Source organism: Aethina tumida, chromosome 1 (genome assembly GCF_024364675.1).
Source record: "Aethina tumida isolate Nest 87 chromosome 1, icAetTumi1.1, whole genome shotgun sequence".
Taxonomy (NCBI): Eukaryota; Metazoa; Arthropoda; class Insecta; order Coleoptera; family Nitidulidae; genus Aethina; species Aethina tumida.
The window spans coordinates 17,310,162-17,454,340 of NC_065435.1; the positions used below are offsets into that span (position 1 = coordinate 17,310,162).

A 144,179-nucleotide genomic window follows, 5' to 3' on the forward strand; every position below is an offset into this window, starting at 1 on the left:
ATCTACTTGTTCACTTCACTTATTATTTTATTTGGAAAGAGAAAATTATATTGAGTATCACCGTGTTCAAAGTCGCTTGCAAACGAAAATGATCCTTAAGGAATTAATTAATTAGTTAATGGGAACTTTATGGTTGGGTTATATGGTATTGTCCCTTCTGATTTTAAAGAGTCAGTTACCTTGCATACATTTATTTTTAAAAAATACTTTTAAAAAATAATTTTTATTTAACAATAAAGTCAATTATGAATTTATTTTACTTATTATTTCTATTTTTATCGATTCCAGTAGTTAACAATTTCAATAAAGGTTTTTTTAAATGATAATGAATAATGAATTATTACAATTACATAGAACAGAAAAAACTATACTTTCCATGAAATACGTTAAAATCACACAAAATAATTAAAATGTGATTTTCATGTTTTGCGCTCTTGACTTTCTATATTTTTGTTTTACTTTAAGCTAGTGTAATTCACAAGTGTGAATATAAATATATAACATATATATATATATATATATATATATATATATATATATATATATATGATAGATTAGCGACTGTTAATCTGTCTTTTTAGTTTGATTCTTTCTTAAAAACTGCCCCGATTATCAAATATAAACAAATCCTCCAGATTTGTTTACAAAACAAAATAGTCTAAATAGATGTGAGCCCGTCGCAAGTTAAATGTATTAGTGTTTATATTAGTGTTTATGTTAGATATAGTTTTGTATATAGTTAGTTATCTTATCTCTTGGTGGTTTAGGCATGGGAATGTTTTCGTCCACTTATTAAGAGTATCCCTTAATGGGGTTAACGTAAACATTCCCTATTTTAAATAGGCCCATCCAAGGGGGTGGATGGCAGTCTAGCAGAAATTATTGTACATAAAGCATCTATATTGAACAGTGTAAATTGTAGAAAATAAAGTTTTATCTAAACTGTTAAATATACTTATTTAACTGGCGCAGTCGTACGGTTCACTTCAGTGAAACTATCACGTCGATTTCAATCGTTTGGAAGTGAAAGAACCACATTCCGAAGAAGCATCCATTAAGGAAAATCTAAGGAACAAATACTACAATTAAACACAATCAGCCGAGGACCATCCATCGAGGAAATCCAGAGTAACACATAGATGCAACACAACAAGAAGAATCTACGAGAATCCAACTGAGTTAAGTCCATCGTGGAGAAACCATTAAGAAGAGATTCAGGAAATCAAACAAGTGGAACTCCCAACTAGTTACGTCCATCGCGGAGAAACCAGAAGGAAACCACAAATTAAACCATCCCACACGCTGAACTACGTCCATCGAGGAGAAGTCCACGCAACGGGGATAAAATTATAAATTTTATGTAAGTAACTCATGTTTTTCCCATTAACATTTTAAAGAATTGAAATTGAAGCAATTCAGAATTAGAGTACTAAAAACTGCTAGAACTCGATATTAATTTCAAAATTAAATTTATTAACTAGTAAAAACAAACAAATAAATCAAAATGGCTCAAATTACAATTAAAGACATGATGGATACCATTCCTACCTTTGATGGTGATTCGTCCAAACTTCGATTTTTTATTGGGAGACTGGAAAAAGTAGTTAACAAATTTTATGATATTAAGGACCCCGAAAGTTTAGTAAACGACTACATCACCGCTTCTATTACTAATAAACTACGAGGCCCAGCCCTCGCAGTTATTGAAAACTCAAACGCAACTTCGATTACACAAATTAGAACGGAATTGATTAGACACTTTGGTGATATTAGAAATGAGCATAGTTTGTTGTACGATCTTCACCAGTTACGGCAAAGCCGCAGCGAAACCGCTTCGGATTATTACAATAAAATTTACGAATTATGCAATATTTTTAATAATTATGTAACCCTAAATGAACCGAATCCAGAAATGCGACACATGAAATTAGAACATTTTAACCAAAGCGCCCTAACGGTATTCCAAGCAAATATAAAACCAACTATATTAGCCTCAATGTTAAGGGTAAAAAGCCCAAGAAATATGTTAGAAGCTCTTGAATTCGTAAAAAGCGAAGAAAAATTCAATTACTATGCTTCTCAAGTTCAAACAAATTATAATAGACCACCCAATCAAAATTTTTCCCAAGGTTCCCAAAACCAAAGAAATTATAATAGACCACTCAATCAAAATTTTTCCCAAGGTTCCCAAAATCGCCAGCATGGTCAAGGCGTCCCCAACAGACAACAAAACTTTCCCCGTAACCCTGTAAATTTTCGAACTAAACAAAACAGAACCCAACACCCTACACCAATGAGTGGTGTATCCCACGTTAGAGCCAAAACAATCAATTCTCGTCAAAATCAGTCACCTAAATTTCAGTTTGAAGAGCTCTATAACTTAGAAAACAATAATCCAGTCGACACTAAAACCAATCAAAACGAGACTACTTACGAATTTAACGAAGAGAGTCCTTATTATGAAAAATTTTCGGGACGACCAATATTCAAAACCGACAAAGTAATTCAATTCCACACAAATCCCAACGGAAAAAAACTTCCTTACATCCAAATAAAAAACCCTCAATTAAAATTACTTATCGACACAGGCTCTACAAAATCTTTTCTTAATCCTTTAATCGCTCATAAATATTACCCTCACAAAATAATCAAAGAACCATTTATTGTTACAACAGCATTTGCATCATCCAAACACGACGAGGTCATGCAAACAAAGGCATTTCCAGAATTTAATAGTAACGAGGTGATAACATTTCATTTATTTAAATTTCACGAAATTTTTGACGGTCTAATAGGAGTAGATAACATGCATATCCTACAAATAAAACTAGATATTCCTAATAACATTCTAAGCACCCCAAATTCAAATAATAAAATTCTCTATCTACAGACTAGTAATAACATATTAATTCAAAAATTTATTCCCGGTAACACCACAATAACATTACAAGTGCCTACAACAATCTCCGAAGGTAATATATTAATTCCAAAACAAACAATTCAAAATTGCAAAATTCCTGAAATATTAACGACAGCTAAAAATGGTAAAGCACTTATAGAAATTTCAAATGTATCAGATGACGAAATTAATTTTTCCTTACTTTACCCGCTAAAAGCCTACAAAGCAGACAATAATTTCGAGCTGTATAATTTTCATATAACAGCAAAAGAAACTAAATTAAGAAATATTTCCGAAATTATTAGGACTGATCATCTAAATTCAGAAGAAAAAAAAGAAATCATCAAACTCTGCACAAAATATAAAGACGTCTTCTTTAAACCAGATGATAGTCTAACCTTCAGTAATCAAATCACACACAGGATTCGTACTACAGACGAAATACCTGTTTTTACTAAAACATACAGATACCCCTTCGTACATCGCGAGGAGGTAAAGAATCAAATTAACAATATGTTAGAACAGGGCATAATCCGTCCTAGCCACTCTCCTTGGTCCGCCCCTATTTGGGTAGTACCTAAAAAATCAGACGCTTCCGGAAAGAAAAAATGGCGAATAGTTGTGGATTATCGCAAATTAAATGAAAAAACAATAGATGATAAATATCCAATACCAAACATAAATGATGTCCTGGACAAACTAGGACGTTGCAATTATTTCTCCACTCTAGATTTAGCCAGCGGTTTCCATCAAATCGAAATGCACCCCGACGATATACAAAAAACGGCTTTTAATACCGAAAACGGCCATTACGAATACGTCCGCATGCCTTTCGGTCTAAAGAACGCCCCGGCGACTTTCCAAAGAGTTATGGACAATATCCTGAGAGAATTGATTGGAAAAATCTGTCTTGTATACCTAGACGATATTATCGTTTTCTCAAACTCCCTTCAAGAACACATTAACAACCTTGAACTCGTGTTCGGTAAGCTACGCAAGGCACACTTTCAAATTCAACTAGACAAATGCGAATTCTTAAAAAAAGAAACATCATTCTTAGGGCATATAATTACAAAAGAAGGTATTAAACCAAATCCAGACAAAATAATCGCAATAAAAAAATTTCCAATTCCCAAAACTAGTAAAGAAATAAAAAGCTTCCTTGGACTTTTAGGTTAATACAGGCGCTTCATTCCCAACTTCGCACATTTGACCAAACCAATGACCAAACTATTAAAGAAAAATGCAAAAATCACTTTAACACCGGAATACATAAATTGTTTCAATAATTGTAAAGAACTGTTAATGAACGACCCAATCCTTCAATATCCAGATTTCACAAAAACCTTCAATTTGACAACAGACGCGAGCAATTTCGCAATAGGCGCCGTTCTGTCACAAGGAGAGCCTGGCAAAGATAAACCCATTGCATATGCGTCTAGAACCCTTAATGAAGCTGAATGTAATTATAGCTCCATTGAGCGCGAATTGTTGGCAATAGTTTGGGCAACAAAGTACTTCCGCCCTTACCTGTACGGTCAAAAATTTAAAATTTTTTCGGATCATAAACCATTACATTGGTTATTTTCAGTCAAAGATCCTAATTCACGACTCACCCGTTGGCGTCTTAAATTGGATGAATATAATTACGAAATTATATACAAAAAAGGTTCATCGAACACTAATGCTGATGCACTCTCCAGAATAAAAATAACCGAATGTAATATGCACAATAACGAACTTGATCCAATGGCAGAACTAGAATCTATTCTGGCAAATGCCCCCGAAATGTCAGACGTCGAAGATCTAGACGAAATCCTAGAAACACTAGAAAATGCTCAACCAAAAGACAATTTAGAAATTAACGATAATGTAACCGTCCACACGAGCTTAGAGAATCCTATTTTAAATATCCCAATTTCAGAAAAGCCCTTAAATATGTTCAAAGATCAAATTATTATCAATGTAGTGTTACAAAACCCAAAGAAACCTGTCTTGAAAAAACTATTTGACAACAAAAATCGAACAACCATCGAAGTTACAAAAATAAATTTTGAGCAAGATATAATAAAAATATTTAAAGAATTTACGATCAGTAACAAAACCTTTGCAATTTTAATAAATCAAAAAGAGTACTTCAATCTATTAAATTGTACACTACAATCTAACTTCAGAAATTCCGCTCTTAAGTTAGTCATTTGTAACGAAATCTTACAAGACGTCGAAGATGATCATGAACAAACACACATTATTCAAAAATACCACGAAGGTAAAACAAACCATCGGGGTATCAATGAAACAACAATGCAACTGCGAAACCGGTATTATTGGCCTAATATGACTAATACAATTTCAATGTACATAAACAACTGTCAAATTTGTCAAACATTAAAATACGACCGAAACCCCCCTAAACAAATCCTCAATGTTTCACCTACGGCGTCTCACCCATTCGAAATTGTACATATCGATATATTTTCAGCAAACACACAAAAATTTTTGACGATAGTAGATTCATTTTCAAAATATGCTCAGGCATACCCGGTAACTTCCCCAAACGGAATAAATATAATTAAAGCCCTTATTATTTTCATGAGCCATCATAATTCACCATCAATTATTATCTGCGATAATGGCACAGAATTTAAAAATACAGTTTTCAAAGAATTTACGGATCTTCATCAAATTAAAATACATTTCACAACCCCACACACACACACCTCAAATGGTCCTATCGAACGATTACACTCCAGTCTAATTGAACACCTACGAATATTAAAAACAAAAGAAAAAGACCAAAGCATCATAGACCTAATGCCATTAGCCATACTAGGTTATAATAACAGCATCCATTCAGCAACAAAACACAAACCGAGTGATCTAATTAACGGCCACCTTCAAACGAACTCACCTTTCGACATTGACATCAACAAAAAAATGATGAATAATTATATTCTCAAACACAAAGAGTTAACTCAAGAAATATATAAAAACATCAAAGAAAAATTAATTACCGATAAAACAAAGAACATTACCAATATTAATAAAAATAGACACGAACCACTGGAGTATACACCTGGTACAATAGTCTATCACAAAACTGACCACAGGAACAAACTTGCCAACAAGTTCAAACCCTATGTTGTAAATAAAAATTTAGCACAAAAAATACAAACAGTCAATACAAATTACAACAAAAACAACCTAAGAAGACCTCTGTCTAACCAATACCATTCTAATGCAAATTTCAAATATACCGGATAATTTAAAAATACTCTTCCCAGACTACCTAAAATTCATGTTAATCGAACAGTTAAAATATAAAAAAAAAAAACAAACACATAAATATTACAGTATAATACAGTATTTATTATATTCTTAGTAGATTCATACTACTCTAATTCAAGAATTGTATTCCCTGTTCCTTCGACATGAGTTCTAGGCAGCGCATAACAGTATGATTGTAATGTATTATGTATTATTCGTATATTATTGTATAGGTATTATTATGTATGTATTATTGTAAATATTATTATGTACGGCCCTTAAAAAAAAAAATATATATATATATGTATGTATGTATATATGTTTAAATAAGATAATAATAATTTTTTTTTTTTCTTTCCTTCTAAGGCCCTCTCTAAGAAGGGAGGAGTTAAATGTATTAGTGTTTATATTAGTGTTTATGTTAGATATAGTTTTGTATATAGTTAGTTATCTTATCTCTTGGTGGTTTAGGCATGGGAATGTTTTCGTCCACTTATTAAGAGTATCCCTTAATGGGGTTAACGTAAACATTCCCTATTTTAAATAGGCCCATCCAAGGGGGTGGATGGCAGTCTAGCAGAAATTATTGTACATAAAGCATCTATATTGAACAGTGTAAATTGTAGAAAATAAAGTTTTATCTAAACTGTTAAATATACTTATTTAACTCGCATCGGTCCATCGGTGAAGATGATGACGTAAGCTAACATATATATTAAAAATAATTGTAAATATAATAACCAAAAGTAAATTATATTAAATATTAATTAAATTAATAAACTATAGATATCAATGAATCAAATCAATCAATCCGAACTTCGTATATTTCAATGGTATATAGATTGTAATATTTAATTTATGTTTTATTTAAAAATATATCATTTTCATTTATCATAGCATTTTTTTGAATATTAAATAAATAAAACACATACTAAATAAATAAACACATTTATATGACACATTTACAAAGTCAATACAATAAATATATAATATATATATAATAACGGGACACATTAAAATTTGCAGACCTCTTTTATTCCTATCAGACTTTTTTTAATTTAAAAATAAGTTTTTATTTTCCACTTTAAGATAATATAATTCAAGGAGTAATTAATACTAATTAAAATATGCGTTAAATAAATAATGTTACAGAAATATACGAAATTCTTAAATGTAACATGAATCTAAAAGAGAAATATTATACTAATTAGTGAAATTATTAAATTATTGAAATACGTATATCGTAAACATCAGCATATCTAATTTTTACCCCACTCTTCTTTCTCTAAAAGTTTTGAACGCATACGGTGTAAATTACATTTAACTACACTATGGGTTAATTAGTCGAAAATAATTTCAAATTTTAGTTCAGGTGCCGCCATAACTATTCATAGGAGTTACATTTAAATAATCAATTCAATTAATAAAAAAGTAAGTAAGTAAAAGGAAAGTAAAACTATACTAATTGAACTACACACAAACAAATTCGGAAAGGTTGTCGAAAATATAAGAGAAAACAAAGGTTCTTATTTTTCATTGAAAATTATTAAAAATGCACTTAATACTCGTTCAATATGGTATGTAGTAAGATGGACATGGAACAGAAAAAAATATACTTTCAAGTTTCCATGAAATACTGCATTAAAATCACACAAAATACTTAAAATGAAACATACATTATTAGTTTTTATTTTTCACTTTAAGATGTATAGTATATATAATATAATTTAAGGAATAATTGATACTTATTAAAATATGCGTTAAATAAATAATAATATAGAAAATCCAAGAAAAAACAATAATTGCAAATATAATAATCAAAAGTAAATTACATAAATATTAATCAAATTACGAATTGGAACATTGTATTTAATCGTATATTGATTGTAATATTTAATTTATATTTAATTAAGAATTCAATTACCATTTAATGTTTTTGAATGTTAAAGAAATAGATAAATTTAACACATTTATATGACACATTTACAAAGACAATACAATAAAAAACGTGGACCTCTCTTATTCTTATTAGAATTTTTTTAATTTAAAAATAAGTTTTTATTTTCCGCTTTAAGATAGTATAATTCGGAGAGTAATTAATACTAATTAAAATATAGGTTAAATAAATAATATTATAGAAATATACGAAATTCTTAAATATAACATGAATCTAAAAGAGAAAAATTATATTTGTCAGTGAAATTATTAAATTATTGAAATATAAATTTCATAAATTTATTTTTAAAAAATACTTTTAAAACGTAATTTTTATTTAACAATAAAGTCAATTATGAATTTATTTTACTTCTTATTTCTATTTTCATCGATTCCGGTCAATAAAGGTTTTGTTAAATGATAATGAATAAAGAATTATAATTACAATGACGTATTTTCTTATTGAAGGAGACAGGAGAGGAATGTGTAAAAATTTTCTAGCAGCACAATTACGATATGCAATGTGTGGTGTGCGGCGTGCTTTAGAAATTCCCCATAGCCCACGCGAAAAGTGAATTTATTTTCGCAATTTTCTGATATATTTTCAATGTGCGCATAAATGACAAAAAATATAAAGAAAAAATTCTTTATATTCGAATTTTGCATATCGTGAATAACTATGATTCATATATCTGTCGCAATAAAATGTTGAATGTGCAAAATCACTTTGTTTGACAACATTGAGTCAACGCTCAGAATTTTTATGATTTTCCACTTTTTTATTCAGTTTATATATTATTTATCTTAAAATACTATTTAAAAAGTTAAAGTAGTTAAAGTGGGCGAGAAGAATACTTTTTATATTATTTTTTGACGTTAAATAATATGAGTTTGCAATAAAAATTATTTTTCGAGTAGTAGTACGTTCAAACACAACAAAAATTCATTTGTTTTCTTTAGTATATTGGCTTTGAGTGGTATTATAACTCTATGCTATTAATATTTGGATGATGAAGAAGATAAATGTGTAACAAAACACAATATTGTCAAAGGCACTTTAATAATAATAATAATAATAATAATTGTGTAGTGAGAAATAAAAGATTGAGCGAGAGATAGAGTGAAAAGTGCGACGCCTTCGTGCGCCGCGGCGACATCAGCGTTGCTCGCCTCGATAACAGTTAATAGTTAGTCGGCAGATAAAAGTCAGCGTCATAACTAAATGAAAATGACGCCATTTAGTCTTAGGTAGTAAGTATAGAATGTAGTATGCGGCAGGATAAAGTGGAGAAACTGGCGACACGAGAGAAATGGGAGAAACGGGATAAACGGGAGAAACGGGACAAGTGTGTTGTGTACCCGTGCACCCGGGCAGATGATATTCGGGTGCCTTAGTCGTCGCGATCGTTATAGCCGTCGTAGCATTATATAAATATATTGTCTACGCGGCGTCGCGCCGACGTTTCCTGCCCCTTTATTAATAGCAAACGGGATTAAGGGAGCGGGAGCAACTCGTCGTCGCTAATATAACACAAACAGATCGGCACCCGATCGTTCGGTTGTCTGCCTGGCCTGGCTAGACATTTGCAAACTATTTTCGTTTCGGTGGATCTATTTTCTTAGTTCGTTCGCCAGTGTCGTGTTCAATAGAACCAATAGGTGTGATGTGCCATAGTCAAATTCAAATTTACACTCGATTCAGTTTTCAAATCAGTTTCTCCGTGTTCTTGTTCTATAAATATGGTTTAAAATTACGCGATATTGTGTAAGTGTTATAATTATCTTTCTAATGACTGACAGACACTCCACCACATCCACCACATATCGTGACCTGAAAAAAATCACCATCTTGTTTGGTTCGTTTCGTTCGTTTCGTTCGTTTCGTTTATCCGCAATGCGCAGTGACTAGCAAAATCAATGATAAATTCAGTAACTGGACTACGCCAGGAGCACGGGAACACGGCCGACATCTAAACGTGTCAAAACGTCAGTAACGAGTAACGCGCAACATCATTATACAGGAAGGATCAAAGGTGAAATCAAAGAGGTCTCAGGACTCAGTGGTGTACTAGTTGGTGGTGGTGGAGTTGTTTCGGTTATTTGGTTATGGGAGACGGCAGCATGTTTAGTGCCGCTGGACGGTGACGGTGACGGACTTGAGGAATGTTCATCCCCGACACGTTGCGCAGCTGCATGGTGGAGCCTGATGTGTCCTCGTACCTCCAGACGCCGTCCTCGGGACAGGTGCCTACCCGCTGCTACCTTCCCTTCTCCCCTCGCGCCGTCATGCGTGATATGTAATTAACATGATTAACATGAGTGTTATTTTGTTCTGTACTGTAATGTATACTTACTGTTCGCTGTCCAGCTCTTCAGCAAGCAGCAAGCGGTCTAGTTGAGCTTTTCTACCTCACGAACTCACAACTTTACCGTAGCACGAATCTCAATTTTATCATACTAGGAACTCAAAATATTTACTCAAAATCTTCCTTCCACTTGATTCAGATTCAAATTTAAAACTTTCTTTTTTGATATTTTCCGACGATTTTTTCAACATTTAACATTTAGAATTTATTTTATTTCTAATTAGTTGTTTTACGTTGTTGTTGTTGATTGTTGTTGTTACTGTTGTTGCTATTGTTGTTGTCCTTATAATAATTTATTATTATTATTTTTGTCAATTTTCTTAAAATAATTGCATGGCATGTCAGTGTACTTGTTACGACGCGGCACAATATGTGTGCGCCCTTTTCATATATTGAGATTTCAACAAGATTCCAACAAGTAAAGTAAAAACAAATATATGTTATATGTTGTTTTCCTAGGATGATAAAATTGTGCAGAGTGCATAGCCTGCCTGCGATTCGGCTCTCGATGTTGACATGTTTCATTTTTTATTTTACTTTACTTTACATTCATTTATTCATTACTGTTATTTGTTATGTCTGCCTTCCTATAACTGCACAATCAAAACTTGTCTGCGAATTTTATTCTTATTATTGTTATTTTTGAGAATGGTTATTCATATTATCAATAATGTTGGAAGCTCAATTGTAAATACAGTCAGTCCTTTCTCAGAAACATGATGTTGTTCAAAGGCCACTCAGTGCACGTATGTGTGATCTGTTACTGCTGCTGCTGCTGTAGCAGACTATAATTAAATTCTTTAAGTTCAGAACATTTTGAAAATATTTCCACCTCAACCAAGTTCTATTATATATTTAACAATTCTTAACTTATTTTTAGATTATCACTTAGAAATAATATACGATTTTACTTCAGTGACGGAGAATTCCGTCCTTTTTCTGTCTATCTATCTATTCGTTGTTTTTGAAGTAACATCTTGTATATTATATATAAAAAATATCGGAGAAGATGACAGACTCTCATATATAAAAAATAACATATGTAGAATTCTTTATATTTGTATTTATTAAATTTTGGACGTAAACAAAACGTTCAAATTAAAAAAAATGTTCAAAATTAAATACATAGGCTAAGTAACCTAAATATATGATTCATTTTTTGTTATTTCCTAACAACTGAATTTTAAGCTATGTCACGTATATTTCTTAAATTTTTATTATTGGAAATTAAATTAAATAGATCAAACTTATTGAATATTGAATCAATATTTAAAGTTTTTTAGCTTGGCTCTCTTATAAACTCCTTGCTTAATTATGCTTAGTTCCCATGGTTTAGCTTAAGTTCTAGTATAAGTTTAGCGAGAAGAAGACTTGATTCGTTAGAAATAAATTGAAGGCTACCTTAACACTGCAAGTTTTCAATGTAAAATATTTGAAGAGGTAATAGTATGAACTCAACATGAGCAAAAAAATCAAATATGTACATCATTGTGCAAAGAATTTTGGAACCTTTCGTAAAACGTAAACTTAATTTGTAGCCGAATATGAAAAGTGTCAATCAGGCAATCTTACATAATACATAATACATCCCTTTCCTATTATATCTATAACTTTTCTTTTGCCACGGTTGTTGGAATTAATCAACATATGAATGGAATTGCCACCGAAGCCCAACGTCAATATAGCTTCATTGATTGAGCAAGATCTATATCTAGTCTTAGAGCAGATGAAGAAATCCTAGTATGGATAAAAGATAATTCGGAGACAAGTAATGTTCCTCTTGTTTGGAGAATTCTCGAGCACCATCAGTTGCACTATTCGTATCATGCACGAAGTGTGCAGGCAAGTCATTAGGTGCAGTACACCCAAATTTTCTGCAGAACACAATGAATGATTTTCCTTTGGTCGAAAGGCAACAAATGTACTGCTCCAGCAAATAACATCTGTAAAAGATTAAATTAAATTCAATTAATGTATATATGAAAGAGCTCGAGATGTCGGGTTGATGAAGATGTTTTCAAATTAAAGAAAGGCAACAATTTGAACATCTTTTGTAACAATATTTTTTGTTTTTATTTAAAGTTTTCTTGTTTCTCTGTATATAACACATAAATAAGTTATTGCAAATAAATAATTCAAAAAAATATATCATACTACCAAATCCGTTTATACCTTGAATAAAATTTATAGTTTACTCCGACTTAGTACCAAATAGTTATGAAAACAAAAAACTTGTTGTTACTTTAGGTGTTTTATGTATGTGTAATTTAATTAGCTAATAGTAAAGGGTACAGTCAATTTTAATATTGTACTCAAAAATCTTTTGCTGTCTCCAAATATCTATAAAAAAACTATCAGGTAGGGTGAGTATTTTATTATAAAGATTTATGGAATAAAGTTTTATATTCTATAGAGACAGAGGTAAGCTATACTACAGTAACTATACATAGAAATATTCAGATTCCATTTAAGAAGTCAAAAAACTAATTCCGTACTTAAATTATTATGACGATCCGGGATGCCAAACTTTCATTTAAAATTGGAAAAAAAATACTTTTTATATGAGAAAATGTGTCACCTATAGACACTACAGAGTTATAAAATTCATTGAAAAATCATCATTGTAAATTGTTTCCTGTCAAATTCCAAAGAGTGTCAGAGAATGATTTGCATGACCCAAGTTACTGTTTTATTTTCATGTCTAAATCCTATCGAAATAAGCAATGCATATAAACACATAAAAATATTGACAGTCTGCCAACACGTGGCTTAATGAAACATACCGTAATTTAGAGTCATACATAGTCCATTAAGACAACTATAAGTTCTAAAGTACTGTACTATTCGTTGCGCATGCGTCTATAGAGATCTACCATATTTTACACCTGCTCACATAACTTTTGTGACAAAAATAGATATTATTAAGCCACATGGTCGGAAATCTTCAGTTAGTCTTTCAAAAATACTAACATTAAATTAGATTATTAGACATAGACCAATATCTTTTTTCGATAAGGAGGTAATAGTAATAATTAATACAATAATTTGCTTTGTATTGATCCTTATTTTTCATCAACAAACTAGTGAGTAATTGCTATGGTTAGTGAACTGAATTATTAAAACAAAATAATTAATAATGAATAGTTGTAAATAATAATAAATAATATTTTTGTTTTTGAGTTTCAAGTAAGTCATTTGTCATCCTCATCTCAGTCAGTTGAAGTTTCACATAATAAAATTGTTAAAAATTGTTTAACTAATTCAAAAATTTATACATGTTTATGTGAATATATTAAATATTTTTCTTTAAATTATTATTAATTATCACAAAATAAAACAAATAAATCTCTCTAGTTTTAATATCTATATGAGGCATGAAAAATTGTACAAGTTCATTTAATGTTAGTTGATCTAATGATGCACTTCATTATACATTTATTAAGTCTTTTAAATTATTTCTGTAAGCCTGACGTGCCTGACTCAATATCAGCATCAAAACATTTTCAGAGCCATGAAAGCAAGGACAGATAGGAATATTTTTTCGGCTCTAAATTTATCAGTTCAAGTATCAGTAGTTGGTACCAAATAAATTTATTCACAAATTCTGTTTTTTTGTCACACAACATTCGAAACGTTCACAAATGTTTGTTTCACTTGTTAATGTCACTTTTTGTGCTCACACGAGTATTTTTTGAAGCAGTAATCACCATCACCAAAATACAATAACATGCAAGGATGACAACATATCATTATATAAATATATATAAATATATATATATATATATATATATATATATATATATGGGCAGATCCATTACTTTTCTAGAAAAGTATGCGCGGGTGGGTGTCCGATTTGGACCCCGATTTTTTCCTTGAAAGCACATCAGAAATAAAGATAGTCCTGAAAATTTGAGCCCGATTTGAAAAAAGTCAATTTTTTAGTCACATTCAACAATTTGTATCTCAACTTCAACTCAACAATATAACTTAGAGATTCCGTTCAGACGGCATTCTACTCTGTGAACCCTCTTCTTTCCAGCTATTAACGTTAATCGATATTTTTTATGGAAGTGAATTCTGTCTCTGCCCATTTTTTCTTAATTGTCTCGATTTCGTTATTATACGGTCATCCAGAGCGGATCGATTTTTCAAAAATCGCTATTTTCAGATGGCTGTAACCTTTTCTTGAAACTTCGATTTGCTTCAAATTTTTATGGAAGTTAATCTATTAATCTGTTATGTCCCCAACAACTATGGTTTCGGGCTTGGATTCGAGTTATTTTTTTGAAGTATTTGGATCTGCCCATATATGTATATACTTCACCGGCCAGCATCAAATCAATGTTTATATATTAATGTTGTTTGTGTAATGCATTTGATGTTTTTGTGCATGCATATCTTACGTGATTAAGTTGTAAAGTCTTTTATTGATGATGACTTAAGGCATTCATAGATTTGAATGTTTTTTATATTGAAGACACACCGTAATAATTTTAAAAATGTATTTTCTTCTCACCAAAATATCTATAAATTATTAATCTTTTGAATGACATGAATTAAGTCGTCAATATTTTATGATTTAAGAATAAACCATAATAAGACTTCGACAACTAAATTATTTATTATCATCATCATAACAGTGACATTAATATTTATTCAAGCCACATTTTAAATAATAAATATTTTTTATTGAAAAACTAAACTATTTAATTTATATAATCTTAACATAATGTAATTTTACTAATTAGTTGCGTTTACTATACAGATATTGTTATAATGGAATCGGATTGATGGTTTATTTTTAAATTTATTAAATGTGATAATTTCGTAATGTCATTTTCTCATATTTAATTTTGAAAAATAATAGTAGCACTACTTTTCTTTTAAAATGGACACTTTTATAGAAATAAGAAGAATATAAGAAAAATCTAACATAACCACTAGACATTACAAAATGTTATTGTATTTTGCTTGTAGTTTCTGATTTCATCAACCGAAAATTTCTACTATGTACTTTAGAAGCCTTTGTGTTTTGGCATTTTGTAGGAAAATCGAAGCTTACAATTTATTTTATAATTTATTTACTTAATTCCATTTGAAAACCTTTTAACAAACTTTTAACTATATATATAAATATTTTTGGTATATTTTTTAGCATAACATATTTAAAAAAATGTGTGATATTTTTTCTTCATAGGGTTGCTGACTTTTGCAATATGGCATATACCAGTAATAAAAAAAGAAGTGGGCTTAAAAATATTATATTTTTTTAATTAAAGTATCATCTTATCTCAACATATTTTAACTTTCCAATTGAGCATATTCATGATTATTGATGATAGAATTGGTCATGATGAAAACTGAAATTATTATTTGGTTTCACGATCTGTATATATCATTATACAATGAAAGCACAGACTAAATACAACAAAACCATTTATTTAAAAAAGCAAAGGATTATGCATTATTTGAGAGTCACATTCCACTCTTATTTTGCGTAGTGATTCCTAAAAATTGTAATTTTTAGAGATTCGTTTGAGTTGAATGAAATTTATATATAATTAATGAGTTTAATACTAATTGAAAATGATTTCAAACAAATGTATTAACGGTTTTTAAAGATATACTATTATTTTAATCATTGTTCAAGGTTTTCCTTGGTTTTTATATAACTACCCTAAAATTTACTGTTAAAATACTGAATGTTGTCTTATCAATTTTTGTGTTTTTCACTTAATTTCAATTAAATAAGTAAATAAATAAAAAAATAAACTATTAATATACTATTTGTGATTTGTGATGTTTGATATATCACATAGAAACCACCCTGTGTCATATACTTTTTAAATAATATTTATCAATGACAATATTTTGTATTAAATATTTCTGCGATTAGACTATTGTGATGTGTGATTTATGTTGAATATGTTTACTAGTATAGTGTTATTAATTGTATTTAATGACCCATATGCATACATTCATAGAAAATTTAATTTTTGTTATATATGTCAATGAATAATAAATAATCTCTATTTTCATCATGAGATAATGTTATGTTAGATTATTTCAGTTTCTGTCTATAAAAGCGAATTTTATAGCTGTGCTCATTGAGATTTGATATTTGTATAAATGTTGCCTCTATTCTGACTTGACTCTGAAGTATAAAGGCAGCATAAATAACCAACGTATATATTGCATCCTTGTTACGTACCGATTACCAATAGACCAATATACCAATAGATCGATAGACTAATAGACGGGCATAATTTCTTTTAAAATTATTATTAAATTGATAACCTAAATATGGTAGCGAACAAAGATTCAATAATACGGGAACTATTAATACTTGATTGTCTAAATTAACATTTTATATTATTTCTTATATCAATCTTAATAAAATCCTATTTAAAGGACGAGTTCCACCCGTTCATTGAGGCTCTACTGCCTTTTGTCAAGTCTTTCTCGTACACCTGGTTTAACCTGCAAGCAGCTAAAAGAAAATACTACAAGAAACACGAAAAACGGATGTCACTGGAGGAGGAGCGACAGTGCAAGGAAGCTTTACAGGTAAACTTAATCATACTCAAGACTGAGGCGTAATCTTAAACATTTTTTACAAATTGAATTGCACAATTATTTGACTTCTGTTCAGATTCAATAATGTATCTCAGGTATTTCTACCGTTTTATTAATTACCATTAGCATTATGTTAATTTTCAGAATGAAAAGGCTGAGGTTAAGCAAAAGTGGGCATCTCGTTTACTCGGTAAATTACGGAAGGACATCACACAGGAGTGCAGAGAGGACTTCGTGCTTAGCATAACAGGAAAACGACCTGCAGTATGTGTTTTGTCCAATCCTGATCAAAAAGGAAAAATGCGTAGAATAGACTGTTTAAGACAAGCTGACAAAGTCTGGCGACTAGATCTCGTTATGGTGATATTATTTAAGGCAATACCACTTGAAAGTACTGATGGTGAACGACTAGAGAAGAATCCAGATTGTTCTCAACCTGGTTTATGTGTTAATCCATATCATATTAATGTTTCCGTTAGAGAACTGGATCTCTATCTAGCTAATTTCATCAATAGTCACGGTAAATATGCTCCCTATATTTATAATTCCTTTTCCAACATCATTTTTCCCACACAACACACAAATGTTATAATTATATATTTTTTCTAACATTTTCTTTGAGAGCTCCACACCAGTATTAGCAGAAAGTAGAGCAACTTTAAAAATATATACAAATCTAATATGATTTTATATTTCTTATATTAAAAACAATTCTGTTAGCTACAAATCAAAAAACTAAATATTTGGCTGGCAAAAAGTAGAGCAACTTTTTACTAAATGTCACTAATTTCTACAAAATCCACAATAATTTTTAGTTTTACAGTATACACCAAAGTAAACTGAGTTAACATAATGCCTCGTGGAAAGAAATAATCTTCCGAATTAAAATCACGGATTATATCGTTTTCTCACTCCGATGAGAGAAAAATCAATATCGCTCGGTTGTAACGCCTGTTTTACGACAATTTTCAAGATTTGGTAATGTGGTAAAAAAGTTAACCTGGAAGACCAAGAAAGACCAACAGGCTTCAGGATAAATAAATTTTATCATACTCCAAAAGAGATCTTTTCCTCAGTTACAGAAAAATAAAAGGTATACTTGAGACACAACTTGGAATTAATTACTACAAGAAGAACATGCGAGGCAGAGTTGAGTTTACCAGGTCCCTTTTAACACTTGGCTTTAAATGATTGGAAACGACCGATCTGGAGTGATTAAGTCAAGTTTAATCTGGTTAGCAGTGATGGGATTTTGTAAGGCGACCTATTCATGAAAAGTTTAACCGAAAGTTTACAATACTCACTATTAAACCCTGCGTCAGATCGGTATGGGGCTGCTTTTCGGTATTTGTAATGGATCTTTTCCTTTGAATAGACGGTATCAGGGATCGTTTTATGTATAAACAAATATTGAGGAACAACATGGTACCGTATTCAGATAAAAATATGCCACTGGAACTTTATGTTCAACAAGATAATGACCCGAAGCACACTTCAAAGTATTTGAATCAGTGGCTTTTAAGGGAAAAAATTAATGTTATGAATGTCAATTTCCCGATCTAAAATCCATTGAAAACTTATGGGAGATAGTGAACAACAAAATAAAACACAAAAATTATAGTTATCAATAATATTTATTCAGGGTTCTGCAAGAGGTCTGGCAAAATATGGATTCAAATATTATTGACCATCTGTTGCTTTCTATGAAAAAAATGTTTGGAAATTATTCATAATAATGGAAATTTTACAATATATTAGTGTAGAATTAATTAAAATACTAATGACAAATTATTTGTAGTAATAAAACTTTAAATAGCATATGTTGCTTTTTGCCAGCCCAAAACAAATAATAACTAGTAAAATTAAACTCTTTATTTTTTTTATTGTTTAACTATGTAATTGTTAAATTTATAAAGGGAAGTTAATATTCAATATATATTTTTTTGAATATAACCGGGACAAAAATTATTTAAGTTGCTCTACTTTCTACCAATGATATATAAAATTGTGTTGTAATCTCGGTGTCTAATTATAAGAATATTGATGAATCATTTATCTTGCTTTTAATTGAATTATATACGTTGACTGCCTAGTCTAGTCTGATTTTCTATGGCAGTATGAATGTTAAAAATAAAATAAAAAGGAGTTCTCAAGAAATTATTTATTTAATGAAAAAACAATTCTTATTCAAAATATGAGTCACATTATCTAGTACGATGTGAACATCATGTTTTCTAAATGTAATCTTGTGTTTCCTCGTTAAAAGCTAGCTAGTTGCTAGCGAGTTATGAACGATTTATTTAATGTATTATATACAATTCCAAAAAGCTATTCTTTCAGTGTTTCTTATCAAAAAATTCGATATTTCTATAAACTCAACAACGACATTTGATATGTTTATATTAATTTATTAAACACCTTATTATTTATTATGTTCTTTTTTATAAATTCTGATACGCTAGTTAAGTTATTAACTTACTGCAAATACAAAATTTCAAATCGATCATATACAGAAAAACATTCATAAATGTACGTAATATTCTTACTAAATTTATTATTTTTTTTTTTCAGAAATTTTAAGTGGCGTTTGTTATAACAATAATAATAATAAAAAAGAAGATGAAAGGAAAAGCAAAGGTAAGTCTAATATTAATTTGTTATATATCATCGGGAGGGTTTAAGGTATTAATAAACAAACAAACAAAACAATAAATAATTCGACCCATTTGGTTTCTAATAATTTTAATTAATTTTTAATCTGAAAGTAAATTAGAATATATGTAGGAAGCAAACTATTTAGTACATATTAAAATTGCATATGTTGTATTTTAAGAAATTTCTTATTTTTTTATCACAGTTTAACAATAGGAATACTCCATTAGGGGTAAACAGCAGTGACGGACTAAGGCCTAGGCAACCTAGGCACGTACCTAGGGCCCGTAATTTTTGGGGCCCGAAAATTAGGTTTTTAATTTTTATAATTAATTTTTATTTAACAGAAAAACGTGATATTCATAATTATTCCTGAATCGTACTCAAATTATGGGTATTCCTGAATCGTTGATTGATAGAGTTGACTATATAAGATATATTGTATAAAAAATCCACTAAAATCAATAAATGGATCTTTGGAATCATTATCTATTCTACGCAACGAAGGGTCAAAATAAATCACTTCAGATTAATTAATAGCGGGGAAGAAGTTGACAGAGATTAGTTGGCTTATACTGAAACCAACAACTTATTATACTGTTACGTCTATAAATCATTTTCCAAACAAAAAACGCTAATGAAAGCCTAATTTTACTCTCTAATTAATGATTCAACACCTGATATATCTCATGTAGATCAGCTGACCCTCAATATTCGGTATCTTGTTCCAAGAAAGATTTTTGGGATTTCTACCTATATTTTCTCATACTGGTGAAAACTTGAAGAAAGTTATTTTAGAATTTTTAAATAATATAGATTTAGATATCACTAACTGTCGGGAACAGAGTTATGATAATGCGTTTAACATGTCAGGTAAATATAAGGGACTCCAATCCAGAATAAAACAACATTATTTTTCTGTCCATTTTTTACCATGCTCAAGTCATTCATTAAATTTAATTGGAAATGCTGCTGCCGAAAGTTGTATGGAAATGACCATTGTTTTCAATATCATTCAGGAATTATACGTATTTTTTTCAAGTTCTACACATAGGTGAAATGCATTACAACAATTTTGTAAGAGCAAACACTTGAGTATTAAACCTAATTGTGACACCAGGTGGTCTGCTCGTTCCGATGCTGTGAAATCCTTAAAGAAAAATTATGAAGAAATTAAACATTGTTTACGTCATTTTTCCTCAAACAAAGATGAAAAACCATTAACAAGGTCCCAAGGAATAGATTTTAGAGAAAATAGATGCTCCAAACAAGACTCTCCAACAAAAAGACGAATCCCTAAATAGTTTAATATATGATTCATTGATAGATTTCATACAAACTGTTAGAGATGATTTTGACAATTTAGAAAAAGAAGCAAGAAAAATTAACGATATTGCATATACTGATGATATAAAACGGCAGAAAATACGAAAACTATTTCATGATGAAATTCCAGAACATGAAATAAGATTCAGTGGCAAGTTAATATTTTTTTTGATGTATGTGATTCTTTAATTAGCAACATTAAAAAAGATCTGAGCGATATAAAACTATTAACAATAAAATCAAAACAATTTTTCATGATATTGTTGTTAGTGACTCTTCAATAGAGGAATTAAAATGTTATGAACAAAATTTAAACCTAGCAGAACTGAAAAATGAAGTATTACAATTTAAGACTTTTATGAGTAAAGAAAATGTTATTTCGCCTGTATCCATGTGGTCATTTATTTAGGAAAATAATATTATTGCAACATTCCTTAATTTAAACATAATTTTGAGAATTTATTTAACCCTTCCAATAAGCAATGCAGGCAGTGAAAGATCATTCTCAGTAATGGCCAGAATAAAAAAAATTTTAAAACCCACATAGACTAGGCAAAAATTAAATAGTTTATATAAAAAAGAGTTGTTAAATAACTATGACAAACTAATTGACGAGTTTGCAAAATTAATAATGAGAAAAAAGACAATATAACTTTTTCCTTTTTTTCTTGGAATCCGATAATTAAATAGAATTACATACTATATGTTTTAAAACCAAACTACCAAACGCAAAGTATGCGTCATAATTGAAAAGTAGGCCCGGAATTACAATGTTGCCTAAGGCCCGTTTTAGCCTTAGTCCGCCACTGGGTAAACATCTTGCAGGCGAACATCGCCTCGACATCTCAGGGTGCGGGTATCCATTTTTTCAAAAGCGCAGAATAGAGCACATACAAACAAACATTAAAATAATCCTTACTGTTATTATTTAGTGTATCATATATCACGAAAGAACCTACGAAATCTAATTCTACCACAATAAACTATTATACAAGTTTAAGTCGAAACTAAAACGTTATTCCATAATATGGAAAACTAAAAGAATTTTTCAAAAAATTAAATAATATAAATAAATAAATAAATAATTCCAAAAAATTATGTGATGCATTAAAACTAAGTATGGGTTAAATCCTCTCATTTGGTAGCTTTTTATGATTATAAACTAAAATTTATTACAAATAAATTATTATTAAAGAAAATAGCTTATACGACTACAAGTAATATCGAATTATTATACTCCGATTGCAACTATTTTAAAAGCTTGATATACAAAAACAATAATATATAATTAAATCATTGAAAAATGATAATAATATTTATGAAATATCTCAAATATTATTTATCTGATAAGTAGCATAATCATAATACTAACCACAGAATACTCTGTGATTATATTTATAGTTGTTCGGGTTTATAGGTCGATGTTTGTTGGAATTATTTTCTGACGTTTCGCTAGCACGAGCGGTTGGCATCTTCAGAGGTCTGATTTGGTTCGTGTCACTTTGACATCTGATTGACAACTAAATGACAATTTAGACAACTGATGTTCTAGAAATTTCGTTCTCTTCGTTGGCCGTTCTTATTTGCTTAGTGATTTTGGTGTTTTTGAGCACTGGTGTCCATATTTTATCAAGCTTCGATGTTTCTTCTTTTCTGTTGAAGTCATTTTCGTGTTTATGGATTTCAATTGCTTCCCTAATCATTCTCTTGTGATATTCAGTTATCGAGGCAATATTTGTGTATCTTGGAATTTTATCTTATGATTTCTATCTAACAGTGCATGTTCAGCTACAACAGGCTTGTCTGATTGTCTTAGTTTACAGTTTGGTTTGTGTTCCTTAATCCTGGTTCCTATTGAACGTTTTGTAGTACCAATGTATACTTTCCCACAAGAGCATGGGATGCGGTATATCCCAGAAGCTGTTTGGTGGTCTCTCCTGTTGGCAGATTTGAGACTGTGTTGAATCATCCTTGTTGGTATAAAAACAGTATGGATGTTATGTTTTAATAAGATTTTTCCAATTCTATCGGTAACTTTACATATATATGAGAGAGAAGCTTTACCAATCGTGGACTGACTAGGTAGATCTTTATTATAAGTATGACATCTCATTGTGCGTCTTATTTCTGAGCGTTTGTTATTTCTGAGTGTTCTTGTTCTTCAGCGAGGTAGTGTGTGGCAGAACTCCTTTTGGCTCGTTCGGTTAGTGTTTTTGACTAGGATGATGGTTAGATAGTTTATATAGATACCGATCAGTGTGTATAGGTTTTCGGTATACTGTGTGGTCTAAATGTTCACCCACACTTTACTAGGACATCCAAAAAAGGTATTTGTTCTTCTTCTCCAATTTCATATTTCCATATCACGAAAGTATCAACCACGTAACGATACCAAACAGAAGGTTTGTGTCTGGAAGTCTCAATCGCTTTTTGATCAAATTTTTCCATAAAGAAATTGGCGATCACTGGACTAAGGGAACTGTCCATTGCTAATCCTTCAGTCTATTCGTAGAATTTGTTGTTCCAAACGAAATAGCTTTCAGTAAAGCACGTACGGAAGAGTTCCACTATATCTGGAGGGAACATTTCTATCATGTTTAAGGATTCATTGACATGAACTTTAGTGAAAAGTGACACTACATCGAAATTGGTCAGTCTATCTTCTACATCAAGATGTAATCCTTTTAATATCTTAAAAAAGTGAGTGGAATATTTGATAAAGGTTGGGGTGTTTCCAACATGAGGTTGTACCAATCTGGTAAGATACTTAGCTAAGTTATACGTTGGTGATCCAGGAGTACTAACGATGGGTCGGAGTGGTACATTATCCTATGTATTTTGGGCAAGATGGAAGCGCTTCTGATTTTATTAATTGTTTTTGAATATCTGCTGCCATGGATGATTTCTTTATTAAGAGATTGGTTAGTTCTCGATAGCTTGTCGGGTCCAGTAGTTCTTCAGCTCTCTTGTTTTTGTAATCCTCGGATTTCATTATAACTGTTGCATCTGCTCGGAGAACTATGATAATTTTATCCAGAGTACTTATCGGTCTGCACTCCATACATAAATTGCTTGTCAGTGGCTTGGGTTTCATTAGGATAAGTTTCCATACGAATTTCTTGGCTACATTTTCTGGTAAAGTTCTAATGGCAGCCTCAGTGTTGGTAATTATATCATCTACCGGTATTTCACGAGGAGTAATGGCAAAGTTTCGACTTTTTGCAAGAACGACATTTCTTCAGGTTAGCTATCGGTGTAAAAATCTTATTAAAACGTAACATCCATACTGTTTTTATACCAACAAGGAAGATTAATAATAAGATAAAATTCATAAAGATACACTATTGCTTGCTTCGACAACTGGATATCACAACAGAATGATTAGGGACGAAATTGAAATCCATAAACTCGGAAACAATTTCAACAGAAAAAAAGAAACATTCAAGCTTGATAAAATATCAGTGCTCAAAGCACCAAAATCGTTAAGCAGATAAGAACGGTCAAGCTTACAGAACGAAATTTCTAGAACATCAGTTGTCTAAATTGTTATTTAGTCGACAATCAAATGTCAAAGTGACACGAACCAAATAAGACCTCATGAAGATCTTAACTACTCGTGCTAGCGAAACGTCAAGAAATAACTCCAACAAACTTCGTCAATGGTCACAAAAGCCTTAACCTTTACTCTGTGATTATATCATACTACAAGCAACGTATTTTCGTTTTACTTATACCATATAGAATAATAATACTTTGGTAAATGCGTCCACTGAAAATTTAAAGAAAAAAAAATAATTTTCAGTTGCAGGATACACCCACAATCCTTACAATGGGGTAATATGTAATGACATAATATTAGCGACAGGAGTATTTTCGTCAAAGGAGTTGTGGAAGTTATCGAAATGTAATTTTAAGATAATCCATAAAATGAACCTAATACTAATTATTTATTGTTGTAGCCTCAATATTACATGAATTGTCGGATTCCCAACCAAATATGAATAATGTAAAATTAGAACAACCTGCATACTACTGTAACAATTATTCAGAACAAGGACATGTAATAGACAACAGATCGACCTCTGTTGATACAATGGTCGTATCGGCAACTTATTGTAAGTACTAAAATATTATTCATCAATCATTATATTTATTAATAGTTAATAATAATCTTTCCTAAATATTGCAAATTAATTGAATTGAATATATTAAATATTAACAAAGAAGTAGTATCCTATCAAAAGCCGTTAGTCGAATTTCGAAGATTCTTCTCTTGAAAAACAATATTGAGCTAAATTCTATTAAACTCATTAAACTTATATTTCTTTTTTCGTTATTTTTCAGCAATTCCCCAGAATACAAGTTTGGTATCTTCTAGTTCACAAGTTAGTCCAAGTTCACTATTTTATCAACATAGTCCAGAAACTCAACATCACCATCAAAACGCAGTAAAATACCCAGAAAATGGTCATGACACGCTTTCTGATTTTGTAACCTTCGTTTGCCAAGAAACCGACAGTAATCAAAACGCACAGGTATGGTTCCTGAAGAGAACCGAAAAAATTTTTCAGTAAAGCAATTTACCGTTTGTTTCAGATTCAATCAAATTTATCTCGAAGTCCAAAATCGCAATACTTCCCTACGATGCTTCCGCCGCCACCTTTACCTCCAATGGCTCGTCCGGTCGCTATTATCCGTTCAACTGGGGATGTGACAATGAGTGGGACCAATTCACCGCCAGCGAGTATCACGCCGCCATGCAGCGAAACATCAACGGCAGACGAAGTACCTGAAATCAGCTCTTCACCACCACAAAGTCCCGGAAGTCACGACCGAAGGAAATCTCCATCACAGAGACATTCAGTGCCCAGTAGTAGTCCATATTCGCCAAGTAGAGACTACTCATTTAACCATTTTCATGGTCAACCGGGACATGTTGGTAGTGTGTAAATTTTCCTCAAGGTTTTTTAAATACTCACAAGTGGTTGGTATTCACTTTAATAATATTTAATGTTTTTTCAAATGTACATGTACATATTAACATTTATCTTATTTCCAATGTTAATTAATGTAAGAGAAGAAGTTCATTTAATTATTTCATTTTATACGATTAATAATTAACACGGTCTAGATGAACAATGCGCACATGTCTATAGATCCAGATCCGGATCCAGAAGTAGAAAGGACAATACATTGATAGATGAGAAATCATTGAACATCATTGGACAAATTCTACTATGTACTAGGTTTCTGTCATAGTTATGTGCCAAGTCCGTAATAGTTGCATACAGTTGTATTCTTCAGAAAGAAAATATCATGTTATTGTTTAGAAATGAATATGTTGATTGATGATGTTATGTTATGTACAACCATAGAGTATTAAAAAATCTTGAAATATTTACTTTTTTCTGTATTAATTGCCTGTATGCATATTGATAATTGTATTTATACAGGTATTTTTTAGTTTGTTTGTCACATTTTAATCAGCCTTGGAGTATTATAAAATCTTGAGAAATACGTTCAAAATCTTACTTAGATATGTTATTTTGTTACAGCTTTTCGGTTATCCAAATGTGACAGCGATGTCTGGCGTTATCAGCCCTACAAATCTGAGTATGTATTCTCCAACTGTCAACACGCCGAGAGGTACTCCACGTTCCAATAGCATACCTAGGTGGGGAACGTCGCTTTTGACACTAGATCAAGATGATTTCATGATTTCTCATCCACCAAGTGCCGAATCCAATACAATTATCCTCATGGATGACTCAACAACAGCGTCAGTGGCTCCCTCGTCTGAAAACGCTGGACCATGTTGTAATAGTGCAAACTTAATGTGTGATGCTGATAGATTTTTTCAAGCAGGTGACCCTTTAGAAAATACTTCGAATCGGGAATCAGATCAATTACCTGCTCAAAAGTCGCCGTAATTTTTTCCGAAAACCTATATAAAGCAACAAAAAACTGCCTTAACTATCATTAATGCAGCTTTCTTGTCAATTTACGTGTGATGTTATGTTGGATTTTGATAGGTTAATGCGTACCTTGGTACGGTAGAAACTGCTCAAGTAGATAGAAATAAACTTAAAACATTCATACAAAATATAATGTATAATAAATAGTTGACGGTATCATGAAGATAATTATTACATTTATAAAATATAAAGTAAATTGATTATTGAATTGAACTACTAACCGCGAACAATGTACACTTGGGTTTTGGGCTTTGGGCTTTGGCCTTTGGCCTTTGGGATAGAAATGCATGTAAAAATTATCTTCAAACTTATTATTATTAGAATATGTAAATTTTGGTAAATGTTTTATTTCTTGCCGTATGTACCTTAACTAAAAGTAGACTATAGTGATCAGTGCCAAGAAGGCTGTGCGAAAGGTCCGATTAAATAAATGTGACTTCGTTATCTACATCGACACATTCAGATAATGATGGGTACATTTAAATTTCGGATTACAACAGTAACGTTAGTTTCAATTCCGTTCCTAAGTTGGGTAGACTATCCAGCGGTGCTTGTCTTCCACAAAAGTGCTTGTTGCGTAAACAAGCAAAGAGCTGGGTTTGTGCCTTAGTATTACAATAATATTGATAATGTAGCCTAGTTATAAAAGGACAAAGGAGCTTTCTCACGCTAGCTCAATAACATAATGTGAGTTGCCAGCTGCACCAACACTTATGCTATTTATTTATTTATTTATATACATTGTACAAAACTAGAATCACACGGTATATACATCTCTCCATATATCTCAATTCAGTTCAATTCAATTCAATTCAATTCAATTCAATTCAATTCAATTCAATTCAATTCAATTCAATTCAATTCAATTCAATTCAATTCAATTCAATTCAATTCAATTCAATTCAATTCAATTCAATTCAATTCAATTCAATTCAAATTCAAATTCAATTCGATTCAATTCAAATTCAAATTCAATTCGATTCAATTCAATTCAAATTCAATTCGATTAAAATTCAATTCATTTCGATTTGTATATTGTATCTAATTAATTAATTAATTAACTAATTAATTAATACTGTTTAATGGGTACATCTGAAGTCGTAGGCATAGGCTAATTAAATGCCCATAAACACAAAATTATAACATAGTTCAACTAACACAACTTCATTAAAAATATTGTAAAAGATATTTACAGGGTAATAGGGTTTCAATACAAATCTTATTATGTATTGTATTTTTTAAATAAATAAACAAATTTTTGGCAAGACTCTTTATAGCGCTAGATTTAAATTTGCCAATTGAAGTGCCTTTTTAAATTACCTATTATAAAAATAATAAAATGACAAATGTTTATAGTAAAATATTTTAAAAATTGAAAAGCATATTTACATGTAGCTCTTTGAAAAGAATCCAAACACATTTGTTTATTTATTATGATTACAACAAAAGAAACATTTTAAAAGAAAATTAGACAAGTCACCTAGGTAGGCACTAAAATTTCGATACAGTTGTGTTGTGTCAACGACTTTGATGCATATTCATTTCCAGAAAACTCTCGAGATATTTTACAAAATTGTGTTCATAATGTATACTATGTTTTTATTGTGGACATATATAATCATATGATTATTAATTAACCTTTATTATTAGTTTTTTTAATCAAATCAATTATTATTAACTAAAAATAATTTGCATCCAAATATATTATTATTTACTAAAATTAAATAAAATATCTCTTGAGACAATTTGTAACATACAGTTACAGCACAGTGTACAGTTAATTCCAGTTTCATCTATCTATTCAAATTAAACATAATATGTAAGCCATCGAAATTTTAGTTTTGTTAATAAGTGACGATCATTTTAATATCAGTTACCAGATATTTTATTTTATTTTATTAAATTTCTTACGTCGAAAAACTATTAGTAAATATATGTATCTCAGATGAGTGCTTAGATTTTAGTGTAAAATGAAAAAATGAGAAAGATAAACAACAACAACAACAACAATAATGTCGGATCGCGTTACTACAGAGAAGAGATACATGTTCATACTGCATAACATTTGCGTTTATTTTCATTTGGACAATTATGTTTTAGTTAACTAATTACGTATATAGAGGAAATTTCTTGATCAAACTGCCTAGATTCAGTATTAAACTTGACATTCCTTTATTAATAATAAACGACAATAACATTTAGAAGATATTTCTAAATTATTCTAAAATTTAAATACATGAAAGCAATTAAATATTATATACGCTTATTCTTAAATTTTAGGAAGGAAAATATTGTGCTTAGACTAAAGAACTGATGCATTAAAATGTTTTAATTAGAAATTAGAGGCGTTTTAGTAATATTTAAGTATATTTACCTATAAGTGTTACGTAATATATATATGATACTTAACAAACTATATATACTTAATAAAAAACTAAATGTACAGGGTGTTAGAGGTATTTGTTGAGATGTTTGTACCGTAGAAATTTAAATATTGGTGTAAAGTCGTCTGTGATTGAATATCTTTAAACAGCCACAGTCGAAAAATGGAACTAAAATAGGTCAGTAAGGTCCTCAGGTTCAGTTGATCCAATTTTTTCCATTCATACATACTATTCTAGTCACTTAAAAATCATAGTGACTTTGACTGATGTACCTACTCCCTCCGCTCCTATAAGGACACATTTTGCTCTGCTGGACACTCTGTATATTTGTTTAAACCCTATCGCTTCCCAAATTAATACAAGTTAATAGATTTTGGAATACTTACGAATCTTGCGAGACGAGATTTCATTATTTTAATTAGAAGTTTAATACTAAAATCTTGAACGTGCATCATATTTAATTAATGATAATTAAAACTCTATAACTTGGTCCAATTTAGAGTTTTAATAATATTTATTATATATATAGTTCGGCGCGAAAATGATAACTAATATTCTATTTTAATTTATATATACGCTTAGTTAACTGAATATGAATGGATTAAATATGATGCATCTCCAATTACTGTTGAATTAGATTAGGTAATATGACAATAATTTTTACTAACTTTTATACATAATTTTGTGCTATGTTTCTTATATGTTATCGTATAAAATATTTTTTGTACAAAAAAGTGTGATATATTACTTTATAATGTTTAGTATTAATTTGTTGCTAATGTTATATTAAAAATATAAAAGTAAAACATATTTTAGTATATTATACTTCAAGAAAAGAATACTGATCTATTGACTTGGTATTATAGATATTTAATATTCAGTTATATTATAAATAAATAATGAAAAACTGTTTTCTACTCATAGACTTATAGAAACAGGTGATATTTATTCAGTGCCATGATATTGTTGATTCAATTGTTAAACGAGTTTATACGAAAAGTAGTTATCATTATTATTATTACAGGAACACATAAAGCTTAACAATTAATGTTTAATTTTAAGAATTAAATCAGAGGGTTTATTTAATTACTTGTTGATTTTTATTACCTCTCTCAAAAATATCCCTTAAACCATGCAAATAACTGGCTGAGCTAGTAGCATTACGACGATCATAATGGTAATTTCAGCCTGTGACCAAAACGCTACTTTTAAGTCGCCCATTTTAAATTGCAAGATAATATTATAAATTAAGATTTTAGTTAATTGAGGGGAATTATTTTAATCATGATGTCATTTTATTTTTAATGTTAATCTCTGCATTAAAATAAAAAATAATGATTTTATTAAATTTTTGTAATAAATTTGAAAACAATCGTTCTTAAATAAAGTGTAAGTAAATGCCGCAACGCTTTCAGCTGAATATATCATACGTTAGCAATTCAAAAATAAAGCAATAAAGTTAAATAAACTTTACTAAAAAATACAGATTTTACAGCTGTAAAATAAATTGTGCACTTTTTTGAACATGTTATACTAAAGAAAAGTTGACCAGTATACAATATTTAAGATTAGGAACGAAAATGGGAAGAAAAATCTTGAAAATTGATCGATGCACAAAGCTATGCTTCTTCCGTTACAAAATGTATCATATTGAGGAGCGCTGGCTGTACTAAATCTAGGACGTTCAATACCCTGAAAGAAATTAAATAAAAATTAGATATATTTGTTAAAATCTAAAAGTTAATAATAGCTTACCCTATAATCATTAATTTCTGAATGGAGATCTTCATCCGAATAACCTTTCATTGCTTTTGTCGCTACGGGTCCCATATAGTTATTAACAACAGCAAATTCCATTAACGACATAAATACAAACACTGAGCAACTTGACATCCATACATCAATTGCTTTAACATATGACACTGGTGGTAACGACTGTTGTGACTGCGTATTTTGGGTAGCTAAAAAACTTAATATTAGACACATTCAATAATTTCAGTTTCACTTTTCTTTGGACTATCTGTTATTATTGTTAGCTGTTAGTATTTATTCTTATGTATAGAGAAATAAAGCCTTAAAAACCAGACAGATTAATAAAAAAAATATTTCAAAATTTTTTCATTTTACTTTGTCTGTGCAAATGAAATAAAAATGATATAAAATAGTTGTTTTTATTAAGAACATTTATTTATATGCCTACTAGTTGCCCACCCGGTAGAAGAAAAATTTCTGGCCAAATAGAAAATTGTCATGCTAATTTATGTACAACATATGGTATGTAAATGATCTTGTATGATGAAGAGTAAGTTTTAATTGTATTACACTATTATTGCATTAATATTATATCAGTTCATGTAATCCTTTACCTAATGTTAATAAAGATGTAACACCAAGTGTTACTCGGGCAGGGATTGCTTCTGGTTTAATCCAAAATGATATCCAAGACATTACAACAATTAAAGCTGACGGAATATACGTGTGAAATAAATGATATCCTAATCGTCTTGTAAGGTTAAACACCACCGCCAAACATGTAAAGTTACCTGAAACATAAATAGTTAAGAAACCATTTCAGGTGTTCACTGTAGTCAGTACGTTTACCCAAATGCTACATTGAGATTTTCTTCAACATAATCTTACATTCATTTTGCTTAAAATATTTTTTATTGTAAATTAGCCGTGAAATTCAATTTAAATATGAATTTATACCTAAATTTATACAAACTAAAGTAGAATGAAGAATTATTTATTATATTTTACTTTAATAATTTATTTTTCACTTACCAGTGGAGTATTCTATTGTACAATCAGTTGTATAATTGTTAGATATATCAAGTTGAGGTAATTCTATTTCTGGATTAACAACCAATGGGTCAGTCATGTTCCATATAAAAACTAAATCATGGTTTGTATGAGACACTGAAATTGCAGGTTAATAAATTTAATTCTAATTCTAATATTGACTTACAGCTTTCAATCATCATTGTACATATTTGAGTGTCATGTGGATATGATTCAAATTTCATAGCACATGACAAAACTAAAGTCAACCTAAAATATAAAAATTAGCAGACATTCTATTGAAAATCTTTCAAGTCGTGATCAGTGCAACCACAGCACAGTACAGTACAAACTTCTAGCGGTACTAGTAATTTTGCAAAAGTTTTAAAATTTCCGTAAGCTACTAAAATTTTTTATAATCCAAACGCCCTAATCTAAAGCTCATATATCTTTGTATGAGATGATGCGATAACAAATATTTTGTATTAACAAATCAATTTATATTATTACAATGTGTTTCAAAACAATACTATTTATTTTATACTTACTTTGACATATAAAGAAGAGTTTTATCATGATACAGCCATAAATAGTGATTAGGTATTGTCATTTCATGAAACGTCACACTTTTGGCATTTTTAAAAAAGCAGTCTGGTCTCCATATACTATGTAACCAATCCACATCAAGAATACGATATTCTTCACTCATATTTTCTGGCAATCTAAGCCTATGATCCCTCCAGCTTTGTGCAAGAAATATGTCAGTTACGTATGTCTAAAATATTATTACTCTAATGAGAAATACTAATGTTTATCGAATTTCGTCTAGTCTTACGCTTGAATTTCATAGCGAAAAAAAGAAATACTTTTTTATTAAAAACAGATATTACAAACATAATATTTTCATTGAAATTGGACTAACTTCTGACGTCATCGATGCCCACAAACGACTAACACTGATTTTTCACTTTCACTTATATTTCTACCCTTTAATTTTGGATATATAAATTTTAATAAGGTTTTCTACATTATTATTGTCTGTCATATAAAAGTGCAGCACAAAAACAGTGCTAGAATCTAAGAAATCTCTCTATCTTTTTACTTCTGAATTCTATTATTATTATTATTCTAAAATCTGGAACTAACAATCAAGAACAAATCAAGTAATCACTTTTATATTTTATAGCCTTCAAATAATTATTTTGTTAAATTTCTATCAATATTATCTGAGTTTTTGATTATCTTAGCCACCCCTGACCATGTATTGCGTGGTCAGAATAGTGGAGTCGCTTTCTTTCCAAAAAATAAAATATAAAAAAAATATTTGTTATATTAAAACGAAACAATTACTTACCATCGACTCCTCGTTTATAGAATCCAAAGAAAGAACTGTGACATGAAAATAAACGGTTGTGGGTTGTCCTTGATATTTAGGAGCTCTATTTTTGTCATAATTTTTTGGTTTTAGAGGCAAAATATCTCTAAGCGACAAACTATGTTCCTCAGCATATTTTCTATGTCTTGAATGATTTCTGAAATTCACTAGCATTAATCTATATACATTACAGTCAAAATTCCTCACATTTCGTTCGACGACACGAATCTTGAAATTAAATATAAAAAAACCAATACAAACACATTCATACTGAAGATACCTTCATATAAATAAAACAGAGCTTTATAAACATGAAAAACACCCTTCACACAATAATTAAATTACGTTATAATAGGCTTAGTAATATGCACAACATTAGTTAGTCTGCATATAATAATCCCTGAATTCCATCTTTTAAAATGGGATAATATTAGATTTAAAACTGATATAACTCAAAATGTTGTTATATCAAAGCTATTTATAAATTACTTGTATGAAAGTTTTTATTAAGTATTACGGTAATAAAACAAATTATAAAATTGCTCTAACTGTCATGAATAAAAGCACTATTCTGTTCCAACATTGGATATAATAAAATTTTAGAAAAGGGGTCCATCTAAACTATTAATCGTCGATCTGTTAGGTCTCTAATTACTCAAATTAAAAGGTTTAAAAAGATGTACTCTTTGCAATTTACGAAATGAATAAAAATAAATAAAAAATAAATTTTATAATTTTATTTAAAAACAAAATAATGTTTATACAAAAGCACACAATAAATTAACGCTACTCATACAAAATTCAAAAAGTCTTTTAAGTACACAACAAATGAACATGCTATATAAATGCCAAACTTATATAATTTTAACCACAAAATATATAAAAATATAGTCATACATATTCTAGACACAAATTAATTAAATTAACATGAAAATATATAATCTCAAAATCTTTCGAGAAACTCATTTTAAGCTTTATATTTAACATATACCTAGGGCCATTTCAATTAATTCAATATTAATTCTCTATTGAAATTCTGATTACCCTCCATATAACCATCAGATCTTACTTCTTTAAGATCCATTAAAAATATCAGCATCAGGAAATTCTTAGTATGCATATAAATGCACTTGATATTAATCATAATATTTTACAAGTTGCCCCTTAAGTAAAAACCAAGTGACAAATGAGATGCTAATTAAAATGACAAGTTTTCAGTGTATGTACACTATTTGTACATAAACTGTTACGTTCGAAATATTACATATGTTATTTATGTAAGATTTAACATTACTGTCTAAGTCTAGTATGTAATTAAGTTATGTAAATATACATATACATATACATAATAGCTAAAAATTTATTATAATGCATGTAGGAGTTCAGATTAGTAATTATCACATTGAAAGTTGACTGTTGAGTTCTGATGTTAGTCCTGTGAAGTATCACTATTGATCCATCCTATTAACAAATAAAGACAGTTTATTATTTTGAAAATACCTGGTTAGTTTTCTGAATCTTAGTCAACAGAATTGATCAAACTTACCTGATGTAAAATATAATAAATATTTAAGTATTGTTGCTAGTTGCCATTGTTACAAACATCTGTTGGAAATCAGCTAATTCTTGTCCTAATAGTTCAATCCCTTGACCGAGTTGACGCGGAGTTTCTGAAGGTTTCTCAACCGGCGCCACGGTTGGCTTCTTCTTATCTTGCTCTCCAGGATCTGTTCTACGACTGGGAGCACTTTTACTCGGAATGATTGGTTTGTTGGGTGGTATTGGCGGAGGAACTCCTCGGCCGACTGCTAAACCTTTTTTGGGTGGAGTCTGAGGTGCGGTCGACGGCTGAAACTGTGCATGAGCTGCATGGAAAGCTGCCTTTCCAGGTGTCCTTATCGTGGATGTCTGAGATGTCGAGACTCCTCCAGATGGATTAACCTAAAGTAGTAACTAAATTTAGACTTAAGAATAACAATTTATCTTAATATATTCTTATATTCAGTAATGGACAGACTTTTACTTTATTGATACGAGAAACCTGTCCGAATATATAGCGTCTGTATAAAAATATTGGTAAAAAATCTGCATTTCAAAAAATGAATTAATTCATATTAAAGTATATTTAATTTCAAATAAGAAAACGGTAATTCAGGGTATATAATACCTTAGTTAATGGTGCTGTGGGTGTCATTGCAGTTTGTCTTAGAACTTGTCCTGGTATCACAGATTGTGCTATACCAGTAGCTACAAAATAAACATTTTACTATTGAATAAATCGAGTATTAACTATTTCGTACTCGGTCCAGAAACGGGAACACTAGATACAGTTGACGTTGGTTGCACTACTTTAGCTACACTACTTAACATTGGAGTTGTACTTTCACAAGGTAGAGTGGCTGTTGACCTATACACCTCACATTCGGCTTTTAATTTTTGAATTTCAGCTTCCAATTCTTGACATCTTTCTTCTTTAGCTGCAAGTTGGGCTTTGAACGCCTTTCTCTCTACCTCATAAATATGTGATTGATTTTCCAATTCAGCTTCCATTTGAAGACTTTTTTTACTTTCCTCTTCAAGTCCTTCAGCCATGCTATCAATTCGTGACTTTTCTTCTGTTAAAATCTGAAATATGCTATTATTTATAACATATACATTACTTTTGCTTTGCGACTTTTTGTAATGCTATAATCAATTAGCAATACATGTTCTGATTCATCAGGGTAATAAAAATCATTTAATATACCTGGGCCAAATCCTCACTTCTTTTTCTTTCTTCTATATATTTTACAATTATTTTTTTACGTTCAGCTAAGAGAAGCAAAACTATTTGCTTTTGCCTTGCTCTTTCTTCATCTGCCATTTCCGCTTGTTTTTTCAGATCTTTTTCAAATTTCTTCCTTGTATTTTTTTCCAATTCTAATTCCTGCCGTAATCTTGTCCTTTCTAACTCTAAACCATATGTGATGTCATCTCCTTGAGCAGTATCATGTTCATGTTTACACTTTTCATCTTCCAATTCTTGTATAACCTTTAATAAAATATTTAAAACTGGTAGAAACTAACTTTTTTTACACTACAATTCATTTGTTCACAAAATTTCATGTCACTATATTATACCTTTCAAACAAGTTAATTTATACGTGTATTACATTTCTTGTAAAAATGTTTTGCCCTGAGTATATTCTTTTTAGTATTACTGTATGTATTTTGACTTCACTTACTTTTTAAGAATTGTGTTTTTAAATCTTTATGTAAATAATTTAAAAACTTTAAATTCAAAACTAAGAATATTCAATAGGAGGAAAATATAATATAATTTTAATAAAGGTTTTAAAAAATAAAAAATCCCACCCACTTATTACTTTACTAAATCCATACATAAATGGAAAGAGAAACATTGGCTTTATTATTACCTTTCTATGTTTAATTTCAGCTTCCTTAAGTATATTAACCATATGTTGATGTGCCCAACGTTGCTGCAAAGCCAGTTGCTCTAATGCTTGCAATTGATGATCAGCAACACTTGTCATATTTTTCTCAGAATATGGTACCTTAGCAGAAGGTCCATCTGCAATACTATCCCTTAAAAGTGCTGTATAGGGATCTGAAAACACAGCTGGTCTGTACCGTCCAACATTTACCACTTGCTTCAACTTCTCAGACTAAAAATAATATACATTGCACATTCTCTTCAAGACAAAAATTAAAGTAATAAAAATACCAAACAGAATAGTAATAAGAAAAATAATTGAATTTATTTAAATTTTGGATTATAACTTATTTTATCATTTATATATAATGAATAAAATGCATTTATAATAACCTATTAAAAATTAGCAACATTGCACACTTCACTGCCAAAATTGAGTTGTCTGTTGATAATTACCAAAACATAATTCATAAAAATCAATCAGACACTTCCATAACATACAATACTTTGCACTTAAAATTAATGTTATTTACTAATTAATCTCTTAATCTTGTTGGTTCCTTAAAATAAAAAGAATTTCAATTGCAGAAAATAAATTTTTCCAAAATTTAAATTGGAATAATTAAATTGTCATTTATGTAATGAGTGTTGAAAATAATATTTACCTTCAATGCTGCAATTGCTATGTCCCTGGCTTGGATTTCTCCCTCAAAATATGTTACCAATTTAATTAAATCATTTTTTGATAGTTCCATCTTGGGATTTCTCTATATAACAGAGAGAAACAACAAAGTTAAACAAAACAAACAAAACAAAAACAAAAAAACACTTAACATACCTTTAGGGTATTACTACTGGTATTATTTCTGTCTAATGGTTCAAACTGATTTATTTCTTGAGACGAGCCGCCTTGTTGTTCAGGAACGGCACTCAACGGGGCTCCGTAGCCCAAACTTAAACCACTCAACCAACCATTCTGATTATTATTAGTAGCCATATTGACTACTTGCTAGATAATAAATATGTTTTCTAGTATATTATGCTAAAACGAAAAACATATTCTTCTGTAGGTATCGAGAAATCACCCGCAACGTTCCCATGGTTTAAAATGTTATTAAAAATCACTAAGAAGATGTTTTTAGGTTATTGTAAAAGAATCGATTACCATTCAGGGTATTTCTGTGGTAACGTTGGTATTCCTTAACCATTAATGTAAATTTTAAGTCGTTTGTAAATAAATTTGAAAAAATTACAATTGCCAATTACAATTGTTTTTTAAAGAAAAATTATTTTATTTCATTTAACAATGTCAGCTGTATTCCGCAACCCCTGTTACATTCATGTAATCAATACATTACTCATCCAATACAGTCGCATTAGATAAAGATGAACGAATCTTTTTTATACCCCTGGTACTTATAATTAATGAAGCAGTTTAGATAAATTAAATTCAGTATTTTTGAATCCTACCTTTTCAGATTTTACTGAAATTTTTAATTGGTACGCCAAACTGTGTCGTCACAAATGTTCAACACATGATTTAGATTCGAAATGTGGAACGCGAGATTTATCCTGGTTTCTAAAATGAAAGAATTATACTAGATAAACCCTTTTCACAGGGTTAAAATAAGATTTTCTACTTTCTTTCAGTGTATTGGCCACATATAAAAAACGTTGGGTGATTTACATCGGACTATTTTGACTTCGGAGATGCCATGATACACTGGGAGATGCCTTTGACATTTTTTCTTGGCACCTAATACATTCCAATTTCCATAAAAAACATCATATTTATCTTCTATAATGTTTTTGTTTTCGTACGCTTATGATAAATAGGGTTTTATATTTTTGTACTTTTATTTCAATTAATAGTTTCTAATATATGGCCTAAATTCTCATTTATCTTAATTATAGAATAAATATATTACATTATTTAAAACGTTTATTAAAAAATTGACATTTGTCATAAATAGTATAACAATTATCACAATTAGAATGTTTAAATTATTATGGTAATGTAAAACAATACTGTTTATTAAGAAACTAGATAGATTTTAAGATATTGAATTTTTAAGTGTTAGAACAGGCCATAATAAACCTAAAGATCCAATTAAGTATGTAGTTGAAGATCCTACACTCCAAAATGCAATACTGGCAAATATAGGACCGAATGCCCTAGCAAGAGCTCCTAATGATCTAAATATACCCATGACAGTTCCTTTCTCTTGTTCACTACCATACTGTGATGCAATAGTCATGAGACATGGTACTACAAGAGCAGTTGCTAAAATAAAAGAAAACAAAAATAAATTTGACAAAACATACAACAATAATAGGTAATAGATAAAAAACACACTCAGATATCAGTTGATAGGAATAACTTAATACTTACAGACTGCAAATAAAAATAATCCCAAGTATAACATGTATGGACCTTGTGCAAGACCTACACTAATAAAGGAAGGAATTATCAACCACAGTCCCAGGACTGCAGTCTTCCTCATTTTGGTTGGTGCTAATTTTCTTACATAACTTCCTTGGACCAATGCCATTGTTAACCCAATGATGAAGAACATCCATCCTTGTTGCATGGAATTGTAATTAAAAATGTGATGTGTTAAAAATGTTAGAGTAAATTCTAAACCACTGTAGATAAATAGATAGACAAAATATACTCTTCCAATTCGCCTTAATTCTTTTAAATCATTGTTTGATATATTTGTTACTGTAGCAAATTGAAATAGATCTCTTAAGTTTATTAAAGCTTTGGCATTTTGTAAACTGTTTTTTAAACTCTTAGCTCGTTTGTTCTAAAATACAAAAAAAAAATACTTGTATTTAATTATGATGAGAATAATTACAATCAGTCTTACCGCAGGTAGACTCTCTTTAAAATACACAGAGAAGAACAGCAAATCCGCGATACTTAATGAGAATGCAAATAAAGCTGGGATTATAAACCATTGTCCTGTTTCTTTTTTTGCTAGAACAGCAAAGAATGCTCCTATTAATGGTCCTACTATAAATCCCAGAGAAAATGCTATTCCTACTAGTGCCTGAAAAAAAAAAAAAATGAAAATTGTCAGTTAACACATTTATTTGTGTATGTAATCTCATCATAATATATGGAAAAAAATATATCCCACCAATATCGAAAATCTGAAGAGATAAACTGTAAAAATATATTTTTTCTAAAATATAAGAATAATTTTGGACACTGATGGATCAAATTTGAAAATAAGATTTTTAAATTGGATATTTAAATGTAATCACAGAAAGAAAACTTTTGAAAACTAAAGTATAAGTTAAATACTTCTTTGGTTGTCATGGTTGTCATTATGATTTCAGTACATTTTATTCTATAATTTAAAATATTCGCCAATAAACATTACCATTCCTATTCCTCTTGTATTCATCGAAGAAACATCTGCAATAATGGCCATACTTAAGGAAACATTTCCTTTACTTATTCCACCTAAAAATCTGGCTATGATAAATAGAACCAAATTATTTGATAAAGCCCATAAAACATATGATGAGGATATTCCTATCTTAAATAAAAAAAATATTGTAGAATGTAAATAGTTATAATAGGAAGCTGTACTTACCATACACATAATCATAACAGTTTTTCTTCCAATAACATCGGATATAGCACCAACAATTGGGGAAGCTATAAATTGTAAAAAACTGAACATTGATCCAAGAAAACCTCCAAACAAGACTGAACTAAATTTTTCTGGTGCACCAACAGCTTCTTGAAAATATTTTATTTTGTTTGTTAACCATGTGTATAGTCCTGTATTGTCATTTGTTCTATAATGTTCCAATAAGGAAGGAAATAATGGTAATATTATGGTAAATGCCAGTAAATCAAGTAATAAGGATATAAACACTATGTACACTGTTGGATTCACTGTTTCCTTTATTTTTTTGGACATCTTTCCTTCCAATATTGTGGGTACTAGATGAGGTTTGTCTGATTCAACAAGTTACTTTCTATTTTTTAGTCACCAACTTAGCCTACTTTTATTAAAATTTTAAAACAATATTAGACATTTATATATAAAAAATAGTCATTTTTATGAAAATGTTACATTTATTTTATTTTTTATATATACATATAATTTACAATTTTCTGGTTAGATTATATATTTAATTTTGTTTGTTTACTAATGGCAGACCTTTTCATCTCTTTCTAAAGGTTAATTTACATTTCTTGTGACGAGTCCGGAACTATGTAGGTAAATGCTAAATATATATTAATTATATAAATTTGAGATATCTAATTTTGTTTTATTAATATTTCTAAGAAGCACATTATACGAAAATAATATATAAAAAAATTCAAATAAATAGACGTTTCATTGAACAGGTAACTTGTATTATTACACCTGCGCCTGTGCTCACATATTGTGGGGAATTTCATGTTTCCCCAAATTTAAATAAAACGGTAAAATTTTCAAATAGTTTCAGTATTTTAATAAAATTTGATGCATTATAATTGTTATATTATCATTATATATAAAACAATTTTAATTGTAAATATCATTTGGACATAACGTAGGATCTATACAACAAAATAATTGTTTATGATTTTTGTGATATTGGCATTACTTAATTCTCGCCATTTTATCAATAACCACTAATTTTGTTTTGAGGCTTATTCTCAGGATTTACAGTTTGAAATGATTGTTTACTTAAATCTTGTTGTTACCTAAAATAAACAAATGATTTCAGAGGATATGAGCATTTGGTATGTATGTTACATGTATTTAAAATAATCGTGGATAAACTGAATATTTATGATCAAGTTATTTTTGTTTATTTTTCAATATGTGTATACAAACATATAATTTTCATTTCAAGTGTTACGTTATAATTTGTTGTTATTAATATTGTCACTGAATATATGAATTGTTAATTAATTCAACATATAAAATTAATGAAATCTTATTTTGAAACACCTACCTACATGTAACAATACTCCTACTAATGTGTGGGTTTTTTTCAAATAAAGTAATGTTAATAAGTCATACATAATATTAATTTGTGGCTTAATGTATTTTAGTTCACCTGTTAAAAGAAAAAAACCAGATCACAATATGGACCAGTTTGAAAATGTTTTGATAAATGCTTCAGAATTTATCAAAGGTAAAGTGTATATAAATTATTGATATGAATAATATTGTTGATTACTATTTTAGGTCGGTTATATTTTGTATCATTAAATACAAATGTTAAGCCCAAATCAACGACAGCTGTTCATTACTTTGGTGTGGATACAGAATTAAACTATGACAGCTTTTATCTTGACTTTGGGCCACTAAATTTGGCAATGCTATATCACTATTGTATAAAACTAAAAAGGAAGTTAAGTAATCCAGCATTTTACAATAAAAAAATTGTACATTTTACTGGAGATGATAATCAAAAAAGGGTCAATGCTGCATTTCTTATTGGAGCATATGCTGTAAGTGTCGATATAACCTCTTATTTTAATTTTACATTGTTTTTAACTTTTTTTAGGTAATGTATTTACAGTTTGAACCAGAACAAGCACATGACATTTTAGTTCATGATTCGTCGAAAGAATATTTAAAATTTAGGGATGCTTCAATTGGGGAGCCATACACACTTTCCCTATTGAATTGCTTAAGAGCCATAAAGAAAGCATATACGTATGGGTTCTTCAATTTTGACAGCTTTGACTTTTTAGAATATGAACATTATGAGCAAGTTGAAAATGGTGATTTCAATTGGATACTTCCTAACAAATTCATTGCATTTTGTGGACCTCACAACAGATCAAAGCTAGACAGAGGTTATCCAATACATTCACCTGAAACATATTTTTCTTACTTTAGAAGACATAAAGTTAGCACAATTATACGATTGAATAAGAAGACATATGATTCAAATAGATTTGTACAAGCTGGATTTGATCATAAGGATTTATACTTTGTGGATGGTGGGACACCAAGTGAAAGGATTCTCAATCAGTTTATAAGTATTTGTGAAAATGCCCGTGGTGCTGTAGCAGTTCATTGTAAAGGTTAGAAAGATATATCTTGTTGTTCTGTAAATTGTAATAGTTTAAGTAAAAAATTTAAATAGAGTGTTCTCTTTATTTTGTGATAAATTTAGAATAGCAAGTCAAAATTGCTATTTGTGAATGAACAACACACAATTTCTTTTGTTACAGCTGGGCTTGGGAGAACAGGATCGCTTATTGCATGTTATATAATGAAACACTACAAATTTACTGCAGAAGAAACGATAGCCTGGATAAGAATTTGTCGCCCTGGTTCAATTATTGGCCACCAACAAACTTGGCTGCAAGAGTATGTATATCTCTTAACATATGGCAATTTGTTTCTTTTTTAATATTAACCATTTATTTTAGAAAACAAAAAGTTATGTGGGAGGCTGGAGAAATTTATCGTAAAAGGCATGGTATGTCAGCACCAATCAAACACACACATGGTATTTACAGTACGGCAAATACCAGTCTAAACAAAAATGTGGATAATGTGACGGGGATTATGAAAAAAGTTGACTGTATGGAAATAAAAGATACTGATGAAGAGTTTCATTCTGAAGAAAATAGCATAACTCAAGGTGACAGGCTAAATGAAATTAAAGCACAGCGAATCAGAACAAAACCGCCGGGAACAAACTTGTAAGTTAATATGTAAAGATGTCTGAAAACTACCATTTAGTATTCAAATCTTAAATTTTTTGGGGTCAGTCTAAGACATAATTTCTTTCATCATTTCCAAAAATAACCATTATTTGGATATTTGGAAGAATATGAATATGAATATGAACCACTTTGCTGCAGTAGTCATTATGCTAATGCGCAATGTGCTTATACTTTCATACTCAGACATAACAGAGAGAAGCTATGCTGTGGAGTTGGGAAGTATTCCCAAGTATAGTGGTGAACAAATTTACAAGAAACTTATTATAATATTTAATTATGCATGATTAACTAGTTAAATAATAGATCAAATTTATCAAGAATTGTATGAAACTATGTGATTCCAAAGGTTCCTGCATGGCCTAAGACATGAAAGATGTTATATCACATTTACACCAAACATTTTTTAAAATTAACGGATATAATTGTAATTACTTGTATTCACTTATTCAAAATATGATTTTGTTTTTAAGTTTTTTCAACTAAAAGTTGAAGAGTGATTCCAAATATATTTTCTTAACACAAAACGGTTTATAATTTTACTTATTTATTTAGGTTTTGAATTTATTTTAGATTGTTTTATTTATAAAAATTATGTGTCTTACTAGAATTTTGTTGAACATGTTACGTTAAATTTTTTGATTATATCAATGATTTAATATTTGAATAAACCATACATTTAAAAAATTATAGTTTTTTTATTCCCATAAAATAATTATTTGTTTCTTGAAAATCTGTTTTTCGCACTAGTTGCCTTGCTTCTCTCACTACACAGTAATCTTTAATTGATATATCAAAAATTCTTTCACAACTATTGGTTATGAAAAGTTTCTATATATATTTTTTCACTACTATACATATATTTGTCCATGCTACTGATTCTGCATCGTAAATAACCTGTGTGCATCACCGTTCGCAAACCACATTTAATAAAATTAAGTAATATTTTCTCTTTATATGTAGTTTAGAGTAATACAGATTTTAAAAAAGGTAAAATGAATAGATCTCAAGGAATAACTTTTAAAAAATTATTGAAGTGCAAAGTAAAATCCTAATGTTTTATTTAATTTATAGGACAGAGCACAGATCACAAAAAAGTCATAAGGTATCCATAAATACGAGTAGTGGTGCGACAATGGTATTGCGAGGCGGAAAAATATTAGCCGGAAGTGGACGATCGACCGGTCCTACAAGTACAAAAGTGTTTACAAAAAGGTTGGTTTAAAATTGCACAGAGTAGAGCTTTACAATGCCAATGTTTTACTTACTTCGCATGGATATGCAATGCATGTTTTTTGTGTAAACTTTCAGTTCATTTCTTAGTTGTTTTTCTGTATTTACACAACTTTTTTTGTTAGTTTTAATTTTATCTGTTATACAGTCATTGCTTGTGTATTGTTATTTACGGTGGCACCTAAATATATTCCCGGCAATTTTATCCCGGACAAAGGATCCTCATATAAATAAATCCACATTGGTAATATTTTCAAAAAGTGGAATTTTTTGACAAAACTTTAGTTGAATGTTTCAGTTCATGTACAAAATAGACTAGTACAGAAAGTAAGTAGATAATTTATAAACTATAAACTAATCGATAATTATTTGGATAAGTCAATAAAAGCTTCCAGTATTATATATTAATATTTATATTAAGTAATAATATTCAATATGGAGGAAACTGAACTTGCAGAATGTCCTCTTCCCTCTGCAAGGTACGTGAAAATAAGATAACTCGATGTGAAAAACAATTTCGATTTGCTATTTAGATATATATATAACTCTAACATGATAACGAACCAAAAGACAAATTTAAAATTGCAACGACGCTTTGCCTTAGCTGTTGTGATTTTCAGACATAAATCATATGAATATCTTATGTCTCGAAATTTGTTGAAATATCAAATATTATTAGTATTAATTAAGTGCTTAAATTAAATGTTACTCATTTAATCAATAGAAATTTCTTGGTATATTTATTCCTTAGAGTTAAAATTTAGAAGCAATAGCTGCTATTGTATATATTAGTTTAGAATCATAGTTTATTTTAACTAAATTCTATATGAATGTGGAGATGTTTTTGTGGAATAATATTGTGTAGAAATTAATTTGCTGGGATTTTTCCTTAAAGTATATTTATTGAATGGAATATATTTAGGTGAAACTGTTACATAGTTAATATCTATATTTTTTATAATTTAGTAGTAATTTTAGATTTTTTACTACTCTGTTGATTTTTGATTTGTGTTTTCCAAAATAGTAAGGTGGTGTAATTTTTATTATAGTACTAATAACAGTTATTTGCAAAAAGTTTATGCAGTTTCTAGTTTTAATAAAAATAGGTGATATTACAAACGAATTCATATATTTTCTAAATTAACTAATGATAGATTAGAAAATATTAATAAATTATAAATAAACAGAAATAATGTTTCTTAGAATTTTCATTCTTTCCCAATTAATAATTTAAATTTATTAACAAAATGTGTATTATGAATTTATCTGTAATCAAGAGTGTAAGTTAAATTTTATTTTATGTTGTACTCTTTTATATTTACGTTATTATACAAAATTTTCGTAATAAATTACAGAACATATTTCTTTTTAAAAGAAAGAAGTATAGTAATCACAAATACACATCACATAAAAATTAACTCTTCTGTAATAATTCGACAATTTTACGCACCTTATTACTACGACGTGGATTACTTCAATCTAAAGGGAAAGAAAACCTCATTTGGACGGCTTGGATTATTATGCGACCCTCGTACTATAGTATAAACAATATAAATATGTTCTCAAAAATACTTTTCCTGCACTCTCATCTAGATTTTGATTATAATACTATGGGACATTTTTAGTAGAAACTTATCTGATTAAGTTTAAAAAAAATTAGCACATGCAGTCCAGTAGAAATATTGAACATACCATATTTTGATTTGTAACATGATAAAATCTCTTTGAAAGAAAATACATGATAAAATAGAAGGTGAAATTATGAAAAATGTAAAGGTTAAGGCTTTCGTGACCCTTGTTTCCATATCTATATTTGTTCGGGTTTATAGGTCGAAGTTTGTTTCTGCATCTTCAGAGGTCTGATTTGGTTCATGTCACTTTGACGTCTGATTGACAACTAAGGCCGTTATTATCTGCTTACCGATATTGATGTTTTTGAGCATTGGTGTCCATATTTTATCAAGCTTTAATGTTTCTTCTTTTCTGTTGAGGTTGTTTCTGTATTTCAATTGCTTTCCTAATCATTCGGTTGTGATACCCACTTGTCGAAGTAAGCAATTGTGTATCTTGGAATTTTATCTCATGATTTCCATCTAACAATGCATGTATGTTCAGCTACAGCAGACTTGTCTGATTGTCCTGGTTTGCAGTTTCGTTTGTGTTCTTTACTCCTAGTCCCTGTTGAACGTTTTGTAATACCGAGGTATACTTTCCCGCAAGAACATGGTAAGTGGGATATCCCTGAAGTTGTTTGATAGTCTCTCCTATCTTTGGCAAATCTGAGACTGTGTTGAATATCGGTAATTTTTATATGTATGGGTGAAAAGATTTACCAATCGTGGGTTCACTAGGTGGATCTTTATTATTAATATTTTACGTCTTATTTCTCAGCGTTTGTATCCGTTGGCCTGTAGTGTTTTTTCCAAGTGTTCTTGTTCTTCTACGAAATAGTGTGTGGCACAAATCCTTTTGGCTCGTTCGGTTAGTGTTTTGATGACCACTTGTTTTTGAATAGGATGATGGTTAGATACTTATGGTATGCGGTATATCTCAGAAGCTGTTTGATGGTCTCTCCTATCTTTGGCAGATGTGAGACTGTGTTGAATCTTCCTTGTTGGTATAAAAACAGTATGAATGTTATGTTTTAATAAGATTTTTCTTATTCTCTTGGCAACCTGAAAAAACGTCTGTACTTGCAAAAGGTGGAAACTTTGCCATTACTCTTAGTGAAATATGGGTAGAGGATTTAATTACCAATACTGAGGCTGCCATTAGAACTTTACCAGAAAATGTAGCCCAAAATATCCGCATAGGAACTTACAATATCCTAATGAAGGCCAAGCCACTGACAAGCAACTTACAAGTATGGAGTGCCGATCCAACACAGATAAAGCTAAAAAACACTAACCTCCTAATAAAGAAATCATCCATACCAGCAGTTATCCAAAAACAATTAATCAAATCAGAAGCACTTCCACTTCGCTTATATGATCTGTCCAAAATACATAAGGATAATGTACCACTCCGACCCATCGTTAGTACTTCTGGGTTACCAACATATAACTTAGCAAGTATCTTACCATATTGCTACAACCTCATGTTGGAAACACCCCAACCTTTATCAAAGTTTCCACTTATTTTGATGAGGTATTGAAAGGATTACATCTTGATGTAGAAGATAGACTGGTCAGTTTCAACAAATATTTCCCTCAGATTAGAGATGTGTCGGTATTTTAATACCGCGATTTTGGAGCGGTATTTTCGTGAAACGGTTCACTCGCACTCCCAGCGACGAAATAACTAGTTACTGAGGAACGAGGCGATTGCCTAAATCGTTGTCCCGGACGAGCATAGTCAAATCGCCAAAGTTTTAGTTCGTTATCGTTTCAATATCGCGATTCGCGTTACAGATCGTTCCGTATAATATAAATTCAAACATTGATTATTGAATCATCATAGTTCATGATATGTGAAAAAAACATTTTTTGTAAAATAAATTATTTTATTTACCAATATAAAAAATTAATATAAAATAATAATTCTATTTAAAATTTAATTAAAAATAATAAAATACATAACAAAAGCTAAACAATACATATGAATTTACAAATTTAGTTTATAATTTAGGAACAATATTACTAATATTAAAAAGTAAATATTTGAAATATTGAATCAATTATTTATATTTTATTCCCGTTAAAAAATCTTTTAAACTCATACTCACTCATTTAACTTAATAATATCCGAGTTATAACTATCAGATAATCTATCGTATTTAAAACAACCCTTAGTAATTATTTTAAAATCGTTTTAATTTTAATTTATTATAGAAATTTTTATATTTATTTGCTATTCGGTGCTTTAGCAAATAAAATCTATTTTAAATATAAAGAAAATATTTTTAAAATACGCATATAAAAACGCAACAAACAAACATAAAGAAAATAGAAAAGACAAAAATAAAATATATTATTAATGTAAATTCAAAAAAAAACAAAAATTAAATTTAGTTACCTTAAATTGATTTTATTCAACTTTAAAGTTTGTTTGTTAAACGTTAAAAAAAAAACGTTAAACACTGTGAATTACTTGGGGCACTAGTTGTTTCTTAAATACAGTGGTAAGATGATCGAAGTCAAGTTAATTAAATTAAAAATTACGTCTTCAAAATATTGTCGCGATATTTGTGGAACCGCTATTGCCATCTCTACCCCAGATATAGATATGGATCTTTTCCGTACGTGCCTTACTGAAAGCTATTTCGTTTGGGACAACAAATTGTACGAACAGACTGACGGATTAGCAATGGGCAGTCCTCTTAGTCCAGTGATCGCCAATTTCTTTATGGAAAAATTCACAATGGAATTGGAGAAGGAAAACCAAATACCTTTTTTGGATGTCCTAGTAAAAGAGTGGGTGAATGTTTAGACCATACATTGTACCGAAAATCAACACAACCTACACAAGTATCTAACCATCATCCTATTCAAAAACAAGTGGTCATCAAAACACTAACCGAACGAGCCAAAAGGATTTGTGCCACACACTATTTCCTAGAAGAACAAGAACACTTGGAAAAAACACTACAGGCCAACGGATACAAACGCTGAGAAATAAGACGTAAAATACTAATAATAAAGATCCACCTAGTGAACCCACGGTAATGGTATATCTTTTCACCCATACATATAAAAATTACCGATATTCAACACAGTCTCAGATTTGCCAAAGATAGGAGAGACTATCAAACAACTTCAGGGATATCCCACTTACCATGTTCTTGCGGGAAAGTATACTTCGGTACTACAAAACGTTCAGTAGGGACTAGGATTAAGGAATATAAACGAAATTGCAAACTAGGACAATCAGACAAGTCTGCTGTAACTGAACATGCACTGTTAGATAGACAGATAAAATTCCAAGATACACAATCACTTGGCTCGACATCTGGTTATTACATTAGGGATGAAATTGAAACATTGAAGCTTGATACAATATGGACACCAGTGCAATTGTCTAAGTTGTCATTTAGTTGTCAATCAGATGTCAAAAAGACACGAACCAAATCAGACTTCTGAAGATACTAGCCACTCGTGCTAGCGAAACGTCAGGAAATAATTCCAACAAACGTCGATCTACAAACCCGAAAAATGTTTTCTCTTCATTTCATATTCAATAAACATTAACAGTAAAATCAACATCTTTCTACATGAAATAGATTTAAATATACAAAAATTTCAATAAAAGCAAGTGTTGTGGGTGGAGCCTTCTACAAGTTAAATAAGTTGTCATTGAATTTTCTTAGAAGAGGTTTTCCAGATGTCATTTGAAATTAACACTTGGTTATAATATTATATTTGGATACAGGTAAGTTTTTTTAAGAAAGAAAGATAAATGCAGATGTGTCAAACTATCTAATACCCAATATAAATTCAAATACTTTTTTATACGAATTATATCCTTATTCGTGAAGATATTGTTGGCCACAGTGGTTAGGTCTATTTTAATAAAATCACGTTCTTTTAAATGCCTAATGTTAAAATTAATTTTTTAATGAATATGATTTTAGGAGGTAAGTTAATTTTTGTTAAAGGTGAGGTTAATTATTTATAACATACATTACATAAGAAACTAAACTTTAATTGTTTAGTAACAAATTAATTAATGTGTGCTTGAACAAATAAAATAATCCAAGCTTTTAACCCAAAATATTTTTTGAAATTTGTAAATTGATAAATCCTTAATAATTTGTGACTAGTCTCTGTCAATTTCCCATCTGGAAACAAAAATTTAAATAAATAAATAAAATTTATTGTTAAATTGTAATTATATAAGTTTAAAAACAATGTGCCTAAATACATAAAGTTTGTAGGAAATTTTCTTATTATCTAGGCCAGGAAACAGATTTTTCCTTAAAGGAAATCATTTGATATTTTGCTAAAACATTACTTAAAATTAGAAAAGTGGAAGTACATTTGGACAACTCCGAAGAACAACAGATCACAGATGTTGAAGATTTTAATTAAGGTCAGTGGTATTTCTTTTCCTGGAAATATTACACATATCTAATAGTATATTCAAGACATAAGAATAATGCTAAATTCAGACTTGTTGGTCTTACATGTCTTACCCATATATTGAAGGCATCTAAAAAAATGTTTGTTTAATTTTATAAAATGATCGTATAATAATATAAATATTATTGTTAAAGTTAATCTTAACAGTGTCCAAAAAAAAGTTTATGAAATCATATCTATAGTTACTCATCTTTTTGAGTTGAAAGTTTAGATTTTTAGTCAAGCAATATTAAAATTTCATATTTTTGGTATATAATATAATCTATTAGATAAATAATAATAATAATAATAATAATAATAATAATAATAATAATAATAAAATAGGTATACGAGGGCTGTGTGATAAGTGACAAGCCTTTACCAAATATAGAGAAATTTTTGTGTAGTTTAGTTTTTCATTGGTAGTTATTTAAATAAACTGCTATAATTACTCAACAATTAAAAAATGGTGATAAAGATCTTTTAATTAAGCATATAAAAAATATGGATGGTAGGTTCATGATCTCATTTTATAATTAATTATTGGAAAATCCTTTCAATGATGCATGTATAGAATAAAATTACTAATCTGATTGTTTGTTTTTCTCATCAATATTTTTTGTTTATTTTAGTATTATTAACATACATTTAACGCGACTAGCATAGCAATATATTGAATAGCAATATTCATATAGATGTAATCAAGTTTTATATTGTTTGTTTTAATATTTTGCTTTGTTCAACAGAATTGAATCTAAGGACAGCCAGGTGAGACGAATTCAACGGAAGATCTTGACACCTCCAGCCAATAAACTAGTACTGATCGAAGACAGCAAACGGACGGTGAAAAAAAAAGAATCACCATGGTTAAGTAAAAATTATGGCATTAAAAATGGTGTGACGTTCCTAACTAACGACGATAAATTAGTATTAAAGCGGGGTAAACGAACACTTGCTTTGGAAAAAGACAAAAGCAGTTCTCGATCTATTAAAGTTCTTCGGCGATCACATGGGCAGGTAAAGGATCCAGAGAAAAATGATGAAAAATTGCATTTACCTTCAGTAAAGATAAATAAGACACTTTAAATTCGTAAATGTTTCAACAAATTATATATTATTTTATCTTTTGTTTCAAAAAAGTTTATTTGTACAAGATACAACCCGTCCCGATTTTCACTGTATATTCATTGTCAAAAATACTCCATAACATAAGAGACTTCTAAAGACACTAAAAAACCGAGTTCTATTCTCAATTTGAAAGATATTTTTTATATTAGTCTAAAATATATAGTGTGGCCCAATTAAGAATCACTTTCATAATATTTTTACCGATTTATCAACTCGATTTCAGTGAATAATAAATGTAGCATGGTAAAGATAGAGTCTTTTATTTTCCTTTGATCATTTTAACTAGTTCATTAAAATCGACTTAATAAATAAAGTTAAGGGCCCATCTTAAAAGGACCACACTATATGAAGTCTCAAATGTAATATTAACAACGAAACCAGGAAAAATTATCTTCACAAAGTCACAATTTAAATTTAAAACCGTTTAATTTTCTAGGAAAATTGTTAATGTAAGCAAATTTAGCAACTAATTAATGAAAGCAAATTTGTTCACATATTGTTTCCTTTATTACTATGTTATTAGGGTTTATCGACTGTTTGCAAAATTGGAAAGCTCTTATAGAGTAAAAATTTCTCTAATGTTATTGTTCATTGTTCTGTATGTAGTTTTTATTACAATGTGTGTGAAGTACAATATTAATACTGTTACACAAATATTGTTTGTTTTATTTGTAATAATGTAATGTATACTTATAATATATCATTTTAAATTACTAGTTTATTTTATTGTAATTTTTTCTCATTGGCAAGATTTCTCTACTGTTACCTTCTTTGAGAAATTAGTTTCAGTTTGGTTCAGTTAAATTTGATGTCAAAGACAAAAGAAGGAATAGACACCTACATAAACCTGAATCTTATTATTCCATTAAGTTTTAGAAATCAAATTATAAGAACCATCGTAATTTCTTAAATAGTAGATCTTTAGCAACGTAGTCCACCAAACTTTATATATCTTATATCGTAAGGTCAAAATGTGTACCAAAATAAACCTTTCAAAAGCCAATACGGAAGTTTGGCAAAATTTTATTTGATTTATTTTTTTCTACCTACTCTAATTTACTTGTACCGCATTACAACCGCAACACTTGTCAATTGATGTGATGGATATTTGACCTAAACGTTTCTTAACGATGAATTTGAGGTCACTAAAGAAAGAGTCTATATTGAGACAGTAAGAGTTATTTCTTACTTACAGTACAGTATAGTTCTTAGTTGTTTTGTTTAGCTTATAGTTGACGGCTAGAATATGTCAGAACGTCGTTTAGGGTAATCGGGGGATTAGAAGAACTGAATACTCAGAATATTCTCATCGATTTGTCCCAGAAATATACGACTGACCAAAAAAATTGGCACATCCACACACCTATCGAAAAGAATTTAATTGGTTCGAATCCTGAGAGAGATATTATGCACGACAGCGACGATAAAATTCCCCCACTATGGGACAAGTCTTTCTCAAGAGTTAGACGGATTAAATATTTTTCGATCGGTATAGTGTACAAATCTTTACGTGAGATTGGACATCTCGTTCTTTGACCAACAGACAATTGACTGATTACTTATTTTTATATTACGTGATCCCAACGAACTTGTGACAAATACTTACAAATAATTATATAAATAAATAAAATATTTTAATAAACTAAGGTGATGTAGGGTAAAGAATAAATTTGAGCAATATAAAGACTTCTTTTATATAAATTCATAGAAAAATTCATATAAAACATTTAGTTTTCCAGTAACCAGTAAAGAATATATATTCTTAATATATATATATATATATATATATATATATATATATATTCTTATAACATAATTTATTATTAATTAAATATTTTAACAATTTCTATTTTTAAACAAAACACACCACAAACGGTTTGAACAATATAATTTTTATAATATATCAAAATAATTTTCTGACAAAACAAAAGTCAGTCTTTGTACATAAATATTTTCTTATTACAAAACACTATCATCAATTAGAATAAGCCCATTATAAAAATTGATTTTTTACCGGTTTCATTCGTTCATTATTATTTAATTGTATAGTTCCAATTGATAATTGAAAAGTAAGTTTCTTTTTGAGTTAGTCCGATGTACGATAATATTGTGAATATTTTTAAACGGTGGTTTGTGGCGTGAGTGAATATAGCAACAATTTATTAAATAGGAACAATTATGTTAGAGTTTTAGAAACATAATAACACTACCACCACAAGTAAAATTACAATTATACAGATTTCTAATGCTACTATCACACATTTTACAGAAATGCAGTTATCACTCGAACATACAATGGTTCAGGGTTTAGATATGCTATATACTTTCTTTATATTTGAAATATTTACATATAATTTTCTTAAATATTCCACAATAATAAATGGTTTGTGGAATCTTCACGTCCTGCTACTTCAGATAAATTAGATGTCCTAAAATCTTCATATCCATCGCCACCTGATATAACTAGTAACTTTATGTTGGTTCTTTGTTCTTGTTTTCCTTTATAAGAATTTCTATGTTGTGTGTCGTTGTTACCAAATGGCATTTCCACCGATGTTAAAAAGCGAACATGGCCCGTATGTCCATGTGATACGCCAGTAATTGTAGGGACAGTTGATATTTTCGTTGTTTTTGGTGAAATATGTGGTAAAGGTATAGTTAACAGTACTCCAGCTGATGTTCCTATCCACAGCAAATCCTTACACGCTAACAAAGCCGTCACCCTTAAACAGGCTGCTTTGTGTTGCCTTATAATATCATCACAACCTACAAAAACATTTCTATATATTTAGATGAAGCATTTTATTTAAAACACCTACTGGTTAACATCTTAGTGACAGCAGGTGCAACATTAATTTCACACAACAGTTCAAACGTAAGTATGTGAAAGCATTTCAGGATTGCTGAATTTTGTAAAGATAACCACACGCCGTTTCCACATAGTGCAATACATGAAATAGGTTTATTTGAATCGTTGTCTACATTAAAACTATTCTCAGTTTTTAGAGTTTCAGTATTGAAAATTTTTATGGTACTACCACAACCACACCATAATTTTCTTGAACTTGGAACAATCTTTGATACTGCCGTACTCGTTGTTCCAACGGTAACTGTTAGAGGTGAGTTGATATTCCAAGATCCTACAACAAAATGTATTATTTATTTCTTTGGTAATTGAAGCAAGATTTAAATCTTTTGTTTTATATTTGAATGTAATACGTACGTACCCATTTCTCGATAGTATATAACAAAATCACCGCTTGCAAGTGAAACAAATACGGTGTTATCAAGATATCTGAAAAATATTAATTTTATAATATAAGTAAAGATGAATAATATGCATTTGAGGTTAGTTACAATCTTTATCTGGTTTTCTGTCAGACGTTTATTAGAATTTTTTTAAGAAATCTACTTATTATTTAGAAGTGCATATCTAGTTAAAAAATTTCAGGAAAATTATGAAACACCCTGTATATATAAATATAAACAGATTATGAAAATAATTATGGAAACTTACATAATACATAAAATTGAGGAATTATGTTGTAGTTTAATTTTATTTTTCTTAATACGGATATTGTCGTTTGAATTATAAACATGAATACAGCCATCTTCAGTTCCTAACCACATAGTAGATTGCTGATTATCTGACTCTTCTACATCTACATTTGGATCATCCGTTGAATCTATTACTCCTTGTGACTCATCATTTGGTTCACAATCACTTAGATCATCTTCACTTGATGAACTACTATCAAACTGGTTTTTTTTTCGATCTTCCACATCCATTTGATTACAATTGTCCCCATTTGATTTGAATACGCTAAAATATGTAAATTAATTAATATTTAATTTTATTTGAATTCCCTAAATGATCTCTTACCTACTATTTACGCCAGGAACAGAAGCAATGCAAAGTATTCGAGCATTGCACACTCCATTGCACGATGCAACAGTAGGTTCTGGTGTTAAACTTAAAACACACACTTGTCCTACATAGCCATCACTATTGCATACCCATACGTCTTTACCGCTATCGCTCAATGTTGGTTCTGCACACGTAAACTGAAGACCAGCCCTTGTTTTCCTAATCGGTACTGTAGCTATTAATTCTGGACACGGTCTACGATCTCCAGATATTGCTAAAAATTTATCTCAACTTTATTTCAATATTAAGCGTCGCGAAGTTGTGGTCAATCATCAATTTCTTGATGTTTCATAAGTTATGCAACATTTTTTAACCTTCTAAATAATAAGTAGATTTCTTAAAAAAAATTTTAATAAAAAGCTTCCGCCTTATCCAATTTCGTCGCACTTATTACTATTAAGAAGTAAACAATGCATAAAAAAGTTGTAGAGTAATGTTTGTTACAAACTTTAACATTTTTTATTTCTTTTTCTGTTGAACTTTTGTTAGAATTATTTTTAAGAAATCGACTTATTATTTAGAAGCGCATATCTGGTTAAAAAATTTTGGATAAGTTATGCAATACCCTGTATACATATAGTATATGCTGTGTTGTTTTTGAATACCGAAGTGAGGAGAGAATAATTGTTCTTTCTATCTTTAATTGGAGGTGTCGACTTCTCCATCCGAAAACAACTATACTGTAATTGAAATATTAAATGCCTTTGAAAAAAAGTTAATACCTAATTTTTGTTTAGCCTCGCAAAATGACTCTTCCCATGATGTACGTTTTTCGGATTTAGAAAATAATATTGAAATATTCTCTAGTCCATTTCTGAAACAATTATAAAATTAATTTTTGAATACTAGAGACTCTGTGATGTCGCATCTACACAGATTTGTAGATACAGTAAGAAACTTACGGCGTATTTAATGTTAAATCTAAACCAGATAGTTGCGAATCACTATTTTGTTGATCACTCAATTGTTTACTTAAAGTTGATGACATTTCTTTTATAATTTCATCAAGCTGCGAGTGGTTACAATGCAAAGACCAACTTAACTCTGAAATCTGATTTAAAGTACTAATGTCTTCTGTTAAGTTATCAACTTCAATCATCATCTGTTTTAAGTTGTCGTCTTTTGTTTTTAACACTTCTAAATCTTCCAGTGGCACTTTCATTAAAAGCTTATATTTGTTTGCTTCTAACGTGCTCGTGACACTACCTTGTATAGTATTTGGTCTTTTTATAGTACCACTTCTTCGTTTTATACTTGTAATAAGTAATAAGTCAGAAAATAGAAATAATGCCCGTTCTTTTCTGGCTCCACCACCTGCAGACATACTGACTAAATCGTGTCGTAAATATTGTCTGTCGGTGGAAACTAAATCTATTAAGCTGAAACAAATATATACCAAGTTTTACTATAATACTAATATTCCAAAGCAAACATTTCATGTTTAAGTGGCACTTACTTCTTCGAAGTGATTAATAAATTAATTTTTATAAATTGAAGATTTACAGAAACATAAATTGGTTATGTATATGTAGGAAATACAAAAATGGAGGTTATTAAAGTTTTTAAACTCAAAGAGCAGGAATGTATTTGGAGTGTATGTTATTTTCTCTATATTATGTTATAATATTATATAAAGTCGGTGAGGATTAAATTTTAATATTTATAACATACCCTTCGATAAGACTTTCAATTTCCCTAAGTTGTTCCAATTCTAGGGCTTCTCGTTCGGTACAATTTATTTTAAGAAGTTGATCGTGAACAAGTTTTTGAGCGGAAAGTAATAAATTATGATCTGGGTGATTCATATCCGTATGTTTGATAAGTCTTTGTATAAGCAACTCGTATTTGGGAAACTTTTGTATTGGTTTTATTAATAATGAATCTAATGCCAGTTTGCCTTTATGTTCACGTGACGTATTCTAAAATATAATGACATTAGTTAATTACACAATATTTGATGATTAGTTTTACTATTATATTGAAATTTGAATGAATATGATTTTTTTATATGATAAAACAAGCATATTATTTGTTTAAAATTTCAAATTTAAAGTCAATTTTGGTGAAATTGGTGATCTATTTTATTATTTATGAATGTTTTCTATTCTTTCTATTAAAAAACGTATCTACCTTACGAATTATTTAAACAAATAATATACTCGTTATTGATTTTCATATGATTATTTAAACTTCGCTCAGTTCTATTCAAAACGTCAATATTGATAATTTGATCAATATTATTATTATTATTTATTTGTATTGTAAACATTTATATCAAACGGTTTGCATTCAGTTCGTATTCGGAAGATTTGAAAAATATAATGGAAGATGCATCTAAGTCAAGTCAAACGTCCATATAATATGCAGTAGTGACTACAATTTATTAAAATACTTACCTCCAAAAATTTACCAAAAGCTGGCTTTGATTGTTGAGCACTTTTCAAAATTTCTCTCGCTCTTTTCCAATTATTGACATAATTTGTATAGCTTTCGATAACTGAAGATTTAGAAAACTAAAAAGTTAAATAATTAAATATTGAAATTGTAGGTGTCCAGAATTAACAAATTGTATATAACTGTAAAACAAAAAATATCTAAAATTTTCATTTACTTTTCATTATATAGGGAGTTAAAAATGTTTAATTTTAATTAATTTAAATGTCTTTTAATGCTTACTATGTAAGAACCAATAACGTCGGTACCGAAGATATAGCTTAAAATAAAATTTTAGTTCTGTAAAGTTTATTTGGTACTAGTTTTCTCTTTGAATTCATACCATAGAATGGTCACTATGAATTAATTTTTCGAAATCAAAGAACTCAAATCTTTTGTAATAAGCCCCAGTTGATGAACAAGTACCTAATTAAACGTGTTACAAAAAATATTGTATATGGGATAATCTATTAAAAAGCATTGCCATTAATCTAATACTTTTTAATAAAATTTTAGCTAAACATTGGGCCATACATTTCGTTACATTTGTTTTTATATAGATTTTTCCGACAGATTTGACAGATTGGTCCCGATTTTGGATTATCATAAAGCCACCTGTGGCGTTCGGAATGCCTTACTTCAAATAAAAAACTCTCTCCCTCTCTCTGTCTATATATATAGATTCTGGACACCAAGAAATGTGAATTTATTACCATTTCTAAAAAAATATCACCTATTTTTTGTTTAATGTCCCAATGCTCTAATCGCTTTTTTAATTCATCTAGAAAGAACTGATGATGGCTTAATAAAAATGGAATCTGAAAATAATTCAAATTAGACATGCTAAAGTAAAATCTTGTACATAAAATGTTTACTTGGTAAAATATTTCGTCCACCAACAAGGCATCAAGTAAATTAGCGTTTTCAGGTAGTTTTAATGGTTCTAGGTATTTCTGAAAATAAAAGTTCATCCAACAATATTTTTATAAATAGAGTATTACCGTTACTAAGATTTGCAGCGACTCCACGTATATCCTTTCGTTATCGTATAGTTCCACCACCACATGGGTTCTTGTATCCTGAAAAAAAACTCACTTTATTAACATGTACAATTGCTACACTGAAGCTAAAAATGAAAACTAATAATATTTATATTATTAGTATATTTCTCATTGACTTATATTATTAGTTTTCTTTTTAGAATAAAATTTGGATGATATGTATAATAATAATAATTGAGATGGGGAGAGAAAATGTGTTAGAAAAGGTTTTATTTTAAGGCTGCGTGATAGGACACAGACTAGAACAAATCTCTCACTCGACCACTGTTGAAGAATTCTGAAACTGAAGCATACTTTAAATGATGCTGTTGCCTGGAATATACAAATTTCTACTATTAATCCAAATACATTGAGGCCAAGTACAAACTCATGATAATGCAGAACCAAGATGCCTTTAAGGCATCCCTTACAAGTTAATTTCTCAGATCCTATAAAACATAAGTATTCGAAAATTTGATTCAGGTCAGAATGCGGCAAGTACTAGAAGGCAGATATTTATTTTTTAAACTTTGTCAAGAGTTAGTTGAATGGGAAGATACATAAAGTATTGATACTTATTTCCAGAATACACTATGAACTAAATTGGGGTATTATGATGAATCGCTAGTATCACCAGAAAACTATTGACTGCTGGAACTACTCAAAGTAGGCAACTTCCGTGTTTGGTATACAGCGATTATTTATATTAAGTTCACTATTTCATTTTTTTTTTAATATTTAGTCTATATATAATTTACATATAATATGTTCTATGATTGAATTTTCCCGAATCATTGAGTTTGTAAGTCTCTTCGAGAATTAAGGAATTTTAGGTGTAGATCTCACTAAGGCACTAACTAGTAGGACAAATTGTCTTCAACATGTATATTACTTTCATCCTTTCACCTTTATTAATGAAGAAAATGACAAAGGCAATTAAAGGGCTTTGACCCATAAAATATGAACTATTTTAAACTTAGTCAATAGTTTTCTTGTTATAAATTTGACATTTTCTGGCTTTATAATGTTATTAGTTCGGTATAAATAAATAAATCTGTTTTGTTCGTTGTTATATATCAGTTATTATTAATTTTTGATTAAAATATAGTGAATACGCAACGTATGAAGTAGGGCAAAATGCACAACCACCTGTAGGTTATTTTTATGAAATGCTCATATCGCAAATATTATCAAACACACTGTTCTGAATTAATTTGTGTAATTGTCACTAGTACAATCGGAGGATAAAAAATATATAAATGTAATAGTAACATGTTGTCTTACAAAAGAATACTTACCGAGTGCTAGAAAAATGTTGACAATATCATATCCATTTCTTGACTCTTTAGTAAATTGTGACACGCAGAGTCGCTTTCATGGATGATTTTTGAAAAAACTTACCTAAATTTGTACATCTCAAACTTGAATTTATTTAGAATATAATTTAGGAAGTGGCAATCAAATATCCCACAGTATATTTAATTTTAATTATTATATTATAAGAGAGTATATGAAAAGAGGTTCTAAACGGTATGGCTACCTGGATAAATAATTCAAACAACACTTTTAAAAATACCAATGTCAGAGTGTAGGACATTAAATACAGAAAATCCTAAAACATTCCAAGTACGTACATTGTTACATTGTTCTTTGTTTAGAAAATCATGAGCATTTGGAGAATATACTCATCAAAAGTGACAGTGACTTTATTGAAATATTCGAGAAAATAGTTTTACATATATTAAGTATGTTCGTAAGTGTGGAATGTATTAAAATAAGTCAGTGCATCAAATATATCAATAAATTTATTGTCTCATTGAAATTAAATGTACTTTTATATCAAACAAATTAAATCAAATGCCGACTATATCAGATGTGTGAATGTGTGCTTAAATGTGAAAAAGTTTTTTTTAAGTAAGTGTGTTAGTGTATTTTAAAGTTCAAACGACAGTTTCTCGATAAGTAGCGGACAATGGTAAAGAGAATTTAATTTTGTTTGTTTTCAGAAAGTTTTTAGTGAAAACTGGGGTGGACAATATAATGATATAATTAAATGCAAAGTGGCAAATAATTAATTTGCATATTTGGATAGTAAAAAATACTCAAGTCTTAGAAGTGGTAATTTATTAATTCACGTTCTCTTCCATTATCGTCAATTTGAGGTAAAAAATATTATTTTTACTTACACTTATAGCTGCAATCTATAAACATGTATAAGTATGCTTATTTTTTAAAATTATTTATTAAAAACATTTTCTTTTTTCTTAGTTGAACTTATGGTTAAGATTATAATAAAAATTAAATTTCTTAAAGTAATTGCATAAAATTTATTTTTTCAGTATTAAAATGAATTTAATTAATTAAAATATGTATATTATTCATAAATCAATAACAGGAGTACTTAAGAAAAATGTCGTGGTTAGAAAGATGCCATTAGTGTATTTTTAAGACGTTCAAACGACAGTTTCTCTATAAGTAGCGGACAATGGTAGTTTTATCTATCATTCTCAAAAGGCGCTGAAGAATCACGAGAGTTCAATTTGTTTGTTTTCAGGAAGTTTTAAGAGAAAAGTGGGGTGAAAAATATAATAATATAATTAAATGCAAAGTGGCAAATAATTAATTTGCATATTTGGATAGTAAAAAATACTCAACTCTTAGAAGTGGTACTTTATTCATTCATGTTTTTTTCCATTATCGTCGATTTGAAGTAAAAATTATTATTTTTACTTACACTTATAGCTGCAATCTATAAACATGTATAAGTATGCTCACTTTTTAAAATTAATATTTATTAAAAACTTTTTTCTTAGCTGAATTTATGGTTAAGATTATAAGAAAAAATAAATTTCTTAAGGTAATTGCATAAAATTTATTTTTTTAGTATTAAAATGAATTTAATTAATTAAAATAAGTATATTATTCATAAATCCATAACAGGAGTACGTAAGACAAATATCGTGGTTAGAATGAATTAACAGAATAGTATAATAAAAATAGAATACCTAAACAAATCAATTAACTATCAGATAAAATTGAGGTTACCGATTGTGATTGGGCGTCAAAATTGGTGGCATCTGACAAATTTTGCGACTCATCTTCACTATCCAGATCTTGATCTTCAACGTTACAAAATCCTTCCATAATGCAAATGTAATTTTCGTCGTAATTCGTTACTAATTCTACACATTTCAACTAGCATCTCATTTTTAAGCGTGCCACACCTTTTCTTGTGTATAATAAACTGGCACAACATGCGCCGACGCCGTAATGCGACGCACATTAAAGCGTCGCGACACAGCTAGCGAAGGCCTTATCGTTACCAGGTAATTTTAATGGGGGTAGAATAATCGGGAAAAAAATTCTCTTTATCAATGAACACTGAAAAAGTACTCAATGCACACATGTTGGAGGACAATTCAATTGTCTATTGAAAAAATAGCTTTTGTTCAAAATATTTCATTCGATTTGTTAAAGTAGTTGATAAATTCTACAAATTTACATCGAAATTATTATGAGATTAAGTAAATATACACTCATACTTCTGATATTTTAATATAAAATACGTACACATACAATAAAAATCTGATCTGGCTACATGCGTCCTTACGAAATACTTCATTTCTTTACAATAAGCATTGAGGCTAGGTTAAAAAATTCTTAAATTTAGAACTAGGTTCCTGTTGTTTACGGTATAGAGAAAATGTTTACGGTCAGTTAATATTTCACTGATTGATACTGGCTATTTTTGCTCTCTCCAAAATGATGAAAAAATTGAATTAATATGTTGCTAGCTAATAGCTACAACTACTTTGAAATTTAACAAAATTATTATTATACATGTAAGTACGTACCCGATCTGTAATATAATATAATGCGGTAGGGAAAGTGAAGTAAATTATTAAGCGTATTATATTATGTTGTGACTTGTAAGACATTATTTTTAATAATATCATCAACCTAACAGTGTTTTTCACTTTCACTTTTACGACATTTGTGGCATTACTGTAGCTGTAAAAGGGCTTACTAATCGCTTATCAATCAGAGAGGAACTTCTTGCAATCATTGCTTCTACAAACACTTTCACCCATATTATTCGGTCATGCATGCATATCAAAAGATTCGATTTTCAATTTTCAATGTTGTTTATAAAATTAACCAAACATGAAACTGATTTTATTGATAATGATCATGACAATTCGATACCCAGAACAGAGAATAATTTTTCTGTAAATAAACAAAAATACCGTCTTTTTATATTTTATTGTTTTATTTAATTTTTTGTCAATAAACGAAATTAATGCAAGGGATATAAGTTAGTGAAAAAAAGTGGCATTTTGATGAGATAGTGGTATGAATAAAATTATAATATAAAGTGTAGAAAAATCTACTTACATTGTATTGCTGTTGATGAGTATCAGCTATTGCAAGTTGTTCAGAACTGCCTCTAAGTAACTGCTCCAATAATTCACTGGAAACTTCATTATTACTGTATCTCTCCAGTGCTGAAGGACTAGACGATGTGCGTTGGTGGCTAATGATCCTTGATTCAATTTCGCTTGGCACCGAACTGTCTCCACTAGTTTTACATTTGTGAAGTAATTTCGAATTTTTTTGAGATAATTGTGTTTCGTCTAAAGACGTATTGCATTGACCTCTCGTATGTTTAGGTTTATTTTGAACACTACTTAAGTCTTCTAGAAATTGTAAATCATTGTGGATATGTTTTCTTCCCTCGGGTCTTTTCATTTCTGCTTCTAACATTTGGCCATATGGTCCTCGTAATGGTCGTTTTGAGTATCTACGAGGTATTGAAGGACTTGTAGTTAGACTTATTCTGCTTTCACAGTCGGAAATATCTGAAGGAGCTAAAGAAATTTGATCTAACTTTCTTTCAATTGTGTCCGGTTCACCCTCAGATAAGGAATCTGATCTAAATAAGTTAATTCCACGACAAGTGTTTTTCAATTGCTCTTTTTCTTCGGAAGATTGTGAAACAAGTCGACCACGAATTGAAACTAAAGGCCATTCTGGGCACGTGTTACTTTCATCAGGACTAAGAGGCTCTTCTTGAGGACTACTCCATATCGGGAATTCTGACTTTTCCTGGATTTGAAGTTTCGTTATATCTTTTAAAGAATCTTGTAAATGTTTATTGGAAGTTTCTTTGCAAGAATCTAATACAGACTCTTCCACGAATTGTGGTATAACTTCTTCTGATGATTGATAGGTATTCGGCCATTGAGATATATATATGCCTTTTCTTCTTCGAGATTTGTCTCTCCTTTTGTCAAAAGATTGTTTTTTTTGAGGTCTAGGTCCAACTGTTGGAAAGCTTTCAGATTTTATATCATCTAATTTCACTTTATTATTAGAGGAGTTACATGAGCTTGATAATTCTGTAGAACCAATTTCAGATTGCTGCGTATTCTCTTTAAAATTAACAGGTAACTTGCTATCATCTGTAGCCGTATGTTTTACTATATTTTTTGTTCTTGGCAATGTTGCTACATAATTATTTGCAGTAGATGAATTTTCTCCGTCTTGATTCTCATTAGAGGCAGATCGTCTGCGTATATATTTATTATCATCGGAGCAATAGTCTACTTGCGAAAATGATGCACTCCTCAAAGGAGGAATTCGTCGGTTAAAATCTTGAGTAACTGTGGGACTCTCGGATGTGGATACTGAAGGGATACTAACTATCCTTGAGGCGTGCCTTGTTCTGGGCGGTGGTATTGGCCCGGGTCCCCTTTTTAGTCGATCACTAAGCTCCTTGAAGCGATGATCATTACCTCTCTTATCGGCAGCAGCAACAGAACGATTTCCGCCGAAGCGGAATCTGGGGAGACGTTCCAGGATGATGTCGTCTTTATTATTGTTAATACTGGTATCACCGTAATCTGTAATCCTTGGATATATTTGTGGTCGCACCAAGGCACAACGTTTTTGAGGACTTTTTAAATGACACGTGCCCGAATAAAATATATCACGCACTGTAGCCGAACTTGTTTGTTGAACGAGCGACGGCGCTTGTTCTGACGTAGCATTCTCGGTCATCTTCATTCTATTTGCGCTACTAATTATATCTGCGCTATTAATAGCGTGCTGTGAGTGTGTTGTAGCAAGCAGAGAATTTCGGGAGACGGGACTGCTTGGGTCGCATTCACATCCAAAGCCAATGTCGTCGATACCTGAAGTGGTCGCAGAAGTAGTGCCACACTCCGACATTATCATTGGAGATGGCCAACAGCACTGAGAACGGTATCGCGGTCCGGAACCAGGAGGAGGTGGAGATACCGCTCTCAATCTCATTTCGTAACCGATCTGGCCGATGCACTTGTATCTGAAAATTTATAAAATAATTCCTTATATTTTACAATCCAAATATTGCTTTTTGTATTGTTTTAATGATTGTAATGACACATCACATGATGACATACACTAAGAACAATTCTTTTTAATTTAATCTAATTTTATAATTAATAAGTGCGTAAACATTTCGTACCTCAATTTATATACACATTTTATTTCGGACAGTTTTCATAAGTAAAGCAACCAAACCAAATTAAATAAGAAATTGTAGAAAAGTTCCGGAATGGTGAAAAGCAGAGTAAAATTGCAGTAGATTTAAATTTAAACAAATCGATCATTTCGAAGACGATTAGACAGGAAAACAAAAAGGCTTGTTGTTCCAGACACTTTTATTAGCATAAATCAAAAAATAAACGAACAGTGTTGGTGAGTATCATAAAACGAAGACTAAAAGGAACTGGTGTCTATGGTAGAAAACCAGCAAAGAAGCCCTTCATTTCTGCAAACTATAGAGCTGCGAAACTACTTTTGCAAGAGAACTAGTGACAGATAGGCATTCGAAAACAATTTTGTTTTCCGATGAAAGTTGGTTCCAATTATTCAAATTTGATAGCATTTCATAGGTGAGAGGACCAGTTAATGAAAGATATAATCCTAAGTACACTAGACCCACTGTGAAGCATGGTGGAGGAGGCGTTATGTTTTGGAAATGTTTTTCTGGGTTTGGCATGGATCCATGTTAGACGGGATAATGGATAGTTTTGTTTATCGTGACATTCTGTACAACGATCCGGTTGGTGCGCTTCTCAAGGAGTACGTGTCATGCCTTGACCAGCAGAAAACCCAGACCTCAATCTAATGGAAAACCTTTGAGAAAAAAATTGATCAGAAAATCGATGCAAAAAGACTGTTAAATATGACAAAATGACCTCTACGAAGAAGTTAAAAATCACTCAAAAGAAAATTCGAACGATTATATTGAAAAGCTATTAAAATCAATGAAGAAGAGGTGTTAAAAATAATGGGTATGCTATTAGATACTAAATAAAAGAAGGCTAAATGTACGTAAGATTGTTTTATTTTAGAGTTGTTCTACATTTGATCCTTGAATATTTTTCAAATATTAATAAATACCTAACTAAACCCACTAATAAACAATTATATTGCTGTATTGTTTTTATCAAACATACTGCATAACTGACAATAATATGTATATTTAAGTTGCTCTACATATGAGCGATAGTGTACCTGATGCATAAAAAAGCTTCTTTACCATTACCCACTCGACATATTCAAAAACGCATATCTATTCGTCAATATTAACAATCTCTAGCACTTCCGCTAGGAAGCACGACTTTATTCTCAAAAAGAAATCATTGAGTTTAATCTATTTTCCCTTATTTACCAATGCTCTTAGTTATTAAAGTGAAAATATATAAAAGAAAAAAAAATTTTTTTCATTGTTAACCCGTATAATGCTGTAAATTCACAATCAAAAAAGATATCATTTGTTTTCAGAGCAGTATGTGCCATTATGTATTTAAATTTTCAAAAATATACCTTTCAGGAAATATTTCTTTATAAACTCTACTATAGAATAAATAACTCATTTATATGTCATTTATTTTGCAAGAAAAACATTTAGTACATGATAAATCATTAAGTAAATAAATGTAATCAATAAAGTATGTGATTTTTTAAATCAAGTATAAATACCATGACCTGTAAAGTAAAAAAAATATTAAATTAAATTGCACATCTATTTTTATTTTAAATTTTATGCCAAAACTTCGATCGTTTCATTAATGTTGAAATTAAAATGTATAAGAAATAACAATTTATAGGTATTTTGTAGAAATTGGTCCGGTCACCTAAAACGTTTATCGATATCAGATCACTTTTTAATTTTTTCAATCATAAAAGAAATTAAAAGTAAATTGTAAAACAAACTGTTTAATATCGTCTATATTTATTATTTATACAACGGTTCCATGGTGTAATGGTTAGCACTCTGGACTTTGAATCCAGCGATCCGAGTTCAAATCTCGGTGGAACCTCACTTTTTTATTAATAGATATTGAAATACCGCGATTTCGGAGTGATATTTTTGCGGAACGGTTTAGTCGCTCTCTCAGCCAGTTAATCGGGAACGGGGTACATAGCAGGAAGTTCTCGCCGGGAACAGCGAATGCTCTAAATGTGAAACGCTCGAAACGGAAATACCCGAGGGTGTACGAGTCGATGTCATGTGCGTGCTGGTAACTCATGCGCATGCTCATGGAGGAACGTGCGACTGGGATGGGCTACAGGAATTTAATTTGAAATCGCAACATCAACCGCCAATTATAAATATTTAGGGTTGCGCACCGAATAGTATAAATAATAACAGTGAGTCAGTGTATTCAAACTTTATAATAAATGTAATATTCTTATGGTTTTCCCATTATTAAATTATTAGTAGTAAATGAATATGTTTTACAATAAAAATAATAATTTTAAGAGTATTCAAAGTAATATCTACAAAAGGGATCAACATGCATGTTATCTTCTCAGCCGTATTATACTAGTATTAGAAAATATGACAAAGACATCAAACATATCAAACATATTTAAACTTTTAGCAACAAGCAGTAATATATGTATGTAATATTTTGACAAGAAGCATTGAAGACCTTACTTAAATAGTGAAAAGGGGAAATATATATGGATATTAGTTAAAATTATACTTATGAATTGTTAAACTATTAAATTTTTAAAATGGATCTGAAGTATTGTACTACTGTGATGATGTGAAAACCTTAATTCATTTAAATGGTGAAACATAAAATATGTATGTAACTAGACTCCTGTTACCAAATAAGTAAATAAAGAATTTACTCTGAAGGTACCTTAACAAAGTTTGTTGTTTGTAATATTTTTAGTTAGAAAAATTACTTTCTAATTATTTATAAACTTAGTATTACTTTAAGTAATTATTCAAAGTGTAAATAATAAATATTTTAATAATTTATCTTACTTCTTTGTCATTCATTTTAATTAAAGGAGTTTTATTGAGATTGATTATTATAATTAGTTTGTTAAATCTAGAGAACAGTATTACAGTATATCAATCAATCAATCAAGGAGTTTGGATGGATGGACAGATGGGTGTCATAGCAGCAAGTGATATTTTAGTGTTTTTTCTTTAATATTATCGATAACAAACATCATTACAAATATTTTAGTATCTTAGTTGATTGGGTAATAAATTTAACGTATAGATTATTTTATTCAAAGTATGGATTATAATCCATTGATGTTTTTCATACACACTATCTTACATAGTGTTAAATTATCTCGTGAATTTGTTAATTATTTCAACCACATTAGATTAGGTTAGAGGTACGAAATAGCTCTTTTTAATATCTAAAGGTTTAATTAATTTATAAACAGTTCAATTAATTAATTAACAAACTAAATTTGCGCATAAACTTTAATAAATAATTACTTGTTAAATGAACCCTAACCATTATATATTAGGGCAATATCAAATGGGTGCAAAATTTAGGTGTTCTCTATATTATTTAACTATTTAATAACTATTTACAATAATCAACTTGACAAAAAGAAAGATAAATTATTAAAATATTTATTATTTCCACTTTGAATAATTAATTCTGAACAATAATACTAAGTTTATAAATAAATATTTATCTAATTAAAGAAATTACATTAAACAAGAAATTTTGTTAAGGTATCTTCAGGGTAAAGTGTTTATTTACTTATTTTGTAACAGATAAAGTCCAATTACATATTTTATGTTTCACTATTTAAATAAATTAAGGTTTTCACATCATCACAACATAATATTTCGGATTCTTTCTAAAAATTGAGTAACTTCAACAATTTATAAGTTTAATTTTAAAGGTGAACGAGTTATTATTTATAATATTCGATGCGCACCCTGAATATTCATAACTGGCGGTTATATGCACGTTCCTCCATGAGCATGCGCATGACATCGACTCGAATGGGCTCGGATATTCCCGTTTCGGGTATCCGACATTTCGAGCGTTCGGCATTTCAAGCGAACGAGCAAAGTCAAATCGCGCGAGCCTTATTTCATTATCGTTTCAATTTTGATATTCGCGTTCCACATTGTGTCCTTCCATATTTCGAAATACAAAAATATAAATAAATCTCATCTATTCATTAATTACGTCACAAGATGGGAAGGGGGCTTCAACAAATCTGCACATGCGCTTATCTAAATGCAGTTTTAGATTAGGTCTTTGATTTTTTAAACTCCCGTGTGTAGTACAAGGGTCTGTATTACTTCTATGTGTCGAAATTCGTGTCTCCTTAGTTTTCTGCGTTGAATTTACACATGTACGCGTTTTTTGTGAATAATTAGTTAGACTCACTATTAACTAAACAAATACAGACGTGAAGATAAATTACAATTGTTAATTTTGTTTACTATTTGTCTCCAATTAAATTACTCAATTATACAGTTTAACTCATTCAGAATTGGGTTACTACTTATATACTATTTTTCCTATAATTTGTATCTTTTCACATCATCAATTGCCAATTATTTGAGTCGAGATCGTTTTAAACTACCAAGGTTTCAATACAATAAAAAGTTTCAAATAAGAACAAATAAACATAATAAACATTTGAAAAACAAAAATTAAAATTTTAGAAATTATTTGCTTCACCGGGTCCTCCTCTAACGAACAAGAAAACATAGTAACAAGTAACAAATTTAGACGACTGTCAGACTAGTTTAATCTTGGTAAAAGAGAATAAATATACCTTTTAGATATTGGTCCATTTACATAACTTTATTATTCAATTGAATTTGAAAACAATTATTTTTTAATAGGTGGTAATATTATAAATTGAGATAAATTTGTATATAATATATATATAGTTCTATAATAAATTAATTTCAAAATAAAAGGTTTAAATTAGGCTTGATTTCACTAACTCTATTTATTCATTTAAACGTTAAAATTTACAATGATTTGCTCTAACTGAGTCTAATCATTCTTAAATATGTATTTAGAAGATTATTTAAAAAATTATGATTCTGTTCATGCACATTCATAGGTTGAGATTCATTTCTATCATATCTAACAAGTCATGAGATTTTTTAAATTTATTTCTTCAAAAGAAAAATTTGAAAGTTCTGATGAGAATTATAAAAGAATGTAGTGAAATATTATTTCGTTGAAACTTATTAAATTGTCATTGTTAACATTTGATTTTTATCTTCAACGATGTGTTATATATACGTCGATAATTTACATACCTCTTATAGGAATCATAAGGATGATTATTTTTGCAGGTGGAGCAATCGTCGCACCAAGATATACATTCCTCATGCGATCTAGACATGCCTTAGTATGAGTGAAGCCTGTTGTGTGCGAACATCATAAATATCAAGACACATTATTAGTGCATTTACTCTCTATAGATTAATGGCCACAGGTTATTGTTTCACCCACACAACTCACAGTTTAAACTATATGCGACCGAGAAGTACATTTTGTTGTACGCGTACCGGATATCTTACATACGACCGCAACTAGCAATCCATTTGAAACTAGCGACAGAATAAACAGGTACTTCAGTCACAGACGTTGTCCGTCGCTAGCCGTTCGAATCAAACGGTTTGATTCTTAACTGGTCACTGTCCTTAACCCCTCTCCAATCACTGGCCGTTCGGAACCACAACAAGTACTATACGCTATACGTTTGTCGCTGTTTGTTGTTCGATTTAAGGTAGAGTTCTTCTTTATATTGTGCATTTTTATACAACTATACATGGATTTATTTTGATGTTGTTCTTAGGAGTATTATCAGTTAGTACATACAACGAATGATATGAATGAAGTCAAGATCTTCAAAAAAGATTAATCAATCAGTAAATAATTTAAAATATCATGTACCTAATTACCTTTACAAATAATCACTATTTTAAATTCATTAAGTTCATAATTCTTTTTCTTTAAACTTTAAATATCAACCAGTACACTATAGTAATGTACTGTATAAAATTTATTTATATAATTTTTTTTCCTGCCTTATGCCATCTATATGGAAATAGTTTACAAAGTGAATGATTCACATAATACAGTCTTCTTCTAAAACCGAATTCAATAAAAATTAAAAAGTAGATATTAAATATTCTTCCCGACTTCCACTCATCATTATTTAATTACAATATGTATTGTGTTATCACAAAACAAGGACAAGAACAAGGATTAAGTTTCCCGAATTAATGTTTATAAATGTCGAAAATCTCGGAATTTCGGAAGAGATACATATGGACAGACATAAAAATTATGTTAATTTTACACAAAATTTTTCTACACGAGTTAAAAAAACTCTATTTACAGGAATTGTTTTGTCTTAAGATGATTTTCAATATTCTATGAATTTTTCTTGAATCTCACGTTTAAATATTTTTTATAATAAATTTAAATAAATTAATTAAAAAAATGTAAGCACGAAATAAATTCTAACAAGAATTTTTTAATATTTTTACACCTATTTTTTTTTTATACGAATTTTTGGAAACGTATGTATCGCGTAAAAAGAGAATTAGGTGTAATAAATAAATTTTAGAAAGTTTAATTCATTTAAAAATATACATAAGTTTACAGCTGGATATCTCGATTTCCGAAGAGTACTTCCTATAATGACTGGACTGTTATAGGGAACTTAATGGTTGTTGTAAAGTTTAAGGCTTTCGTGACCACTGCTTCCATATCTATAGTTGTTCAGGTTTATTGGTCGACGTTTGTTGGAATTATTTCCTGACGTTTCGCTGGCACGAGTGGCTAGCATCTTCAGAGGTCTGATTTGGCTCGTGTCACTTTGACATCTGATTGACATCTAAATGACAACTGATGAACTGAACTGATGTTCTAGAAATTTCGTTCTGTTCGTTGGCCGTTCTTATCTGCTTAGCGATTTTGGTGTTTTTGAGCACTAGTGTCCATATTTTATCAAACTTCTATGCAAATATATGGGAGAAAAGCTTTACCAATCGTGGATCTTTATTATTAATATGAAGTCTCATTGTACGTCTTATTTTTGAGCGTTTGTATCTGTTGGCCTATAGTGTTTTTTCTAAGTGATCTTGTTCTTCAGGGAGGTGGTGTGTGGCACATATCCTATTGGCTCGTTCGGTTACTGTTTTGATGAACCCTTGTTTGTGACTAGGATGATGGTTAGATAGTTTATGTAGATACCGATCGGTATGTGTACGTTTTCGGTATATTGTATGATCTAAATGTTCATCCTTCTTACTAGGACATCCAAAAAAGGTATTTGGTTCTCCTTCTCTAATTCCATTGTAGTTTTGATAATGTTATGTTGACAGTTTAGGTGTTTTAGAAATCTAGTTTTTGTTGTCCATGTTTCCATATCATGAAAGTAACATCCACGTAATGAAAACCAGTCTATAATAATGAAGTAAATTTGTATTTAATTCCTCTGTAGTATGAAAAACTCATGTTTTGATTTGTGTACGTCATTAGTCCCCGAAGAACTCCTGATATTATTTTATTGGCTTAATTTAAAATCACAGTTTGTGGCGTGTATTTAATTACCCGAAATATCTTCCAAAATTAAAAGATACTATCACCACCTTATCCGCAAAAAAGTTATAAAAAATAAATAAAATTTATATGCAATGTATATTTCGCATTGGATAAATGTATGCAATGTGTGGTTATGTATAGAAACAAATAAAGTAGAATATGTCAGTGAATTTTCAATCGATTTATCTCATTCAAAGACTAAAACGTGCATTAGGTTCTTATGCATCCGTGTGTGAAAAAAGGGCCCAATCTGTGGAAGAAAATCCACTAAAATCATTTAATTTTAAAATGGCTACCGCCAAAAGGCATCACGCTCCCCCACCTTAACCCCTAATTGCTAGTTGCGCAATCACACGATGCCGTAACACGAATATCTATATAATCTGATGTCAGCGTCATCTATGAGTGCGATCATTTATTTATCTAAATAGGATTTTTTTAAGTTTTTATTTAATTGTTTGTAAATTTGGTGATGCGGAAAGAAAGCAACGATCTTTTTAGAACATTTGTCAATTAATTGTAAATAAAGGACTTAATTTAATAAATTATCTCGGTAAGTCGGTTATATTATCATTTTTGCTGATTAGTTATTATTTTTGCCAAATTTCATAAAGTTCTTATACAGCAGTTGTAATAATTATATTAAAGTTTTAGGTTAGATGATCTCTTGATGATTGAAAATTCTGTTGATTCTGTGATAAAAATACAAATATTGATATTTTCAAAGATTTTATTAGTAAGCAAAATTCCACTATTCTTTCAAATCACTCATATGGTAAATCTATCTTCTGTCTGTGATGTTATGTTTCTAGTTTATAACATTGGGTTGGTACTTTTTAGGTTTTCAGGGGGAGGGCAAGCGAATAGGGATGGAAGGGCAACAGATGATCATAGATGTTAATATGTTCGTTTATTTTCATTAATTGAATTTGAAGTAAAGATTCATTTGTATTAATTCATTTCATGCTTCCTGCTTAGTTATTGCTTTTGTCAAAATTCCGAAAGTTACTGTTACATCAGTTATGTTAGTTATAATTATTATATTACAGTTTTAGTTTAGATGAGTGTCAATGTGATATTATATTATATTATTATAAAATTTATATATTTATACATAATATATATATATATATATATATATATATATATATATATATATATATATATTGTTTGTTTTTATCATGAATATATATAATAAAATTTATGCAAAATATATAATTGTTGGTACTTCTTAGATTTTCCAGGGGGAGGGCAAGCGAATAGGGACGGAGGGGCAACAGCCGATCATAGACGTTCGGAATCGCCGAAAAGGCACGACCTTTATGTCTCGAGATGCAGACTAGTGAGAAATGGAGAGTTGGGGATTTGTAATATTTGATTTTATAAATTGGTAATAGAAATTCCCCAAAATTTTCAGCAATATCTAGTGCCTTTAGTTATAATAATAATAATAATAATATAAAATAATTTACTAGATTTCAGAATAGTGAGTCATGGACGCTATAACTTGGTAGATTTTAGGTTATAGAAGACGGTCAGATGATGTTTTTGCCTTAAGAAAATATATTTCTGATAAGAGGCTTTTTATATAACCAACTTCTATGTCTATGTAGGTCTTCTATGAATTTCTAAAATTGACAGTAATATTTCTCCAAACTGTTGGCATGGCGTGCTTCTTTAGTGGTTTATGGGTTATAGAAAAAATAATAAAATCGTAACAAATTCTTTTCGAAAGAATTTATGTTGTAAGTACCCTTTAATTAATTTATGTCATTTGTATGTATGTACGTATATTTATGTTTGTATTTGTTGTTTGTATATTATTTTATGAATAGCAATGTTATTTATGTTTTTTAATTGTTCATCACATTCAATGTCCCGAAATTCATTTATCCTTTGTTGTTTTTGGTTTTGTCTAATTTATCATTCATCCTTTTATTCATTTTTTATTATTTATTATTAATACAATATAATTTTCTTCGGCAAAAATATAAGTGTGAGTTCTTATTAGTAACAATTTTACTGTGATGATAATTTTACATATAATATTATTGTACAATGGGATTTTCTTAGCAACTTCACTTTCTGATTAGATTAATAAAAAATGTTCATATTCATACAATTAAATGTTACAGTTTGAAAAATAGTCCTGTTTTAGTATCAACTCCAGACAAATCTCTTTTAGCATTCTAGTGTTGTTGCATCGTTTTATGACTGTTAGATCATTTTTCACTCCCAAATTTTTATTTTTTGAAACATTTGGTCTTCTTGAGTATGTAATTTTTAATGTCTGTGTTTTCATTATGTAAGTATAATAAAGTTTATATTAATTAGATAATTGTTTTATTTTTCTATAGTATAGAACGGACCTTATCTAAAAAAATTGAATATTATAAGGTTTCCCGTTCTTTTAGAATTACTTAAAAAGGTATCTGTAATAAAATTAAATGGTAACATCACGTGTTGTTATATTTGGCAATCCGCCACTTATCCTTCAGCCCAATAATGTGTCTCTTTTATACCATTGGGTTGGTACTTTTTAGGTTTTCTATGACGGTATCACAGACGGGTTGTTATATACAAGCGTTATATTTGCGGTGATGTTTTTTCAGCATTGTGTTAACTTTTAGTGTTTCAGTGGTATTCAGTTTTAGACGATTATTTTGAGGAGTTCCGAGAAAAAAGTTACAGCCATATAAAAATAGCGATTTTTAAAAAATCTATCATCCTTGGATCCCAGGATAGATCCACCTTGTCGTGGTCCTGGGGCACAGTACCGCTCCACAAGCCACTGGTAGTGAGAAGCTAACGGATCTAACTGCAAGTGCAATCCATCCCCAGGAAGATCTCGGATCTTCCTCAGATTGGGCTTGTTCTTCCGAACCCAGTTGACAGCGGGCTGGTATTTTTGTCAGTCCTACGCCTTCTGGTTTAGCATACCCCGTATATGCAAATATACGTTCTTTTCCCCCATGTATGATTTATCATACATTGTAAACACTGTGGCCATGATCTTCGGATCGGTGCCCGGAGAGGGGTTTTTAAATTTCCTCTCTTTGTCCCCCAAACAAAAAAAAGGCAATTAAGGTACCCATTTTTACCTAGATATCAATAGAATACATACCTCAAAAAAAATCAGTTTAAATGTGTTTAACGCTAATATTTATTTTTGTCTGATAGTATTGGGTTCACAGAGAAGAATGCCGTTTGAATGAATGTTATATAGAAGCTGATACACAAATTTTTGAAAATGACTAAAATGAATATATTGGAAGGATTTCACAACAGTGGTAGAAAACGCGAGTAACACAGCTATGGACAGGAAAACAAAAACAATGTATTAGTGAGTACCATAAAACGAAGACTAAAAGAACCTAATCTCTAGAGTATAGAACCAGCAAAGAAGCCTTTCATTTCTTCCCACTGTGAAGCATGGTGAAGAAGGCGTTATGGTTTGAAGATGTTTTTCTGGGTTTGGCATGGGCCCACTGGTTAAGTTAGACAAGATAATGGATCATTTTGTTTATTGTGACATTCTGTAGAATTATATGCATCCATTTGTCGAAGGTAACATGAGTTTAAGGTGAACCGCTTCTCAAGGAGTACGTGTCATGCTTTGGCCAGCACAAAACCCATTCCTAAATAAAATGGAAAATATTTGAGAAGAAATTGATCGGAAAATCCATGCAAAAAGACTGATGAATGAACTCTAGGATCATCATCAAAATCACTCAAAAGCAATTTCGGACGAATATATTTTAAACAGGTAACATGTATGCGTTCTTGGTAAAATAAATTTCTGAATTAGACATGCATTCTGCGGCCATTTTGAATTGATTCTGAACTAATTCAAAATAGCGAAAGGATCAGAATGATGATATTTGTTAATAGCTAAAAATGCATCAGGTTTTTGAACTTGACCAGTTAAATACTGGTAAGTACTTCGCATACCAAAATTATAACTAACCAGGTTTTTTTTTATTATTATTGGGTCAAAGAGGGGAAAATCTACAAGACGCCTTCTAGTGGAAGTCGAAGGCAGTGTCGGACTAACCGACTAAAAACCCCTCTCCGGGCACCGATCCGAAGATCATGGCCTAAGATATAAATAAGTTCTCATGTAAAACCAGTACGTCAAGCAGCGAGAAGAGTCCCAATAGCAGTTGAAGAGTTAGTAGAAAAGAAATTAGAGGAGGCATTGCAGGTGTACATTATTGAAAAAGTAACTGGTCCCAGCGAATGGATATCACCAATAGTTATAGTATTTAATCCATCTGGCAATATCCGGATCTTTGTTGATATGCGTCAAGCGAATAAAGCAAATTTAAGAGAAAACTTTCCACTTCCGTGTTTTGACTTTATGACAAAGCTACGGGGTGCTAAGTATTTTTCCCGACTGGTCTTGGAAGAAGTGGAAGAATATAGTAAACCAATAACAACTTTTGTATCACAGAAGGGTATGTTTTGATCTAAAAGGCTGCTGTTCGGTGCTAACTCAGCATTAGAGATTTACAAACGCATCTTCGAAAATATACTATCCGACTGCAACAAATGTTTAAACTACCTGGATGGCATAATGCTTACGGAAATAATGAAATTGTATTTACAAGGTCCAAGAGCTTAAATTTGTAGGACATAAACTATTAAGCAAGGGAATTAACGCAGACCAGTTAATTAATTTTCGACCCCCTAACACCAAAGAAGAAGTGAGGAAAATTTATTCCTGACTTGGGTACCTTGATCGACCCACTACAACAATTAACAAAATAATGCTGAGAGTTAAAGGCACGTTGCCAAAAGTAAAAAGTATGTTTTAATTATTGTGAAGTCTTTTACTGTATTATTATTATTGTTATTTATTTTGTATAAATTTCTTGTTTTTAGGAATATATGTAAAAATTTTATATCAAATGTGTATTCTCATTGTGTATTTATAATAAAACTTTTGTTAAATATATAAGCGTTTTATTTTTATATATTATAAATTGAACCTAACCTATATTAGTAAAATTTAAATGCTATAAGATCTCCCGCCATCGCAGTTTTCCCGCTCTTTTTGAATGACACAAAAAAAGGTTTCTGTAATAAAATTAAATGGCAACACCGCGTGTTGTTACATTTGGCAATCCGCCACTTAGCCTTGAGCCCAGTAATGTTTCTCTTTTATAACATTGGGTTGGTACTTCTTAGGTTTTCTATAAATTCCTCAAAAATTTCCGAGATGTATAGGGAATATTTAGTGATTTTAGTAATTTACTAGATTTTAGAATGGCGAAAATTCAGTAGTTTTTAGGTTAGAGAAGAGAGCGTGGTCGAGGAATGTTAGTACTTTGAGAAAGTATATTTCTGGTAAGAATCTTTTTATATACCACTATATATAATTTAATTGTTTGTATTTGTTATTGTATATTATTTTGCATAGCTTGTTAGAATGTTGTTTATTTAAATTGTTCAATCATTGAATTTAATGTAAAATTTTTCTTAATTCATTTCATTTTTGCTGGTCAGTTATTATTTTTGTAAAATTTCATAAAGTTCTTATACAGCCGTTATAATAATTACATCACGGTTTTAGGTTAGATGACCTCTTGAAGAGATGTATCTTTAAGGATCCCCAATGCAAAAAATACTTTCAGGTTATATATGATAATAATATAATAGAATAAATTTTATAATGGATTTTTCTCAGCAATCTCTACTTTTTGGTTATAATAGTAAATATTGTAGTTATTCTAAATGTTCTAACAAATATCTTATTAATGTTAAAAATTTCAATTTTAAGAATAAGTCTTTTTCCTGTTCCACTACACATTTTTCTACAGTTCTTTCTACTTTTATTAGTATTAATAATGTTCAAGTATCCAAAATTCCTAGTTCTAGTTTTTGCCCTATTCTTTCAAATAATTCATATGGTAAATCTGTATCTTCCATCTGTGTTAAAACTACAATTAGTAATAATAATGCTGAGAAGAATTCTTTGTTGTATAAGATGCATCGAAATACTATTTCGAAAATTTTCAAAATTAAATGCTTAAATTAAGATTAGAAAATATTTGTTCTGATTTAGTTCTGGTTATATAGTATGTATATTTTAATGTTTTTTGTTTTTACCATTGATATATAATAAAGTTGATGTGAAATATTTAATTGTTTTGTTTTTATATACCTTTGAAAAAACCTTACCTATACACATTTGAAATTGAAAATTTTAAATGAAAGGTTTCCCGCCCTAAAAAAGGGACATTAACAAAATATGTAAGAAAAGGCAACACCGCATTCAAAATGGCAACATGGCTACATCCCGAAATCGTGCCCAGTTATGTTTCTCGTTTATAACATTGAGTTGGTACTTCTTAGGTTTTCTATGGTTTAAAATAAGTTACCAACCTGGAAAACAAAATATTGTTGACTCCGTTTCCCGGTTATACCAAATTACTTGGCATAGAACGTTTGACGAAGAAAATGAAAAGCACATATTTTCCTTAGTAGAAAACAAAAACAATGCAAATTTTCCAGGTCATTTTGAAAAGAACGATAGATCCGGAAATACAGAATTTAATTATACCAAATAAATTGGTAAGCAAATTTGCAAAGAAGGAATACGAAGTTACCACAAGAGAAGGAAATGAGTTAACGTTATTAAAGGTCGGAAATATCTACAGACGAAATGTGTCTCATGTTAAGAAAGTTCCAACTCCACACGAAACCATGATCCGCGAAAAAGAGAAGAGGTCCCCTGAAGAAGAAACTCCAAAGGTTACTCCTCTGAAGCTGAAAAAAATGGAGGAAATGTGGAGACCTATTGATCTGTATTATTGTTTGTTGTTTGAATATAAAAAAACTTTGCGCAAGAAGGGTGTCAGATTGCTCAGAATTGCCAATAAATACACGTTGTATCAACGAAAAAAAAAATGTTTAAATTACTTTCGCATTTACCATATTCGTCTGACTTAAAACCAAAAGATTTTTTTCTTCCTTCCAAATGGCGGAAACAATTTTGGCTCTAATGATGCTGAAATGAATACTTGTTTGAGAGATTAAAGTAATTTGTATTGACCATAAAATATAGGAAAACGTGTAAAAAATGGAAAGGTGATTTTGTTGAAAAATAATATAAATTATACACATAAAAAAATAACCTGGTATTTATCACACCTCATATTATATCGTGGATCCGGCCGATTTATTATAAAAAGATACCTGTTTCTTGCAATCAGAAAATAGCACCCATAAGCGTATGACTTAAGTGAATCATTGATTGAAATTTTCTTTTTCATTAAATTATAATATATTTTGCCAAGTAACATATTTTCACACTAGATTTTTAAATATCTTTTTCTGCCTTAGCGGATTAAAATTCAATATTTAAACATAAAATTAAGAATATACTTTAATTTGAAATGGTGATGAGTTATGATATAATGTTTGATTTAAAAGTGTCCATAATCAATCACAATATTAATATGAAATTACGAAATGTCATAAATGTTAGCTTACGTCATCATTTTCACCGATCGACCGAGGTGGCGGGCTCACTTCTATTTAGACTATTTTGTTTTGATAATCGGGGCAGTTTTTAAGAAAGAACCAGGCAGTTTAGCTTTAGATGTCGAGGGTTAAAGTACGTTTGTTGTAATAAAGCGTATTATTGTGAATTTAGTGTTTTAATCAAACTAAAAAGACAGATTAACAGTCGCTAATCTATTATAAATGAAATTAGTATAAATTAAATAAAAAGGTGCATAGCCAAATAAAACTTTGCTCAAATCTATAATTTAGATTAGTTTTATATGCTAATCCCCAACAAAGAAGAAGTACTGAGTAGTTTGACATGCCTGTATAATTTCTATATTAAAAACATTAAAGTTGTTTGCAATTTATGGGAGAATTATTATCTTATTTTGATCAAACTGAAACTGGCACTTGCAATTATTACGAAACTGCGCATATTCACAATTTTATATATAAAAAAATAAAAATCATATTCTTTTTCTAATTTTATTATTATTATTTTAATCAAATCGTTTATTTCTAACTTATTTGTAATCTTTCAGTATCCCTGGAGTCAAAAAATTCAGTTCTTTAGCAATGTAGTATATGTTGTCGAAGGTGACACTGGTTAAAGTTGGTAACTGTGTTGTATTATATTCAAGTGATTTAATAGATTTAGTTGATTAAATTACTTTATTATCTTATATGTATATTTTTGACTGGAAATTGCTTGAAATGTGTTTGCCACATGTGTCATACATTCAACTAATATTTCATAATTTTAAAAAAATTAACTTAGATTAATTTAGATTATACAGGGTGTTTCATAACAAAATTTAAACAGATATGCACTTCTAAATAATAAGTGGTTTGCTTAAAAAAAATTCTAATAAAACTTCAACAGAAAACGATATAAAAAATGCAAGTCTGTAACAAATCTTACTTTTGTATTTTTTATACAGTGTTTATTTGTTAATATTTTCAATTATTGTAACCCAAACAATTTTTATCTAGTTTATTGTTGTTTCAACCGAAGTATACTGTACGAAAGTACAAAGCATTAATAGTAATCTAGTATGGGTAAATAAAAAATACATAGGAATTAAAGGCTTATTAAATGATGACAAATTCTAAAGTAAGATTTATATAAATATATATATATATATATATATATATATATATATATATATATATAAATATATAGATATATATAAATCTCCAACATTTTTGTTACTGATTAAAAAACTAAAAAAATAAAAAAAAAGAATTTTGTTTATTACAAATTATAATAAATCTAAAATTTTAAAAAAACAAGAAAATGAAAATAATACTATAGAACAGAGGCGGCTCTTTGAAGGATTATTTGTGTCTCTCGATAAATGTACCCGAGTTTCGTTTTCATTCCAGAATTATCAAGAAAAGTGAAATAAACGTGTTTAATTTTAAATATTTAAATTCAATACACATACTTTGTACTTTTATTTATATGTTATCAATAAATATAATTTCTGTAAACAAATACTTTTTTTGCATACCTTTTAAATATATATTTATATTTATATATCACAGATTGACTGAAAATTTGGTCATTTACTTATAGAGGTACAAAAACGGTGTCATAAGAATGTTTGAATAGTGTTTGGCGATGTTTTACAGCAGTTCCCATTATTATGAATAACTTCCAAAAACCTGACTCGCCTGTTCTTCTCTGATAGTAGTGGTTTTTTGGCTGGCTTTATCGCATGAAGATCTTCTTGTAGTAATTTATCTCTTACAGTTCTTGGAGAAACATTAATTACAAGTTTTGTCTCAAGTAGACCTTTTATTTTACTGGAATTTAGGAAAGGATCTTTTTGGGAGTAGAATAAAGTTGATTATCCTGAAAGCTATTGGTTTTTCTTGGTCTTCCAGTTTTATTTTTTCCTTCGCCATTACCAAATCTTGAAATTTGTTTTAAAACTCGTGTTACAATCAAGTAATATTGATTATCGGATTAAAAGAACGATAATCCGTGATTTTAATTCGGAAGATAATTTCTTTCCTCGAGGCATTAACATATATTAACTTAGGTGACTTTGGTGTATACAGTAATACAAAAAATTATTGTTGATTTTGTAGAGATTAGTAATAATTAGTAAAAAGTTGCTATACTTTTTGTCAGCCGAATATTCTGTTTTTTGAATTGTGGCTAACAGAATTATTTTTAATACATACAAGGAATATTCACTGATATGCTTGTATATAGTGTATTCATAATTAGTACAAATTATATTATTAGATTTACTTATAAAGGGCGGCAGCAATTTATATATTTTTAAAGTTTCTCTACTTTTTGCTCTATTGTGTTAATTTGAGCTGGAATGTGGTCCAGCCAACATTATCCTGCATTAATAAAAAATTTGGACCCATAAAAGGAATGTATCGCACGGTATGTCCTTTTAGAATGTCCAAAATGTTACACTCGGCATTAAGATTCGCATTATTTATCACCACCACGTGGGTACGTGCTGTTAAAGAAATGCCTCCCTACACCATAGTTGAGCCCCCACCAAATAAGGTGATATTTATGAAGTTACAATTAAGCAAAATTTAGAGTCATCTGTACAGATCCGCTATCAAATTGACGTGGTTTTTAGCAAAATTTAGCCGGGCTCTGCGATGATCCAAGATTAGGACGACCTTCGAGTAGGAACATGGGGTTGCAAATTCTGACAAACGACCAAAGTCGTTATCGAATAATTTCATTACCTATTCGAACCTCTTCCATGTTTTCTAACTGAAACTCTAAACTTCTTGTAGTCACAAACCGTTGTTTATGTAGTACGATTTCTACCCTGACCCGGTCTCCTAGTTTGGTCACTAGTCTCCATGCACAATTGTAATATACGAGAAATGGATAGTTTAACCTAATTTATAGACAGTTCATTACGATTGAGATGTCTATTTATAATACACCACCACCACCACCACCTTGTCGTGGTCCTGGGGCACAGTATATCGCTCCACAAGCCAGTGATAGTGGGAAGCTAACGGATCTAACTGCAAGTCCAATCCATCCCCAGGAAGATTTTGGATCTTCCTCAGATTGGACTTGTTCTTCCGAACCCAGTTGACAGAGGGCTGAAATCTTTGTCAGTCCTACGTCTTCGTTAAACGTTTCCCCCCATGTATAATTTATCATACATGGTAAACACTATGGCCATGATCTTCGGATCGGTGCCCGGAGAGGGGTTTTTAAACTTTCCTCTCTTTGTCCCCCCCCCCAAAAAAAAATACACAAAGTCAAATATTATGAAATGCTAGTATTATTATTTATTATTTTAATAATTTGCCATCATTATACTAACTTTTTAAAAATTAAAATAATTTAAGAATGCAGCGTTATATTGGACATACTTTCACTCATAACATATGTAGAGCAAAAAATTAAAAAACAATCATTTTATTAAAATAACAATTCTTTTTAATTTAAATTAATTTTATAATTAATAAGTGGCTAAACATTTCGTACCTCAATTTATATACGAATATCTTTATTTACATAGTTTTTATACAACAGTTTATTTCGGGAATTGATTTTATTTCTGTGTCCGACATCGTTCCTTAAAACTAAAAATGACTGGAAGTGATCATTTATCAACAAATTGTAGAAATGTTCCGGAATGTTAAAAAGTAGAATAAAATTTCAGTAGATTTAAATTTAAATAAATCGATAATTTCGAAGAAGATTTCTAATTTTAACAGAAGGAATACACAGGAAGGTGTTCCGAAAAGTTGTAGAAAACGCGACACTTTTATCAGCGCATCCCGCATAAATCAAGAAACTCAGTGTGTTGGTAAGTAGCATAAAACGAAGACTAATAAACAAACTATAGAGCTGCGATGCTACTTTTTTGCAAGAGAACATGTGAACTGGACAGATGGGCAATGGAAAACAATTTTGTTTTCCGATGAAAGTCGGCTCCAATTATTCAAATCTGATGGCATTTCATAGGTGAGAGGACCAATTAATGAAAGGTGAAGAAGGCGTTGTGGTTTGAAGATGTTTTTCTGGGTTTGGCATAGGCCCACTGGTTAAGTTAGACGAGATAATGGATCGTTTTGTTTATCGTGACATTCTGTAGAATCATATGCTTCCATTTATCGAAGGTAACATGAGTTTAAGGTGAACTTTCCAACACGACAACGATCCGAAACACACGTCTAAGTTAGTTAAAGAATGGTTCGCTTCACAAGGAGTACGTGTCATGCCTTGACCAGCACAAATCCCAGACCTCAATTCAATGGGAAACCTTTGAGAAGAAATTGAACGGAATATCTATGCAAAAAGACTATTAAATATAAATGAACTCTACGAAGAAGTTAAAAATCACTCAAAAGAAAATTCGAACGATTATATTGAAAAGCTACTAAAATCAATGAAGAAGAGGTGTTAAAAATAATGGGTATGCTATTAGATACTAAATAAAAGAAAGCTAAATGTACATAAGTTTGTTTTATTTTAGAGTTGCTCTATTTTTGACCCTTGAAATTTTTTGGATATTGGATGGATATTTAAACGTACATTTTTATCAAGACAAAATTTCTAAAGTTACTGTACATATGAGCGATAATGTATGTATAACATATTTACTTTCCTATTTACTTACCTTTATGCTTATTATTGTCTAAAAAAAATCATACATGGTTATTAATTTTGGGGTGAACATAAATATAGCAAGTTTTATTTCCAAATCTCATTTTATTTTTACTTCTTAATATTTTTTGTAATAATTCTTTTATTTTATTACCTCGTCACATAAACTTTACCTATGTTATAAACTCAACCAATTTGTTAATACAAGACATATCCATAAGTCTCGTGAAGTCCCTCGAAGAGTTCATTTAAATGTATTAATATATATTTTGAAAACAAAAATGAAAAATCGCAAATATGCTTACTACACATATTGTGTTACACTGGCTCCAAACTGTACCACACTTGGTTACGAGACATTTTAAAGCAGATATCAATGCATTGTATACTGATTTATCGTATGCCACTGAACATGAAACAGTCCAGAATTTTCAACAGACATTGTTAATACCAATTATTAGCCCTGAGTGTGAATGAGTTTGATTCGAGGATTTTTACTACTATTTTTATATTTTAAAACACTTTCTACATTATTTGAAATTCTTTAGCATCACATGAAGAACTATTAGGCAGGCATTATGTTGTTCTGTGTTTATAAAGCGGGGACAAAGAGGTGTTCAGCATTTATAACAATTTTTAAAACATTTTTAATGAATGATTAAAACAAATATAGAAAAATATATTAATATATTTCAAATATGAATATAAACATCAACTATTAAAACGTATTTACTATTTTAGAAATAATTAATCACATAATACTTTCAAAAACTGGAAGAAAAATTTCATTGCATTGAATATATTATCACAAAAAGAAATCATTATGTTATTAAACATATTAAGGAAATATATTTTTTCAAAATAAATCTTTCCTTATTTGGCAGGAAGACTAAATACATACATAAAAATTATAAATAAAGCACATTAAAACATTTATTTACTCAAGGATACTATTTACATATTTATTTATTTACATTCATTAAATCTAACAAAATACTAAGCGTTTGTACCAAGTTTTGAAATATATCCACAATTACAAAGATTCTTAACCTGACAAGTGCAAATAGAAATTTTTACTAAGATATATTCAACATCTGAATTTGAATTCTAACTGATATATATTTTTTAATTTGTACATATTTAGTGTTAATATTTGTGGATTTATAATTTATTGGCCTACTGTTGTTTATGTTAAAATTTTAAATAATCTTCTAACTTAAATATACTGCAGAAAAAGCCTACAGCTCAGTAATGTGATCCGAACAATTTTTTGTCACATTAAAAGATTTATTTTTATTTTTGTTTCTATCTTGGAGAAATTTTCATTTCCATTTTATATGTACGTGAGAAGTTATACCTTAAATTTTTAATATCCAATATTTATATATTTTTTACATTGAATTTCACTTATTTATTAACTTTATTAGGTCAAAATACAACTAATTTCGAATAACACCTATCTGTTTATATATACACAGTCAAACTGGCTAAGGAACACCCAGAAAAATAAAATTAAATTTAATTAAATAAATAATTTAACATATTTAGTATATCTTATCTTGTGTTATTGACCCAATATTCATCAAATATTCATAAAAATACTTTTATTATTATGAAAAGGCACCATCTAAGTAAAAAACAAAAATTAAGAGTAATTGGGATGATAAAGAGTGGATTATCACAACGTGAAATGGAGATTATGGAGACGTTACAATGAGTATAATGACGTAAAAGAAAGACTTCCAAGCCGCAATAGGATAACTACTTCGGTACAAGACCACTGTTTGCTTCTGTAAGCTCAGAGACACCCGGTTGTAACAGCTTTCAAGCAAAGACAAGAGCTTCTTGGGACTCACCATATAATTGTGTCAGATCAAACCGTCAGAAACCGTGGAGCCGTATTATCGTTTATGATGAGTCAAGATTTTGCTACAACCCAGACTCTGGAAGGATAGGTTCATTGATGTTTTGGAAAGGAATTAATACTGGCGAAAGAACTGAGCTCTTTTTAATGGAAACCAGCAGGATAACGTTAAGCCACTTACTGCAAGGATCGTACAAGCAGCATTCGAATAGAATCGCAAGCGTTATACTTTGGGCAGCAAAATCCCCAGACCTTAATCCAGTAGAAAAAGTATGGGATGCTGGAATGGAAAAGAAGACTTTTGAATCGCCAAGACCATTATGGAGGCCAGTCGCAGCTTATTTAGTGGTACAGGAGATGTGGTGAAATCTCGACCAAAACTTACTGCTGATATTGCGTATGCCAGATCGATGTAAGGCGGATATTAGTTTTTGATAATAATAATAAAATAAATATTGCATAATTATTCTAAATAACAAAAATAAATATGGGTGCTCTCATTAGTTTTTTTGGTTTTATTGCAATAATTTCAAAATATTTAGGTGTTCCCTAAACACTTGAATGTGTTTATATTTATTTGCAATTACAAGTATAAATAATATATTTGAAAGCTATTATCTGTTTTTTATATTCACCTCGTTAAATTAAAACCTCAAATTAAAATAGATTGATTTTGTTATTCTTATTGTCATTTCAACATGTAGGCCATTGTTGTCCGATCGTATCGAAAGGAATAACTTATTACTTAATTATGTTAAAAAAAATTTATTCAACCTAATTTTTAGTTCTTTGGTAGGTATATTAAAAAAATATACGTTTATTTTATATTGTCGGTTTATGGTAAGACCATAATAAGTATAATGTACATTTTTTGTATATAATACAAAAACTGACAAAGATTGGAAAAATATATACTTATGTTACAGGGAATGTTGGATTTAGTAATAAACATTGCAAATGTAGAATTGTTAATGTTTTAAAAATCATTTTGCATCTTGTATATTTATTGTATATATTTTGTATCTTTTTAGATGCAGAAATACATACATAAACCATTTGTAAAGTTAATAAAATTATAATTAAATTCTTTGATCGTAGATATCACGCCTTACTTTTAGAAACATCAAAATATTTTATATTCTTCATCTCAAAAAAGACTGCACGTGTTTGAACTTATTGGCTTTTGTCAAATGTACTTTTATTATATAAGGAATTTCTGAGTTATGGGTGGCATCCTATTTGCCCATCTAGTATGGTAACTATTACTATTTTTTTTTTTGTTAAACAAAACTTTGTTTTCAGTTCATTATTACTTATGATTTGTTTGCGTATTTGTATGAAAACATTTAGCGTATTCATAGTCATTCACTGTAACATACATATATACATAATATTAAAGAATAAATGTAATTGTTAAGAGAGTACAAGGTTTAATTACTTATTAGAACACTTACGATGTGGCTGTCTGTGTCATGCAAACACTTTTGATAATTTAAATTAAATTTATATCCATTAACGATAATAATAAAACAAATATATTACTATTTATATGTCAAAAAATCCTTAAATATATTTATTTGATCCTACTGAAATTTGAGAGAGACATCATGCATAACAGAGACAGTAAAAAATTCCCACTATTGAGTATATTCAGATGACAACTATATCTAATGAGGTTCCTTCTATAAAAATGAATATATCACCATATTACGTATTCTCTAACAATTAAACATAAAAGATGTTCTAAAAATGAATAACATTTTGAATTAATTTATTATTACGTTAATATCAAAAAATATTTATGTTTTTATAGGGTGATTTTTTTAGGGTATTTTGATTTACCACTAAAATTCGCGTCATTTAGTTCATATTTTAAGCACATCTTCATCTCTTACGAACCCTATATGTAATTCATTTGAACATCTTTTATTAAAAGTATTCTTGAACATTTTGAATATTTTAATAAATTGTGTACAATATTACTGTCATCAGTATTTTAAATCATAGCATTTCAATGCCATGACTTACTTTGATAACATTTTAAATATGAAATACCTTTTAGACCAGCTGAAGGAAATTTCAAGAGCTTATAAATAGTTACTTGGTCAATTTGAACACATTGGTTAAAATTTGCTTTTGCGCTGGTAAATGTTTGATCATTGTTTGACTACTATTTATTACATTATATTATGTATAGGAATTCAAGGGGCCAATATTCTCACGTAAAATTATACAAAATAAGACTATAATTATATTAAATTTATAGAAACATACTCCACAGTCCTAAGTAATAAATTGTGCAAAAACTCCTTTTCATTTACCTGGACAAGAGCAACTCATGTCTAAGAATACGATTGTGATCAACCATACCTTGTATGAAAATAGTAAATAGTTTTAAAATTATATTTATAAACCCATAATAAAATACAGCGGTAGTAGTCATAGTTGTCTCTGGGACTTAAATCTATTCACGACATCCCTGAGGGTTACCTACTACTCTAGGTCCACACGAGATTCTAGAAAGGTACTATTGATCTAATAAACAAAATGAATTTACAAGTTTTACCTAAATTGGAATGCAAACTACGCTATTTGAGTTCATGCATGTTTTTGCTAAGTAATAAATTATTATGTGGTCCTGATAAGTGTCTAATTAACTCAGGTAACGATTCAAAGGACAGTGGGCAAAAACAACAGTTAAAACGTCCTGAATTGCCCTCATTAGATGATATAACATTTCTATGCACTGAACATAAATGTTTTAATAAATGTGCTTTTTGTTTGAACATAGCTACACACAGTCTACAAGCAAATGGTTTCTCTCCAGTATGTACACGAAGATGTGTCTTAAGATTCCATGACATACCGAATTGTTTGCCGCAATATTCACAACGGTATTCACGAACTTGTAGGGAAGGTATGACTTGTTTACTGCCTGTAGCTTGAGGTGAACTTTCCGTAGACTCTTCTCCGGTGGTAGGTGGAAACTGTGGTGTAGGCTCCCTAGATTCTTCATTGCACGGTGCATTTACTTGAGTTTGGCACAACGACCAAGCACCCCATGGATGTTCAAAAGAATATACTTCTGAACTTAATCCCTGATCAGCACTAGGAGGACGATATTTAACTTCAAGATTTTCATGCGTGCTTAATGTATCAGGATGTGATCCTGGAGTCGGTGTATGTCTATCTACTAAGAATGGAGGTGCTGATAAAGAAAGTGGATGATGAGCAGCTAAATATGGAGGCAAATTTTTATATCTATGGTGATGGTGGTGACCGCTATCTTCTACGTAAGAAGATGAAAAAGGAACAAAGGGAGGATTTTGAGATGGAGAATTGTGAAATCCTGGTCTTCTTTTTCTATGAGGTGTAACTACATAATTATCAGGACTCTGAACAAGGGACATTATTTTTTGATCGGCTAGTGGTGGTTTTAACTGTGAAAGTTCTTCCGACTGCTTCAAATCCGAAGGTTCTGCATACATCGTTTTTCTCTTCATCCTATGGTGTTGATATTGTGAGAGTTCATGAAGTTTTGGTTTTATTTTTACTGTTGTCTGTCCTATTTTCAAGATGTCGACCGTCTCCTTATCTTCAGATTGCTATTTGAAAAAAAAAAAAATAATAATAATAATAATTCAGTAACAAATCATGAACACAAATTTTCAGAGTAACTAACAAAAAGTAAAAAAGTTGATTTAATTGAATGAAACAATTCTGCATTAATAAATTATTAAATGATCATTTAGCTTGTAGAAAAAAGAACCGATGTTTCATGCCTCAAATTATTCAGTCGCCACATCTTCTTTCATGTTTTTGAATAATGATTCAATTCTGCTACCCTATATCATCTGACTGGACGATATTTGACCAATCAATCTACTAATTAGTATAAGAAAATTTATAAAATAAATGTTGCATTATTATTCATGTATTATACGCTGTCGTTTCATCCCCACTATGGTATTTCTCCCTATCACTTTAAAATATTTCGTGTCGTTCCCCGTTCTCAACTTTTTTCGAAGAATTTCGACCTCGACTTCCAGAGGGGAGGAAATACATATATAAAAAGATTCCTTTAAACAATATATAGGTTAAAATTCACATTTAGATCATACTTAAATAAATTAAATTGACAAAAAGACATTAAAAATGTTAACATTACATTCTAAATTTATTTCAAGTAAACTTCAAATGGGTTGAAAAACTCTTGGAACTTGGAAAAGGAAATACATTTTTTTTTTCGTTGGGTAATGCATTATAAATTTTTAGCTCATCTATATTAAAAATATCAGAAAATATTAATCATATAAAAATTATATGGAAAAAAATACCTGTATTAAGATTTACTGTATTAAGATTTTTCAATTAAGTTCTTGTTTTTTTTTTATTGGGTCAAAGAGGGGAAAATCTACAAGACGCCTTCTGGTGGACTAACCGGCACCGATCCGAAGATCATGGCCTAAGAGTATAACCATATAGGTTATAGGAAAAAGTTAAAGAGGTTTGCAGCTAACCGCCGCATATTAAAGAAAAGATGTCCCAAAGAGACGCAGAGGTCTAGACAGCCAAGAGACAAGGTCTCTTGAAAGATAGATCTCTTGTTAAGTAAAATAAATTACATAGAAATAATTAATAATCTCATTAAATTTTTACATTTTAAACATTTATACTCAGATATGTGGAAAATGGATAAGTTAAACGTGCATTTTTTAATATATTATTTTCGTTGACTGTTAAAAATTTCACAAATAGGTTCATAACAACTTGAAAATAGGTTTGCACACACAATAATTAATCTCACAAATATTGGGAAACTTCGTGCTGTAGTTGTAAATTGCAGATAGAGTGACGTATTCTCACTTATATCTTCAAAAATCTCACCATTGTTTTTAACAATTTTCAATTTTTTTCCTACTTAAAATGCAATATCTGTTGATGGTTGATGTTGTATCCGATGTTGTATCTGACATAGATAATTTAGAATTTATATCAAAAATAAGAAATAATTTTTCAATTAATTTTTAAAGTGGAACTAAGCTAAATGTACGAAGAACACACTATCAATTAGTCTTTAGATTATGTTTACAAAGTATACCTATAATAATAAAAATATAATATTTTGATATAATATTGGATTGAATTAGATTTAAATCAAAATGCTAATGTTGCTCTCAGTTAAACTACAACTGATGATATACTAGAAGGACCCTTAAATAAATTAGAGAAAAGGCTTATTTACGATTTTATAAAATTGATATAAAATCAGAAGAGAAAAAGTAAGTAAGTAAGTCAAGATGTCTCATTATAAATAGAGAGAGTTTTTATATTTTTTAATTAGAATTTAAACAGTTCAGACAGTGAAAAATATTTAATAAGAAAATAATAATAATTATTATTATCGATTTATTCATTATAATGGGCATATTATTTGAAAGCCAGGATGTCATGTCCCACCTACACTGATAAACTCGCATTTATTAGATGGAGTAAAACATGAACATATATACTTATAAAATGTTACTTTTTGGTCTAAAACCAAAACCTACAGGGTTTACATAAAAAAATTATGCATATTCATAATTCTGTGAAAAAAATAAAAATCATATTATTTGTATGATTTTAGTCTATAGAATAAATTGTCAAAAATAGCATAAATTATCTTATTTGCTTGATAAACTACATAAGTATAAGAGGGAATTAATTATGTTAATTAAATCATTTATTAAATACAACTCAATACAGAATAAAACATTTTGTATAAGTATAAAGAAAAAGCAGGGTATCATTTTGTGTTCTTGCATTATATAGTATACACATATCAGGTGCTTAGTTTGTTTGAAAGTACACAAAGACTACATCCATAGTGTCACAAATAATAATAAACAAAATTCAGCGTTGAGGACTGCTGTTTCATTAGCAAAATATCAATTAATAATCATTTTAAATACGGTTTTTAGAGTCAATACAACTCATGAGAACTGTTCTTCGATGAAATCTGTCACTATTAGTAATTAATTATGAAACAACAGTTGAATTTAGAGTACAAAATTGAAAAATTAAATACTTAATTAGTAGTTATTAATATTCATGTGACTACAGTATTCATTAATAGTTATCAAGCATACAAAAGTCTAAAAACAAATAATATTCCATGCTAGAGACAAACAGTATATATAAACTAATTTTCCTGCAGACAACAGCTAGGAGGCAATTGAAGAAAAATTTGTGCACATTTTTTAATAGTTACACTAGGAATAGTGTAGATTAATCGCAAAACATTCGAAGAAGGTGCGTAGAAACTAGACCTTGAAGCAGGTATCCAATTGAGAAAATTCCTCTCAAGACGAGTACTAGTATACTGGTATAGTTATAGCTGTAAGCACAACCATTGTCAAGCTACATACCGCCAAAATATTTCGAATGCAACCAGAAGAAGACGGATAGATGCTAGTAGATTAGGCACAGAATATGAAGATTGGAATTAGCCCATTTTCATCAAAGAGGATAAAAAGTAATGACCACCGTGAGAAAGAGCTGCGCAACAACTCGCTGTTGCCAGTGAAGTGGTTCTTTAACGCAAGCACAAGCGTGTTAATACTTTAACTATTGTTGTCGCTTTTGATAATGAAGTTCATTATGATGAAGATACTCTACTACTATTTCTTTTTAACTTAATTATTCTATATTTGGTAAATATTAAAACATTTTAGGGGTTCTCTAGATCTGAAGATAGTCTTAATAATAGGTACAGTAACAACAAATTTTTGTTAATTTTAAATTAAATTGTGGTGCAAGACTTTTGAAAGCGACTGTATATATGGTAAGTATTACTTCAATTAGTAAAAAAACATATTAGCTGCAACATAGATTAGTGAAGAATATTTTTTCAAATATAATAACTCTTATAGTATAGTATTATTGTTTTTAATTATATCTTTTCGTAATTATTTAATAATAAATTTGCATCAAAAACTCAGCAACTTAATATTACATTTTGAATAATTTTTTAACCAGAATATTTTGATTATTCTCGTTCCAACGTAGTGAATATTTGGGTACTATATTACATAGTTATTTGTCCTAATGTACCATTTCGCATGATTTCCTACATTTTTGTCAAATCAAGTACTTGGTACTGTACCAGGCGGAACATAGATAACACTGGGGTAGCTTACCATGGTAAGGTTATGCTACCCCAAATTTTCACACACAAAAAAGTAATAGAACGACAGTCGGTAACGTATTTTCTGTTGTTTTAACAATCGTGGAAATTTGGATACTTCTTAAGATAGATTAATATAATGATTTGATGCGATTGACAAAGATTTATTCATCAAATTCTTATATAAATGCTGTAATTGCTCTTTGTAACATTGAGATAATTTGCAGGAGACTGCTTATCTAAACAAACATCCATTAGACTTATAACTCTAAATATTGTTTTGGAGTTGATGTGAATGGTTGGATGGCATGGATTAACATACTTTTTTCGGTTCGGGTTTTGGAAATAGAAAGAAATGCAAATGTTGAAACGGTTGCAATTCAATTTTCATTCAATTCACCATTTTCTCCACATTTGAATGTTTCCAATTGTTTGAGTGGTGTTTTTATATCATGATGACCCACCATCATAAGCTTCAGCATTATAAGCATTGAATGACGATAATGCTTTTTTCTAAACATTGGAAAACCACAATTGCGAGTCATGCATAATTTTACCTGACTAAATAATTATGGTATATTTGTGTATGCATGATGTAAAATATGATAAAATTTTATATTTAATTAAAATTTAATCAAGTACATTTAGTTATACTGTGAAGTAAAATACATTTTACTAACCTGACTTTTCTTCTCGTAGTCTTCTTTAATTTCATCACTTTTAGTGTTCAACGATAAATTAACAGGGTTTGGAGATCCGTTACTTTCAGATTGCATATTATCATCAGTTTCATCATCTTCATCGTCCTTAATTTCACCTTCTTCCTTTTCATCATCAGTTTCTTTTTTAACCAATACTTGTTCACTATTTCCACTCTCCGAAAGTACCCAACCTGTACTATCATCGGAGTGATTCTTAGACTCTTCCGGACTTGATGACTGCCACATATCAGACTTGATTTGCAGAAGATCGAATAATTCTTGAATGTTACTTAATTCGCTGGACTAAAAATAAGAAAAATTTTAAATAAACAATAATATAATTTGTAAAAAAGTAATTAAAACTAACAAGTATTGAGTATTAAAGAGCTATTCATCCGAGAATTACACGTTCATCAACAAACAAGCTACAATGCTCAATGCAGATCTTTTTCTTTAGTGACATTACACAGTGTGACTAGTGTCAATTTTAAAATGTAAAATTTATATTTTTAAATAATATGTACAGTTATATTATGGAAAGAGGAAAATCTATTAATTCATTGATACATAAATTATTTCTGTTACAAATGCAGAATGTCTGAAATTGGATGATTTTTACTCTTTATTAAATAAAATTACATTTAGTTTTGTTAAGTTAATTCGTCATCATGGAAGAAATCATATTACTATAAAATATTTAAATTTTACTAAGATGTATATAATTGTATATTACATTTAATACCCCAATCGAAAAGCATTTGATTCGACTTAATGTTGACAGAGCCATGCCATGCACAACAAAGACAGTAAAAGTCTGCAAATTTACACCGTAGTCGGAAACACTGATGATGTCTTTTTTAAAATTCAGTAGGATCAAACGCTTTCTTGATTGGTATCTAATCTTATTTTCTCATAAATTGCTACTAATGTTTAACTGAAAGTATCGTTATTTTATATTTAACTTACGGAGAAAGTAGATAGCATTATTTGAACTAAACACAATGAAAACAACTTTATATTAATTATTATATAAAAATAGACTATTAATTATATTAAAATAAATCTTTTTAAGATAAAATGAAACTCCGTAAAAGAAGTAAATTAATAAAGGGTCTTCTGGTGGTAATAATATTCTTAAACTCTTTTTCAAATACTAATTATCTATTTATTGAAAAAATATCAACGAAATTTGAAAATTATTATTTTACTTCAAACTATTTATAGGCAAAGGATTATCGGCCATTTCGAACGTTGTTTAGAACGTTTAGAAGTCCTTACAATATAATTAAACCTACAGATATGATATGAATACTATAAACATTGTAACTTGATTGATTCCATTTTTCAAATATCAAATAATTTCGTATTTGTATAAATGAGGAGTTATAATTCATTTATATAGTTTGTTGTAAATAAGCAATACAAACGTTATTAAAATGAGTAATACCAACGTTACTATAACGTACTTTAGTTTCAGTCATGGTGACAGAAGAACGTTAGCTTTCCTGTGCCATAATTACAACAGATTGAAGGATTAGCAATGGGTAGTCCTCTTAGTCCAGTGATCACCGATTTCTTTATGGAAGGTTTGAACAAAAAGCGATGGAGACCAAATTGTTTGGAATCGTTTCGTGGATGATACTTTAGTAATATAGAAACATGGAGAAGAAAAACTAGATCAGTTTCCAAAACACCGAAACTCTCAACATAACAATATCTAATTCACAATGGAGAACTAAGTAGTAAGAAGTGTGGGTGAACATTTAGACCATACAGTATACCGAAAACCTACACACAGGATATGTGCCACACACCACCTCGCTGAAATACAAGAACGTGAAGCTTTTCTCTCATATATATGTATATAGAACTGGAAAAATCTTATTAAAACTTAACATCCATACTGCTTTTATACCAACAAGGAAGATTCAACACAGTCTCAGATCTGCCAAAGATACGAGAGAGATACCATGCTCTTGTGGGACTAGATCTAAGTTGTCATTTAGTTGTCAATCAGATGTCAAAGAGACACAAACTAAATCAGACCTCTGAAAATGTTAGCCACTCGTGCTAGAGAAACGTCAGGAAATAATTTCCTGATTATTCAGTTCTACGCATTCAGAATTGGGTTTACTACATTTTCGTATTTTTTTCTTATCACACACAATGTGGCCATTTCTTCGTACATTTGTAATGATACCCCGGTTGGTACCATTACAATATCTAAAGTTACCGAAAGAATTGAATAAATCTTATTGGAACATAACATCCATACTGTTTTTATATCAACAAGGAGAATTCAATATTCTTACATTAGAGATAAAAGTGACCCTCAAACAGCTTCTGGGATATACCGCAAACCATGCTGTTGCGGAAAAGTATATATCGGTACACAAACGAAACTACAAAGTAGGACAATCAGACAAGTCTGTTGTAGCTGAACATGCACTGTTAGATGGAAATCATAAGATAAAATTCCAAGATTGCTTGCCACGACTACTGGATATCACAAGAGAATGATTAGGGAAGCAATTGAAATCTATAAACACGGAAACAACTTCAATAGAAAAGAAGAAGCATTGAAGCATTGATAAAATATGGACACTAGTGCTCAAAAACACCAAAATCACTAAGTAGATAAGAACGGCCTACGAACAGAACGAAATTTTTCGAACATCAGTTGTCTAAGTTGTCATTTAGTTGTCAATCGAAACGTCGACCAATAAACCCGAACAACTATAGATATGGAAACAATGGTCACGAAGGCCTTAATTTTAAAACACAATAAACCGTTTAATATCAATGAGAAAATTGTCGGTAGATAGAAATCTTAGAATTATTTTTTAGCCAATTTTTTTTCCTTTGACAATTCATGAGCCCATAAAGAAATTCCTTCAATGTAAAAATTTTGATTTGGTAACCCAGAAAACTCAGTCAGGGACCTAGCTTTACGGTAAAGTATTTTAGAATTAATAAAAAAACGGTTATATTTTTAGCCTAAAATGTATTTTTGTATATGTACTGAAAAATATCAATTGTTTCATATAGATATATACTAATAATTATTAATATAATCATACACAGAGAAAACAGAGTTTTTTGTAATCTATAGAACGAGATTGTTTTAAATAGTTTCCTTTAAATTAAAGAATTATTTAAATATAAATATGTTTATTATACATGTTAGCTTACATGATCATCGTCACCGATGAACGGATGCGACGTGCTCATCTATTTTGACTATTTTGTTTTAGAAAGAAATCTGAGGGATTTGTTTACATTTAATCATTGAAAATATAAACGGGGCAGTTCTTAAAAAAGAACCAAGCCAGTTAAGGGTTAATGTACGCTGTAATAAAGCGTATTATTATTGTATGTGAATTTAGTGTTTTAATCAAACTAAGACAGATTAACAGTCACTAATCTACCATACATTAATTCAATTATTTGAATATTTTCTGTATTTATTTGAGGGCGTGTTGTAAGAAAGAAGAATGAAATAATTTATGATAGCAAATAATCAACAAAGTTAATTAAAGAAAACAATGTCCATCGTTAATTTAAAAAATATTTCTATATATAATGAGCAATGTTGTATCTAATATGAAGATATGGAAATTTTGTAAAAAAATAATTTAATGAATTTGTGAATAAAGTTTGATATTAAGTTTAGGTTGTATTTAATAATAATTTATCTATGTATTATTATTAATAATAAAAAATACTGTAGTGTTAAGCACAGAATTGGTACCACATGAGCATCACAGAAAAGTATTTATTATTATTTATTTATTTAAAAGATGATTTTCTAGAATTTAATAGATGTAAGTACGGAAATCATTTAATAGGTTCTTTGATTTTTTTCTTATAGCTATAAGTATATTTCTCAGCGTTCCAGCAACTTTTTAAATGTCTGTTTGGATATATCCTCTTCATCCGATGTGAACCATTGTCTGATAAAAAAATAATCAAGGAGATCCGATGAATAAAGTGAATTTTGTGATAAAATAATTGGAATTTCAATGCCATAATTCTAACCATCGAAACTACATAGTGTGCACCGGAACATTGATTTGATGGAAATGAATCAATTGCAAACAATGATGGTTTTTTTCTTTAGTCAATCGGTGCAACAAATTTTTATGTGTGTTAAATATTTGAAGAGGACTAATATCCAACTACGTGGAAGTAGTTGTAGTTCCTCCATTAAAAAAAACTTTTACCAGTATCTTCTTTATCACTGAAGTGTAAAAGTGGATCTCTATTGAGGGCAAACGCGACACATTATAAACTGTTATTTATGTCTTCTGTTGTTTACAAAATTAATTTTTAATTTTAATTTACTTTTGATTCACATACATTGTGATGTAAAAAGTTTATAAATACCAGGTTTAAACATTTTGTGAGTGGAATGTGGAATCATCTCATTTTTATAAGTGATATGTTACTTGTTAATTATACATTGCCATCTAATATGTCAAGCCATTTATTAATATTCAGTGATCAAGGCAAGGAAGATTAGTTAAAACAGGTGACATATTTGCGTTCGTGGTAAAATAAATTCTTGATTTAGACATGCATTCTGCGGCCATTCTGAATTGATTCTGAACTAATTCAAAATATCGATCAGAATAATGACATTTGTTAATAACTAAAAATGCATCAGGTTTTTAAACTAAAGTGAAATCATATTACAATTGTTTTGCAATATAGATTTATATGGACTGTATGAGAAGTATTAAGCTAACATCCGAGAAGACGCTGCTATTATTTAAAAAAAAAATTTATTTAATTTTTATATCGTTGATCTGTATTATTGTTATTTGAATAAACAAGTTTTAGTTATCAAAGTACCTATTATGAGGTAACTATTAAAGTATTATTAGAGTATTATTTATCACGATTATCAGGGTACCACAAATGGCGACGAGGATTTTATTAGAACCGAAGGACAGAGGCCATAAAAACAAGGGGCTGTAAGCCAAAATAAATGGACAGAGAACCTTAATACGAGTGGCTACAGGCCAGAAAGACATGGCAGAGAACCTTAATATGCCTGGCTACAGATCAGGAAGAAAGGTCAGAGAACCTCAATACGAGCGGCTACAGACCAGAAAGGGCACAGTGTACCTAAATATAAGTGCCTATAGGCCAGGAATACGAGTGGGGAAAATTCTACAAATACATCAAAACAAAGACACCATCTCGAAGGTTAAAAAACAAAATTAATAATAATAAGATGGCGGACCCAGGTATTTCCCATTCCTATGCGACAACATTGACAAAGCGTCAATCCGATCCGAATGGGAACAATGTTTACGTTCATTAAAGTTATACCTAGAATCAGAAGAAATAAAAACTCCTTTTAAACAAAGAAGTAAATTACTACATTTGTCGGAGCACGGATGCAAGAAGTAGTTCATAATATTTCTGAAGCAATTATTGGGGGTTCGTCCAAGGTTAATGTTTTTCGCCAAAACAAAATTCAACATTCGAAAGACCTATTCTTCGTAACATTAAAACGGAAGAGGGAGATAATTTCAATAAATTTCTCTTAAAGATACGAAATCAAGTTAATAAATGTTTATTTGGTAATAATATTAAAGAAACCTTGGAAATAAACATAAAAGACAAAACTATTGACACATGGGCCTCAATAGACGTTAAGAGGAAACTGAAAGAAAAAGAACAAACATTAGACGAGGGAAGTGAACTGACTGATTGGAGAACAAATAAAGGATCAAACCATGGTCATGGCTCATCTGCTGGACCAAGTACATTTGAAATAAAAGTTAATAAAATTAAATTTCAACAAAACACGTGTATTAGATACGGTATAAATCGACTTGCCGCACGAGAATCTGACTCTGAAAACAATAGCAAAAACAATGTCGAGTGCTTTAAAATAATGCACAAACAAGGAAGTCCAAACGTGAATGATGATAAAATTATTTGTTTAGTAGGAGGAATTAAAATAAAATTACTTATTGATTCGGGATCAAACTCGAATATCTTAAATGGCAAGATATCAACACAAAAATATGCAGCGATATGGAATGTTGTTGTATCAGAAACAAATGAAAAACCATATGCTTCTGGAGATCAACTACAAATTGAAAGTAGATTTCAGACCACTATATGCATTTCAGGTCGTCAGGAAATAATAACATTTTATGTGGTAGAGCAAGGATATATTTCTTACTATGTAATGAAACTGCAAAGCAACTAGGAGACTTAAGGCTGGGAATTGACATAAACGACACAGAAAAGAAAAGCCCATTCCTCACAAATCCTCATGTAAAACCAGTACGTCAAGCAACGAGAAGAGTCCTAATAGCATTTGAAGCGTTAGTAGAAAAGAAATTAGAGGAGGCATTGCAGATGTACATTATAGAAAAAGTAACTGGTCCCAGCGAATGGATATCACCAATAGTTATAGTATTTAAACCATCTGGGGAAATCCGGATCTGTGTTGATATGCATCAAGCGAATAAAGCAATTTTACGAGAAAACTTTATGACAAGGTCCAAGAGTTTAAATTTCTAAGATATATACTATAAAGCAAGGGAATTGACTCAGACCAAGCTAAAGTAGAAACAGCAATTAATTTTCGATCCCCTAACACCAAAGAAGAAATGAGGAGTTTTTTAGGACTGGTAACCTACCTAGGAAAATTTATACCTGACATGGGCACCTTGACCGACCCACTACGACAATTAACAAAAACTAATGTACAATTTTTGTGGAAAGATGAACATCAAGGACATTTTAATAATCTGAAGATTGCACTATCCAAACTACCAACTTTGGTTAATTTTGACCCAAGTCTTAGAACCCGTTTGATAACTGATGCCAGCCCAGTGGCTCTAGGAGCAATACTTGCAATGCAGTTTGATGAACAGAACCCAAAGGTGGTCGCTTACGCAAGCAAAAGCCTTTCGGAAGTTGAGCGTCGATATTCGCAAACGGAAAATGAAAGTCTTGCTTTAGTTTGATCTGTTGAAGGATTTTATTACTATTTACCAGGACTTGAATTTGAACTTGTTACTGAACATAAACCACTAGAGGTAATTTTTAAACCGTCGCCAAAACCTCCAGCACGAATTGAAAGATGGGTACTACAACTACAATCTTTTAAGTTTAAAATAATTTACCAACCTGGAAAAATAAAATATTGCTGACTCTTAGTAGAAAACAAAAACAATGCGAATTTTCCAAGTCATTTCGGAAAGTACGACAGATCCGGAAATAAAAGAAATTGTGAGCGTGATTGACAAAGATGATTGAGTTTCAAGCACTAAAAATTAATTTTTTCCACTTAGAATTAGCTATTCACTTTTGATCCAGTTCTATTGTTATACCAAGATCATTATGATCACACAATGAAGCCTAAGAAGGAATTACAAAAAATCGAACTTATGTACAATGTAACACCACATAGTACAACGGGAAAAACACCATCCCAACTAATGTTTGGAAGAACTATCCGAGATAAGATACCGTCAATACATGCTTTGGTTAGCGAATATATAATGATGAAGAAGCGATAACGATATTATTAATAAACGCAAAGAAAAAAAGGGAAGATCAAGCAAGGAAAGCAAAGGAAAGCGAAATCAAAGTAGGTGACAAGATAATACTACAGAATTTAATTATACCAAATAAATTGGTAAGCAAATTTGTAGAGGAGGAATACGAAGTTACCACAAGAGAAGGAAATGAGTTAACGTTATCAAAGGACTTAAAGTTCCAACTCCACACGAAAACCCAACCGATTCTGAAGTTAGACTCAATCAAACATCGACCAGCGGAGCCGTTGAGATATTCATCAATGATCCAGAAGAAGCCAGGATCCCCGGAAAAGAGGCCGGACCTCCGAAGAAGAAACTCGAAAGGTTACTCCTATGAAGCTGAAAAAAATGGAGGAAATGTGGAGACCTGTTGATCTGTATTATTGTTATTTAAATAAACAAGTTTTGGTTACCAAAGTGCCTATAGTATTATTTACCATGAGTACCAGGGTATCACAATAATAATCGATCGGAGAATAAAAGTGCGTGAAATTTTAATAACTCATTTGGATATAAAAGAGAAGTAATTTGTATTGACCATAAAATATAGGAAAACGTGTAAAAAATGAGGTGAGAAAAGCTGCACCCCGAACTTCGCCAAAACGGCATAACATATACATGGAAATTTCGAGCTCTTTCTAGGGCTCGAAAAATAACCGGATTTTTTTATTTCAAGGGATGGGGCTATCGAATCAAAAAATTTTACATGCTGGAATTTTGGGCTCTTTATGGGTTCACGAATGGTCAAAAGAAAAAAAATGTAGGTCATAAAATAATGGGTGTTTTTTTAAATTTCAAGTTTTCTACGCAATTGCACTTTTCTCATTGACATTAAACGGTTAATTCTGTCGATTCTGAAGTGTTCTTGGTACAGAAATTTCGGACTTTTTATGGGTTTTGGTCCAAAAGTAAAAATTTTGGGCTCAAATATAACCGACTTTTTTATTTTTAAAGTGCGGGGTGTAGCTTTACCGTAAAGTTAGACTCCGCTCTGACATTCAAGGGCTGGAACTATCGAATCCAAAATGTTTGTATGCAGAAATTTCGGGCTCTTTATGGGGTCATAAATGGTCAAAAAAATGTGGCTCAAAAATTCAACGGTTAAATCTATAGTATAGATTCCGAAATGTTCTTAATATTAAAATTTCGGGTTTCTTATGGGCTAATTTCGGCCCAAAAGTAAAAATTTTGGGCTCGAAAAATAACCGTTTTTTTTATTTTTAAAGTGCGGGATGTAGCTTTACCTAAAGGGCTGGGTTATCGAATCAAAAAATTTTACATGCAGCAATTTCGGGCTCTTTATGGGCTCATGAATGGTCAAAAGAAAAAAAAATGTAGCTCAAAAAATAATGGGTGTTTTTTTAAATTTAAAATGAGCCCGAAATTTCCATGTAATTGTTATGCCGTTTTGGGGACTACAGCTTTTCACACCTTAAAAAATGGAAAGGCGATTTTGTTGAAAAATAATATAAATTATACACACAAAATATTCTTAAAATCTGGTATTTATAACCCCTCATATTATATCGTGGATCCGGACGATGACGATTATTTACTTGAGAATGACCACAGAAACACATTCAGTTATTTGTTTTTTAATGTCATGAGCAATAGTTTTTTAATTGATATAAATATTCATCTACATTATCAAGAAAATTATTTTTTAATTTTGACAAACATACATTGTTTCAAGAAATTAACGTAGCACACCAATAATAATTGATTATTATTAATAAAGTTTTTGCAAACTATGTGCTATTTATTTTAATCAAAAAATTTATTTATAAAATTATAGGAGGTGCGTTAATTTCTTGGAATAGTGTTCTTTGTCCATATACATATAGAGATTTTTCTGTATTGAATTAGGTAATAATAAATATAAATGTAATAAAATTACACCAGATAGTTGGTTTATTAATTAGTATTGTATTAAAAATTACATTTAAAGATCAAACATCAAAATCATCCTACTTATTTTGTAGCTTCGTATAATTATTCATATTGATTATAATTTGTATTAAAATTCTAAAAATATACAGGTTTCGTTATACCGTATCAAAAATGATGAGCGTGTCTACTCGCATATTGAGACGGAACATCAATACCCCTTTGTAAACAAAAAGGAAAGATATACATGCAATTATGTGGGCGGGCCGAACTGACTGGAGGGGATCATTTGGTTTTGCTGCGTTTAGCATGCGGTTCGTCTCCGCAGACGTTGTTTTTAGTATATTTTATTTAATTTTTGGGATACATTTTTATTTTGAAAAAAGTAGTTTATTTTTAGAATACTTATTTTTGTTTTTGATATACCCTCAAAAAATATTTCATTTTACAGATTGAAAATTATACAAAGTTACGGAATTTAAATGGAGCATCCGAAGAACTCGAACTACATCCCTACGCATACGGAGAAGTTACTAAATGCATTCGCAAAGATTAATTTACATTGTGCGCCGGCGCGCACCAGCACGGCGCATTGTCTCTGAGAGTAGGGATTCTTACTACCGGGCAAAACTTTTCTCTCTTTGTCGTGCATCCATCTCTTACAACATCCAGACACGAAGAGCATTTTTCGTACGGTATATGATTTGACTATAGTACTATGCACGTGCTAAAAATAAAAAAATATGTTACCTTAATACAGGCTTGTCCATGATACAGAAAGTCCAACAAATGTCTTAAATGGCAACTTTTTATTCCTGGTATCAGTACTACACTTGGCCCTTGTGAATGAGCACTTTCTCGAAGAATTCGTCGAACAAGTGGACTGGCTGATGCCATTATCAATTTATGCGCACTTAATGTCGTCTTATCATCACAAATAAACGTCAGATCAGCAAAATTTTCAGATGTGAAGCATGTTTTAATTTCATCTACTATTGTGGCATGATGTTTTCCATAATGTAAAGTTAGTAGTCCATGAGAATCCTGTTCTTCCGAGTACATGGCGGAGTTCGTATTGTGTTGTTGGATACCTAAATAGTAAAATGTGATTAAATAAGTTATCCTATTTTAAATTATTGAATAATTTATTATAAAAAGATACCTGTGTTTTGCAATCAGAAAATATCCATAAGCGTATGGCATAAGTGAATCATTGATTGAAATTTTCTTTTTCATTAAACTATAATATATTTTGTAGTAATATATTATCACACTAGATTTTTAAATAACTTTTTCTGTCTTAGCGGATTAAAATTCAATATTTTAGCATAAAATTAAGAATATACTTTAATTTGAAATGATGATAAGTTATGATATAATATTTAATTTAAAAGTGTCCATAATCAATCACAATATTAATATGAAATTAGGCAATGTTATAAATGAAATTAGTATAAATTAAATAAAAAGGCGCATAGCCAAAGAAAACTTTGCTCAAATCTATAATTTGGATTAGTTTTATATGCTAATCCCCAACAAAGAAAAAGTACTGAGTAGTTTGACATGCCTGTATAATTTCTATATTAAAAGCATTAAAGATGTTTGCAATTTATGGGAAAATTATTATCTTATTTTGATCAAACTGAAACTGGCACTTGCAATTATTACGATACTGTGCATATTCACAATTTAATAAACAAAAAAAAAAAATCATATTCTTTTTCTGATTTTATTATTATTTTTTTTAATCAAATCGTTTATTTATAACTTAATCTTTCAATATCCCTGGCGTCAAAAATTTCAGTACTTTAGCAATGTAGTATTTGACATGTCGACGGTGACATTGGTTGAAGTTAGTAACTGTGTTGTATTATGATTTAAGAGATTTAGTTGATTAAATTACTTTATTTTCTTATATGTATATTTTCGACTCGAAATTGCTTGAAATGTGTTTGCCACATGTGTCATACATTCAAATAATATTTCATAATTTTAAAAAAATTAACTTAGATTAATTTAGATTATACAGGGTGTTTCATAACAAAATTTAACCAGATATGCACTTCTAAATAATAAGTGGATTGCTTAAAAAAAATTCTAATAAAACTTCAACAGAAAACGATATAAAAAATGCAAGTCTGTAACAAATCTTACTTTTGTATTTTTTATGCAGTGTTTATTTGTTAATATTTTCAATTATTGTAACCCAAACAATTTTTATCTAGTTTATTGTTGTTTCAACCGAAGTATACCGTACGAAAGTACAAAATATCGGCGAATTGCGTGAACGAATAAAAACGGCTGCCTATAATCTGCGTCTCCGGGAACAGGAGCAAGGAGGAACGTTGGAACTAGTGCAACGAAATTGGACCTTTTGTAGAGTAAGGTTTGTTACAAATTTTAACATTTTTTCTGTCTTGTTTTCTGTTAGACTTTTATTAGTATATCTGGTTAAAAAATTTCAGATAAGTTTTTAAACACCCTGTATATTAATAATAATGCAATATTTATAATTAAGCAGCATTTTTAGCATGCATGCATGCAAGTAATAAGATCAAACGAACAATCGTCTAAAAAACTAATTAATTTAGAAAAATAACTGATCGAGAATATACATTTACTAAGTAAATAGTTTTTTATTCTACGTCTTTTAATTTAGTAGCGAAAAGAACCAGAATTAAAAATTGAAATTTCGAAATAAAAGACTTAATAAAGGCCTTATATATAGGTATAATGTAGGTACGAATGTCGATGAAATTGAAATAAAAATTATTAAAGTCTAATTAAATGTCACATAATGTTTTCTTTTTTTTTAAACTCCTTAACTTGCAGCACATAATAGTAATCTAGTATGGGTAAATAAAAAATACAAAGGAATTAAAGGCTTATTAAATGATGATTAGATATCCCATTATCACATAACATTTTGGAAAAATGTAAACAAATTCTAAAGTAAGTAAAGATTTATATAAATCCCCAAAATTTTTGTTACTGATTAAAAAACTGGTTATATATAAAATATTTAAATAAAAATAATTAAAAGCTTATTCAATATTAACTAGGTGGCCTATTGAACCTGAAGCTTTTTAAGTAATAAGTTTTCTACGAATAAAAAAACAAAATACTCATAATCAAATTTTTTTCAATTCATATTAGATAGCATGAGAAAATTCTTTTTTCTTTCCATTTTAACCAATAAGTATTTAACTTTATTGTTATATTATCTCCAAATCATCATCATCATCATCAGCATCATTTATTTGCCATATTTAAAAAAGTTAATAAATAATAATTCTTGAATTTTGTTTATTACAAATTATAATAAATCTAAAATTTTGAAATTTTAAAAAACAAAAAAATTAAAATAATACTATAGAACGGAGGCGGCTCTTTGAAGGATTATTTGTGGCTCTCGATAAATGTACCCGAGTTTCCTTTTCCTTTTTCATTCCAGAATTTAATTTTTAATATTTAAATTCAATACACATATTTTGTACTTTTATTTATATGTTTTCAATAAATATAATTTCTGTAAACAAATTTTTTTAATACTTTTTTACATACCTTTTAAATATGTATTTAATTGCGGCTCGCGAAACATTTCAAATTTTGAAAAATGGCTCGGACTATCAAGGAGCTTGGCCACCCCTGCTATATAATATATAATAATATAATAATAATATAATTGATATAAAAAATTATGTATGTAGATTTATTCAACTTTCTCAATTCACAGAATTACCCGATATGATGTATATGTATGGGTAATTTTTTTATGATACCATTTATTTATTAATAATTATTAATTATTATTATTAGTCCTACATTATAAAATTTATATTTAAATTTGAGAAAGCTATTTTGTTCAGTATTTACTTGGCAACCATCAAAAAGTGCTGTATATCATAGATTGACTGAAAATTTGGACCTTTACCTATGGTGGAACAAAAACGGTGTCATAGGAATGTTTGAATACTGTTTGGCGATGTTTTACAGCAGTGGTCGGTAACCAGCGGCCCGCCACCCTTCTCTTTGCGGCCCGCAGCTAGTTTTGTAAAGAGCTTACTTCACTTTGCCACGAAGCGGCCCTTGCCTGCCAAAAGGTTGCCCACTCCTAGCAGTAAACTTTTTTCGTATATGGCTATAAAGCCATAAATTTTTTCAGTTTTAATTCTAAAAAGATCGATCGATCTATTACCAACAAGTAACTGGATATTTGAATAAATATTAATTAATAATAAATATGAATCAATATTTACATTCACAACAAACAAAAATTAAGGCAAGTGTTTCGTGTAAGATTTTTGAAATTGTTTTTATTAAATACAGAGTTGTAGTAGTAACGAAACTATATATGCATGACACTCCATTAGATTTATAAACCAGTGGTTTGTGTGAACTTGTTAAAGAATGCTGTTTTACTCTATAAATTGAATACCGTTCGCGTTTAGATTACGTATTAAATTCTACATGTTCTTTAATTAATACGTTATCAAAATGTGTCAATGTTATTAAAAATATGACGAAAATAATTCAGAATTTCACGGAAAACATTGTAAAGCTGGCAAATACTCCAGAGGTACCGCGAGGCATTACAGGCAGGGAAAAGTTAAATGTATGGCCTGGAATTTATGAAAATTCTGAATAACATATTATAGAGAACTGATTTTCCAAGACGGATTTTCTTCACATTAACCACAAAATGTGCGCAATTAGTCATTTATATTTTTTGTTGGGGTCCATAAAAAGCAAAGTTTTCAGCATTCCACAGATTCGATGATGAATCATTAATGCAAGTTGCAAAGTACCACCGTAAGAGCTTTGAATGTACAGCAACAATGAGAAACCTGCATCACTACTTACACGTTGGCGGACAACAGATTGGCATTTACTTGGCTAATAAAGCACTTATTTTGTTCTTATCACTTTGATATATGATTGTCAACTAAATGGCAACTTAGACAAATGATTGGCCTTTCTTATCTGCTTAGCGATTTTGGTGTTTTTGAGCATTGGTGTCCATATTTTATCAAACTTCAATGCTTCTTCTTTTTTGTTGGTATAAAAACAGTGTGGGTGTTATCTTTTAATAAGATTTTTCCAATTCTATCGGTAACTTTACATATATACCAACAAGGGAGATTCAACACAGTCTCAGATCTACCAAAGATGGGAGAGATTACCAAACAGCTTTTTGCGAAAAAGTATACATCGCTACCACAAAACGTTCAATATGGATTAGGATTAAAGACCACAAACGAAACTGCAACAAGTCCGCTGTAGCTGAATCCGCACTGTTAGATGGAAATCATAAAATACACAATTGGATATCACAAAAGAATGATTAGGGAAGTAATTAAAATCCATAAACACGGAAACAACTTTAACAGAAAAGAAGAAGCATTGAAGCTTGATAGAATATGAACACCAGTTCTCAAAACCGCCAAAATCGTTAAGCCAACGAACAGAACGAAATTTCTAGAACCTCAGTTGTCTAAGTTGTCATTTAATTGGTAATCAGATGTCAAAGTGACACGAGCCAAATCAGACCTGTGAAGATGCTAGCCACTCGTGCCTGCGAGACGTCAAGAAATAATTCCAACAAACGTCGATCAATAAACCCGAACAACTATGGATATGGAAATAATGGTCACGAAAGCCTTAACCTTAACATTATGAACATATTATTTGGCTTATTTAACATGGACACCCCATTTTTTGACTTTAATTGAATAATTATTGAATTTTTCATTAACTTTTAAAAATTCCAAATTACTTTAATATATAAAATAAAATCTTATATAAATTACATTCTTATTATTATTGTTCTGACCTACTTCAAAAAGGCCGTTAATCAGAAAAGGTTGGTTCTTTGGTTATTTGGCTTCACTACCACTCTAGTATGATTTTCATTGATAACGGTAGAAGAAAGAAAGATGTTCTAATAATTGCTTTTCGTTTGAAGAAATTAAAAATAATATTTAATATGCATGCGTTTGTTTAAAATGATTAATAATAATTAAGGTGTAATAAATCTTATTTATACGTTAACAATAAGATTTGATTGTTTAATATAAAATATGGTATGAAATTGTTGATTTATAATCTGCTTTGTTCAAGTTGAAATATAACTACATAAAAATGTTAATTGAAAAACTATTTTCTTATTAACTACTTTAGATAATAATACAACTCCGCGCCAGTAGGTGTCACGTGGAGTATCCGACCGTCAGTAATAATCTGACATGCAAGAAATTCAAGAATATATTTAAAAACTGGAGAAAAACCGAACAATATAGGATAGGCTAATTATCACATTGTTAACTGTGTTCGTTCAATAATCTACCTGTATAAGTAAATCTGTGGCTGTCATAAAACCATTCGATGTCGACTCGCCATACAACATGGGCGAATGGCTTAATGTTGCAAATACAAACAGAGAGCTGTATAATTCCTCAGATGATAAATTTGGTTTCTTAGAAGCAAAGTATTTGACAGCTTGTGAACTTCTCTTAATTCACATGATATTTACCAATAATTCAAAACCAGATCGATAGCTAGATATATGACATATGTAATATTTTAAGAAAGATGAATAATGTTAATAACAGGAAAATATTTGTGAGTAGTAAAGAATTAAAGAAATAGAAGGTCAAGTTCAACAAAATCTGACTAAAAGAAATTTTATATAATATTGATTTTGAGTGTTTGGAGGGCGATTCATAGAAGACTAGAAGACTAGAAGACTAGAAGACCATGTTATCGTGTTTGTTTTTTCAACCAAGAATACACCCGGTGGAAGAATAAGTGATCCGTGATCCATTGAATGCAAAATTGATCCAAGACCCAAAAAAATGTCACACATGAGATAAAAATGTGGTTAATATGAAAATATATGTAGTTAATGTGAAGTAATATATAATATATAATTATATGTTATATAATAAATGATTTTTTTAAACAGAAAAATCAAAGAGACGGAAGTGGAGATACTATGTCAAAATTTGCCATTTGAGGTTGAGGAAAAATAAATTATGTATTATTTCAGAATAATTATTTCAAAATCTTGCAAACGCGTATACTATAAAACTTATGTTCTCATTTCTAAAAAGACGATTTAAACGATCATATTGATTTAAATCAAAGTTAAATTGACATCAGAGAATAAAAAGTCGAACAATGAATAATTAGGGCGTATCTGAATAAATTAAATTAAATTAAAATAATTTTTGTCCTGGTTATTATGTTAAAAAAAATATATATTGAAATTATCTTTTCTTTATAAATTTAACATTTCAACAAGTTTAATTTTACTAATATTTATTTGTTTTGGGCTGGCAAAAGTAGAGAAAATTATGCTATTTAAAGTTTTATTATTATAAATAATTTGTAATTAGTATTTTAATTAATTTTATATTAATATATTGTAAAATTCCCATTATTATGAAAACACATTTTTAAATAGAAAACAACAGATGGTCAATAATATTTGTATTTATATTTTGTCAGCACTTTTGTAGAACCGTGAATAAATCTTGCTGATTACTATATTCTTTGTTTTTTTTTTATTGTTCACTATCTCTCATAAGTTTTCAATGAAATTTAGATCGGGAAATTGAGATAGCCCGTTCAAAACATTAACTTTTTCCCTTAAAAGCCATTGTTTCAAATATTTTGAAGCATGCTTTGGGTCATTATCTTGTTGAAAATAAAGTTTAGTGGCATATTTTTATCTTAATACGATACCATATTGTTCCTCAATATTTTTTAATATATAAAACGATCCATGATATCCTCTGTTCAGAGGAGAGGACCCATTCCAAATACAGAAAATCAGTTAAAAGTGAGTTTGGTTTTATTTTTTTCTTCCACATAACCAAATCTTGAAAACTGTAAAACACGCATTACAATCGAGCGATATTGATTTTTCTCTCATCGGATTGAAAGAACAATATATTCCGTGATTTTAATTCGAAAAATATTTTTTTTCCACGAAGCATTATATTAACTTAATTTACTTTGGTGTATACTGTAAAACTAAAAATTTTGTAGAGATTAATCACATTTAGTAAAAAGTTGCACTACTTTTTGCCAGTCGACTATTTAGTTTTTTGATTTGTAGGTAACAGAATTGTTTTCAATACAAGAAATATTTACAGTGTGTTCATAATTGGTATAAATTATATTAGAGTTGCATATACAGGGCGGTAGCAATTTATATATTTTCAAAGTTGCTCTACTTCCTGCTAATACTATACATCGGTCTATTAGTAAAAAGTGTTCAATCTTATTAGAGTTGAAGGTGTACCTGAAGACAGAAATGAGAGATTTATGTTGGAAGGATGGACATTTTTGGGTACATACGCTTCTTGATCAAATTTGGTAAACATACGTGTGTGGTGAATGAATGTGAATGCTGCACATACTAATGAGTGTTGATATTTTGGTTGGGATTTATGGAAGCATTTTAAAAAGGTCTGTTCTTAGCATTCAATAAAGGAAGTTTTAAAATAAGATGTATGTAAGATTTCATATAATTTAATATAATTGTATTTTCATTAACGTAATTAACGTAATTATTTATGTATATAATTACTAAAAGATATTATATCCAAAGTATTTGCGATACAAAAACTAACAGATTTTAACCACATACTCACTGTTACATAAGAAGTTCATTAAAAAAAATATATAATAAAGCAACAGAAAACGATATAAAAGCTATTCGAAATTGTTTCCATTGATTTGAATACAACCTTTAGCCAGCCGAATTCAATTTTAGCACACCGTTCTTTTTAACCTTCTATACAGGGTGTTTCGCAACTTATCCGACAAAGTTTAACCACATACTCAATGTTGCACAAGTAGTCGATATTTTTTTCAAATGGACTTCTTATGTAACAGTGAGTATGTGGTACAAATTACACTAGGGTTAGTATTTGAGATATAAAGTGCCTTAATTGATGTGTATAAATATTACATATTTTTGTATACTATTAATTAAAAACTGTATGTACAATATATCAATATTACAACTCACTAAGAACGCATATACAAGTTTTTACAAGCGATTTTATACTTTTCTCTTATGATTAAAACATACATGAAATTACTCAACATGCTTTCCTTGCACCTTCCTATAATGAAATACTATTTCTATTTCCTGAAACTCAGTCGTCACATTTCAGAACATTATTAGTATAACATTTGCAAAAATGAAAAATGACAGAGACAGACAGCTATAATTTCGGTATTGAATTGATTCCACTGGTTCTCTTAAATACATTCTACATATGAAGTTATCAGTTCAGTTGTTATTTTAAATTTGTTTAGTTCATTCATTATCATTGACAGATTGCCAGATCTAAATTTCTAGCCTTACTTCTGACATCGGGAAGTCACTGGAACGTGTTAATTTTTATATTGTTCTATGCAAACCAGGTGTATAACTAAATTTCTCACAGAAAAACTAGTATTTACTATACATATCAATATTTACCAGGGTTCTAAATAAAGATAGAAAATGGAATATCAATCAGTACTTTCACACTGTATGATAAGTACCAACCACATTTGTAGTAGCCCTTAACTTAAAACATATTTCAAATTAGTAGGGTTCTGATTTGAAAATTGATTTCGCTGAAGACATTTAATTTCAGGTAGCTACACCGTATAATGGTATACTATTCTTTTTTAATTATTCGAATTGTTTCAATAAAATTACATTATCTAATTAAGAAAATGTTTAGTTCTTTATACTTCAATGGTAAATTGTACTATGGTAATTTAAAATCAAGTTGTATTTTAATATATTTGAGGAGTTCATTGATAACTATTCAAGATGGTAGGATTCTCTTCAATACACGATATATTTGAAAAGTTCATCGAATCGATTTATGCTTTATGAACACACCAAAGTCTAATCTCAAAACGTAACATTTTATATAAACTTAGTTAAATTTAGAATATTTGTACTAATTTATTTAATAAGATGAATATCTTTTTTTAATTGTAAATAGAATTTTAATTTTTGGTTAATTATATCGATTCCAAAGAGTTTTTAGAAGTTTCAGGCTTTTTACGGGCTATAAAAATCTTAAAATTTAAAAAAACACCGATTATTTTTGAACTAATTCTTTTCTTTTGATCATTTCGGAGGCTGAAATTCCTGGATGTAAAAATTTGAATTCGATAGCACCAACGACGTGCGAGGTGCAGCTTTTCTCAGTGTTGCTGTGTTTACATTATGTATTTCGAATCCGATATTAATGTATACAACAGTTTTAGAGCTATAGTTATTATTGTTTAATTCTCATTTAATTGTTATCCTTCTAATATATTTATTTTAAAAGAAATTTTACTTAATTATGATATAAAATGTTGGTAATTAAAAATTATATTCATATCGCTCGAAAGTATAATAGTTTTTTACTGTATCGTATTCGTAAGTTAAATTTATAATTTAAGCAAAAGAAAACATGATAAGCAATAAATGTCTATAGTAACAATATAAACTATATAATCGTTCTATAAACAATAAAAATTAAAAAATGGAACGTTAAAATATATATTGCAAAATTATAAAATACAATTGAGATTGAAGCAAAAAGTAGAGGGAGCAACAATACACTACAAGCGAAACTGAATTCGTATAACTGCACATCTTTAAAAGAGGGACACCGTCACAAAATTTTTATTTTTCGTCCGATTTTGACAAACATTTTTTTTTTATTGTAAAGCATCAAAATATATATTTATGTCATGTTTTTTAACCTAAAACCAAAACATATATAGTAATTTTCTTGGCATGAAAATTGAACAAACCATACTAGTAAAATTTTTTTTACAGCAAATCTGTCAGCACCACTCGATTAAACATCCAACAAACAAAACAAAATTTTATATAAATTATACTATACTCATACTAATACTCATAATACTGAAATTTTATCTGCTTCCACCAATCCAGTCCAATGCATTTATCACATCTTTTGTAAAACAATTGAAAAAAAGTTTGTCAAAATCAGACAAAAAATACAAATTTTATGAGGGCCACTTCCATTTAAACCAATCTAAAAAATATTCTATTATTAGAGCATTAACATAGGAAGAAACATTCTTCTATGGTAATTTATTCTCCTATTCAAGATTATTTAACATTATATTTCTACATTTATATCCTTATTAATAAAAAAACGGTAGTTTTCTTTATTTTAATGAACGAAGTATGAAAATATTGATATAACATAATATGGCGTTAAATGCTGAGTTAGACCGAAACATGAACAGGAAAAACGCGTCTAGAAGGCAACACCGCAATATAATTGTTTTCAAATCGTTAAAAGATAAGAATAACTTACAAATACTTTTTCTAATAACGGGTATTTAAATTTAGTTCTAAATTTCTATGCTTCACCTATATCATCCATTTAAACTGTGTAAAGAGCTCCAACTTTTACATTTTATGTACATTAGATTATCTTGAATAAGAAACCAGCAATAATCCGCCATCATTTGTTCGTCTTTAAGGCTTCGATATCTTCTTTTTTTTCAGTCATGTCTTGATGGAACCTTTCATCTTGTTCAGAGCTTTGAATCCTTAGATTCTCTGGGAAGAAAACCAAGTGATTGAAGAGAAAATGTATCTTAATTGTCCTGTTTGAACCTGGAAATCAAAATTGAATATTTTGGTATGTCGGTATCGTAATAACTAATGACAATTTAATGAAATATTGTACCTCGATAATACTATTGTAGTAATGTGTTCTCTTTTTAACGCAATTGTAACACCTTATTTTCCTAAAATTTGTTAACTTCCTGGAATGCTTCTAAGTATATCTAAATATTAATTAAATATATGTTTTACAATGTAATAATTTGCAGAGCATCGAAATGCATTTAAAGTAAACTTTTTGTTAATAATGTAAAGCAGTTTTGCAGGAAACAAAATCACTATTCATACTATTGAAATTACAGAGAACTTATATAATTTATCTTCGGTTTAGCAGCAAACATACACTCATGCTTCTTCGAGAGTTTGAAATGTTTGTGAGTGATAAAAAAATGAAAATTTTGGGATAGTACAATTATTTGCTGTTGAAAACAAAATTTTCAAATGGACACAATAGACGCATAATTTAAACAGGTTTCTAAAGGTATATAATTTATATAGGGCTTGCGGCTCATTCTAGATTAGGTTTTAAGTAAGTATATCAAAGTTAATAATTTATTTTCACTATCTTTTTTTATTGAGTATCCTAAAATCAACGGTTTACTCCAGATACACAGATACCGAAGATTATGGAGGCATTTTAAATCAAGTTGTGAAAGTGATATAAAAGTTTATTATTTTTCACCTTAAAAACCCCTGTATAAGTTTTATAACGTTGACACGTTTCTATCTATAAAGAATTGGTCGTTGGATATTCTACAGGCCTTTCGAGGATTCTCAGTATAATAATGATCCATAACATATTAGAAGTAGTCTATAAAATACATTGATACATTTTATGTAAAACTGGACTTTTAAATAAAATTATAAAATGGTATTAAATGATATTAACTTAACGTAAAAATGACTGGTAAATTACATATTGGTCTCTTGATAGGCTGTATTAGAAAACAATATAATAATAATAATTGATTCAAAAAAGTACATTAATGTAACATCCTATGAAAATTCATAATAGTAATTGGATATTCCGTAATAGAAAATAATAAAACAACAGTTATCTATTGAAATAAATATTTTTATACATTTCAAAAATTATATAAATTTAACTATAGCAACCAAGCAATCAATAGATTATGTTTTTTTCATTCTTGAATTTTTTTAATACAACATTTCTTGCTGCAACCGTGATAAATAAATATTATACATACATCTACCATAATCCAGAAAATGTTAAGTATCAGTGATCATATAATTAAAGAGCTGCAAATAAACATACAAATGACGTTCTAAATTAAAGAAATTTTTGTTATTTCTTGCATAAATCATCAAGATGATTAACAATAAAAACCACATAATTAAAAGTGAAAGTGTTCTAAAGCACTGCTATCTTATGTCAAATAAAAGTTGCACCAACTCGGCAATTTTCACTTTTACTTTCGTTTGTTACGTTTACTTTCGTTTAAAATTGCTAAACCTTAGAATATACATAAATAAAATAGCAAATTATTCAATAAATCATAAACAAATTTCAATAGATTTTTTATTACATTATGAATAACGTGTAGCACAATGTGATCATATAGTAAATCTTATCTAATTACTAGTGTCACAATTATAAATCTAATGGTTATTTCTGTTCAAATTAACATTTATTTTTTATATAAATATTTTGATTTTATATAAAAATCTATTCAGCAATAGTAGTTGTATTAGGTTATTAAAAGGCATTTCAGGTATTTTTTCTGAATTATAAAATAATAACATTTACAATAAATAAATATAATTCAATTTAATAAAAATTTCTTGGTTATATTAGTATGTTTTGTATTATTGCAGTGAATGTGTCCTCTTATAGACTAAAAATTATTATTTTATTTATTTTAGTTTATAACAGATTAAGATCGCTTAATCCTGTTAATAAAAAAAAATTCCTCTAATCATCTTGCGTCATTGAAATTAAAATGTTTTAATGAAAGTATTAGAATTATATGACATTTTTGCATGTAATTTTTTTTAATATGCTAAAAATTCTATGTAATTATTGCTGTAAAAATAAATTTTTATATCGAGTAAAAATCGTTTTCACAAACTCTCAACATGATTTTTAAATGAAGCAGCAATTTTGAGAGAAAAAAAAAACAATTTTTGACTGCGTAGGTAAATAAAATTATTATGGGTTGAACTCAACATCAGATCAAGGCACTACACGTGGAACATCTGAATATTGCGATTATGTAACTAAGTAAATTTCTATTTTTCTCATTTTAAACGCAATTTATAGATTACCATTGATCTTAGTAAGTTAAATCCGTTGGATATAACTGGCGGTTGTTCTATTTTAGATATTGCTTAGTATTGTAAATGTTGGTCTGTTTTATTTGTAATTTATTATATTTTAATGTTCAAATGGAATGTCACAAAAAGTCACAATTATTAATGTTTTGACAGATACATTTTATTTTTTAAATCATGAATCAAACCGAATCCAACAAAGACTAATTTCAATATTATTGAATAATATGAGTACCAAGAACTTTACACAACCTTTTGTTGGAATTTACTTAATATACTTATACAATATACTAGTTACTATATGTCGCAATTTTAACAATAATGTTTATTTATTTTTAATTTTAATTAATTTTTGAATAATCCATATTTTATTTTTGTCATATATTAAACATACAGTGTGAAACACGACTGACTCATCTGAACCGAAAAAAATTGTCCCAAAGTGGGTGTGTCCACTCTCAATGATAGATAATTCGCTCTGTTAGAGGCTCTAACATAGAGCTTGGTTGTATAAGTTGCAACTTTCACAAATCAAATCAAATTTGTTACAGTCAGTATGCATACTTATATACAATTGTTTGCAATATAATGCGATCGTGGTTTACATTTTTAAAATGCAAAAATATAAGAAAAGTTTAGCGCCTTGAAAACATTTATATACCAAATTTCATAAAAAAATATTGCACATTAATAAGTCTGTTCCTCTGATCAACTTGAATCAAATGTTAAAAGTATTCGAGAACATCAAATAGTGACTATCACAAGTTCAAGTTTGTTATACTGCATTCACAAATGACAGATACCACTCAGTTATATGTATTAAGATCTAAATATGTTCCCGTGTAAAAAAAATTGGAATGTTGAGAATAAAAAAATGAATCTTTAAGTTTCAATGACAATATGTTATGTAAGAAACAAAAAAAGTAAGTTCGAATTTACCGAATAAAAGATTTTTATTTTTGCTGGCGTTGTAATGCATAGTAATGCAAGTTTTTTCTCGCAATCCAAGATGTAGAAGAAATACTTCAAGGGAGCCTTAGCTGATTCATAGGTACTAAACGCTGAATGGCGTTTGACTCATTTATTTCGATCTGTAATAGCGATCGATCGATCGATAGCAAAACGACCAGACTAACGAGAAGTCGGATGATTTATTTAGTTCACCCTTTACGCGGTTTGTCTTTTTCTTTCTATGAAACAGACTTCTTTCACTCTCTGAAGACGACTTTCCATACGTACGTATTACGAACAGTTTACGTAATTATACATGCGTTCATGTAAAAAATGCTAATTTAGACAAAACCTTTATAAAAAAAGATTGTGAAATTGTAAACCAAACGTAAACTTTTTATGACCTAACTATGATCACTAACAGTTTCCTGTCCTGTTGCTCATTGCCTCTTAAAATTATTGTTAAAGTGTTCTTCTGGAGCCGGTGTACAATTAAAGATTAATTAATAAATAAAATAAAATTAATTTAATCTAATTAAAATTAATAAATCCAAGATCTGTATTTTCACCTGCAAAACTAATGACATTATTTTCGAATATTGGGTTAATGATTCGACATTAAATTGTATATTCTTTTTGACTACGTTCTTCAGTTGCAAACATTTTATGTTCTGCACACAGATATACAGAATTAAATTTTCATGTTCCACGACGTAACTCAAGATTCAATCGTTTTTTCTGTTTACATGCACGAACCGGCAAAGTCATGAAATCATCTTATTCATGGAATTATGGGAAGAAATAAGATGTATATGTAGTTGACTTACATTGCAGTTAACTTAATTACAACAGAAATAAAGATGATCCTGATGATCTCCGGCCACAGGAGAATTTTTTGACATTTGAAAAAAGTCAATTTTCAAATTTCAATTTTCAATGGCCGTATCTTAACGAATTCGAGACAATTAAGGGAAAAATGGGCAGATATTAATAGAATACACTTCCACAAAAAATATCAGCAGTTATTTAACCCTATACTTTGGAAACTGTAGATTTGAAAGCATTTTAAAAACAGGTAAAATTTCGCTAATGCAGCGGATTAGTTAGAAGCTTCCAGATAAACCGAAAATAAGTTTATACGTTAATATCTCACAGAGAAAAATGCCATTTGAACGGAATCTCCTAAGTTATATAGAAGCTGAGAATCTAATGTTTGAAAAAGACTAAAAAATTGACTTTTTCAAATTTCAAAAAATTCTCCGGTGGCCGGATCTGATGGACTCGGGCTCAAATTTTCAAGATCATCTTTATGTACTTTCAAGATGTACTTTCAAGAAAATTTCTATTTAGAAGGTATTGGAGATCAAAGTTTGAAGAATTTAATAAAAATTTCTTTTTTACTTCTAAATTTTATAACTTATAAATTTATAAAATGCGCAACATATATCATAGGAAATTATAAAATAGGCATTATATTTGGAGCATAAATTTTCTATTTAGGAGCTTCATTTAGTATTTAAGAAGACCGAAATTCCCATACTGTGAAACTTTCCAATTCATTATATCCAACGGTATAATTTCAATAAGTGAACAGAACACAAAAACTAACTCAAATTAGAGGTCGATTATTTTTGAAACCCAAAATTCTTCAAATCGATAGATTTAACCGCTTAATGTCAGTTAGAAAAGTGTGAGTACATAGAAATTTTAAAATTTAAAAAACATCCTTAAAAAAAAAATTAAAATTCCATTGCCCCAATTTCAGAAATTCAACTTTACTGGTAAGCTACATCTCCCTATTTCAAAAATAAAAACGGTTATTTTTGAGACAAAAATTTTTACTTTTGGACAGAAATTAGCCCATGCAGAAATTCTCATATAATTGTTAAGTCGTTTCTCCCTTTTGTAACCCATCTTTATGAAAGAATAAATAATCATTTCTTTTTACAAATATTTGTTAATATTGTGAATATAAAAAAAATAAAATAAAATATATTTTAGATTATACATGTACAAAAATATATAATATACACAATGAGATATTTCCAGAAATGTTTTCAAACATTTAATCAATGGTAATGGTAATCTGGTAAAATGGTTAGAGTTTGTCGCATAATAAATATATCTGCTAAAAAGTCAAGTAGATTGCAAATCAAAGCTTTTTAATATGTTCTGCGAATGCGTTCTTGCTTACATAATTATGTATACTTTCAAATAATTACTCTTTGTGTTACTGTTACATATTAATTATTATATTACATACACAGTTTAAAAAACAATGTGAAAAATACTTTTAAAGAAATGAAACCTAATGTAAAAATCATGTGTTAATGTATTAGTAAGAGCTGTAACTGGATGTAAAAAGCGTGGATCAGACAGGGTTCTTATTGATTAAGATTAAACAATAACTTCGTAACTACCAACTTTAGTTAGTAGAACTTGACTTAAATCTAGTAGGTTAGTATGGACAAATGAAAAATATACATCATTGTCCAATTAATAGCTCGTAGAAGCTGTTTAATAAAAAAGTATTCGGAAATTAAGAGAAACATACCAAAGTATAAATGAAAAAGATACACCATTGTCTAATTAATACCTCGTACAAGCTGTTTAATAAAAAAATATTCAGAAAATATGAGAAACATACCAAAGTATGAGTGAAATACTTTTTTAAAATATCAGATGTTGCTGTTTTGTGATATTTATATTTATTAATATAATTTTATCGAGCTTTTGTGCTCGAAAGTGAAGTGGACAACTTTAAAATTACACATCAGTGCAAATCCAAACTTTACAAGGAGTTTTTTTGGTGACCAATGGGATTAGATTAGTTTTCTTTAATTATACACACACGTCTTACCATAATTTTATTCCAGATAACTATGTTGAACTTAAAAGCTGCCGAATTTCGGATTCTGATGAAATAAGTAACTCTCGCTAGTTCCCAAATCGATCATTTGCGAGGCTAAGGTAACTAATGATAACAATATTTTAGAATATATTACATTCCCTTAAATTTGGTATTATTTTGGTAAAAAAGTACTTTTGTATCAGAAAAAATAATACTTGTTTTTTTCCGAAACAGTGATTTGTTATTTAAATTAAATTCTTTATAATGATTTGTATATAAATTTAGTCGACACTTGATATTTCAGTATATGTATACAAAGAGATAAAAATTAGTCAAATGCTTCTGAATCGACAGAAACATTAACAAGTTGCCTCGAGGTGGGAGTTCCCACTCTCAGTGATAAGGTCTGTCCAATATATTTTTAACACCATCAATAATCAGTCAGGAAAATGTTGCTGTATAAGAAAGAATTACAAATTACATACTACATACTACTATTATTATTATTAGTTCTGAACAGATTCAGATTATTTTTTTTAACATTTTTTACCATAAATAAAACTTAATACCAGTTCGAACATTCGATGCAAATAGATTCCAACACAATTAATTGTGATTAAAAAGCAATTAAATTAATAATTAATAATATCTTAAATATTAAACTGAGTTAACAGTATTGTAGTGTAATTTACAATGTAGCTCATATGCAGAAAGCTTCCTTTCCTATGCTCTTTGGTAACATAAAATTTCCAAAAAAGATATACACGTCGTATGACAAAATACCAATTGGTTCGGATGGTACCTGAGACCTAAGCAAGCTAACGGCGGTGACGAATACAAACTAAATTGTTCTTTTATTTTTAGAACGACGTAATAGCGCTCAGCCACAAAGTCATCGTTCGTACGTATCTAAAGTGCAACCGGTGTAAAAGTGGTGCACTTTCACTTTTTATGTATAGCGTTAAGGTTGCAGTCCAGTTTTGTTTTTGGATTGTGGTGAAACCGTTTCCTATACGACTGTGTATTTGTTGCCAACAGTATGTGATAAATATTTTCAAAATAAACAATTCGTTTCCAATATTATTTTGAAGGAAATTGGCAATTTTTATTCCTTTCTGAAGATGATTAGTTACATCACTTCCAAAACAAGTGAATAAAACCGTAAAAATTCCCCACGCTTTCATGTTAATACGGCATTAGCCTTTATGACTTAAATAAGTCTCAAATACAAAAGTTTTGGGATGAAAATAATAACAGATTTTTAAATTTTAATTAACTTTATGCAAGCGCAGTTGCCTCACACAATTGGAACTACTGAAGTTTCCATTACATGAATTTCGTTTATGTAGATGTATGTAAATTCAAACCCCTCACTGAATTTGAGCAAGTTGATGCATCAAATTCGAAGTTTTAATTGAAGAGATTTCAATCTTTTTGTGAACTCAAAAGAACCTCTATCAAAAATTATAGGCTTAAAATAATAATTTTCGCATTCCGAATTTTATGTAAAAATAGTCTGAACTTGGATCGATTCAATCATTTGATTTCAATGATGGATCTTTAAATTAGGTAACATTTTTGAGAAATTTTTGCTTTTTGAGAGAGGGTGCAGCTTACCCTGCACTCTAATTTCGACCCAAAAGTAAAAATGACACTTTTTTATTTATAAAACTGTGTTTCAGAGACTGGGGTTATCGTATTCAAAATTTTTACACTGCAAGAATTTACGGGTTGATAAGTCAAAAAATATGACTCAAAAAATAATGGATGCTTTTTAAATTTTAAGATTTATATGTACAGGTTGTTTTCTCATTGAGTTTAAATGATTGTAACTATCATTCACATCAGAAAATTAGGAATTTTGGGCTCTTTAAGCAAAAATTTTGGATTCGAAAAATAATCGTTTTTTTTTTATTTTTAAAATAGTGGGTGTAGTTTACCGAATCCAATATTTACAGTGGACTGATGAAAAAAATTTCAATTAAATTTTAAGATTTCTATGTAGTCAGTTTTCTCATTCTATCAATTTTAAAGTGTTCTTCTAAGAAACCCGTGAAAATTTCCTATTCGATATATTCAACCGTATAATTTTAATAAGTGAAAAACTTACATACAAACTTAAAAATTAAATAAAAATCGCTTATTTTTGGAACCCTGGAAGAGTCCAGAATTTCAGTACTAAGAACATTTAGGAATCGATTGAGTTAACTGTTTAAAGTCAAAGGGAAAACTGCCTCTACACAGAAACCTCAAAATTTACATAACACTTTTTGAGCCATTTTTTTGCCTTTAAACGAAATTCCTATATAGTTGTCGAAGGTCATTTAGGCTACAAGAATCTGCAAGTTGATGCACCAAATCGTCTAATACCAATAAAAGAACCAACTTTTTAGAATGTGTAAAAGTAATGTGATCATCAACAATGATGTCATCTATGACGTAAAGTGAACGATATTGTTAAGATCGCAACGATCGCTAAATTGAACGCAACCTAAATTAACCATCCCAATATACCATTGCTGCGTTGTCACATTTCTCGTCTCAGCTCCAAAAATCTTTTCTTCTGTTAATTAAATCATTTTGAATATTACCTAGACAATAATTAAGACGTACTCTATAATATGTATATGTTTTAACATTATCTCTGAGAATATTTTTTAAAGGAAAAAATGAATTTGCTCAACTTACACCTTGACAGGCATGATTAATCAAATGGTGAACACACTTCTATTTATTTTAAAACACAGGAATTTCAATTTTGGTACGTGATTGTAACGTTATTTACTTAATTTTTCGAGTACACACACCAAATGGCCGATGTAAGACCCCACGAACAAAATTCAGAAATTTCTTATCCTTATCAGAATATGATTTTCATGATTTTAAAAATAAATTTGACTTATAAAAGTGTCGCAACATCAACACAAACACTGAACAACTTCTAGGCGTTAAAAATATTGGCAATATTTACAATAAATTAACTGCTTAAATACTCGTCTCTATCAAACTTTAATCGCAAATACCAGGTAATCAAAAATGCCACCTGACACTTCTGCTTCCCTTAGGCATAATGATGATGGTAGTAAAAAATTCTACATTAGAAATATTTGTTTCAACGTAAATAAAGTAATACAAATTTAACATTAAGATAGTATAACAAAAATAAAGGAATTAAAAAAATATTATATTTTAAAGTGTGTGAAGTCGTACGAATTCAGCGTAGTGATTGGCTCAGTAAAGTTCACCAAATGAGAAAACACTCCTTTGATATGAATCGTTTATCTCGAAAGAATAGTCGTCTCCATGTCGTATATATGCAGAAACTCAAATTGGTAATTTAATCGCAAAACAACAGGGACGATTACACCAATGATAACGATAATTTAAAAACAGAGAACCTCTTTTCCCGCCGATGACACGAACTAGCTGCAGTCCTGTACTGTCCTCTGTGTGAATGAAATCATTTTCGCATCTTTGATAATGCTTTAATTTTATTTTTTTTAAATTTTTGTACAAGGTTCCCACCTCGGATTGAATTATAAATATTTATTTAAAGATAATTAACCTTAACTTATTATGTCCCAATTTATTGATATAATTTAATTCACTTAACTTTACTTAAATTAATTTATAATTAGAATTAATTATTTTAAGCATAAAATTGTATAAAAGTGTATAAAAAATTACCTTGATTTACTGGAAATTCTGTAACTATTTTCATATTCAAGTGTCTCAAAAATAAATTAAACAAGCAATATACATATTAAAATTTTATATTTGATGATTATTTGATCGATTAATTGATACTTATCTGTGTCTAAAATTATCTGTTTGGAATTTTGTTGTCCTTGTTGTTTTCTACAAAGGTTTCTTTGGTGTTGCATAATGTTTTGGTCTTGTCTATCGAGATTTTACATTTATTTTTTTTTTCTTAATGGATAGTGTTTAAATTGTAGTTCAGATATGGTGTCAGTTGGACGTTATGAATCGGATATTTATGTTTTTAACAAAACTTCAAAAAATGGTAAGCAATTATTGTTCTCCATGATGATGATGAATTTGGGCGAATATTATGATGAAGAATTTTGAAGAGAATCAAAAGTTTGGCTTAGATATGTTAACGACACATTTATCTTATGTAATCACGACACAAAGAGGTGACACACAGTGAAAAAAATTATTACTAACCAAACCACAACACGCAGGAATGAGGAATTTATGGAAACCAAAAGCCAACAGTACTTAAAAAATGATGTATACCGGATCTACTGTGAATGTGAAAAATCCTATAAAGGAGAAGCAAAAAAAAAACACTAGTATGAAAAATATCTGACGACATGTCATTTGACGTGATGGAGGAACCATTTGCCTAGCATGTATGACAATCATAGTAATGTAGAAACTCCTCATCCAGCACGAAAACTTATAATTAAATCTTCTCTTTAATATATACTTGAAAACGATTAGAAATAACAATAAAAGTCGCACCTTAAAATAAATTAAATTCAATACAACAAATATTAACTTTAAATTCAATGTTAAATTAAGAAAATTAAGAATATATTCAGAAAAAAAAAAACAATCGCTACATATAAAGGCATTGGAAACAAATTAAGTAGTTAGAAAGAATAAAATAAATAAAAAATAACAATAAAATTAATAATACTAACAGGAAAGAATCTAAAGAAAATTTCATTCAGTGGTAATTTAATGGAAAAACGTCGATTTCCGCCAAACGATAAATATTTATTATAATTGACAGTTTGGTTATTATTAGATTTGTATAAGTCTGTACATCATCTAGATTGTAGTCTTCAATTATAGCTGTAGTATCTGTACTGTAGCTGTACATTAATCAGCGAAGCAACATTTAAATCATTAAATTAAACCAATAATATATTATAACGATAATATCAATAAACTGAATAAATGTTACCGTTAAAACAATTTCTTTTAAGAAAAATACGAAGATCGAGGTAAGAATTATCCGGGATAAATTAATTTATTATGAATATCGGTAGAACTGTAATCTAGAGAGTATCATTTCTAGATCCAACATATTTGAATAATTATTTTGAAATATTCTACAATTGAAATCCAGCAGTAAATATGAGTTCAAAATAATTTAGTCAATTATCAAACCACCATTACAATTACAGGCAATTATCCAAAAACAAAGTTGAAAAGCATCAGGAAATTCTTCAAAAGAAGTGCCAGAAATAGACTACGTTTTTAAAATTAACTGTGGTTTAAAATGTAAACTTGATTCAGTGGCCATGCTTATAGTCTCAGAAAGGAAAAACAAGATTTTAAATGAACAAACTTGGACTAATTTAAAATATAAAAGTAACCAAATAAAACATCCAGATATAATTCTGTAACCCTTATTAAAGAGAAAGAAGAGGTTAGAATCTGAGTAAATATGACACACGGCATTCTTACTTACATCTGCATGAACATCACCAGGAGCTAAAACAGACAATTCAAAGTCTTAACAGGTATAATATTTTAAATGAAGGGCTGACTGTACGTTACAGCTTAAATAGAATTGAATCTCTAGGTCAGAACTTTTTGGAAACCCACAAAATTCTATATCACGTAAAAAGTAATATAGAATTTTGTGACACCTAAAAATATGTTATAGATAAAATTCAAAAGTTTCTGGAAGTTTTAACTTTTCTAAGTGAATAGATTAAAAATCTAGTACCGTTAAAAGAATCAGAAAAAGAGTTGTTAGCTCCGGTTTATTTGATATACCATTCTAAATTAGAGAAATGTACCAATTTGAAAAATTAATATTGCCTATATTTTATTCTGATATTAAGAACAAGATATCACATAATGGTGACAAAGTCATAGATCAATTAGTTAATCAATTGTCGAGAAATGCTATTAAAATCCAATCGAAAGTCCTGTAACACAAATTAGACAATTATAAGGTGTTGAAACACTCGCTTAGTCAAGTGAAGAGGCCGATGAAAAAGGAAATCAATAAAGTAATAAATAAAGAATGAAGAACGGAAGGCAATAGAATACATCAAAAATATAAAAATTTTGATGTGAATCGTAACTTGCAAAAGGAACAATAAGGCGATTATACCTCCTTAAAAAATAATTATGGCTCTACTGAAATCAGCATCTCTCAAAAAGTATACATATCAAATTTTACAAAAAAATGGTACTAATAAGTCAGTGAGTTAAGAATCCCAATTTTCTAATGAAACTGTATATTCCGATCAACCTCACTAATGAATGAATACCAAAGATCTTTTAGAATGTATAACTGAGAGGTATCATTTTTTACCCATTTTAAAAATGCTCTCAAATCTACTGAGATCTTCGATTTGCTTCAAATTTTCAGGGAAGTTAGTCCATTATGTTCCCAACAAGCCCTGAATTTCAACTATGAAATCGAGCTTGGATCCGAGTTGTACATTTTTAAACATCTCGAAAATTGTGTTTCCAGACCAAGTGGAGAAAGATTTAACTATGTTAAGGGACCATATCTTAATTTTTTAAAACTGCGTTTTAATATCACTGACCGTTCCTGAAATATTTAGGAAAACTGGCAATTTAAATATTTCGAAAAAGTTTAAAAATTTTTCCACAAAAATACACAACTTGTGATCTGATGTGGAAACATTCTTAAGAATTAGTTGGAGAAACCTTGTAAATTATGTTATATTGTAATGATTATTATCCATTTTTTCATGATTTTTACACCTTATGTTTGATGTTATGTAATTAAGATGCGTATATAAATGGTACGTATCTCTAACGGTCATGCAATTTAGTTGTAATTATATGTTCGTACAATTGGATCGTTTAAATGAATTAAGTAAACAATATCCAATGCTTATTTTTTTAGGAGAATTTTCCAATTGTGTTTCTAGTAGTAGCTTGAAACTATTTAATTTTTATTCTATTAATTTAAATATATTTTAAATAGTCACAATTTAATTTGTAAAGCTATTACTATTAAATTTCATTTTGATGGGGAGTTTATAACTGATCAGGAATAATTTAATACTTGATTTCATTTTCTTTAAATACTATAAAATAAGAACTTTGATGAGATTTAATTTTTCTATTTTTCGATTTTATTTCTCTGAATCTCTATAATTATATTCGTGAAAAATATATATTTACTGATGTGAATTAATTATAAATTACTAATTGTCAAAATACCTTTTTTGCATACGTATTTAATTGCGGCTCGCGAAACATTTGAAATTTTGAAAAATGGCTCAGACTATCAAGGAGCTTGACCATTCATATAAGAGATTTTAAGAATTCTAAAATTCTTTTTCCTCTGTTTAATAAAATTTTGAAATTATTACTATTGTATAGAAAAAGAATCAGATTACACTTATATTTGAAACTTTAACTTAATTAATTACCATTACAGAATAAGCAATTAATATTGTATCAGAATTGTCAAATATATCTAAAGTTGTAAAATATTGTGTAAAAATATTTTGGTACACTTTTAGGCGTGTAGATACCGAATTCCTATCAAATTGTAAGGTATCCTGGCAGTACATCATAATAACAGGTCAAAAATATTTTTTATTAATTACTCTTTTAATTTTTCATTTCAAAACAACATTAATAATTAATACTTGGACTGTCCTATTCAAATTTCGTTACGTCGAAAATAGAAAATGTACAGTCTAGTGTAGAATTAGTCCAAGATGACAAGACATATTTTTTTGTAAAACAATTTAAATTAAATTAAAATAACCTTGGTCTTGCATTTGCAATGCGCCTTTTAGCCCGCGAATTAGTGACACCTGTTAACAACTAAAAAAGTATAACAACTATATATTATCTTTTGATTGTGAAAAAATTTCTATAATCGTATATATAATATAACAAATGCTGAGGTGATTTGATTGGCCACAGGAAGAAATTCTCACAAAAAAATCACCTGTGCTTTAAACTACATTTTTCATGAACTGTTGAATCATGATAAAAGAAAAAATCAGGGATGGAACTATTAGATATTTACTACACACTTCGTTATACACGTATATACGTCCAATGTCTATTGTTTCGATTTGAGACACATCACATATAAGCTTCATATTAATTTACCAAAAACCAAGGTCGCAACCATAAATTAGTTCGGGATTCGTGGAGCAATAGGGGTCGTTAAGAATTAATTAATTAATAAGGTAATATTCTTTCATATGCAAAAAAACATTTGTAGATCAAAATGAAAAAAATGATCAGCCCTCCGCTGTCTGATGAGTTTAGGATGTATTTTTTGAAAATACAGTTGAAACCAGAGAGAAAGAAGCGGAAATATGTCATACAATTATGCTGATTAGTGTGTCCACAGAACAAGATGTGTGTTTGAGGTATGAAATAACCGTACGTTTGTGATAAAGATACAGACGCGACGTCGCAGAAATGATGTTAGAAGAAAGGCGATCTCTGCAGTCTCTGGCTGCGACCTTGCCGAAAACTAAATGTAATTAGAATTTTAATTTGCACAAATTTGATGCTTCAGTACAAGTGAAAAAGTCATTGAAATCCTTTTTTGGTAACAGTAAGTTTTTCAGATCGACTGATTTATGAGAGAAAAATTTGTTTCCAGTGACACTTTCTACTGATTAAAATATTGTATTCGGCCTATCACAAATCATCCCAATACAATTCAGAACGACAGTACGTAGATTAGCGATCTTTTTAACTTGCAAAAGCATCAAGGTTCGACCTTAACACGTTGAAGACCACATGGACCACCGGTGGGACACTACGCAACAACTTTACCGGCCCGCCTGCTCACGGGTAGGCACACGACATATATTACATGACCATTTATACACCGATGGGCACGATTTAAATACAATTTATGTACAGTAGAGATACTGCAAATCTAGCTCAAATTATTGTACACTAAAAAAATATTTAAAAAATAATATAAGTAATTAACAATAAGAAAAATGCCGGTCCCTGTATGAGAAATACGATTTTGCAGTGCGATCTTCAACGTGTTAAATATAATTATATAGAGGCTGTTATCAGCACGCCTAAATGTCTTTTTCGTTTTTAACTAAGGAACTTCTTGCCAATGTGATCATTATATAAATGTATATTTTTTTATTAGAATTTATATTTCAAGTAGACAATTTGAGTACAAAATAGAATACTAATCGATTATTGAATGTATTAACTGCACTCGAGTACCAGAATTAGCGGTACTTGAATACTAAGTACTGGAATGAGTGCCCCTCTACCTCGCCGTATTCGAGTAAAATACAGACCGAATTCAAATGTAGCACGCACTCTACGAGTATGTTTTATCGTACCAGCGTTACATATGACTTTTTGAAGGAATTTTAGAAAAATAACGGCAATGTCTGTTTCAAGTCTCAGAAGCAACCAACAACAGCAAGCACACTTTCCATCAAAACGTCAATTATTTTAAACTGTTCTTATTATCATCCTATTTTTATATAAGAGAAATAATATAACTCTTTCTTGGTACTACATTTATTTGTCGATTATTTAATTTATTTTTTAAATTACCTTATAACAGTAATTCTAATATTGAGGAGAGCTACTTTCTACTCATAAGTAAATACAAGTTAATATAAAATATAAATTTCGCCCAGTCCAGTCTCTTTTTAGTCCAAATTTTAACAAAGACTTATTTTATAATAAACGTATGTTACTTTTAATCGATCCTGAGAATATTTTTAAAAATTCAATCAATATGGCCACAGCTGTTAGTTTTTCGACAATTGGTTTACATTTTTAATTAGTAAAACAATATCAAATAATTTTCGTACAGTCGTCGATTTCTTTTTAATAAAATAAACATAAAATGACAATTGAATTTGTTGCTTGCACACAGCATTATTTTAAATATGTAAAACAAACATTTGATTTGCTTATTTGAAGCAAGATTCATTTAATATGAAATTTTTCTTGCACTCATTTTAAGAGTTTATGTTTTATAATTATAATTTTTATAATAACAGACAAAAGATTAAATTGGAACTTGAATATAACACAGTGTGGTCGATTTGAAAGCTCACCTCATAAAATTTGTATTTTTCGTCCGATTTTGACAAAGTTTTTTGTCAATTGTAAAGCATAACAATATGTATTTGACGACAAAATTGCACGTTTTTTGCAATAAAACCGAAACCTACAGAGCAATTTTTTGGACATCAACATTGGAGAAATCAAATAATAATTTTTTATAGTAAATCTGACTACACTTTCCGAAATAAGTATATACCCCATTTCATAAAAAAAATATGCATATTCATAATTTTGTGAAAAAATTAAAAATCTTATTTTGCTTATGAATTGATTTTTTTAATCAAGTAGTTCTTGCAATAAATTGACAAAAATAGTGCAACTTAACTAATTTTCAACAAAATTGGAATATTATACAAATAATACTATACTAATTATACTAGAATTTAGTAAGGTAACCACAAAAATGATATGAATGTATTGAATTGAACGGTGGATTGGTGGAAGCAAATATAATTTAGTATATTATTATATTATGTATTATAATATTCTAATTTTATTAAAAAATAAGATAAATTGTACTATTTTTGACTATTTAAAAAACTTTAATACATATCTTAAAACTTGAGGACATCTTAAAAAATGCACACTTTTTAACAATTTATTTTTGACATACATTTTTAATAAATAATTTTCTGAACTAATGTTCACAGAAGTATAATTAGGTTGTCTGTACACGCCGTATAGTCTTCTATAGGCCTATTAAACAATAAGGCAATCTTAAGGGCCGGTTACACGGCACGTTCCCGACCGCCCGTTGCTGTTTATGGTCCCGATCACCTGATTTCTGTTCTCCCCACCCCTTGGCAGGGTGTTTTGTCAATATTACACAACCTATTAACTGTTGTAATCAAATGAAAACAACGGAAAATCAAGTAGAGCAACCCTAAACTTATATGGCATTTTTTAGTAGTAAATAAATAAGTTAAATATTGTATGAAAATATGTATCAATTACGATATTGTGGGAGTTTATGAATTTATGGGTCTTTGGAGATACATATCCTTCATCCACATATTTCTTTTTTCTTTTCTTTCTCGTACAGGGCCAATGCAGATAATGCTTGCTCCTTAGATTAATAAAGAGCCATTTTTACAAACATTCTGAACAGTTGGTCGGGTCAGAAAACGGGTCGTGTAAACTGTTTTGTAACCAGACCAACTTTTCAATTTGTACAAAGACCTATTTTGTGTCTTTCAAGACTTATGACTGTATTGGATGATGATTATGATCAGTTATGATTACGTTTATGAACTAGTCATAAACCCATACAGTACCGTAATTAATACAAATTTTATTACACATTTAACAATAAAACTAAGAATTTTCCGTTGTTTGTCGGTTTCATTACAAAAGGCAACAGGTTGTTTTTGTTAATCCGCCTGATGGTCCATGATGGTCCATTTCACGTCCCGTTTGCGAAAAAAAGCACAGGGGGCCTGCTGTGTCCCACGAAATCGGGTCGTGTACTCTGCTCTTTAAATATTACGCACTGCCGCCGAACTCTTTTGATTAATTAATGTTTATTAATCGCTATAATGGATCCCACCCGAGATGAATAGGCAGATGTCATATTTAAGCTAGTTAACAGATTTAACATAATAATTTTAATTAATTTATTTATAATAATTATATATATAATTTATTTATATATATATATATATATATATATATATATATATATATATATATAACATATATTTATTAATTATTTAATTGAAACTATTACCAAGGTAACAACATCAAAAAAAAAAGTTGTTGTTAAGATTCCTTGACATACATGCTTACATAATTTTTATTTTATATTATATTATAACCTAATTGTTATTTTATATTATTACATAATTTGGGATAAAATAGTTTATTTACAACAAGTGACCCTTAAACGTGGGTGGTCCGATAAGTACTTAGCCTACAAAAGAAAAACAATTTTGGAAAAGTGGCGATACTACACAAAATACGTTTTCTCGAGGTACTTATAGGATCACCCTCGTATATAGCAAGTTCAAGGGGCCGTGTGAGGCACACAGCAATTTTATTTATTTATGCACGAAAAAAAAAAATAATTTACAGAGCTTATCAATGTTTCTCATCTCAATATATTGCAAGAGCCGAAAACATCTATGTAAGCTTAATTATTATCATAAAACGTGTTAGCTATTAGATTTTTGTTTCATGTTGTCTGAGTAATGTTTTTTGATTTGTTATGGTTTCTATATAATAAAGTTATGCTAATTAAATACATAATTATATATAATTTAACTGAAATGTATCATTAAATAAACACATAATTTACACAAAATAATTATTATATTAAGTCAAATAATTCGGAATATTAATGATTGTTCTTAAAATTGAGCCATTACAAATATTTTTATTTTTATTATCAAATTATTCTTTAAGTTTGACTGGATAGTGGTCCTCTTTTGTATCTACACTATTAGGTTAAATTTACTCTACATATTCTATAAAATATAAAATGGAAAAATAAATATGTGCATAAAAATTTTCGTTTTCAGGTCTGGATAATGGCAATTCAATAATTGTTTGTATAAATCGTAATATAAAATTATTTCATAGAAAATAATTCATAATTTGTATATTATGTGAGCCATAATCAAGAGAAATATAAGCTTGTGGACAAACATTCCTTAAAGTATTCGTTAATTATGGACCGACTTTTAGAGTGTTTATTATTAAGAATTGTCTCAAACCTGTGAATATGCAAAATATTACAATATTTACACCTACTATATTGTCCCATTTACTTATCTAATTATTTAAAAATTGCTTTTATTTATTTAATTATTTGTATTCAGTTACTTCAAAAAATTGATATCATTAATGCAATATTTGAATAAACACACGTTTAATTAATTAATAACTTTTAATTAATATTTGTACATTTTTTGTTCACACCTACCTAGATGTGGAATATATAAATTACATTTACTTGCCTTTTTATGTTAGTTTGTAATATTCGTTAATGCGTCTTTGAATACATGGATGATTCAGATGAATCAGCGTGAGCGCACCAAGTAGCATATAATTGTTTAGAACGAGCGTATAGGGAATTTTATCAAGTTCTTCAATTCGTTATTGCAATATTTTGCCAATGTGCCTCAACTACTAATATACCCCAAAACCATTTTGGTATTACTTAAATAATTAGATGACCATTATTATATATTTTTTTCCCAAAATATAATAAATAATAAATAAACTTTTTATATTAAATGTGTTGTATTCATTCAATAATTGTAGACCGTGTTAAGTATTTTTTAGTATAGAGCATATACATATTTTAGTTTATTATTTATGCATTCAAGGTTTTCTGGTAACATGGAGAAGGTCAATGAAAGTACTATAAAATTAAAAATGTAAAGGGTGAATTGGTAATTATTTAATAGGAAATTTGCACTGGTTGATACTGACCTAGACTACGTTTTTACTTGTCTGCGCATCTCAATTTACGATCATTTTTGGTTTTATGTTGTAAATGTCACACTAACAATTCTATTGCACTATATCCTTTTACATGAAATTACAAATATTTTAGCCCAACCACATCAACAATTAAAGTTCATAATTTTTATAAGTGTAGTTTTTCTTAACATATGAAAATCAAATAACTACATAGTTTAATATAATAGTTAGTTGAAGGTCAGGGTTACCTGTACTGTAAAGTAATATTCATAATAAATAAAGTTGTAAAGAAGAGATTAATTAAGTATAATAATAATTTTTGTAATTTTAAAAATGTTTGAAACATTTTTATATTTACAATACAAATGTACAATGTAAAGTTTACAGTAGTAGTAGACATTTTCAAGGTTTTTAGTCGTCTTTGTATATCAGAATGTAATGTAGAATGACTTTGATTTAAATTATGAATTGGGAAATTTCTGTGGATGTAATATCTAAAAGTGAATATTTAATGAATTTGGTATGTGATGTAATGTAAAAGATTGGCTTACGTAAGAGGTAAACTGAAAGTAGAATTGCACGAGGCGCGCTGAAATAGTGCGCGTATTTTGGTTCACGTAACATTTTTAACGAACTCGAAAGCAGATTTCTGTAGCAAGCAACAGGTTGTAGAAATGTAAATGTTGTAGAAATTGCAATGAACAAACTTACGCGGTAATCAGTTTTTATTCCTGTGATGTAGACGTATACGTATAATCCTTAGCGTATCCTGCAATGCAAGCACAAGAAGAAAAATAATACACAGACACATTGAGCCATAGCTCCACAACAAACACATCAGGAACACATGAAGTAGATGACACTAAAGCACTATTGGATTTAAACAGTTGCATAAACTGGAAGGCGTTGGAGCAATGTCGTGGTAAAATGAAAGTAAAAGTGAATGAATGGAAAAGCGAGCGGCCGGTCACACTGAGGCGTTTGAATATTGAACGTTAGATGTAATTCAGTAGTAGTAGTCCATGAAGGTATAGTTTACTGATTAAGAGTGAATGTGTATAATACAACCCCCGATTGTTTTGTTCATTCGATGCAAATGGTCAACATTAACTTCGCTTACGTGTTCAGGCATAGTACTACTGACTCTTAATTTCTCCCTTTACTTTCCCCACTTTTCTCTAGTAGGACCCCACCACAATGCAACTTTTTATCCTATTGCTTGCTCACTCACAATTTATCTTTTTTTACTTTCAAGGTCACTGTAAGCACGAACCTGTGCGCAAACCCTATTCAGCTTTTCGCTCGGTGGTGCCGTAATGTTAGCGATCGTCTATTTTAGCTTAGCGCGGTGGAACGGCGGAACGGAGGAACGGAGGAACGGAGGAACGGTGGAACGGTGGAACGGTGGAACGGTGGAACGGTGGAACGGTGGAACGGTGGAACGGTGGAACGGTGGAACGGCGGAACGGTGGGACGGTGGAACGGTGGAACGGCGGAACGGTGGGACGGTGGAACGGTGGAACGGCGGAACGGTGGGACGGTGGGACGGTGGGATTTCGCAGCGCTATAGGCGGTCTGACTGGCTCTCTATCTGCCGTGGATATTTCGTTTGCTTTCACTGGCTTATCCAAGGAGACTCGTCGCTAGCGAACGGGGCCCAAACAGGGGCCAATTCTACTTTCACAACACCTAAGTGCCAAGTGGGGGAACGGTTGTATAATATTGATGCAATAACAGATTTGCGTGTCTGTTTTACGGCTACACGTAAATATAAATATAAGCTAGTACTAATAGATTTCGTTTTCTTTATTTCATTTATTATTATACTCTCTCGTTCTTAATATATTTATATTTATTTTATTCCATCTCTTAATTAATACATTGACATTACATTGACCAAATTGCAACTAAGAAATATTTTTTATTCATTGCCTTTATAGTTTTTTAGAAATAAAGATACCTGTTAGCACCGAAATTAAATGTTCAACCCAAGGTTGCTTACATAAAGCATAATGTAGAATAGCAACCTTAAGCATCAGAAATGAATCACATTAGTTTTTGTGTAGACAACAATATATTTAATTTAAATTTGTAGCTAAGAGTATATCAAATGACGACCCATGTAGTTTAGTATTATTGTCAACATTTGAAAAAAAATAATTTAAATTCGTAACGAATAACTTAATATATATATATATATATATATATATATATATATATATATATAAAATTTCGACATTTCGACATTTTTATTTCAAAAGGAACTAATTCAATATGCATTTAAAATTTTGAAAAAAATTTTCTCAGTCAAATTATAACTATATTTCGAGATCCCCTTTATGTTCCATAATTGTAACAATCACAATCAATTATTTTGGGACATAAATATGTGTTATACATTACTTAAAAATATTACTAAGTACTTTATTACAAAGCAAAACTTAAAATAAAGTAATTCATTTGGAATCCTGGTATTTAAATGAATTTTTCTAATACGAAAGAAATAGTTGCTTAACAACTTTTAAATAAATTCTGCTCATAGGAAAGACAATGTCTTTAAAACATTATTATATTGTTGCTCAACATATTTGAATATAATTCTGATCACACGTATACTTGCCATAGTTTCCATGGTTTCAAGGGCGTCCGGGATCGGTCTTGACGAGGTTTTGGTTTGGCTCGTATATATGCCAGTAAATACTTTTTCTTAAATTTTATATAATAAAACATTTTTTTAGAATTAATCTAATTTAATAATATTAAATAAATTTAAAATAATGATCAATCTTTTAAAATTAAAATAATTTATTTGGAATCTCTGTATTTATATGAATTTTACTAATACGAAAGAAATAAAATAATTGCTTAACAATTTTTAAATAAATTCTGCTCATAGGAAAGGCAATGTCTTTACAACATTATTATATTGTTGCTCAACATATTTGAATATAATTCTGATCACACGAATAGTTGCTATAGTTTTCCATAGTTTCAAGGGTCTCCGGGATCGGTCCTAACGAGGTTTCGATTTGGCTCATATATATGTCAGTAAATACTTTTTCTTAAATTTTATATAATAAAACATTTTTTTAGAATTAACCTAATTTAATAATAATAATAAATAAATTTAAAATAATGATCAATCTTTTAAAATTAAAATAATTCATTTGGAATCTGTTTTTTTTTTTGTTTGGGGGACAAAGAGGGGAAAGTTTAAAAACCCCTGGGTTCAGAAGAACAAGTCCAATCTGAGGAAAATCCGAGATCTTCCTGGGGATGGATTGGACTTGCAGGTGTTGGATCCATTAGCTCCTCACTACCACTGGCTTGTGGAGCGGTACTGGGCCCCAGAACCACGACAAGGTTGATCCATCCTGGGGTGGAATCTGGGTATTTATATGAATTTTATTAATACGAAAGAAATAAAATAATTGCTTAACAATTTTTAAATAAATTAAATTCTGCTCATAGGAAAGACAATGTCTTTAAAACATTATTATATTGTTGCTCAACATATTTGAATATAATTCCTATAACACGTATAGTTGCCATGGTTTCCATGGTTTCAAGGGTGTCCGGGATCGGTCCTGACGAGGTTTTGGTTTGGCTCGTATATATGTCAGTAAATACTTTTTTTATAAATTTTATATATTAAAACATTTTTTTTAGAATTAACCTAATTTAGAAATTTGGAATTTGGACTTTTATATTCCATTTGTCATAATAAATAAGTTTCAATGAATGATCAATCTTTTAAAATTGTATTTAAATGATTTTTACTAATACGAAAGAAATAATACACTTGCTTAACAACTTTTAAATAAATTCTGCTCGTAGGAAAGACAATGTCTTTAAAAGATTATTATATTGTTGCTCAACATCTTTGAATATGATTCTGATAACACGTATAGTTGCCATAGTTTCCATGGTTTCAAGGGTGTCCGGGATCGGTCCTGACGAGGTTTTGGTTTGGCTCGTATATATGTCAGTAAATACTTTTTCTTAAATTTTATGTAATAAAACATTTATTTAGAATTAATCTAATTTAATAATAATAAATAAATTTAAAATAATGATCAATCTTTTAAAATTGAAATAATTCATTTGGAATCTCGGTATTTAAATGAATTTTACTAATACGAAAGAAATAAAACAATTGCTTAACAATTTTTAAATAAATTCTGCTCATAGGAAAGACAATGTCTTTAAAACATCATTATATTGTTGCTCAACATCTTTGAATATAATTCTGATCACACGTATAGTTGCTATAGTTTTTCATGGTTTCAAGGGTGCCCGGGATCGATCCTAACGAGGTTTTGGTTTGGCTCGTATATATGTCAGTAAATACTTTTTCTTAAGAGCGGCGTCTCCCTGTGTTTAATTCCCTATAGAAACGCCGTCGACGACTTGGAGCAAATCTCAAAAACTACGCAATCTATTTCAAATTTTGGGTGTGAATTAACGAATGTTTGATCTTTGACATGACACAGTTTTAAAGTCGTAGTATTATTTAATAACAAAGTTATTGGTGGTCAATCTTAGGTCATTTTCTACCATTTTTGTACAACAAATAACTCAAAAAATAAAGAATATTTTGGTAAATGAAATATGTCATGTCAAAGTTCTGAGAAAAATATTGCGTTTTTTAGATTTGTCCCAAATTAGCAAAATAATAAAATTTCATACGTAAACCGAATAATCATAGAAATCTGTAAGTATAAGTAATTGTGGCATAGGAAGGGGGGTATGTCATGTGTTCCACTCATTATTCATAGATGGCCTATTGACTGGGCGTATTCAGGAAAATTTGTACATTTTTATACCAGTTATTATAGCAATAAAATTTAGAAACTCTTTGATTCATAATACTACTAATTTAAGAATTACAAATTGGCCACATGTAAGAAAGCCATTGACATGTGAGTCTGTATCACAAAAGAAATTCAAAAATAATATATATTTTTTTTAAAAAATATTGATAATTGATTATTCACCATTAATCAAATTTATGTGATGTAAATATATATTTTAATCTCATTATTTAAATAGTTAATATTGAACAATAAACAGGAAATTCTGCTTATTGTTCAATATAATATATTACAATACAATTTTCATTATCTGATAAATTAAAATCAACACACTTTTTATATACAATATTTTTTTATGTATAATTACAGTAAACTAATGAGTAAACTTTGTAATTTGAATGGAATTTATAGGAATTTAACGTAGTGAAACAAATTATTTTAAAAATTAATATTTTATTAAATTGACATTTTTTGTTCTCTTTTCCTGCGCTTCTCTGATGTAGGGTGGATCAAAACATTCTAAATTTCGCCCTCTTCTATTTAATAGTATCTCTTGTCCTAGACAATTAAAATAGAATCTTTCTAATTTCGAAAGCATTTTGTTGTTCCAAAAATTCGTCTTTATGAATTACTTTAACGAGAAGTTTATTTTTTGGACCTGAATATACAATAAAATGGCACAGATTAGTTCCAATAATATTTAATTGATCTTATATCTGAAAGTAATATTCTATAAGTTCTATATTATAATCGTCTCATAAGAACACTTGACTTCCACAATTTCGTCTTCAGAAATAATTCCTGAAAATATAAAAATTTAATTTTAAAATTACACAATATAATTTATAAATATCCATGAAAAACATCTACAAATAAACCAGCAGGCTTTACAATTTTATTGTATTCTTCATTAATTAATCATTAATTTTCCCGTAATTCGTAGGTTCTGTAGAAAAATTATTAATTTTTTTAACTATAATGTCACAAGATTTTTTTAATTTTAACATCTCCAAAATTAGAAGCAGTAAGCCGGTGCATTTATTAATAATAATTTGGATTGTTAAAATTGCCAATTGCTTTTTCATTTATTTAAATTGTTTTTTTAGTAATCTTGAATTGATCTAATATCATTTAAAATAAATTGTGAACATTGGGTAGATTCGTTATACTTCTCATCTCGTTCTAAAAAATTATCCACAATATACGATCCTATTTTCTTCAGTTTCCTGTTTCTTAGTTCAAGTAAATGTAAACTTTTAATTTTGTTCTTAGACCAAGAAGCAAATCTACGCGTTTTTGGCATTTTCTAAAATTAATATTGCTTTTATTTTATTATTGTATACTATAATATACTATAATATATAATCATACATGCTTCTTTGATTTTAAATTTCATACTAAAATTATGTGTCACTTGATTTTCCAATTTTATAAAGTCTAAGTTAATTTAACTACTTAATACAAAATAGTTCAAAGACAAGTTATGTAACAACACGAAAAAATAATAGAAATAATTCAAGAATATTAATATTTTAGGTGAACCAATAATATGAACAAAAAAAACTATATATGTATTTAATAAAAAAAAAATAAAAAACCGAATCATTTATTTTAAATACACTAAAGTAGATTTGAAATGAACATAATACATTCTTCAAATAGATCAATCTTTATTCATAATTTCGCGGGGAGAAAAATCAACAACAAACAATGAACGCGGAATACAAATCCATCCAGACGCTTCCAATGGAAAACCAAGGACACAAAAATATGAAATAATATCAAAATTGTGACAGATACAAGTAAAAATTAATTAATTAATTGATGACATGAATTAACAAACATACATAACACATACGAAATAATAATACAGCAATATAAAAACAAAAATTGAATAAAAAACTTACCTTAGTTTATAGCAAATTACACTTTGTTTGACGACTAAAATAAGACTAATTTGTTTCTCTGCTTGAAACTGATGTTTCTTCAACCACCAAAACTGAACTAAAATTTCTAAGTCAAGTACTACCCGAACAGAAAAATTCCATCTGTTTTGTTATCTCATTTCACTTAAATTTCTACACATAAAATTACACGCAAGTTACACGTACTGATTTGTATAATTCATCACTCTGAGGGTGCGAAAGTAAGAGTATGTAGTAAATACAAATTCAGAACTAGGGTCACTATTAACTTTGAGATCATTTTTTTTAATTAATAATAGATTTTAAATCAATTTCCGTATTTGTATATCGTACTTATTATATTTGTTTATATGATAAAATGTGATTGGTTTACAACTAACTATACGACAAAATATCACAAAACTTATTAGCACTAAAAAAAAGTTAATAAATTAATTTTATATAATTTTTATTAATAAAAATATATTAAAAATTCTCAAAAAAGAAAATATCACAAAACTTATTAGTTTTGTTTATATATATTAGTTTATATTATTGTATTATATATTAATTTTATATAATTTTTATTAATAAGAATATATTAAGATTTCACAAAAAAGAAAATATCACAAAACTTATTAGTTAAATAAGTTATATAAAAAGTTAATAACTGTATACGTTATTATATTGTATTATATATTAATTTTATATAATTTTTATTAATAAAAATATATTAAGAATTCATTAGTATTATATATATAATTTCATAATCTATTTACAACCAGTAAATTCACTGTATGTATGAGATCTCAAGTGCGGTCCTGTTCCATGCAAAAAAAATTGTACACGAACATTTTAGAACTGAATGTTTGTTTGATTTCGTGGCGGCACCACATTACGGGCTATGTTTTATTTCTGGCCGAAAGTGTGATTCCTGGTCTAGTAAACGCCGCTCTTAAATTTTATATAATAAAACATTTATTTAGAATTAATCTAATTTAATAATAATAAATAAATTTAAAATAATGATCAATCTTTTAAAATTAAAATAATTTATTTGGAATCTCGGTGTTTATATGAATTTTACTAATACGAAAGAAATAAAATGCTTGCTTAAAAATTTTCAAATAAATTCTGCTCATAGGAAAGAAATGTCTTTAAAACATTATTATATTGTTGCTCAACATCTTTGAATATGATTCTGATAACACGTATAGTTGCCATAGTTTCCATGGTTTCAAGGGCGTCCGGGATCGGTCCTGACGAGGTTTAGGTTCGGCTCGTATATATGTTAGTAAATACTTTTTTAATAAATTTTATATATTAGACATTTTTTTAGAATTAATCTAATTTAGAAGTTTAGAATTTGGATTTTTATATTCCATTTGTCATAATAAATAAATTTCAAAGAATGATCAATCTTTTAAAATTGAAATAATTATTAATTATATATTGTTGCTCAACATCTTTGAATATGATTCTGATAACACGTG

At 29.4% G+C, this 144,179-nt stretch overlaps 7 protein-coding genes and 1 non-coding gene across 15 annotated transcripts; 3 read left to right on the forward strand and 5 right to left on the reverse strand.

Annotated features, from left to right (window-relative positions):
- The first annotated feature begins 9,425 nt into the window (after positions 1–9,425).
- Positions 9,426–30,469, forward strand: LOC109600638 (nuclear factor 1 X-type). 6 transcript variants are annotated; one of them, XM_020016810.2, is made up of 9 exons: positions 9,426–10,345; positions 16,879–17,034; positions 17,188–17,563; positions 19,615–19,680; positions 24,824–24,925; positions 24,981–25,136; positions 25,366–25,556; positions 25,618–25,956; positions 26,577–30,469. In XM_020016810.2, exons 1-9 carry the CDS (start codon positions 10,265–10,267, stop codon positions 26,949–26,951), a joined length of 1,842 nt encoding a protein of 613 aa, XP_019872369.1. In that variant the 5' UTR covers positions 9,426–10,264; the 3' UTR covers positions 26,952–30,469. The 6 variants fall into 6 exon arrangements, with proteins under 6 accessions (XP_019872369.1, XP_019872371.1, XP_019872372.1 ...); XM_020016812.2 differs by having other exon boundaries at positions 9,426–10,134; XM_020016813.2 differs by having other exon boundaries at positions 25,618–25,963; positions 26,577–26,824.
- A 49-nt stretch (positions 30,470–30,518) lies between these two features.
- Positions 30,519–33,805, reverse strand: LOC109600634 (glycine receptor subunit alpha-2). Its single transcript, XM_020016807.2, has 8 exons — positions 33,744–33,805; positions 33,516–33,693; positions 32,710–32,936; positions 32,349–32,431; positions 32,165–32,299; positions 31,747–31,923; positions 31,136–31,341; positions 30,519–31,072 (listed from the first exon to the last, which is right to left on the reverse strand). The coding sequence occupies exons 1-8, from the start codon at positions 33,803–33,805 to the stop codon at positions 30,914–30,916; spliced, it is 1,227 nt and encodes a 408-aa protein (XP_019872366.1). The 3' UTR covers positions 30,519–30,913.
- A 453-nt stretch (positions 33,806–34,258) lies between these two features.
- Positions 34,259–38,130, reverse strand: LOC109600635 (CTTNBP2 N-terminal-like protein). The gene is made up of 8 exons (XM_020016808.2): positions 37,808–38,130; positions 37,635–37,736; positions 36,953–37,201; positions 36,283–36,567; positions 35,837–36,161; positions 35,704–35,783; positions 35,083–35,477; positions 34,259–34,997 (listed from the first exon to the last, which is right to left on the reverse strand). Exons 1-7 carry the CDS (start codon positions 37,964–37,966, stop codon positions 35,106–35,108), a joined length of 1,572 nt encoding a protein of 523 aa, XP_019872367.1. The 5' UTR covers positions 37,967–38,130; the 3' UTR covers positions 34,259–34,997; positions 35,083–35,105.
- A 774-nt stretch (positions 38,131–38,904) lies between these two features.
- LOC109600640 (major facilitator superfamily domain-containing protein 10) lies at positions 38,905–41,312 on the reverse strand. The gene is made up of 5 exons (XM_020016817.2): positions 40,578–41,312; positions 40,362–40,520; positions 39,843–40,025; positions 39,362–39,779; positions 38,905–39,253 (listed from the first exon to the last, which is right to left on the reverse strand). The coding sequence occupies exons 1-5, from the start codon at positions 40,908–40,910 to the stop codon at positions 39,024–39,026; spliced, it is 1,323 nt and encodes a 440-aa protein (XP_019872376.1). The 5' UTR covers positions 40,911–41,312; the 3' UTR covers positions 38,905–39,023.
- A 288-nt stretch (positions 41,313–41,600) lies between these two features.
- Positions 41,601–52,802, forward strand: LOC109600639 (dual specificity protein phosphatase CDC14C). The gene is made up of 8 exons (XM_020016816.2): positions 41,601–41,725; positions 42,041–42,123; positions 42,177–42,442; positions 42,499–43,024; positions 43,175–43,313; positions 43,376–43,651; positions 44,747–44,887; positions 51,708–52,802. The coding sequence occupies exons 1-8, from the start codon at positions 41,700–41,702 to the stop codon at positions 52,045–52,047; spliced, it is 1,797 nt and encodes a 598-aa protein (XP_019872375.1). The 5' UTR covers positions 41,601–41,699; the 3' UTR covers positions 52,048–52,802.
- Positions 52,803–53,764: 962 nt separating this feature from the next.
- LOC109600642 (rho guanine nucleotide exchange factor 17) lies at positions 53,765–71,406 on the reverse strand. The gene is made up of 14 exons (XM_049970572.1): positions 71,102–71,406; positions 63,886–65,836; positions 59,452–59,529; positions 59,326–59,403; positions 59,164–59,268; positions 58,414–58,530; positions 57,689–57,936; positions 56,920–57,396; positions 56,740–56,831; positions 55,973–56,231; positions 55,607–55,912; positions 55,317–55,384; positions 54,909–55,229; positions 53,765–54,855 (listed from the first exon to the last, which is right to left on the reverse strand). The coding sequence occupies exons 1-14, from the start codon at positions 71,185–71,187 to the stop codon at positions 54,449–54,451; spliced, it is 4,593 nt and encodes a 1,530-aa protein (XP_049826529.1). The 5' UTR covers positions 71,188–71,406; the 3' UTR covers positions 53,765–54,448.
- On the forward strand, positions 67,791–67,862 carry Trnaq-uug (transfer RNA glutamine (anticodon UUG)). The gene has a single exon. It is a non-coding gene; the product is annotated as a tRNA-Gln (tRNA).
- A 15,041-nt stretch (positions 71,407–86,447) lies between the features above and the next one.
- LOC109600643 (transcription factor Ken) lies at positions 86,448–137,706 on the reverse strand. 3 transcript variants are annotated; one of them, XM_049961076.1, is made up of 5 exons: positions 136,680–137,706; positions 116,135–116,383; positions 105,469–105,809; positions 95,240–95,563; positions 86,448–90,996 (listed from the first exon to the last, which is right to left on the reverse strand). In XM_049961076.1, the coding sequence occupies exons 2-5, from the start codon at positions 116,145–116,147 to the stop codon at positions 89,980–89,982; spliced, it is 1,695 nt and encodes a 564-aa protein (XP_049817033.1). In that variant the 5' UTR covers positions 116,148–116,383; positions 136,680–137,706; the 3' UTR covers positions 86,448–89,979. The 3 variants fall into 3 exon arrangements, with proteins under 3 accessions (XP_049817033.1, XP_019872379.1, XP_049817034.1); XM_020016820.2 differs by lacking the exon at positions 116,135–116,383; XM_049961077.1 differs by lacking the exons at positions 116,135–116,383; positions 136,680–137,706 and adding an exon at positions 111,065–111,116.
- Positions 137,707–144,179: the final 6,473 nt, after the last annotated feature.

Excerpts from the sequence above, each read along its gene's own strand:
- LOC109600642 (XM_049970572.1), bottom strand. The coding sequence starts at position 71,187 with ATGTCTAGATCGCATGAGGAATGTATATCTTGGTGCGACGATTGCTCC. Across the intron at positions 65,837-71,101 it reads CCTTATGATTCCTATAAGAG|ATACAAGTGCATCGGCCAGA; the intron begins GTATGTAAATTA and ends ATAAATTTTCAG. Across the intron at positions 55,385-55,606 it reads TCCTCAATTTTATGTATTAT|ATATCTTGATAACACCGTAT; the intron begins GTAAGTTTCCAT and ends AATATTTTTCAG.
- LOC109600638 (XM_020016810.2), top strand. The coding sequence starts at position 10,265 with ATGTTCATCCCCGACACGTTGCGCAGCTGCATGGTGGAGCCTGATGTG. Across the intron at positions 25,557-25,617 it reads ACAGTAATCAAAACGCACAG|ATTCAATCAAATTTATCTCG; the intron begins GTATGGTTCCTG and ends CGTTTGTTTCAG. Across the intron at positions 25,957-26,576 it reads TTCATGGTCAACCGGGACAT|CTTTTCGGTTATCCAAATGT; the intron begins GTTGGTAGTGTG and ends ATTTTGTTACAG.
- LOC109600634 (XM_020016807.2), bottom strand. The coding sequence starts at position 33,805 with ATGAATGTGTTTGTATTGGTTTTTTTATATTTAATTTCAAGATTCGTG. Across the intron at positions 32,432-32,709 it reads ACTCTTCTTTATATGTCAAA|GTTGACTTTAGTTTTGTCAT; the intron begins GTAAGTATAAAA and ends TTTATATTTTAG. Across the intron at positions 31,342-31,746 it reads TACATCTTTATTAACATTAG|CTACCCAAAATACGCAGTCA; the intron begins GTAAAGGATTAC and ends TAAGTTTTTTAG.
- LOC109600635 (XM_020016808.2), bottom strand. The coding sequence starts at position 37,966 with ATGGCTACTAATAATAATCAGAATGGTTGGTTGAGTGGTTTAAGTTTG. Across the intron at positions 36,162-36,282 it reads GAAGTGAGGATTTGGCCCAG|ATTTTAACAGAAGAAAAGTC; the intron begins GTATATTAAATG and ends AGCATATTTCAG. Across the intron at positions 35,478-35,703 it reads CCACAGCACCATTAACTAAG|GTTAATCCATCTGGAGGAGT; the intron begins GTATTATATACC and ends TTACTACTTTAG.
- LOC109600640 (XM_020016817.2), bottom strand. The coding sequence starts at position 40,910 with ATGTCCAAAAAAATAAAGGAAACAGTGAATCCAACAGTGTACATAGTG. Across the intron at positions 40,026-40,361 it reads ATACAAGAGGAATAGGAATG|GCACTAGTAGGAATAGCATT; the intron begins GTAATGTTTATT and ends TTTTTTTTTCAG. Across the intron at positions 39,254-39,361 it reads ATTATTTTTATTTGCAGTCT|CAACTGCTCTTGTAGTACCA; the intron begins GTAAGTATTAAG and ends CTTTTATTTTAG.
- LOC109600639 (XM_020016816.2), top strand. The coding sequence starts at position 41,700 with ATGATTTCAGAGGATATGAGCATTTG. Across the intron at positions 43,314-43,375 it reads CAACAAACTTGGCTGCAAGA|AAAACAAAAAGTTATGTGGG; the intron begins GTATGTATATCT and ends CATTTATTTTAG. Across the intron at positions 43,652-44,746 it reads AAACCGCCGGGAACAAACTT|GACAGAGCACAGATCACAAA; the intron begins GTAAGTTAATAT and ends TTTAATTTATAG.
- LOC109600643 (XM_049961076.1), bottom strand. Across the intron at positions 95,564-105,468 it reads ATGGACAAGCCTGTATTAAG|TCCAGCGAATTAAGTAACAT; the intron begins GTAACATATTTT and ends TCTTATTTTTAG. Across the intron at positions 90,997-95,239 it reads ACTACGAGAAGAAAAGTCAG|CAATCTGAAGATAAGGAGAC; the intron begins GTTAGTAAAATG and ends TTTTTCAAATAG.